Source organism: Parasteatoda tepidariorum, chromosome 1, assembly GCF_982258835.1.
Source record: "Parasteatoda tepidariorum strain Cologne lab strain chromosome 1, Ptep-v5.0, whole genome shotgun sequence".
Lineage (NCBI taxonomy): Eukaryota > Metazoa > Arthropoda > Arachnida > Araneae > Theridiidae > Parasteatoda > Parasteatoda tepidariorum.
This window is the reverse complement of record NC_141755.1, coordinates 137,961,666-138,105,844: the sequence shown is the minus strand read 5'-3', so window position 1 is coordinate 138,105,844 and position 144,179 is coordinate 137,961,666. Positions and strand designations below refer to the sequence as shown.

The window sequence follows — 144,179 nt, the reverse complement described above, 5'->3', positions numbered from 1 at the left end:
TCCGTCGTGGAGGCATACTCAGGTCTCACTAAACGTTTGCCACTAACAAATAATCATAGACTATTTTCAACGTCCCGCTACAGCACTTTATTTATACGCTTTCAGCATCAATTCAGAGGGCGCTGCGCGCGCCACGCACGCGCGATGGCTCTGAAACTTTATTAATTTGCATAATATCCTATAATTGACATTTGCTGCGAATTTCATTTGATTCTGATGATTCCTTCATGGTGTTGCATTTTCTACAAACAGCAGTTTAGTATCTTGGATTATCATTCCAATTGTGTCGTTGGGGAGTAGGTCTATTGAAGGCACTCTTTTCATTTTTTTCTAGTTTTGAGCGCAACTTAATAAGTTCTTCAACAGTAGATGGAGATGCTATACTCAGAAAATTACGAAATTTCTCCGGTACGCCAGCTTTTATGGATTCTAGCAACAGCTCTTCATCTATGTTTAGATCTTTCGACGCTTTCCGCTTCTCTGTAGCATATTCTTAAAATGTCTTTTTTGGAGATGGCTTCATAGATAGAAAAAAGTTCATACTTATTTTCTCTAGAGAGTGAAAATTTTTCTTGTAGTTTTTCCTCGAGTTCGGTCCATTTAATATTTAGATTTTTTCTATACAAAGTATCAGAGCCGCGATGACTCAGGGGATAGTGTTCTCCTTCCTATGAGGTGAACCGGGTTCCTATCCCAGCGATGGCAGGTCTGTAAGAATTCCGCATCTGGCTTGCACCGACCGCAGTGCTGACGTGAAATATCCTCAGTGGTAGACTGGTTTGAGTCCCATTGCCGTCTGGCTTACCGTGGGTTAATTCCATCAAAAAGTGCTCCTCGAAGGTAAATTTCTCCCAATAGTTTATCCATGAGTTACCTTGTCTTCTGGATTGGGTACAAAATTACAAGGCTACGTAGTTGAAGATTGGTAGTTGTAAACCCAAACATTGGGTCGGCTGTTCAACGACGGTTATAAAATAAAATATATAAAGTAAAGGGCAAGTTTAGCGGTCGCCATTAGCTACGTGCTGACTAAATAAAATTAAGTGGCCACCAAAAAAATTACAATAATTTGTCATTCATTTGGTACCCTATACTTTCCACTCTTCAGTTTCTTCATAGTCATTCCTAACATAATTTTATCTTTAATAACTTCTGTTTATTTTTTTAATAAAATGTTTGTCATTGAATAATAATGAATTTCTTAAAAGGAGTCTTGAAATAGGAGCACAATAAAATTCTATTTTTTTCCCTATCTTTTTCAAATGGAAGGATTTTATGTCTTCATTATCATTTGATATGACATTTATTGACCCTTTTTTGTCCTTAGTTTCATTAACAATTCATGTCAACATATTTTCAAATTTAGCTAACTTTGTTTTTTTATTATTGAGGCTATAAAGTGAGGTAAAAATCCGTGAGGTCTTTAGCTTACTCGTACCAAATGACAATGAAACGGGAAGGATTCTCGAGATAGAACCTTCAAATGAGGTCAGTGATATGGCAGGTTAATACGAATTCCGCACGGAGCTCGCACCGAACACAGTGCTGACGTAAAATATCCTCAGTGTCAGACGGATCTTGGGTTAAAGTCTCCTTGCCATCTGCTTAACCTATGGAGGTTTTCGTGGTTTTCCTCTCCATGCAACGCAAACGAAAGTTAGTTTCATCAAAAATTCTCCACAAAAGCAAATTTCTCCCTATACTTGATCTAGGAGTTCCCTTGTCCTCCAGATTGAGTTCAAAATTACAAGGCTATGGAGTTGAACATTAGTAGTCGTAAACCCAAAAATTAGGTCGACTGTTCAACCATGGTAATAAAATAAAAAAATGAAACGTTAATCGTGAAAGACAAAAATATTAAATAAACTCCCAAAAGTTAATTTCCCCCAAAAAAAACTTCAGTAAAATTAAAAAAAGAACAGGACACTGATCGAAGATTAACTGAAAAAAAAAGGAAATTGAAAAACGTAAATCAAACGCAAAAGATAAAAAAAAGAAAGAAAAAATGAACAATGATAGAACAGAGAAAAAGCTGAAAGTAGCAGTTGCAGAATTTCTAACCATAATATTTTATGTTTAATTAGGAGGCTCAATTTTCCAGCATAAGTTATTATATTTCATTCTGACAGAGAAGTTTAAAATTGATTATGAGAAAAATCATTCTAACATCAAACCTATTATATATTCTTTTTTCATTTTTTTATAATTATTTTTCCTTAAAGAATGATGTTATAACAGGGTACGTAGTATTTTTAAAAAGTGCTTAAAGGTTATTTTTGATTTACTTTTTTTAAAAGCCCTTAACACGTTGAATGCCACGCTAATTTTACATGGCTTGCTCGTCTGACCAAAAGGATTTTCTCAATATTTATTGCATTAATTTCTTCAAACCATTTTAGTAACGATATAATATAAAAAAATTAAAATCATTAAAAATTTACTCGAATTATATGTCTCTAATAATCTTGGGATCGCCGGGCACCCGTGACCCCCATGGCATTCAACGTGTTAAAGATGCTTTTTTTATTCGTAAAAAGTCCTTCTATCTTTAAGAGAGATTTTTTCCTTGCTGTGTCGATTGTTCTTTTAAATTACAAATAATGCATGATTTTTACTATTTTCTCTGCAGTATTTATCAGAAACTAGTTATTTTATCAGGATTAGGTAAAGTTTTTGAATTTTATTGATTTTATGTTTATAAATTAAGAACTTTATGTGTAGAAAAAATAATTTATTTTACTACACAGATCCTAATTATGATTTAAAATATTTTTTAAGTGCTTAAAAAGTACTTAAAAGGTGCTACGCACCCTGTATAATGACATAGTGTATTTTTTTTTAATCTTATAATTTTAATATTTTATAAACTAAGAAAAATATTTTTTATATTACAATTTATAAACAAAATCATAATTAAGCTACTTTAAACGCAATAAGAATAGTGGAAAGGAAAAATTGGTTACCAATAAATCTACCTCCAGTGGTCAGTGGTCACCTGATAAATTTCCCAGTTATGCCCTTTTGTAGGTTTATCTTTTCTCCTTTTATAATAAATTAATGTTATCCAGGATTGCTTGAACTACATTTACTTTGATTAGACAAAACTATTTAACTTAAATATTGTTACAATATCTTTGTTCGTTAAAGCTTTTAATAAATAGCTGATAAGAATTTCATATTTTCAGCCAGTAAATTAGCCAAATATCAAAAGTATTCGCCAATTTTCGGAAATCTTTGCCTAATGCAAATCTTAAAAAATTTTTATGATTAAATTTCTTGATTTGTTTCGAAAAATTTATTTTGACGTAATTTTGAAGATAATGTATATTTATATATCTTCCAGTTAAACATTTATATTTCTTTCCAGTGGAAAAAATCATTTGCCAATACTTTCACAAAAAACACAATTTTATCCCATTTAGCGAGAATGCTTAGCGGTTGCCCTGATTAATGTCATATGATGTAACTAATTTACATACTTTACACAGAACCAGAAACAAATAATTCCTTATAAATAAGGCATTCATTCAGTTACAAAATTGCAGTTTTTGGGTCGCTTGTAAACATTATTTATGCAAGATCTATTTATGTTTGGTATCTTATTTATTAACTATCTTTTATTTTTATTTACCAATTTTGGAATTTCATATTGCCTAAAAATGATAAATATTAATTTATATTATAAATTTTTCCATGGACATTGTGTCTACGGCATTACTGCAATTGCTAATTCTGAGCTATCTCAAGGAATAGAGCGTTCGCCTTCCAATGCGGCGAACCGGGTCCGAATCCCAGTCGATACGAATTCCGCACCCGGCTTGAGCCTACCACTGTGCTGATGTGAAATATCCTCAGTGGTAGACGGATCATGGGTTAGAGTCCCCTTGCTGTTAGGCTCACCATGGGAGGTTCTCATCGTCTTCCTCTCCATGTAACGCAAATGTGGGTTAGCTCCATCAAAAAATCTTCCACGAAGGCAAATTTCTCCCAATACTCGATCCAGTAGTTCTCTTGTCTTCTGAATTGTGTTCAAAATTAAAGGCTACTGAGTTGAACATTAGTAGTTGTAAACCCATAAAATTGGGTCGGCTGTTCAACGACGGTTATTAAATAAAATCAAATTGTTAATTCTGATCAGCCTTTCTGATGGAATCCCAGACTACAAATTGGTACATAAATAGAACAATATAGTGGCAAAAAATATTTTTGAGGACACATGTTAAGAGATGAAAATTTATGATTAAATCAAATCACCCTTATGGTTGACCTAGCTTTAGAAGGTCGTATTTAGTATCGAATAAAAGGTCACATTTGGTATCGAATGAAACGTCGATTCCTTTGCTTTGCAATGAAGTTTGAATTTTTCTTTTAATATAATTCGAAAGCTATGATGTGCTGGTATCCAGGCAATTGTCTATTACGCGGTCTAATTTTTTATTTCCCGGCTGAAAACAATTTTACTACCAGGTTATTCAGTCCAGATACCCGAAATTAGGCAATATAATGAACATAAATTCGTGAGCTGTGAAGCACTCATTAAAAAGTAACTCAGTAACATTAAAAATGTTCATAAATAAAAGCCGCTGTTTTGGAAATCCATGTTCTCCACCAGTTTTTTTTTAGGATAGCCTGGAAAGTAGGGCATTGGGCCCATGTTCAAGAGTTCGTGGATTCAATCCACGCCGGCTGAAGACTTTCCGCTTAGTATATGGTCACTGATGCACGTTAAATCTGTCGAGTCAGAAAGTCCTCCATGTTCCCATTACGAATTATACCTCTGAGGGTACTGATCCAGGAGTTTCCTTGTCTTCTGGATTGGTTCAAAATTACAAGGCTACTTGGTTGAACATTAGTTAGCAGTCGTGAACCCAAAAGTGGGTCGGCTGCTCAACGATGGTTGTAAAATAAAAGAATAAACTAGAGCCATGAACTAGTCAAACTAGGCTCAGGGGATAGAGCAATCGCTTCCTAATGAAGTGAATCGGGTTCGAATCTCAGCGAAGACTGGTCGATACGAGATCCGCATCCAGTTTACACCAACCGCAGTGCTGATGTTAAATATTCTCAATGGCAGACGGATCATGCGTTAAATTCCCTTTGTCATCAGGGTCATCGTGGGAGGTTTTCGTGGTTTTCCCCTAAATGTAACGCAAATGGGGGGCTAGTTCCATCAAAAAGTCCACCATGAAAGATCTTGTCTTCTAGATTGGGTTCCAAATGACAAGGCTAACACTAGTAGTCATAAACCGAAAAAACTGTGTCGACTGTTCAACGATGGTTATGAAACAAAATAAACATACTAAAATAACTGTTTTAGGCATGACAAATTTATGGAAGGAGATTTTGATAAATAGTTCGCTATAGAGAGGTGCCCGCTATGATACAAACCGTAAAATCTAATGAAGAGAACTATTATAGCTTCAACTAATATGTGTTTTGCAAAATTTTTTTGTGCAGACAATTAAACTAACACTTTCACAATTTTTTGATAATTTTTGCCAACATTTCAAAAGCCTCGCCACCAGAGAGCTTGAAAAAAAAAGTGGCGTTTCGCGTGTACTTATGAATCATTTATGTGCAGTTGTGAAATAACTTTGAATAAAATTAACAAAACACAGAGTAATATATTAAAACACAAGCATAGCTGCCACTAAAAGAAATTTTTCCTAAAACGTAGAAAAGCTTTTTGTCGGGATAACTATGAAAGGCTTTCATACTTTTTTCCTCCGTGTCATCATATGGATCGTGTTTTCTCAATTCTTTAAATTTTATTAATTTGTATGGGATAAAAAATAGTAATTATTTAATAGAAAGTACAATTTTTCTTTGTTGACCCTAAGTACTTAAAAAGGTTTATATAACTTGTTTTACACTAAGAAGTGCTGCAAACTGCCTGTTTTTAGGGTGTTTTAAAGCTCACAAATTGATGATTGTGTTGTGAGACCAGTATTATTTCTCTTGTATTTGTTACCTGATTTATTAATTGCTTTTAAAAGAGGAATCGTTACAAGAAACGTCATTTGAAGAATTGTCATTTGATAAAAGAATTGTTATAAAACACTTGTGAACAATATACCGAACCTTAAACCTAAATCAGTAAATTGAACTTTATCTTGCTGTTCGAACAATATGCTAACACTAACGTAGAATGATGCTCTAAGAACAAACAGTAAGAAAAAAAGCCAAATTAGAACTGCCAAAAAGAGAGTTCTTTCTAAATGTAGCAACCATGTCACCTTTTTTAAACAACTCATCTCTAAATAACTAAAACAAATTTTCACTTTAAACCCACCAGAATTAGTTATCATTAATATCTTATGAAATACTGCTGATTTGAGCTTAGAAATTATATAACTTATTTCTTTTTAGTAAGAACAAAATTATTTGTTCTAAAATATCGCCTCGCAGAATAAACTGTAGTAAGCAGCCTCGTGCTCTTTAACTTGAAGTAGAGCAGATTAAGAGTTCGAGACAGTTTGTTGCATACATTTATATTGAAAACACAATCCATTTACGTTAGTTTCGTCGAAAACGTTTTTAATGAAAACAAACTTGCCTCTTATTAAATAAAATAATCTCAAGAATCTGAAACGGTAAAGCATTGCTTGACTTTAAAACTTCATTTGCTTCAAAAATATAAAAATCGGAAGTAATGTTCGGAGAGCTCAAAAATTGGCACCCATTTTCAAGACTTATCGGACGTGAATGAAAGGAAACAAAAGTGATTGAAAAATTAAAACGGAAAGTTGCCAACAAAAAATGGAAAAATAAATCTGAAAAACGAAACTAAAATAACCACGGTAGCTAAGAGAAAGGAAGATAAAGGGAAAAACAGAACAAAAAAAGCCACAGTGGTCGAGATGGGAAAATCAGGGTAAAATTAATTTTCACACTCTATCACTTCAATCAGTTTTGTTGCTTCTCATTCACGTCTGACACAGGGCTAAAGAGAAAAGAAGGGCTAGTTCACTCCGCTCTTAGAGCTGAAGCTACGATTTCCCTCCTCATGACGTCACTGTGTCTACAGATCTCGGAGATCGCAAGCAAAGATATGATAACTTTGCATCTTTCTCTTGTAAAAATAAGTTAGACTTTTTCTGGTTATTAGCCTTCAAACTTTACGTAATTAACACATTATTTCCGTTCATAAACATAGTTAAAAAAAAACTTTCTTGGTTATTATATTAAAAAAATACCATTTTAAACTTATAAAAATGTTTTGCTAGTTGGTGAAAATGACACGATAAATACTTTATTTTAAAAAGTTCAGTTTTAACTTCAGCTATTAAGAAAAATGAAGGCATATATCGACACTTTTTTTATCTACATATTCTTTTATAAGGATAAGTAAGTTAAATTTAGAATCCCTGATTTTAAAATATGTCGTTAATAGCAATTTGTTCATACTTAATCATTAGGAAACATCAACCTTAAACGCTAATTACTGAAACAAAATAATAATTTAGGTTCATAATGACATCAGAAATTTTACAATTGTTTATAGACATTTAAATTTACGATGATATAATATATAGATATTTAAATTGAAGAGAATATAATTTTTAAAAAAAAGTCATAAATATTTAGAATAACTACATTAAAAAATATGTTATGAAATTAGGAGAATTTCAACTATATACTATATATTTTATTTATACATTTTACTTACATTTTAATTTTCTTTGACTTTATCTATTGTTTAATTCTTTTCACCTGCCTTTCTTTATGAAGTAGCGAGGCGGTTTCTATTTAGATAATGAATTTTTATAAAAGTTCTTTACGACAGAATAAACGTATTGCGGTTTTATATTAACTGTGTCATTTCGGAATCCATTCTTTACATAGTTGTTCATTTACTTTATGGAACACGCGAAAAATTATATTTCTTCCTTTTGTTTTTATATCAGAATTTTTGCAAGTTGCAATCGCGCAAACTGGCATTTCGATAATAGTTTTAAATTCTTGTAAATTCACTGCAAAAACTGAGGAAAGTCATTATAGAAAATAACAAATGTCTTAGAATATCTCGCAAAAAGAAATGATCCAATATTAGTTAGAGCTAGTAAGGCCAAACGCTCCGTTCTTGAAGTAAAAGTGCGAGCTTTGCGCCAAAGTGACGTCACTAGAGTGACGTCGGAGGATCGGCGCGGCAAGAGATACTTCAAAGGAGTGAACCAGCCCTTCTATTCTCTTTAGCCCTGCGTCTGACAAGTCTTGAAAATGGGCGTCAATTTTTGAGCGCTTGAAGCTCGTCGACTATTATTTCCGATTTGTATATTTTTGTTTTTAATCAAGTAAACTTGTCCCTTGTTTGTTGCTTAATCAAGGATTTATGTATTCCGGGTTTGAAATTCAATGGGTTCAAGTTACAGGGTTCAAATTACAGGGCAAAGAATTATGTTACATAATATTAGGAATTACGAAACCGCAAAAGGAATCTTCTGTTCAATATCAGGTTAAATAAAATTTCTCACAGAGTAACGAAAAGTTAGAGATTGTATCATGTTAGACATCATATGGTATTTAAGTCATGTTATATAAGTAGTTATAGTTCGATTTAAAATTAAACGCTGACAAATAAAACGTTTTTCCCTTTATATATCTTCATAATATTAAAACATTTTTAAAAATATCCTACGTTTAACAGAAGCTACTTCAAAAAATGCTATGGAAAAACCAAAGAAATTTAATTAAAAATTAATTATTAAGTCGACTATAAGCAAATGTCTCTATTTCAAAGGAAAGATTTAGATTGATCTTCCAGTCTTCTCAGATTTTTTTAGAAACTTTTTCTTTATATTAATTTTTAAAAAAATTAAGAATTTTTTTTTTCTTTTTAATATGCGTGCATGATAAACTTCCTACTCTATCTTGATAAGAACTCTATATTGTAAAATATTAATTCGACAGAAAACTCTACTACTTTTATATTTTATTTTATAACCCTTCGTTGAAAAATTGACGACTACTAATGTTCAACTCCGTAGCTTTGTACTTTTGAACACAAACAAGGGAGTTCCTGGATCAATATTGGAAGAAAATTGCCTTCACTAATGTCTTTTTTGAAGGAACAACGCATTTGTGTTACATTGAGAGGAAAACCACGAACGGTTAGCTTGACGTGAAGATGACTCAAGCCCCATAATCGTCTACCACTCAGAATATTTTACGTTATCACTATGATCAGTGCGAGCCGGGTGCGGAAATCGTATCGATCATCCATCGCTGGGATTTCTACCCGGTTCACCTCATTGGGAGGCGAGTGCTCTATCCCCTGAGCCACCACGATCCTTTATAGATGTATTGTATGCTTAAATGCTTTAATACGAGCCGGGTACCCTGAACCGATCGAATTATAAATCCAAATTTAACTAGGTTGACGGAATCCCCCGGGTAACAAATAAAATTTTTACAGGGTATCCGGAACCGGTTCGGTAGAAGATTCGATTTTTACCGGCCACCTGGACCCGTTAATATTTTAGTAGTCGGTACATTTCTAGAAAGTTACAATCTTTTTATGAATCATGAAAGTTTGTCATTTTATAACTTGGACACTTTGTACTTGAGACCGTTAATTATATGATTTTCAAGTAAAAAAAATCTAAACATTGATGGAATCATGTGTGCTCACATCAACCAAATTTTATTAATATCGAAGGGGTTGGACTAAAAGTGATCAGATATAATCTCTATTTTGAATATTTACGAATATTACTATATTTAAAAATATTAGTTAGTAATCTTCAAATACTTTCCAACGGTTTAATTATTTAACAGGGTGAGTTGCCTTTTTAAAAAGTGCTTGAAGGTGCTCATTTTTTATTTTAATTTTTCAAAAGCCCTTAAAGGTGCTTTTTTTTTATTCAGGGCTTATAAAAAGTGCTCTATCTTTTAAAAAAAGATTTTTTCCTTGTTTTGTCGATTGTAGTTCTAAATTACAAAAAGGGCATGATTTTCACAATTTTCACTGTTTTTGAATTTTATTGATTTTATGTTCATAAATTAAGAACTTTAAGCGATGGAAGAAAAAAAATTTATAACAGCCCAGATCCTAATTATAATTTTTTTTGGAAAGTGATTAAAATATTTTTGAGTTCCTGAAAAGTACTTAAAGAGCGCTTATTTTTTGTTGAAAAAACTGGCTAAGCACCTTGTTTTAAGTTTGAGATGTAAAATATCATTTGATCCGCAGTTTTTAATAAACCAAACATAAACCCTATTTAAACTGGAAGAAAATAATTTGTCTTTTTAAATTTGTTAATTGATTTTTTTTTTCATTTTGTGTTTTGTGCAGACAGGAATGATCTCATAGAACAAGCCTCCCTGAGGTCAATCTTTGATGCTCAAGTGATGCAATAATGACCATTTGAGTAAAACTCAATGATGCTTGAATAGTGAAACTGTTTATGGCAAAATAACAAAGCGAATATTCTACACAATATATAAAGTTTAAATGACACTGTATTTTATTGACAAACAAATGTCTGAACAAGCGTTGCATTTTATAGAGGACTCAATCCACAATTGAATACGAAATGAAAATAACTACATTCGGACCTCTATTTAACGAATTCGCTAAACCCTGATAAAAAATTCGTTAAAAAGAAAATCACCATTTGAAATACTTAAACGACACAAAACATGTTTTGTATTCTCAAACACTAGACATAATTAAAATATCAATGGAGACATCTTTATCTTGTAAATTATTATCTATTGAATTGTTTCAAATGATTTTAACGTTTCATTTAGTGATTTCTTCATCATCTCCGTCTTCATCTTTGTCTTCCGCACAATTTATTGCAGTATTATTTTTATTTTTCAAACTATCTAAAATGTCCGACTCAACTAATGTTTTTGTGGTTGCAACTTCAGAATCAATAAAAAGAAAATCATTCATCATTACATTATCATTAATTTCGTGGCTCTCTCTTAGCTGTACCCGCATTTTTTTTAAAGTTCTTCTAAAGGAATATCCTCGTCCTCCGCACTTTCCAAATTCTCCACGCTTTAGCAAAACTGTTACGAATAGTACGATCCACAACATTACAGTTCCATGCCTTATAAATTTCTGTTATGCTTTCTCTTAAATTGATTTTTTTTTCATGGATTCCTGTATGAAGTGCAAACAAAAAGGGATTTGACTGCTTTCTCTGAAAGGTAAGAGGTTGCGAAAATCAATTCAAGGGCATTTCCCTCATGAAATGCGTTTATAAGTTTGAAATGTTTTGAAATATTTTGGGAAATAGGGAAAATGGATCTTAAAGAAAAGTTCGCTACATAAAAAATTTACTTCGCTATTCGGAAGTTATTTTACGAAGAAATTTCAAAAATGTTCCTGGTTTCTCGAGAAAAAAAAATCGCTAAATAGAGAAATTTGCAAAATGAAAGTTCGTTAAATAGAAGTTCGACATTATATTATCAATTTATTGGTTGACGTAGCTTTGCGAAGTCGTCAATTTTTATTATTATTTATGTCTGTATTTGTTCCGGAATAAGAGTTTTTTTTCCCCTATACTCTTATTTCAAGTTTTATGCGCAATTTGAACCATGATGTTTATTTGGGTAATGTGCCCACTTATTAATTTTCTACTTTTATTTCTAGGATACGAAAACTACAAGGATCTAGGATACAAAGACCTAGGATACAGGATTCTAGAATACAAAGACCTCAAGTACGTTGAATGGGGGGCCACAATGGCACCCAGGCCACAAACCTTATGACTGACTGGCAAGACTGGCTGCAAGCCGCAGAGGATTGAGTCGATAAGTACATTTTTACATTATTATTTTCGAAAATTATTGATTATTATTGCTTTCGTCAATTATCATCATGATGGCAAAATAACAAAGCGTCAAAATGTTCATAGTAAAAATAAAGTTGAACTGACAAGATATTGATAATAAGTTATAATGATATATAGCTTCAACTTTTGCAAGTGAAGTAATCGTTATCATATCACGTCCGGGTCACCATTGAGGTGAAGGTAAATAAATGTGTGTTCGTTTATACATCGTAACCAATCGATTATAACCTATCTTTGAATAATTAATTTCAAACATAAGAGGTTACAAAAAATGCTGGGAGTTTAGAACGTACGACCGTTCTTGCAAACATCTCGATCAGAACTGTACAGACTGTACAGAACAACAGCTCATGAGAAAGTGAAAGTTATAGTAGTAGTTGCGAGGTAGAAGTCATCACATGCGCTCGTAAAGTTACCTCATAACATGTACTGGAACGATAAATCACTACCACTAGCAATAAAATTTCATTTATGATTTGCTAGTGTTGATTTTTTCGTAAATTTCTCAGTGCGATCAAATAATTCGTAGCACAAATGAAAAATTACCGTACATTGTGGGTAAGTATTCGTGGTTTTATTATTTTGTCTTTTATATTGGCTAAAAAGACGTCACTTTGATTTTTCGGGGGGATAACTTTTCATATCAATCAAATTCAGTCTAAGTAAAAAATTTAAACTAATGGACAAGCATTTAATAATACTCTTAAATTATCTTTGTTCTCATTAAAAAATCTCAAAGTAAAGTGTCAATTGGAGCTCGTGATATATGAAATTTTTGCGTAAGCTTTTAACTTTTTTAAAAAAAAATATGATACGAAAAAAAACGTACGAAACTTAAACAAAAATCGTGTAAGTTGTTGCAGCTAACATTATCAACTGGTTTACCGTGTCCAGGTCAGCCATGTCGGAGTTCTTGGAGCTTTATTTTACAGCAAATGATACAAAAAATGGCACATAAAAAAGAATCCAGATTATTTTATTGCTATTGGCAGTGTTATAACGTTATGGATATAAACTGGTGCTTACTTGTCGCAGAACTCTGCTGCGTCTTTACTCACTCTGCTGTTTGCCAGATGTGTCTCTACTGATCCAAATATCTTCGGATATCATTAGCCACGGAACTTCTAAATTTCATTAATATGAACCATATACGAGATGACAATGGAGTATTTTATGGAAGACCACAAGTGAAAAAATTGTAGATACATCGTCCGAAAATTGGAAAATCGCGTAGAATGAGTTAGAACATATCACTTGGCGGATTCCAAATATTTTCGTGTCTGTACCTTTTCAAGCCAACTACGATTGCTAAGGAGCCAAAGATATTTTAAAGATGAAAAAAAAATTATATGTATATATATATGATATATGATACGTGGTGATTATTTTGGCATACGTACCAGCCATACGAAGATTCCCCCCTCACTTGCTACGAACTCGAGAGCAGCGTGATGAAGCCTCTGGAATAAAGTTCTGAGGAAAACAAAACATTTAGGAGCATTTTGCTAAACATATCTTCCATTCAAAGGGTACAGGTGGTAATGTAATGGAGTAACTCGCCTCGATTAGCCAAGCCAGTCTCTTTCTCTATGACAGACCACAAAATTAATCTTTCGAACGAGATAGCGCTTCCTCAAGAACGTTGCTACTCCTCACACAGTCAAGAAAACTCAAGATGTTTGTGAAATTTCGATGAGAGTTTCTGCAGCCTTCCTTTAGCATCTCTTTCTGTATGACTATTATGTTTCAGGCCTCTTAAAATATTATGATGGTCGCATGTGTGAAGGTCGGACCTCTGAAGGAAATGTCACCGTGGAATCCGACAGAAACTTTGGAGTTCTTATGTTGTGACCATTTTTCACTAAGGTTGATTTGAGTTATTGGAGCAAAAGCTAGTTTTTGGCTATATGACTCTATCCAGGATTATTTCCAATGAGTAAAAATAATGACGGATGGAAGCTACCAAAGTGACGTAGTCTCTGGTTTTTAAATTTACTACACTCGGTTAAAATATGTACAACAGGTTCATTACAATGGGTGCATTCTGGTTCTCGTTTATTTAGAAAAAGGTGTGTGGTCAATACGCAAACGGTTTAAGGAATCAGTATTCTGTCAATGGCGATTCTTTATAGTTGTGCTGCTTACCACATGAACTGTTGTTAGATTATTTTGGTTCAAATTTTGTTTATACTCTAACTGCAGTTCTTTTCCGTTCATTTGGGGACATTCCATTTCAACAGTTTGTCACAGGAATTTGATATGGAAAAGTTATTCCCGAAGTATCAAAAAGTGATTTATTTTTGCCGTTACATTATGTACACTACCTCTCATTTTCAATACATCTCCATTTATTTTTCCAATCGTAACTTATCAATTGGGATTCTTGGTTTAATAAATTCAATTTAGTAGATTTTTATCCACCACTTTTTCTAAATTATTCGTTGGCTTATATAAATTGCCACTTTAAAGTAGTTACGTCATGCTATACCTTTTTAAAAAACAAGCAAAAATAGTCAAATATTTGCAAAATTTAGTTTGTAGTTGTTTATAGTTTTTTTAAATTATTTTGGCGTGCGTCCGGAGCATTTGGCATCTCTGTCAGGCGAGTTGTAGTTTACAGTGCAATCAAAGATCATTTCTATATCAAAAAATTTATGATTCCGCACAGTTTAGAGTTTGTTTAAATATAATAGGCTCCTTTTAAAGTACTATCAAGAATTAGTCTGAACATTTACACCTATCGAAAAACTCAAATTAGGAAAAAGTTTATAAAAGTGATATCCAAGAGAAATAAATCCCAAAATATTCCTTTAAATTCTGCTGAAGTTATGGAAGCGAAATGAAACTATAACTTATCGATATCTACAATCGAACTTTGCAACTATCTCACAGGTGTCAACAAGGAAATCACTTCTAGGGAATCTGTTCAAAGAAGCTACATTGACCAATTGAGAAACTTAATATCATCTGGCTCTGAAAGGTGTTAGCTCGTCGTTCTATAGATCAGCCCATATAATGGGCTTCTACACAACTTACTATAAAACATTGAGAGGGTTCAAATAGAGAAAGATTTTGCATGGTGACTTTCTAGAAATAAATGAGATACCGATCGCCAAATTATTCATCACTATTGGCCTGAAGTTCAATCTACGGCAACTGAAAGACTGCCAACTAAATATACAATGATTGCAAATGTGTGAAGACAGCCAGAAGTGTGTAAAAAAATCATGAATTAATGAACTCAATGAAAAAAAGAACATGCTCGAGTGCCTGAGGTATGGTTTGGCCCATTCCTAAATTGTTTGGAACAAGTTTGGATTTCAGTTATGTTGGACGACTTTAGAAAAATTTGGATAGCTACTCATGAGAAACATCAAATTTTATGCTGGAATTGTGTAGTTGTCGATTCAATGCAATTGGAACAACACTGGATTTTGGAAAAACTAAGGGATTACGATAGTGATCAATGGCAGAAGTGGCTACTTAGACGAAAGGAATATTCAAGAGAAAATTCCATTGTTCATAGGTTTTCGCTACTTCCCACCCGGATATTGACTTTCGTCTTTCGGGTATCAGAGGGGCGGTTCCTTGGGGTATTCATCCACTTTTCCTTCGAGGTTTATATCTTCCTTACTTGTACAATGCATGATTCTTTATCGCCTTACGAGATCATCGCCAACAAAACCTAATATTTTTATTTTTTGAAATGCCGGATGCTATTTAGGCAAAGTATGAAATAATCGTCTTGATGAGGTTATTATGTAAATGATGTGCATGTTACTGTGAATGACCAAAATCGGTGGTTGTTAACTTTCACCGGTGAATGTTGACAATCCCATAGTCACTTTGGTGAATGTCCGAAATATTTATTACATCCGATTTGATATTAATTTATTCGTAGATATAATTACATTTATTGGGTATTTTAATACTTACTGACGATAGATTAGAACAAACATCAGTGTTTGGAATATCGGGCAAATATATACCAGGCAATGGCACTTGACATTAAAAAAGCATCAGTGTAGGGTATACCGGGCAAATGTATACCGGGCAGTGGCATTTGACCTTAAAAAAGCATCAGTGTAGGGTATACCGGGCAGTATCACTTGACCTTAAAAAAGCATCAGTGTAGGGTATACCGGGCAAATGTATACCGGGCAGTGGCACTTGACCTTAAAAAAGCATCAGTGTAGGGTATACCGGACAGTGGCACTTGACCTTAAAAAAGCATCAGTGTAGGGTATACCGAGTAAATGTATACCTGGCAATGGTACTTCACCTTAAAAAACATCACTGTAGGATATACCGGGCAATGGCACTTAACCAGACCTAATATGACTAGACCTTTGGTAAATGTCCGAAATATATACTAGGTCTAGTGCCACTTTTGCTATAGCTTAAATATTAAAAAAAATATAAACAAAGCGTTTGAATCAATTTTAAACTGATAACGAAATTATTGCTTTAAAATTTAAAAAAATAATAATAAAAACTACGCCAGATAAGAGTAATTGAAGTAGTTGCTTTATACAGCGCATGTGCGAAATTTTTTTTTTTTAAATTATCCAGGTGCATCTAAAAGTGAATGAATATCCCAAGACACCCAGAAGGGCAGATTTGTGGGAGTGCCATATTGGGTGGGCTAACATTCCTCTCACAGTACGATGGACAGATAATGCAGAGAAGAGAAAAACTGGGATTCGACCCCGGAAATAGCTCCGAAACCAACACACAACTGGTTGGTAATGAGCTTATTGTATTATGCAATTTAGCATTTTGCTTGAATAAAATATTACATTCATTCAATAGTGTATGTGTGTATTTCTTAGAAAGAAAAATTAGAGATGAATTGAAATAAATGAGAAGGTAGTGAAGCTGTTTGTGTGACAGTTTTTTAAGTAATTAGTAGACACGGTAAATACGTTTTACAATTTTGTCAAAAAGACTGTTGGATTTTTTAATTGAAGGTTACATGACTTTCTAATCGATTATGCATTTTCATTTTACTAGTATTTCATTCTGCTCTTCCATATTATCTCTCACGATCTTTTAATCTTATATATTCTTCTGTTTTATTTACTCTAGCCATGAATTTTAAATATTAAAATTACATTTTGGCCCGCGCTTAGGGCAATTTGCATCGTATTTAATGTCTAAATATTTTTTTTCATTTTAATTGTTTCGACTGAGTAACTCCATCTCATCATTTAAGAGGAAATGAAATTTTTCAGGGTATGAGAAGTATGAATAGTAAAATCGTATTTTCTTCCAGGTTCGCAACCCCTTCAGCTTTGTTAAAAACTTAAATTCAGTCTTGAAATAAAGCGATGCGTATTGCACAAAAAAAAAAAAAAATTATGTTTCGTCTGAGAGTAGAAGATCACTGCCCTCACGAGTATTTCCAAAGTTTGATAACTATGTAGAAAATTCTATTCCTTATTGGTTTAAAGTTTACATGTTTTTGCAAAGTAAAAAAAAAAAAACTGTTTTTGGAGATGTGGATTAGACATTTAACGTCTTATGAAAATCTCATTGGAAACATAAGTAAGACTATTGTGCTTAGATGAAAGTAGTTTATAAACTATATTCTGTGTCAGGAACTCGTGACTCCGAGAAAATAACTTAAAATTATTATTTCCAGTGGTACTTCATTATTATTAATACAATGAAATTTGAAAAAAAAATATTAAACTCTAAGCTCCGAATTTTCTTACTTAAATCAAGTCTTTGATCGAATGTGAAACATAAAATTTAAATCGTAAACGAAAAACGATTAAGTATTAAACAAAATATTGCTAAACACTAAGAAACAAAATAACGTAAATTGGGCGAAAAGAAGTTGAGGAAAAAGTTTGTCACTGACTTATAAACATGCTTTATAAGCATCGATTTTTTGATGTTGTACTATCTTAAATAAAACTGTTTAATGGTTCTAAATATATTCAGTGACAATGAAATTATTTAGCAGTCGAAATTGCATTCTATATTGTATTAGTACCCATAGTTTTTTGTTGACCAATAGCCTTCGTAAAATTTTAAGGAACTAAGTTTTGTAAAAATTATTTTTAATCCATAATTATACGTTCCCTCTCCTCTGTATTTCGTATAACTTTCAACTTAAATACTTTTTGGCAATTATTCTAAGTGTCTTAATGTTACGGAATTTTGACTTTTTTTCAATAAACCTAAGTGTTTAGCTCGATTTAGTAACTTTTCAACCGATTTCACGATGTAAAAAATATTATTGGGAAATTAATATTATAATAAAAAATAATAATATCGTGAATGGATTACGATGAACCTAATTCAATACGCATCGCTTTATGTATACAATTATACTTAATCATTAAAAACCCAAATTTTTATGCCGTTTTGAGAGATGGTTTTCTAATAGTAAAATATTCAAATGAATAAATTGTAAGTAGATAAAGACATGGCGCATTGGTGCTTAAACGTTAGGAATTGGTTCTTATATTTTAAGTTATACATTTAATTTGTAATTTTTGTTGCTTTGATCTTTAACTTTAAAGGGAGAGAGAGAGAGTTAAGAAAAAAGGGGTAACGAATCACGTGTTAGAAACCCTAAGTGCTTATTGTGAAACAAACGCGAAAAGAAGGATTAATTACTTTTTAACCCCTTACGGGCCACCAAGTAAACGGCATATGAGTCCACATACATGATGGATAAAATCATTTTATTATTTTGTCACATTTATGGTAGCCATATTTGCAACTAATTAATTGTCATTAATTATGCATCGATAATTAGTTTTATAATTAATCATTATAAATATTCTTGGTGGGATAGTGGGAATTAAACGTTGTGTACTTCTGAACCGTTAAGGGTTGAACACTGAAAGGAAGAAAAAAACCTCTATAATGTTCGCATTTATCGTAATTTATAAAAGTATTTTGCTGATACTTTTGATTCATTATTGCATTCAACAGAAATATTCAGCAAAGAACTAATCCCGTGGAAATTCTTTTTCCAATAATTGTTTTAAAAATGGACATTGCTACATTAGTGCTACTTACATAAATGCAACGGAATAAAAGTTATTTACTATTGACAAAGTTTCACAATAAGCTCCTAAAATGGCATCGCGCAACACGTGGACCAATTCTGCCGCAGCTCAAAATAGTATTTTTCTTTTAAGTTTTAAATGATCAAATGAAGATATTGATGTTAAAAATTTGTTTAAAGGTTAAGTACACTTTAACCATTTAACAGTCAAAATCTTTATGTGTTGCAAAAGTTGCAAAAGTTGATGAGATTGTGGTGCCACTGGGAGTGCGATGCTTTATTTTTTCTAGTTTTGTCGAAACAAGCTCCGTTCTAATGTTAGTGCCCAAGTTAAAATATTTGATGGTTTTCCATTGATGGAAAAGCAGAATCTTGATGGTAATCCTCAATAAATCCATCATGAACCATTATATTTTTGATGGTAACCAACTTAAGTAACCATCACCTCAATTTAGGAATTCGGATTGATTTATGATGGTCCAACATAAGATTAGCAATTTGTTTTGATGGCTTGTTCATGTTAAACCATCAGAAATTTCCATCATAGTTTCTTATGAAATCAAATGTTAGAACGATCATGAACAACCATCATCCTAATGTCGGAATTCGGACTGATTTGTGATAGGCCAACATGAAATAAAAACAAAATGTTTTGACGGTGTATTTCTAAGAACCAACAAGAATTCCCATTAAAATGTATAGTTTGATCCATCAAGGATCATCATGGATTGTTGGTGGTCCATGAGAATTCTCTTGATGGTTAACCACCATAGCATTAAAGTAGAATTTTCCACCGTGGAATGTCGGAAGTTTGCTGTCATATCAAAAACCATGGATGCATAATGGTAAATATTGGATGATGACCATTAAAAATTTTGACTTTGGTGAAGATGGAGGGAAAAACTTAGTTCTTCGTAGTTTTGTATCGAGAGTCTACTTTTATTAAGCAGAGGTACCAACTATTACAATTTGTTCGTTATTATTACGTTTTTATTGTAATTTAAATTTCGGATTTGGAGAATTTTCGCTTAATATAAATTTATTTAACCCTTAACTAGCAGGAGCTAAGAAATTTTATAGTTTGCAACTAATATAATTATTTTCTACTCCTCAAACAATTTTGAAAGCAATAAATAAAAGAAAGCATTCTGGTAGAAGCAGGAAATTTAAAAAAAGGTAAAGAAATCTCATTTTTTAACTTCCAACAAGCCATTCTGAAAACTTAATCTTCTCTTCTTATAGAAAAGCATAAGAGCATAAACTCAAATCTGAAAGAGAAAAAAATGTTTAGTGGGTGAAATGCAACATGCTAAAAATGCAATAAAGGCCAGTTCTTGTTTACCAAATGTTTGAAAAATGATTTCAATTAATTATTTTAAATTGACCATCTAATAAAAGGGTGCGTGGCGTTTTTAAAAAATGCTTAAAGATGACTATTTTTGATTTACGCTCTCTAAGAGCCCTTAAAGGTGCTTTTTTTCATTGGAGGTTTGTAAAAGTGCTTAATTTTCATTCTTTCAAAAAAAGATTTTTTCTTTGACCTGTCGAGTGTTGTCATAAATTACAAAAAAATGCATGATTTTTACAATTTTCTCTGCTATATTTATCAGAAACTAGCTATTTTATCATGATTATGGGTAGTCTCTGAAAATATTTTTCCTTTTTGTTGATTTTATGAATATGAATGAAGCACTTTAAACTATAGGAAATAATAATTTTTATTACTGCACAGATCCTGGTCATGATTTGTTTTTTGAAAAGTGATTGAAAATATTTTTTGAGTGCTTAAAAAAGTGTTTAAAAGGGGCTTAGTTTTTGTTGAAAAATCTGGCTGCGCACCTAAAAATCTTGTTACTATTTTGTTTAATGGTAAACACATGAATGATTTTATTAACATTACATGCCCACATAAAAACTTGAGTTGTATATACATTTTAAAATTGCGTAAAAAACTAATTTGATTCCGTTAACACCAACTTTATATATTTTTGTGTTCTGATTTCAAAATCTAGTTCGAAAAGTTGGCACCTCTATCAAAAGGAACCACTCTAAAAAATCAAACTTTTGAGTTAAATTTTGATTTAGAGGAATATTGAGGAGGCGGGGAGGATATCTCAGAGATGGGATGAAACCTTTCACTTTTAGTAACCATTTTTAGGTCAAAAATAAACTATCGATGTTTGGCATGAAGACATTTCCCATGAAGAGGTGTGTTATTTTTCATTTACAAATTAATTAAAATGTTTCCCTTTGGGAAGGTGCATTTTTCTCTACGAAAAAGAACTTCAAGATTGAAAGCTATCTTACTAATTCAATAAAATTTTGGTTATAGCCCTATTTGATTTTGTTAGCTCTTGGGTACGTAATGTCATTATGAGTTTGGCTTTTGACTCTTTTTTTTCTTAAAAGGTCTGCATTAAAATTAATACCAAGTAGTATTTTACTACAATTTCATGGAAAATGAAAATGGTGTTTACGAGTGATTAAAAGTCTTCCTGAGGAAGTTTTGCAGATTCAATTTCAACTATCTCATAACTGCTTTGAGACGCTACAACAATAAAAATTACTGTACTGCTAAGCAAGGCCATGAAAAAGATTTTTCTGAAGAGCCCGTGGTTAGATATTTATTTTTTGTCCGTAAAGCAAAATAAATAAATTTGTGCTGCACCAATTTGGCTGCAGATTATGATTCTGTTATTTGTTAATTAAGCTTCAAAAGAGATAGTGTTTTAAAACTCCCAATTAATTTTTCTTTTTTTATTTATTTTTTAAATGTTACATACTTAACTCACATATTAGATGTTTAATATTGAAATAGGATTATTTCACTGGACAATTTTCTAACACTTAAAAAATATTTTAGTTTTTTCTTTTCTTTTTTTTTGGTATCGTTATTTACAACTGAATAAGAAATTCGTAGTAGCATCTGTTATCAAAGTAAAACCTAGTTCTAACGACTTTATATGCTTAAGATACGTATAATAGCTTATGATTTATAGAATATTTTAATAATTTTTTTTAAAACTTAAATTTCTTCATTTAATTTTTCTTCCAAAATACTTTAAAATTGAATTTCATTCGTAAACCTGCACTCATACAGTTTATAAAGAGTGTTTTTGAGTGATTATATTTCAAACGAAAAAAAAACCTTTAAACCTGTTTATGACCTGTTATGATTAGCTATGATGAAATATTTCGTCATACACAAACTACTACTCCGAAATACTTGAGGTAATTACTTGAATGATTATTTAACTATAAAAAAAGTTCCAAAGAGTTGAACAAAAGTTTATTCCCCGTTTAACTAAACTGTCGATTCAGGGTTAGAATACTTGTATTATCCAAGCTAGATAACTTGCATAAATATCAGTTATGCAGGTTTATATACAACTGAGCTTATGTTGTTCATTTCCCAATTATTAGCTACTCTGATGAATTTTATTCCATTTTAAAGATATTGTGTGTTAATTTAAAAGTCATTGTAGCGAATAAATTTTGTCAAAAAATTTATCAACTAAAAGCATTTTATTTCAACCCCCACCCCAGAGCAAGTATTATGGATACGTTTTCTAGGGAAATATTACTAATTTTGAAAAACCTTTTTCCATTATACATTAAAATAAATAAATTAAAATAAAATAAAATAAAGATAATTTTACAATAAAATAAAATACAATTAAAATAAAATGAAACGAAATTTTCCTCACTTTAAAGAAGGGTTTCAAAGAGTAATCAAATATAAGGTGTAAGAAATAGTTGATTTACCGAAATTATCACTAATAGAAAAAGAATAAGTTCCTAGTTAAAAACGATAATGCTTTTCCACTGTGAAGAGCCTTTTCTTTAAACAGAAGTTGCTAATTTTTAGTTAGCTGACAATTTTTTTAGAATAAAATGTTGTCGTTAAATAACTAATACCTAATATTTTTTTTTGCGTTCTATAAAATTAAAATTCAAGGATTGTTTACAATAAACTAGAAATAATTAAAATTCTATTTATCATGAAAATGCTGTATTAATTATTTATGATGAACATTTATGCTTTAAAATCAATTTTGTTTCTATCGTATACTCTACGAGAAAGTCAAATAGGATCAGAAATGGTCAACCATTTCTATACATTTGAATTTTAGTCTTTTTTTTAATTCGAAGTGTTAAATTGTTTTTAACACAAAATATATTTTTTAATATAGGATTTAATTCCTGAATATTTTTGCTGCGCATTATTTTTAGAAAATAATGCTTTCAATTTTAAGCTGCAGAATATTATTGTGAACTCGTAAATTGTTCAAATATTTAATTGCTTGAATTTTGGAAAGCGTTTAACTGAACGTGCAAAACGTTTCTTAAAAAAAAGGAACTTTTTTTCTAAACTTTGTATTTAGCTCTAAGCATGGACATCGGATATTTTTTAAAATTTAATTATGTAATAGGATAAGATTTAAATTAATCTAAGAATTCTAAAATAGCTTTCTTAAGAGCTATCAAGGTGCGTATCGTTTTTAAAGGTGCTTATTTTTGGTTTACGTTTTTTAAGAAACTCTTGAGGAATCTTTTTCAATTTGTCGATTGTAAAAAGGGCTTTTTTTTCAAACTGATAATTTTTCTCTGCCGTGTCGTCAAATGTTACGAAAGCAAAATCATGATTTTCACTATTTTCATTTCTAAACTAGTTTCTGATAAATATAGAAATATTTATCAGAAACTAGTTTTTTTTATCACAATTATTTAAAGTCATTGAAAATATTTTTACATTTGGTTGTTTTTATTTTATAAATGAACTTTAAACAAACTAAAAAAAACTTTTTTTTATTGCTGTGCATATCCTAATAAGGATTTTTTTTCTACGCAAGTGTTTGAAAATATTTTCAGATTGCTTGAAAATTATTTAAAGGGTGCTTATTTTTTGTTGGAAAGTTTGACTACGCACCCTGACCATGATGAAAACCTTACTAATAATATTAACTTTCGGAGCAAAAGACGGTAACCTTCTCTTACAACCCTCCCTTTTGTTGTGCCAGTCTGTTTTCAACAATCACAAGAAAGAATCATATTGAACAAATATCCCTTTTATGCCTTGGAGATATCTAAACGTTAAAATGATATTCTGTTTAAGAACGTTTTTTCCCTTCTTTGAGAATTATTTAGGGAATTTAACCTTATTGTCCCGGGCATATGAAATTCATTCAATAAAAAATTATTTCAAACAAGTAGGGCAATGTACGTTTAATACGTGAATGGTATAAATTTAAGTAAATCGTTTTCTTTTCAAAAATTTTATGATTCTTTTATCATTCATTCATTTCGATTTGCAATCATAAGATCTTAAGAAATATTTCATTATAAAGACGCTATCAGAACTTCATAAATAGCTGAAATCAAATTAGTTATTTTCTGTTGCAAAATTTTATACAATTTAATACGTTATGGACTAGAGACAATAGTAACCTTTCCCTCTTTTATTTTTGTTCAAGACTTAATTTTAAAAACCGTTTGATTTTGTTGCATTGACTACTTAATAAAGTTTATGATTAACTCAGTAACTGTTTCCAGATTTTGAGCTAAAACTATGCATTCAAAATACCAACTTATTCACGTGTCAACACCATATCTTCTGAAATCTTAAACACATTGAATGCCACGCTAATTTCACATGGCTTGCCCGTCTGGCCAAAATGATTTTTGTGTGTTCTATATTGCATTAATTTCTTCGAACCATTTTATCAACGATAATAATATTAAAAAGAAAGAATTTTTAAAAATTTACTCGAATTATATGTTTCTAATAATCTTGGCCCCATGGGGGTCACAGGTGACCCCCGTGGCGCTACGAACAAACTCAGTGCCGGACACCGGTGACCTCATGTCATTCAACGTGTTAACACAGTTCCAGACTCGGGGACAAATATATATCTTTATATACTCCACTTTTTGGGATTATTTTTAATAACTAATCCACACTTGGCTTCATGGAACGGAAAAGTAAAAAACTTTCTATTAGCCCGATGATACTTTATAACTATACTGTAATGAATTTCCCGTCCATCGCTTCTGTTAATTATGTAGATTTTTATTGAAGAAAAAGAGGAAAATAATATCTTCTAGTTTTCTGAAAAGTAAGGATTATTTTTTTTATCTTTATTACAAAAAGAGTCAATTGCTTTATCTAAATATCTTACCCCGTCGTATTATAAGAGTTCTAATTAAAAATACGCCAGTCTTTGGTTTCATTTGAGCCTGAAGGCCTGTTTAAAAAAGATCAATATCAACTTTTATTTATTTCATTAGTATTATGTTTGTATTATATTGATATTACATTTATGTTTCCGTTAATTCACTTAATTCATTATCAATCATTCGGCAAAAAGGAAATTGAAGCACTTTAAAAAAATTATTTAAAAAAAATTCATGATTAAATTTTTTTTATTTACTGCGATTTCAAAACTTAAAGGTGGTTAGATAATCGTAGAAAATTATTATAATTTTTTGTTAAACGAAATTAAATGAATTCAGTTATTTTATATTCATTACGATGTTGAAAATTGACCGATTGAAATTTTTTTCTAATTATTGGCAATTTCTACTGTTGTATCCTTTACTATAATGAAAAGTCCTCCAATAAAATGTAGCAATAACTTTGCAAAATGTTTATTGTTAATTATATTAAATGAAGGTTGAAGTTTTATTAGCCTGAGCGTTTTTAGTTTGGCAAACGCAGTGATTTGAAAACACAAATGCTTTTAATTTTCGTAGAAAAAGTTCCAGATTGCCATAACTATAGTAGTTTATTGTATATTTTCTTTTAAATTTACATGCCATAAATCTGCACTAGTTTCTTGTGATGATTTGAACTTTCGTTAATAATATTGTTGTAACGCTAGAAAGGCAAACACTTTTCATAAAAATTTTAATATTTCAAACGTCTATCAAATTTACACAGTTTCTTCAAGTAAGCATTAGTACCACGTTTGATTTTTTTTTTTATGTATTACCTGCCCTTTTTCGAAAGAATAATCTGTAATATAATATTACATTATATTGCAACATTGTCATTGCGTAAATAATATTTAAAAAAAATTAATCTCTAAAAACTCTTACATATTGTATTTTCAACAATATTCATCTTTAAATAAAAAATCATGTACTTCAAAAAAACATAAATTTCTTATGAGGGTAAAGACGACCCCAAATGGTGGTTTTAGGTAAGTCCAAAATCCAGCTGTTCTAGTGTTAAGCAAATGTTTTTTATTCTTTTGAAAAATCAAGTAGTAGGTAGCGGAAGAAAAAATTAATTTAGTTAAAAAAATTGATCATGTTTTGAATAGTTTTTTTTTCGTTACGGAATATGAAAAATTAAGGCGTTAATGGGCTTCAATAGTTGTTAGACGTACATCGGTATTCCTCTAATACATAATAAAAACTAATTTATTATCAACATATGAGACTTTTCTCCTAAACGGGGCGGAAAAATTAGAATTACCTATAAACAATATATTTACTCAAAAAAATTTAGCTGATCAAGATAGAAATTTAATTTTAAAGTTTCGATTTTTTGTTAACAAGAAGTCTGTAGAAAATTTCATTTCTCATGTTCACTTTTTTGTCGTATTGGTTTCTTTTTGGAATACTAAAAATATTTACTTGATTTCTGATAACTTGCTAAGTCATTATAAGTTACTAATCAAAGTAGAGTTTTGTTCACATTGAAAATCTTAAGATGTAAAAGTATAATTATTAATTTTCTGAGTCTAGTTTTAGAACTTTAATATATATATATATATATATATATATATATATATATATATATATATTAAAAAAACATTTAGAGAAGAAAATTTAAACTTCGTTAAAAAAAAAAAAAAAAAAAAAAAAAAAAAAAAAAAAAAAAAAACGATCTTTCGAAGGTGCATGCTAAACAACAGGGCATGTAGTGTATAATAATTTCTTTCGATGAGATAAAATCTAATGAAAAAAAGAACTTCTTACTAAGCAGAAATTAATGAAATTAAACTTCGTGAATTAATGAAAAAAAATTTAGAGCCAGAAGTGTTTTTATTGCGCGAAACATAAATGTCAGATCTTGTTTATTCCGATAACAAAATATTATTATTTTTATTCTATTTGGAGTAGTAATCGATAATTCAGTCATGCGAACTTTAACATCGCCAATGTCGCAATCATGCAAAGATTTATAAATACGTACTGTTGCTTTTTTTTTTTTTAGTTAATTGCACGACAATTTAAAAGCTGTTTTGAGTTAAAGTTAAAAATATAAACCAGTAATAAAGGTTTTTTTATCTTGTGCATAAATTTGAATTGTCATGTTAATTATTAAAGGAAAAATTAATGTATTTGAATTAATTTTCTAAAGCTATTCCTGTTCATCCTACTCTATTAAAATTTCAATGTTTGCTTAAACTGATTTTAAATATTTGTAAATGCTTAAAATCAATATCAATTGTAAAATTTCGAAATTTTCTTTAATTTTCTTTAGGGATTTTTTATTTCTTGCTATTTTAAAGCGCTGTGAAATTCTAGTAAAATCCATCGCCGAAATGACGCTTTATGCTTGTCGCCAAACTGTTACCAACGCCGAAATGACTTATTTACATTGAAGTCAAAAATCGGCGGCGTAGATAAAAGCATATACAATTGTTACCTGAATACGGAAAATACATAAACTTACAACGAAAAAAAAAGCAGTAACCTATCAAAACTCACCAATCACCATCTAATTAAATTGCAAACTTTAACATCGCCAATGTCGCCAAATCTATCGTGCAAAGTTTACTAGGATTAAGCCTCAAGTGAAATTACTTTACTTAAAATATAGAAAATTCTTTTATTCCCTATTTGTTTTTACTAAGATGTGTTATTAAGTAAAAATGAACTGTAGGGAAATCATTGCATGGTATTAAAATCTAAAATTTTAAATTTAGTTTCATGTTTACATATTTTCCATTTTGAAGATCCGTTAAGTTTTGCATTTTTTTTTTATTGTTGATGATTTAGGGTATAAAGGCATAAAAATGCAGTATAAAAATTTTTCAACTTGTTCAAGAATGCGTGACTAAAACTATTAAAGTGAATGAATAATCTAATAAAACGCTGCAAATAAAACTTTGCTCGAAAAGAATAAATCACATGAAATTTCTAAATTGAAATTAATTTCAAGAAGTCGTGAAAGAATAGAGGGGAAAAAAATGTCTTTCTTTTATTCTATATTTAAAAATTATTGATTTCAAAGCAAAGTTATTACTAAAAAATATTAAACGTTAGAAATGAGTTATAAATGTGCTCATTAGTTTGCGCGGAACTTATTAAACAGAGTAAAACAATATAAATACTAAAATTTGTGAAAAATAATAATGAAGAAAACGTATCCAATTCTCCTTTATAAATGCGCATTAAAAGTTTGAGAGTTAATTTGCTTGAGCCATGTAAAACGTTTGGTTTATTCCATTTAAAAATTATATCCTACTATTATAAAATTATTATTTATTTATAAAAAGTTTCAGAACACATCAATTTGTTTAAAAATTTTTACTCACAACAATTTTTTTTTAAACTTTTGGGTACATAAAATTCAACTGCTCTAAATAAAATTGTATTGAAAATTATGGGAAGAGACTAACAATTTATTTTGGAAACTTATCGACAACAACTATTTTTCTGAAATATTTTTAATAAAGAATTATAAATTTTAATATAAGTTATTATTTCTTGTTTAGTGATATTTTTTTTATCTCCAAAATTTGGTGATATTTTAATTTTATAAACCAAAAAGGTTCAATAAGAAAACTCGCTGTACAACATACATAGTATGTTGAAAATATTTATTTGTTATGAGATAATAATTAATAAGATTAAGTCACTAATAATTAATTAATTATTTTTAAAAAAAAATCTAGTTTTAAAAAGTAAAAAATTCTATCAACAACAAGTCTTTTCAACATAACGTATACATATAGAAAAGGATAACGCCTTGATAATTTCTTTTACTTATGAAGAAAAAAAAATGGAAAGAATGCGCAATTAAATTTGAAAATGTGAAAACGACTTTTCAGTATGAAAGAGAACAAACAATTCAGCTTCTAGCTAAATTTGTTTAAATTCTTGTAAAGAATAAGAGAGAATGCACTATAAAACGCAAAATGTAATTCAAATAGTTTCGAATGCAAAATCACTCTCGTACAATTTTAAAATCACAATATGAACACGAATTACGAGATTTCGGAAATTGGCGTTTTTCTTTGGATTCTCGTCAAGCAAAGTTACATTTGGCGATAAAAATGTCAAATTTTTATATCTTTACTGTTGTAATTTTGCAGCCAATTTTCAGGCTATGGGTTTTTTATCAGAATACCTGTAAAATTCTAAGAATTTTAGCTTGGGAGCTTTTCCTTGTGAGTTGAATTACAAAAAACGCAAATGTTTCTGGAAAACAAATTTTCTATAGTGGTTGAAACAAAGAAAAATTTTTTATATTAGTTCTCAAGAGTGCATGAATATTTTAGTAAGCTTTTCTCAAAAATCATTTTCTGCCACAGTTTTATTTATTCATGGGTGGAGTAAGGTAGCGCTGTTTTTATTGGGGTATATATTTAGTAAGAAAAATACCAAAATTAAACCGTGAAGAAATAACTTTTTTTTGGAGAAAAAATCTCTCAGCTTCAAACTCAGACTCAAAAAATCTAACTCAGAAAATGTACAAAAATTCCTCTTAGAAAATTAAAGCGTAAATGATATGTTCCAGGCTATTAAAAGTTTTTAAACACTAATTTATTTGCTTTTATTTAGATTTAAATTATTGGGTTTGATTACAGGCAAAATGATTAAAAGGACTGATAATTTTACAGAACCTATTGGTGTTTCGAACAATACACTCTTTTATTTTAAATGTAGATGAATGTGATAAAATGTACAAAAGTGTTCATCTTAGAAAATTAAAGCTTAAATGATATGTTCCAGGCTGTAAAAAATTTTTAAATACCAATTTATTTGGTTTTGTTAAGATTGAAATTAAAGGTTTTCATTCCGGGTGGAATGATTGAAAAGAACTGATAATTTATAGAACCCATTGATGTTATAAAATCATGCAGTCTTTTATCTTAAAAATAATGGATAAATGTGATGAATGAACTATTTTCTTTCCATCTCATTGTAAATTATAAGTTAGAAAAATTTTATTAGGCATTAATTTTTTTTCTAGTTGTCAAAAACTTAGTTATCAAATGTTATCATGTAGTTGAACACACAAAAAAGTTTTCTTATGCTATTAATTAGAAAACTTTACATTTTAGAGGTTCTATCTCATTTTATTTTTGAGTTTGTCCTTGGGTTTCCATGCGCAAACACCTAAGGGAAAATGTGTACTTTTATTATTAATTAAGCTTAATTGTTATTAACTTAATTTTACCAATCTTAATACAATAGTTTTTTATTTTGGTTAGTAATTTGTTTTAAATTAAGATATTTATAATCAATGTCTGTATAATATTAAGAAATTTTCAAAATTTTTAATTGATGCAAAATTATTATCTCCTTTTAAATTGCATTTAAACCTTCTTTTGGGGATATAGCATTTTCAAGAAGCATTCAACATAAATTTTAAATTTTTTAGTATGCAAATATTGTTATCGTTCTCTTTTGATATAACAAATAGTTTTGAATAAAAAAAATTCGAACATTTTTTTACAAAAAATACAATAATATAGCAATAATAACATAATAATATAGTAATAATAACATAATAATATAGTAATAATAACATAATAACATTCTTTTATTTATTATTTCAAAAATATCAACGTACAACAAAAAATTTAAACAATTATAATTAAATTAAAATATAGTTCCCCCTCAATTATTCACTCGTGTAGACAAGTGATAAAAAAATTTAACAGTTTTACAAATAAATAAAAACATTTTTTTAGTGTTGGTGACTTGAGTGTGTTCAAATTGTTTCGGCTTAACATGTGACCTTTTGTGTAACAATAATCTAATTGTTAAGAAACACAAGAAAAAAAAATGTTTAACAAATTGAGTTGCACTTGTTTAAAACGGGTTTCAAATGTCGTTAATACACTTTAAATTTATTATATATTTATGTAAACTATTAATGATTGTTTTTAATTAAATATTGTAATAATTTTTTGACTTCCTTGATTAATAGTTTCTATAACGCTCATATGTTTGGAAAGCTTTTGCGTTATTAGTTATTAAAGTAAATATTTACAAACAATTTAAAAAAGATTTAAATCAATTTATTTTTTAATGGATAAGCATGTTTTCATCACTGTTCTTTTCCTAAAATTTTTAAGTGGTTTAGTTGCTTTTGTTAATTGACTTGACAAATTGTTATAATGCAAAACAATCAAAATACAATATTATTTTAAGAAGCTTTTATATTTAATCGATTTTCTTATTCAATATTTTTCAAGACTATAAATAAGCAGCCATGAGTTTAAAACGAGAACATAAAAGAAAAATCGTATACTGTTGAACAGTGTTTGCAAGATTCGTGCGTATTTTTATTCATTAAAAAAGAAGTCATTTCAAGCTTAAAGCAAATGTCTTCCCATATTTAAACTGGTCGTAATGTGTATTTCTGCGATTTGATTTAATAAAACAAAAGCGAATTTACTCTTCATACTCATCAGTTTTACAATATTAAGAATCTCGTCCTTTGCCGCGATGTAGTTAATACCTCAACTGAATTCACATTTTTAAATCAATTATAAAACAACTTCTTTTTTTTAGAGTGAATGAGCTTGGAACTAATAGTTAGTAGGAAGATTACTAATACAATTACCGATAGCACTAGTATCTGTTTCATATATTCTATATTATAAATTTTAAAAACTCGTCAAATTGAATACTTTTGTCAGTAACAATGCATATTGCTTAGTTCATGCAATGCAAGTAACTTCTACTCGTGATCAAAGGTGGCATTCTTACTATCTGGCTTATTTGGGTTGTTGCAATTCAATTATTACTTTTTTTGTAACAATTTCCGTGCACCAGAACATTGTAAAAGTCATGTTTACAATAACATTCGAATATGTTATGTGATATTTTATACATATCCGTGTATACGAATTAGATAGGCACTTAAATTTAAATTATGTAAATTACTGTTATTACTTTCCGTTAAACACTCCAAAATTATGTATGTAAATTACTAGGTGTTGACGTCTAAAAACGTAATTTACTTATTTTGAAACATTTTTGCGAAAAGCAAACGGTAATTATTATTTTTATATTATAAATCTTACGACATCAAACAAACGTTGCAGTCAATATTAAAATCGAAAATTTTGAAAATATATTCTTAAGAATTTGTAAACTTCAGAAAATTTTAGTTAAGTCGTGCCGATTTCAAATTGATTACTAGAATTGCCCCCTTTTCGAATTAAATCATTACATTTTAAATAGTTTTTTAGTAATCCTCTTAATTTCTTTAATTGTATTTTTGACATTTAATGAATTTCCGAGTAATTGAAATTTATATTGCTTGTGAAATCATTAACTTCATTTTGCAAAATTGGTAGTCATTTCTTTTCCTATGCCATTAAAAAACTTCTATCTATAAACAAATGTTTAAGAATTATTATCGAAACTAAAGCAAGAACAAATAAATTTAAATTTAAATATCATTTATAATGCAATATTACACATTCCTGTATTAGGTATGTGTACAAAAATGCTTTACAAAATTCATATTTCAGTACAAATGCTTAAAATTTTTATTTTTTTTTTCACTGAAAGTTAAAAAATTAACGCATTCATCGCGTGTGCTTAAATAGAAGCTTTAAAAAAGATAAAAATTAAAGATATAAGAAAAAGAAAATGCAGGAAAAATGAACAAATGAGTAAATAAAAAAAAAATTTTTTAATATCATGAACTAGTGAAGGACATAAGTTTATATTCCTATACTTAATGTTGATCTTTAAGTGTAGATATTTTTTAATTAGATTATGTTTTCTCATATTTTATTTGAAAAAAAATTTAAGTAAATTAGACAATTTTACCCTCTCATCCCATTAAACGATAAATTATAATTATTATTTGGGCTATTGATATTGGAGTTAGTGCACGCAACACTTCTTCTAAGACTGACTGTGGAAGAAGAATCGCTCTAAATCTGGTGAATTAAAAAAAAAAAAAAACATCACCCAAACTAGATTTTTGAGCTATTGATGTTAATAAGTGCACGCAAAACTTCCTACGAGACTTGGATGAAGCATGCTCCTGAATGTGGTGATTGAAAAAAAAAAGCCTAGACGCCACATTTTGGAACTATTGACACAGGAGTTAATGCACGCAACACTTCTCGTAAGACTGACTGTGGAAAAGGAATAGCTCTAAATCTGGTGAATTAAAAAAAAAAAAAACAGGACTCAAACTAGATTTTTGAGCTATTGATGTTAATAAGTCCACGCAAAACTTCCTACGAGACTTGGATGAAGCATGCTCCTGAATGTGGTGATTGAAAAAAAAAAAGCCTAGACGCCACATTTTGGAACTATTGACACAGGTGTTAATGCACGCAACACTTCTCGTAAGACTGACTGTGGAAAAGGAATAGCTCTAAATCTGGTGAATTAAAAAAAAAAAAAACAGGACTCAAACTAGATTTTTGAGCTATTGATGTTAATAAGTGCACGCAAAACTTCCTACGAGACTTGGATGAAGCATGCTCCTGAATGTGGTGATTGAAATAAAAAAAAGCCTAGTCGCCACATTTTGGAACTATTGACACAGGAGTTAATGCACGCAACACTTCTCCTAAGACTGACTGTGAAAAAGGAATCGCTCTAAATCTGGTGAATTAAAAAAAAAAACAGGACTCAAACTAGATTTTTGAGCTATTGATGTTAATAAGTGCACGCAAAACTTCCTACGAGACTTGGATGAAGCATGCTCCTGAATGTGGTGATTGAAAAAAAAAAAGCCTAGTCGCCACATTTTGGAACTATTGACACAGGAGTTAATGCACGCAACACTTCTCCTAAGACTGACTGTGAAAAAGGAATCGCTCTAAATCTGGTGAATTGAAAAAAAAAAAACAGGACTCAAACTAGATTTTTGAGCTATTGATGTTAATAAGTGCACGCAAAACTTCCTACGAGACTTGGATGAAGCATGCTCCTGAATGTGGTGATTGAAAAAAAAAAGCCTAGTCGCCACATTTTGGAACTATTGACACAGGAGTTAATGCACGCAACACTTCTCCTAAGACTGACTGTGAAAAAGGAATCGCTCTAAATCTGGTGAATTAAAAAAAAAAAAAAACAGGACTCAAACTAGATTTTTGAGCTATTGATGTTAATAAGTGCACGCAAAACTTCCTACGAGACTTGGATGAAGCATGCTCCTGAATGTGGTGATTGAAAAAAAAAAGCCTACACGCCACATTTTGGAACTACTGACACAGGAGTTAATGCACGCAACACTTCTCGTAAGACTGACTGTGGAAAAGGAATAGCTCTAAATCTGGTGAATTAAAAAAAAAAAAACAGGACTCAAACTAGATTTTTGAGCTATTGATGTTAATAAGTGCACGCAAAACTTCCTACGAGACTTGGATGAAGCATGCTCCTGAATGTGGTGATTGAAAAAAAGAAGCCTACACGCCACATTTTGGAACTATTGACACAGGAGCTAATGCACGCAACACTTCTCCTAAGACTGACTGTGGAAAAGGAATCGCTCTAAATCTGGTGAATGAAAAAAAAAACAGGACTCAACCTAGATTTTTGAGCTATTGATGTTAATAAGTGCACGCAAAACTTCCTACGAGACTTGGATGAAGCATGCTCCTGAATGTGGTGATTGAAAAAAAAAAAGCCTAGTCGCCACATTTTGGAACTATTGACACAGGAGTTAATGCACGCAACACTTCTCCTAAGACTGACTGTGGAAAAGGAATCGCTCTAAATCTGGTGAATTAAAAAAAAAAAACAGGACTCAAACTAGATTTTTGAGCTATTGATGTTAATAAGTGCACGCAAAACTTCCTACGAGACTTGGATGAAGCATGCTCCTGAATGTGGTGATTGAAAAAAAAAGCCTAGTCGCCACATTTTGGAACTATTGACACAGGAGTTAATGCATGCAACACTTCTCCTAAGACTGACTGTGAAAAAGGAATCGCTCTAAATCTGGTGAATTAAAAAAAAAAAAAAAAAACAGGACTCAAACTAGATTTTTGAGCTATTGATGTTAATAAGTGCACGCAAAACTTCCTACGAGACTTGGATGAAGCATGCTCCTGAATGTGGTGATTGAAAAAAAAAAGCCTAGTCGCCACATTTTGGAACTATTGACACAGGAGTTAATGCACGCAACACTTCTCCTAAGACTGACAGTGGAAAAGGAATCGCTCTAAATCTGGTGAATGAAAAAAAAAAGCAGGACTCAACCTAGATTTTTGAGCTATTGATGTTAATAAGTGCACGCAAAACTTCCTACGAGACTTGGATGAAGCATGCTCCTGAATGTGGTGATTGAAAAAAAAAGCCTAGTCGCCACATTTTGGAACTATTGACACAGGAGTTAATGCACGCAACACTTCTCCTAAGACTGACTGTGAAAAAGGAATCGCTCTAAATCTGGTGAATTTAACAAAAAAAAAAACAGGACTCAAACTAGATTTTTGAGCTATTGATGTTAATAAGTGCACGCAAAACTTCCTACGAGTCTTGGATGAAGCATGCTCCTGAATGTGGTGATTGAAAAAAAAAAAGCCTAGTCGCCACATTTTGGAACTATTGACACAGGAGTTAATGCACGCAACACTTCTCCTAAGACTGACTGTGGAAAAGGAATCGCTCTAAATCTGGTGAATTAAAAAAAAAAAAAACAGGACTCAAACTAGATTTTTGAGCTATTGATGTTAATAAGTGCACGCAAAACTTCCTACGAGACTTGGATGAAGCATGCTCCTGAATGTGGTGATTGAAAAAAAAAGCCTAGTCGCCACATTTTGGAACTATTGACACAGGAGTTAATGCACGCAACACTTCTCCTAAGACTGACTGTGAAAAAGGAATCGCTCTAAATCTGGTGAATTAAAAAAAAAAAAAAACAGGACTCAAACTAGATTTTTGAGCTATTGATGTTAATAAGTGCACGCAAAACTTCCTACGAGACTTGGATGAAGCATGCTCCTGAATGTGGTGATTGAAAAAAAAAAAGCCTAGTCGCCACATTTTGGAACTATTGACACAGGAGTTAATGCACGCAACACTTCTCCTAAGACTGACAGTGGAAAAGGAATCGCTCTAAATCTGGTGAATGAAAAAAAAAAGCAGGACTCAACCTAGATTTTTGAGCTATTGATGTTAATAAGTGCACGCAAAACTTCCTACGAGACTTGGATGAAGCATGCTCCTGAATGTGGTGATTGAAAAAAAAAGCCTAGTCGCCACATTTTGGAACTATTGACACAGGAGTTAATGCACGCAACACTTCTCCTAAGACTGACTGTGAAAAAGGAATCGCTCTAAATCTGGTGAATTAAAAAAAAAAAAACAGGACTCAAACTAGATTTTTGAGCTATTGATGTTAATAAGTGCACGCAAAACTTCCTACGAGTCTTGGATGAAGCATGCTCCTGAATGTGGTGATTGAAAAAAAAAAGCCTAGTCGCCACATTTTGGAACTATTGACACAGGAGTTAATGCACGCAACACTTCTCCTAAGACTGACTGTGGAAAAGGAATCGCTCTAAATCTGGTGAATGAAAAAAAAAAGCAGGACTCAACCTAGATTTTTGAGCTATTGATGTTAATAAGTGCACGCAAAACTTCCTACGAGACTTGGATGAAGCATGCTCCTGAATGTGGTGATTGAAAAAAAAAAGCCTAGTCGCCACATTTTGGAACTATTGACACAGGAGTTAATGCACGCAACACTTCTCCTAAGACTGACTGTGGAAAAGGAATCGCTCTAAATCTGGTGAACTAAAAAAAAAAAAAAAACAGGACTCAAACTAGATTTTTGAGCTATTGATGTTAATAAGTGCACGCAAAACTTCCTACGAGACTTGGATGAAGCATGCTCCTGAATGTGGTGATTGAAAAAAAAAAGCCTACACGCCACATTTTGGAACTATTGACACAGGAGTTAATGCACGCAACACTTCTCCTAAGACTGACTGTGGAAAAGGAATCGCTCTAAATCTGGTGAATTAAAAAAAAAAGCAGGACTCAACCTAGATTTTTGAGCTATTGATGTTAATAAGTGCACGCAAAACTTCCTACGAGACTTGGATGAAGCATGCTCCTGAATGTGGTGATTGAAAAAAAAAAAGCCTAGTCGCCACATTTTGGAACTATTGACACAGGAGTTAATGCACGCAACACTTCTCCTAAGACTGACTGTGGAAAAGGAATCGCTCTAAATCTGGTGAATTAAAAAAAAAAACAGGACTCAAACTAGATTTTTGAGCTATTGATGTTAATAAGTGCACGCAAAACTTCCTACGAGACTTGGATGAAGCATGCTCCTGAATGTGGTGATTGAAAAAAAAAAGCCTACACGCCACATTTTGGAACTATTGACACAGGAGTTAATGCACGCAACACTTCTCGTAAGACTGACTGTGGAAAAGGAATAGCTCTAAATCTGGTGAATTAAAAAAAAAAAAAACAGGACTCAAACTAGATTTTTGAGCTATTGATGTTAATAAGTGCACGCAAAACTTCCTACGAGACTTGGATGAAGCATGCTCCTGAATGTGGTGATTGAAAAAAAAAAGCCTACACGCCACATTTTGGAACTATTGACACAGGAGCTAATGCACGCAACACTTCTCCTAAGACTGACTGTGGAAAAGGAATCGCTCTAAATCTGGTGAATGAAAAAAAAAAAAAAACAGGACTCAAACTAGATTTTTGAGCTATTGATGTAAATAAGTGCACGCAAAACTTCCTACGAGACTTGGATGAAGCATGCTCCTGAATGTGGTGATTGAAAAAAAGAAGCCTACACGCCACATTTTGGAACTATTGACACAGGAGCTAATGCACGCAACACTTCTCCTAAGACTGACTGTGGAAAAGGAATCGCTCTAAATCTGGTGAATGAAAAAAAAAAAAAAAACAGGACTCAACCTAGATTTTTGAGCTATTGATGTTAATAAGTGCACGCAAAACTTCCTACGAGACTTGGATGAAGCATGCTCCTGAATGTGGTGATTGAAAAAAAAAAGCCTAGTCGCCGCATTTTGGAACTATTGACACAGGAGTTAATGCACGCAACACTTCTCCTAAGACTGACTGTGGAAAAGGAATCGCTCTAAATCTGGTGAATTAAAAAAAAAAAAAACAGGACTCAAACTAGATTTTTGAGCTATTGATGTTAATAAGTGCACGCAAAACTTCCTACGAGACTTGGATGAAGCATGCTCCTGAATGTGGTGATTGAAAAAAAAAAGCCTAGTCGCCACATTTTGGAACTATTGACACAGGAGTTAATGCACGCAACACTTCTCCTAAGACTGACTGTGAAAAAGGAATCGCTCTAAATCTGGTGAATTAAAAAAAAAAAAAAAACAGGACTCAAACTAGATTTTTGAGCTATTGATGTTAATAAGTGCACGCAAAACTTCCTACGAGACTTGGATGAAGCATGCTCCTGAATGTGGTGATTGAAAAAAAAAAAGCCTAGTCACCACATTTTGGAACTATTGACACAGGAGTTAATGCACGCAACACTTCTCCTAAGACTGACTGTGGAAAAGGAATCGCTCTAAATCTGGTGAATTAAAAAAAAAAAAAAAGCAGGACTCAAACTAGATTTTTGAGCTATTGATGTTAATAAGTGCACGCAAAACTTCCTACGAGACTTGGATGAAGCATGCTCCTGAATGTGGTGATTGAAAAAAAAAAGCCTAGTCGCCACATTTTGGAACTATTGACACAGGAGTTAATGCACGCAACACTTCTCCTAAGACTGACTGTGGAAAAGGAATCGCTCTAAATCTGGTGAATTAAAAAAAAAAAAAAACAGGACTCAAACTAGATTTTTGAGCTATTGATGTTAATAAGTGCACGCAAAACTTCCTACGAGACTTGGATGAAGCATGCTCCTGAATGTGGTGATTGAAAAAAAAAAAGCCTACACGCCACATTTTGGAACTATTGACACAGGAGCTAATGCACGCAACACTTCTCCTAAGACTGACTGTGGAAAAGGAATCGCTCTAAATCTGGTGAATGAAAAAAAAAAAAAACAGGACTCAAACTAGATTTTTGAGCTATTGATGTTAATAAGTGCACGCAAAACTTCCTACGAGACTTGGATGAAGCATGCTCCTGAATGTGGTGATTGAAAAACAGAAGCCTACACGCCACATTTTGGAACTATTGACACAGGAGCTAATGCACGCAACACTTCTCCTAAGACTGACTGTGGAAAAGGAATCGCTCTAAATCTGGTGAATGAAAAAAAAAAACAGGACTCAACCTAGATTTTTGAGCTATTGATGTTAATAAGTGCACGCAAAACTTCCTACGAGACTTGGATGAAGCATGCTCCTGAATGTGGTGATTGAAAAAAAAAAGCCTAGACGCCACATTTTGGAACTATTGACACAGGTGTTAATGCACGCAACACTTCTCGTAAGACTGACTGTGGAAAAGGAATAGCTCTAAATCTGGTGAATTAAAAAAAAAAAAAACAGGACTCAAACTAGATTTTTGAGCTATTGATGTTAATAAGTGCACGCAAAACTTCCTACGAGACTTGGATGAAGCATGCTCCTGAATGTGGTGATTGAAAAAAAAAAAGCCTAGTCGCCACATTTTGGAACTATTGACACAGGAGTTAATGCACGCAACACTTCTCCTAAGACTGACTGTGGAAAAGGAATCGCTCTAAATCTGGTGAATTAAAAAAAAAAAAACAGGACTCAAACTAGATTTTTGAGCTATTGATGTTAATAAGTGCACGCAAAACTTCCTACGAGACTTGGATGAAGCATGCTCCTGAATGTGGTGATTGAAAAAAAAAAAGCCTAGTCGCCACATTTTGGAACTATTGACACCGGAGTTAATGCACGCAACACTTCTCCTAAGACTGACTGTGGAAAAGGAATCGCTCTAAATCTGGTGAATTAAAAAAAAAAACAGGACTCAAACTAGATTTTTGAGCTATTGATGTTAATAAGTGCACGCAAAACTTCCTACGAGACTTGGATGAAGCATGCTCCTGAATGTGGTGATTGAAAAAAAAAGCCTACACGCCACATTTTGGAACTATTGACACAGGAGTTAATGCACGCAACACTTCTCGTAAGACTGACTGTGGAAAAGGAATAGCTCTAAATCTGGTGAATTAAAAAAAAAAAAACAGGACTCAAACTAGATTTTTGAGCTATTGATGTTAATAAGTGCACGCAAAACTTCCTACGAGACTTGGATGAAGCATGCTCCTGAATGTGGTGATTGAAAAAAAAAAGCCTACACGCCACATTTTGGAACTATTGACACAGGAGCTAATGCAAGCAACACTTCTCCTAAGACTGACTGTGGAAAAGGAATCGCTCTAAATCTGGTGAATGAAAAAAAAAAAAAAACAGGACTCAAACTAGATTTTTGAGCTATTGATGTAAATAAGTGCACGCAAAACTTCCTACGAGACTTGGATGAAGCATGCTCCTGAATGTGGTGATTGAAAAAAAGAAGCCTACACGCCACATTTTGGAACTATTGACACAGGAGCTAATGCACGCAACACTTCTCCTAAGACTGACTGTGGAAAAGGAATCGCTCTAAATCTGGTGAATGAAAAAAAAAAAAAAACAGGACTCAACCTAGATTTTTGAGCTATTGATGTTAATAAGTGCACGCAAAACTTCCTACGAGACTTGGATGAAGCATGCTCCTGAATGTGGTGATTGAAAAAAAAAGCCTACACGCCACATTTTGGAACTATTGACACAGGAGTTAATGCACGCAACACTTCTCGTAAGACTGACTGTGGAAAAGGAATAGCTCTAAATCTGGTGAATTAAAAAAAAAAAAAACAGGACTCAAACTAGATTTTTGAGCTATTGATGTTAATAAGTGCACGCAAAACTTCCTACGAGACTTGGATGAAGCATGCTCCTGAATGTGGTGATTGAAAAAAAAAAGCCTACACGCCACATTTTGGAACTATTGACACAGGAGCTAATGCACGCAACACTTCTCCTAAGACTGACTGTGGAAAAGGAATCGCTCTAAATCTGGTGAATGAAAAAAAAAAAAAACAGGACTCAAACTAGATTTTTGAGCTATTGATGTAAATAAGTGCACGCAAAACTTCCTACGAGACTTGGATGAAGCATGCTCCTGAATGTGGTGATTGAAAAAAAGAAGCCTACACGCCACATTTTGGAACTATTGACACAGGAGTTAATGCACGCAACACTTCTCCTAAGACTGACTGTGAAAAAGGAATCGCTCTAAATCTGGTGAATTAAAAAAAAAAAAAAAACAGGACTCAAACTAGATTTTTGAACTATTGATGTTAATAAGTGCACGCAAAACTTCCTACGAGACTTGGATGAAGCATGCTCCTGAATGTGGTGATTGAAAAAAAAAAGCCTACACGCCACATTTTGGAACTATTGACACAGGAGCTAATGCACGCAACACTTCTCCTAAGACTGACTGTGGAAAAGGAATCGCTCTAAATCTGGTGAATGAAAAAAAAAAAAACAGGACTCAAACTAGATTTTTGAGCTATTGATGTTAATAAGTGCACGCAAAACTTCCTACGAGACTTGGATGAAGCATGCTCCTGAATGTGGTGATTGAAAAACAGAAGCCTACACGCCACATTTTGGAACTATTGACACAGGAGCTAATGCACGCAACACTTCTCCTAAGACTGACTGTGGAAAAGGAATCGCTCTAAATCTGGTGAATGAAAAAAAAAAACAGGACTCAACCTAGATTTTTGAGCTATTGATGTTAATAAGTGCACGCAAAACTTCCTACGAGACTTGGATGAAGCATGCTCCTGAATGTGGTGATTGAAAAACAGAAGCCTACACGCCACATTTTGGAACTATTGACACAGGAGCTAATGCACGCAACACTTCTCCTAAGACTGACTGTGGAAAAGGAATCGCTCTAAATCTGGTGAATGAAAAAAAAAAACAGGACTCAACCTAGATTTTTGAGCTATTGATGTTAATAAGTGCACGCAAAACTTCCTACGAGACTTGGATGAAGCATGCTCCTGAATGTGGTGATTGAAAAAAAAAAAGCCTAGTCGCCACATTTTGGAACTATTGACACAGGAGTTAATGCACGCAACACTTCTCCTAAGACTGACTGTGGAAAAGGAATCGCTCTAAATCTGGTGAATTAAAAAAAAAAAAAAAACAGGACTCAAACTAGATTTTTGAGCTATTGATGTTAATAAGTGCACGCAAAACGTCCTACGAGACTTGGATGAAGCATGCTCCTGAATGTGGTGATTGAAAAAAAAAAGCCTAGTCGCCACATTTTGGAACTATTGACACAGGAGTTAATGCACGCAACACTTCTCCTAAGACTGACTGTGAAAAAGGAATCGCTCTAAATCTGGTGAATTAAAAAAAAAAAACAGGACTCAAACTAGATTTTTGAGCTATTGATGTTAATAAGTGCACGCAAAACTTCCTACGAGACTTGGATGAAGCATGCTCCTGAATGTGGTGATTGAAAAAAAAAAAGCCTAGTCGCCACATTTTGGAACTATTGACACAGGAGTTAATGCACGCAACACTTCTCCTAAGACTGACTGTGGAAAAGGAATCGCTCTAAATCTGGTGAATGAAAAAAAAAAGCAGGACTCAACCTAGATTTTTGAGCTATTGATGTTAATAAGTGCACGCAAAACTTCCTACGAGACTTGGATGAAGCATGCTCCTGAATGTGGTGATTGAAAAAAAAAAGCCTACACGCCACATTTTGGAACTATTGACACAGGAGTTAATGCACGCAACACTTCTCGTAAGACTGACTGTGGAAAAGGAATAGCTCTAAATCTGGTGAATTAAAAAAAAAAAAAAAACAGGACTCAAACTAGATTTTTGAGCTATTGATGTTAATAAGTGCACGCAAAACTTCCTACGAGACTTGGATGAAGCATGCTCCTGAATGTGGTGATTGAAAAAAAAAAGCCTACACGCCACATTTTGGAACTATTGACACAGGAGCTAATGCACGCAACACTTCTCCTAAGACTGACTGTGGAAAAGGAATCGCTCTAAATCTGGTGAATGAAAAAAAAAAAAAAACAGGACACAACCTAGATTTTTGAGCTATTGATGTTAATAAGTGCACGCAAAACTTCCTACGAGACTTGGATGAAGCATGCTCCTGAATGTGGTGATTGAAAAAAAAAAAGCCTAGTCGCCACATTTTGGAACTATTGACACAGGAGTTAATGCACGCAACACTTCTCCTAAGACTGACTGTGGAAAAGGAATCGCTCTAAATCTGGTGAATTAAAAAAAAAAAAAAGCAGGACTCAAACTAGATTCTTGAGCTATTGATGTTAATAAGTGCACGCAAAACTTCCTACGAGACTTGGATGAAGCATGCTCCTGAATGTGGTGATTGAAAAAAAAAAAGCCTACACGCCACATTTTGGAACTATTGACACAGGAGCTAATGCACGCAACACTTCTCCTAAGACTGACTGTGGAAAAGGAATCGCTCTAAATCTGGTGAATGAAAAAAAAAAAAAACAGGACACAACCTAGATTTTTGAGCTATTGATGTTAATAAGTGCACGCAAAACTTCCTTCGAGACTTGGATGAAGCATGCTCCTGAATGTGGTGATTGAAAAAAAAAAGCCTAGTCGCCACATTTTGGAACTATTGACACAGGAGTTAATGCACGCAACACTTCTCCTAAGACTGACTGTGGAAAAGGAATCGCTCTAAATCTGGTGAATTAAAAAAAAAAAAAGCAGGACTCAAACTAGATTCTTGAGCTATTGATGTTAATAAGTGCACGCAAAACTTCCTACGAGACTTGGATGAAGCATGCTCCTGAATGTGGTGATTGAAAAAAAAAAGCCTAGTCGCCACATTTTGGAACTATTGACACAGGAGTTAATGCACGCAAGACTTCTCCTAAGACTGACTGTGGAAAAGGAATAGCTCTAAATCTGGTGAATTAAAAAAAAAAAAAAAACAGGACTCAAACTAGATTTTTGAGCTATTGATGTTAATAAGTGCACGCAAAACTTCCTACGAGACTTGGATGAAGCATGCTCCTGAATGTGGTGATTGAAAAAAAAAAGCCTACACGCCACATTTTGGAACTATTGACACAGGAGCTAATGCACGCAACACTTCTCCTAAGACTGACTGTGGAAAAGGAATCGTTCTAAATCTGGTGAATGAAAAAAAAAAAAAAACATGACTCAACCTAGATTTTTGAGCTATTGATGTTAATAAGTGCACGCAAAACTTCCTACGAGACTTGGATGAAGCATGCTCCTGAATGTGGTGATTGAAAAAAAAAAGCCTAATCGCCACATTTTGGAACTATTGACACAGGAGCTAATGCACGCAACACTTCTCCTAAGACTGACTGTGGAAAACGAATCGCTCTAAATCTGGTGAATTAAAAAAAAAAAAAAAAACAGGACTCAAACTAGATTTTTGAGCTATTGATGTTAATAAGTGCACGCAAAACTTCCTACGAGACTTGGATGAAGCATGCTCCTGAATGTGGTGATTGAAAAAAAAAGCCTAGACGCCACATTTTGGAACTATTGACACAGGAGTTAATGCACGCAACACTTCTCCTTAGACTGACTGTGGAAAAGGAATCGCTCTAAATCTGGTGAATGAAAAAAAAAACAGGTCTCAAACTAGATTTTTGAGCTATTGGTGTTAATAAGTGCACGCAAAACTTCCTACGAGACTTGGATGAAGCATGCTCCTGAATGTGGTGATTGAAAAAAAAAAAAGCCTAGACGCCACAATTTGGAACTATTGACACAGGAGTTAATGCACGCAACACTTCTCCTAAGACTGACTGTGGAAAAGGAATCGCTCTAAATCTGGTGAATGAAAAAAAAAACAGGACTCAAACTAGATTTTTGAGCTTTTGATGTTAATAAGTGCACGCAAAACTTCCTACGAGACTTGGATGAAGCATGCTCCTGAATGTGGTGATTGAAAAAAAAAAGCCTAGACGCCACATTTTGGAAGTATTGACACAGGAGTTAATGCACGCAACACTTCTCCTAAGACTGACTGTGGAAAAGGAATCGCTCTAAATCTGGTGAATGAAAAAAAAAACAGGACTCAAACTAGATTTTTGAGCTATTGATGTTAATAAGTGCACGCAAAACTTCCTACGAGACTTGGATGAAGCATGCTGCAGAATGTGGTGATTGAAAAAAAAAGCCTCGACGCCACATTTTGGAACTATTGACACAGGAGTTATTGCACGCAACACTTCTCCTAAGACTGACTGTGGAAAAGGAATCGCTCTAAATCTAGTGAATGAAAAAAAATCAGCCGAAACTAGATTTTTGAGCTATTGATATGATTTAGTGCACGCAACACTTCCAATGAGTCTTGGATGAAGCATGCTGCAGAATGTGGTGAATGAAAAAAAAAGCCTTGACACCACATTTTGGAACTATTGACACAGGAGTTAATGCACGCAACACTTCTCCTAAGTCTGACTGTGGAAAAGGAATCGCTCTAAATCTGGTGAATGAAAAAAAAATCAGAACCCAAACTAGATTTTTGAGCTATTGATATGAATTAGTGCTCGCAACACTTCCAATGAGTCTTGGATGAAGCATGCTGCAGAATGTGGTGAATGAAAAAAAAAAGCCTTGACACCACATTTTGGAACTATTGACACAGGAGGTAATGCACGCAACACTTCTCCTAAGACTGACTGTGGAAAAATAATCGCTCTAAATCTGGTGAATGAAAAAAAAAATCAGAACCCAAACTAGATTTTTGAGCTATTGATATGAATTAGTGCACGCAACACTTCCAATGAGTCTTGGATGGAGCATGCTGCAGAATGTGGTGAAAGAAAAAAAAAAGCCTTGACACCACATTTTGGAACTATTGACACAGGAGGTAATGCACGCAACACTTCTCCTAAGACTGACTGTGGAAAAGGAATCGCTCTAAATCTGGTGAATGAAAAAGAAAATCAGAATCCAAACTAGATTTTTGAGCTATTGATATGAATTAGTGCACGCAACACTTCCAATGAGTCTTGGATGAAGCATGCTGCAGAATGTGGTGAATGAAAAAAAAATGCCTTGGCACCACATTTTGGAACTATTGACACAGGAGTTAATGCACGTATCACTTCTCGTAAGACTGACTGTGGAGAAGGAATCGCTGTAAATCTGGTGAATAAAAAAAAATCAGAACCCAAACTAGATTTTTGAGCTATTGATATGAATTAGTGATTGATTAGACATTGATGAAGAAGGTATTACAAGCAACATTTCCTATGGAATTTACTGCGAATGTTACTTAATCTTGAACATGGTGAATGGTTGACTTTTAGGGCATTAAATAAAGGAAGCTGCTCTGCAAGAAAATTATATGGAAACACGTGAATGTTCAACCTTTCTCAATAAATTTGCCGAATAAAGAAAAATGGTCACCACCTGATGTTGTGGAGACATTGATAACAATGTATCTTCAAGAAAATTTTGTTGTGAAACTGACTGGGGACAGACCTAAATAGAAAAGTTGGTTATTAAAATTTAGGATTGTCAAAATCACTATGTAAATTAAATAGCACAAGCCCATGCTATTGCCTGGAAATCATAATAATTTCTGAGTAACATTCTGACTGAGAAATCATAATAACTTCTGATAAACTCAAAAGGAAACAAGTTTTCTCGGGGGCTCTATATTTTCAAAGACATATACTGATGAAAGGAGCTCCTATTGCTTTTATTCTTGCTTTGTTTCACTAATTACGTAAATGTTGAATTTAAAAAAAATAACTCTTTTTCTTCTGAATTTTTTTATTTTTTATAAGTTCTTCTGTTAATTTTTTGGTTACAAATTTTAAATGTTTCTACTGTATGTATGCAACAAAGATTTAATATTACAAAGTTTCAAAAATTTATTTATATTTTTAAAAAAATTACTATGTATTTTAAATTTTTATTGTTTTAAATGATCTGCTCAGAAAATAATAGTTAATTTTAAATACTTATTACATTTTACTTAATCATAAAAATTCTGCTAACTTATGCACTTAATTTCTCGAGTAGCTTTAGTATTACATAATAATAGCTGTATGTTATAAAGAATAACCCTTTCGAAATTGTCACTTTGACGTAAATTTTCTCAGTTAATTTAAATTTGCTGAAAACTAATTATATTTTTTATAACGTTATTTTTGTGCACTTTTCATAACATTTCATTTGAACGCAATGCTTACCACCAAACCGCAATCGGTCACGATGTTGTGGGGCCTTAATCTCAATGATTTTTCTGATTCACAAAGGAGTGTCAAAAGAATATTTTAAGTGCCTTAAATTTTAAGCGCTAAAAAAATTTTTTTTTAGTTATTTATAATTCGTTCTTGTTGTAACTTTGGTATTGTCTTTGATAAGATAATTGATTATGTATTTGTGTAAAATTATCTCATGTTTTAAACCTGACTGCAGTTTGCAAAAAAAACAACAGCAAAAAAAAAAAAAAAAAAAAAAGGAGAGAGAAAAAAGAAAAGAAAAAAAGAAAAAAAATATTGATGAAAAAAAAATATGAGAAATAAAAATAATAAAATTAAAAAATAGAAAAAAAACATGACACAAAATAAAACGAAAAATATTTAAAAAAAGATTGAAGAAAAAAATAGAAAAATATTGCAAACTGTTTGGTCAGTGTTTTTATTGCTACATATCTTTTGCTTGTATTTTATATTTAAAAATGTTGCAAAATAACTTTGCTTAATTTCATTTTGAAGGTACTGTATTAAGTTTAAACGCGAAGAGAATAGAATTTTATTTTCAATCAATTATATATTCATGAAATTAATGTTTGTTAATCTTATTAATTTTCTTTTAATTGAGCTAGCATATTTAATTTTTTTTATTTTTAATAATATTACTTTTTGTACTGAAATATATCTCGTAGAAAAAAAAACATCTTTTTCAAAATATCAAACTATGTAACTAAAAACATAGTTCTGCTCTTGCATTAGGTTTGTGCATAAAATTCTTCAACTTTGATAAATAGATAGATCTCTTAGAGATGAAAATAAAATTCTTAACTTTTAAATAAAAAACAAGTATCTAAACTACTTTTCAAGATATTAGGAGGATACTTTTAAAAAAAGTTAATTTAAAATGTGTCATTTGCACTACCTAATCATTTAAAAAAAATAATAATTAAATTTAACTAAATTTTATAAATATTAGTATTTTAATTATTTATAATTAGTATTTTTTGTACGCATTTGTCGCTTTCAATGTCAGCATCAATTCACAGACTTCTTCTTATTATATATACGCATTAAGATTCATTTGACTATCGTTAATTAAAATTAATAATCTTGTGAGATCTGCTTTTATTGTGAACATTTTTTTTTCCTGAATTTAATTTGAATCTGCTGAAAAGTCAGTTATAGCATCACTAATTCTAATATGTATCTTTAGATTTTTATTCTATTCTAGCCGATTATTCTAATTTGTTTATTCTAGTTAGTTAATTTAATTTCGGGATACGAATCGATTGATTGTATTATAATCTTTTTATCAGTTTTTAGTACTTCATTCAATCCGTAATTCTTAAACTGTTCAGTTTAAAGAGTAGATTCGAATCATTTTATTCAAAAATAATAACCTGATTCAGTTCTTGATTAAAATTCACTTAATAAGCGTATTTAATTTATTTGAAATTTCTTACAAAGGCTCATTTTACCTAATTTTTAACTCAAGACCAAAAAAATTGCGATGAATGGTAAAATTGATCATGAGTAGTGGATATTTTGTTGATAATGCATTTTTGTTCTATTTCAATACGTTAACAAAACGATATTTACTATTTTATTTTAAGTTAAAAGCATTTTCCGTAATCTAACATTAAAAATTTTAATTAGCACCATTATTTAAAACTTTTTATAGTTTGAAATTATTTCGAATTCTTTTTCTAACTCTAAAATATATGTTTCATTTTTGCATGCGTGATAAAAACAGTTGAAATGTTTAGCACCGTTGTTCTAATTGGAAGAAAAATTTTAAAATTTGACAACTAATTGTTTGGTTTCATCGAAAAAATAAATAAATAAGAGAAAGTTAATTAGAATCATATTTTGGTGAAAAAAGTAGTTTGAATGCATGTTTTGTCCACTAAAAATATTATAAAATTACCTTCTAAGAGTAATTTTTTTTGTTTTATATTAAAAATTTGGGTGATTTAATAGAATTCATTGCTTAAGAATCTTGTAAAATGTTTTGACAGAATGTAATGTTAATAACTAACTTAGTGAACAAGGGAGTCAAAAAGCGTACATTCTTTCTCTTTCTCTCAAAAAAATAATTCAATTAAAAAAAAACTGCTAACTGTTAATATGAAGATTTTTGGGTAAATTTTTTAGAATTAGTGCAAAAGTCTAGTTTATAATAAACTATTTTAAACGCACTACAAATAAGTACAATACAATAGATTACATTCTATAACTTAAAGCAACAGTTTCCTAAATTTGCCTAAAGCAACAGATGAAATTAATTGAATAATTCAGTTGAATTTAAATTGCACTACTAAAAGACATATCAAAAGATAAACCATGAAAACTGATGTTCCTCACGCTACTGTAATTTGTGATAGATAAAGGTTCAAAATGAATGAATAATGAATTAAAATTCGAACTATCTAAAATGTATCAATGTCTGCATGGCTAAGATATATTTATCATGTGTGTACAGTCACCAATACTAAAAAATGCCGCAAATTTTTTTAAATTTTTTTTTTCTGCAAATGATGTAAAAATAATAACACGCAAAAAAAACAATAATTAGATGAAATAAATCGATAGATAAGAAAAATGTAGCATTATAGCTTATTCCCTAAGCTAAATGCTGCTAAAAATATCTTTTTTTCACTAATGACTTCATATAAATATAATTGCACACAAGATAAAAAAAAATAAATGAAATAAATAGATAAATAAGAAAAATTTAACATTATGGTTTATTCATTAAACTAATTGCTTATTAAAATTTGTCCCATTGAAGCGCAAAATGAAAGTGGGAAAAAGAAATTTTTATCCAAATGAAAGCGATTTTTAATGGTGAAATAATGACGTCATATGTCCAACATCTTTGCAATCAGATAATTAAACTCTCTAAAAACACGAAACATATTGGAATTATTATTACCTCTTATCTCCTTTGGAATAAGGATATTTCTAACATCACCAACAAAGCTGCTAATACTATAGGTCTTAAACTAAATTTTTCACATGCTGAAGGCATAATACTTGCGCATTCAAATGGATCAGCATTCGCAATTTCTTCACATTGAAAATGTAAACATCTTTATCTACAAACGTTGCGAAAATTTTATGATAAGGCTTAAGACTGTGCAATCAGCAATTTTAACTACTTACTTGACGTGATATAAGTTTTATTCCTAATTTAGTCCTCCTACCGCTCATTTTCTTGCGGTGAGCCTGCCTTAAAACCAATTTTTATTTCATTTATATTATACAATTATAGATTTTACAGTTCAATGATCTTTCGGTATGCGAGAAACCCTTAGGGTAGGTATCGGGGGATCAATTCATTGATAACTTTACAGTTATGAATAACGTAGAAACGAGTGGTATTATCGAAACACCTGGGTTCATTTTACTTAACTTTAATTAAGTTCTATTTCATTTTACATAACTATAAGTGGCTTTTAATTTCTATTTTTAAATTTAACTCAAATTTTAATTTGTTTTGAATTAAAAAATATCTGCATAAATTTTTTTAAAATTTTTATAGCTATATCAGGAAATTAGATTTATAGATTACATTTTGTTAGGTGCATAGAAGTAAAGCAATAAATAAGGAGTTGAACTTAAAAAAATTTCTGAAAATGTTAGAAGTTGATTTTAAAGTGCTAAGTCAGTTTATTTTAATCTCTTTCAAAGATTGCTCTTTTTAAAATATAACTTTCGCTTTTTTAATGTCTATTGCCTATATGTGGAACAAAAGGTTGAAGAAAGTAGCCTAATCAGGAGGTGATCAATAATTATTGATATTTTATTTCATTAAAGGTAATACTAATGTGATTTTTTTTATTTTTGATAATAGATTTTAAAGTTAATATTTCTAAATAATTGTTAGTTTTGAAATAGCTATACTTTTGATATAGTTATAACTCTTTGTTTCGTAGCAGATTGAAATCGTGAGAAAAATATTGTAAAAATTTGTTAATCATTTATAGAAAAGTTAATTGCTAGTATTCGACATTTAACTTTCAAAATGTTTAACCTCGCACTGAATTTACTTCCCGACTTCTGCAATGATCTTTGCGAGAAATTGGGCTTTGTGGCAGAAAATGTTTTTCAGATTTTAAGCATTAAAATGGAGATTTTACATTTTCATATAACATCCCGCACTTTCACACATGTTCTACACAGCGCTGTTAACACCTAACAATGTCGGTTCTCTACAGTACATGCGCAGAACCTACTTATGTGATCGCGCTAAAACATGAAAGTTCAAAATCACTAAAATAAAACTATCCCAGTTTAAAACGCAAAAGAATTTTCATTAATAATAATTATAATTCTACTTATTATGAGGATCACATTCATAATTAAACACTTAAAATTGTAAATAAATTCATTCTTAAAATCCAAAAGCAAAAATATAATTTTCAGTAGTTAGTATACAAAGCTTTAAATTTATTAAATATTTCGTTCTAACATTTTTTTAATGTAAGACTTTTCGCAGTTTCTACGATTCAAATAACTGGCTTTTTCTAATTCTAAATTCTAATTCTAAGTATTTTTTACATGTTCCATATACTCAAGAGGGAATTTGATAACTGCCCTTTATTATGTGTGGGTCAGGATAAGGAATGTAATCAAAATTCTACTATGGAACCAGGTTTTGCATTTAGATTTTATTTACAGATGGAGAATGGTAGAACATTTTTATTCACTACCAAATTATCAATTTGAAAAAAAAGGATATAATATTGATCACCGTATTTCAAGCATACTGAAGTTTATTATTAGTGCTTAAGTGTAAGGATTTTTAATTTCAATTTGTGATGAACAGGAAGCATTAAAAGAGCTATAAATCAATCAAAATATTAATAGCTCTTTTTATGTGCTTTTAAATTATTTCTACGGTAAATGTTCAAAAATTTGAGCTTATATGCTAAAACTAGGCTTTTTATTTCAGCTTTATTTATAAATGTTTTCATTCTTTTTTGATGCACACCTTTTTACAACTTATGTATATATATTTGATGCAAAGGAAAAAAGAGAAAAAAATACTTGCCATGCTTGTGAAAAAAAGGCACTTCAAATATAAAATTTTTAAAATATTGTTAGAACATTTTAAAATTTTAAAGCTCTAGAATCCGTCATGAGTTTTCTGAAACAAAATATTTTTTTTAAAAGAAAACTTAATATTTACCATTTTTACTCTTATTTTTTAAATTTAATTGCTAAATGATTGTTGGTAAATGTATAATTTAACTGCAATAATTATTCATAGTTTGATTTTTTTTAAATTTTTTTTTAAAAAAAACTTTGTTATTTTTCAAAACAAGCTCTTTTTAAAAACTTGTGAATAAGAGTTACTTCAATATAAAAGATAATTTTTTTTTTGTTTTTGTTTTCAGTTCGAACTTTCAAACTGTTCTTTTTTTGTAATTTTTCTGATTTTTAAACGATTTCTGAAATGTTTTTGACCAATTAAATGTGGTTACCTAAAATAATAAGAATAAAGTATTCGTCCCGTACAATATCTGCATAGAAGGTATACGTTTCGTAGGAATGGTTGCGTACATTGTGTGAGAAATCAAACATAAAAAGCAATTTACTTCAGTTGTTGTTGGCAATGTTTATTTCAAAATTAAAAATTAATGGGTTGATTTATACTTTTTTGAAAATCTTTTTAATTGTGTAGCTTTTTAAATTGATGAGTCTCATTTTATAACGAGAACTAGTGTTCCAAGTAAAATTTTATTAGTTTAAATGTGCTTCCTCTCCTTGATCCAATATTTTAAAAATAATTGTTAACTAATTCAAAATTGCCCGATCGTTTCCAATAGTAATTTTTTAGCTATTAGCTAGTTAGCCGACCCCCCCCCCCCAAGAAAAAGCAGTATCCTGAATTTTTTATGTTAATGTGCCCAATACCTGTTTTTAAATATTTAGCCAATTATTATAACAGCAATTGATTGTCTGTGAAAAACACTGACATTAATGATTTGCTTAAAAGATAAAATTACCCCTTGTATAATGATATTTGTTATTGAATATTTATTATCTCGATGGTTTAATATTTGATCAAAACATAAACTACAGCAATGAACAGTAATTTTTTTCTTAAAACTGCTGCAAACTGTAGAATTTCAAGTCGTTGGTTGGATAATCATAATTTCAAAAAGAAACCAATATATCAAAAAAAAAAAGCTTTTATTTTTAAATTCTTTTTTATTCACTTTATATTCAAATCAATATTTTTTTTGCTTAAATGCAATAAAAATTCATTGCATTTAAAAACATTTTAATTGTATATAACAAGAAACTGTTTACTCCCTTTTATATTTAGTCCTAAAGACAGTCATTAAAGTTCACCATGGTTTGTTTATGATCAACAGTTAATATGTAAATTGTTATCATTCAATTTAAGCTTGTAATGAGTTTTAAAACTATCATTTTTATCGTATTTTTTAAGTTGTTAGCAAATTATTCAATGCATATTGCAAAAAAGAAACCGATATCCTGAACATTTTTTGTGATTTACTGTGCTTAAGACCTCATTTCACTGAGTATTAAATATAAAATAAGAGGCATGGAATTTCGCAAATGAAATTCTTTTTTTTATGCAGATATATTAAATACATAAAAGAAGTTATGTATTCAGATATCGACTAGTTATAAAGTATTCACTGTAGTGAATTAAAATCATTGCTGAGTATGACTTCACAGATTTTCCAAAATGGATAAAATCTAAGCACAAAACGATTTCACAGTGATCTATTTTTTTAATATCGGTTTTTCTTTATTTTTAGATAATTTTCATACACTTAATAATGTAACTGTAAAATACACTTATAAAGCAAATTTGTAATTTACCATTTTTGCGAAATATAAAAAGACAAATTATCTATATAAAAATGTTTTAAGAAAGCCTTTTTGCTGTGTTTTAATTTTTTTTTTATGAATTTCGCTATAATAAAGTCTTTTCAAGCTTTTATCCTCCCTCTATAAATCCTTTTTTTTTCCAGTTTGAGGAATCTGAAAATTAAAAAATTTAAATATAATTTCTAAAATGGTTCATTATTCCTTGAATAAATAGTGCTTCTATCTGTATCAAATATCTGTGAAAGGCCAAATCAAGTAAACATATTTCGTTTTTCTGGAGCGATAAATAAAAATGAAATTGCCAGTTTTTTTTTCTGAGTTTGTAACTATTAAACTAAGTGAAACTGCCTTCGGGATATTCATAAAAAAATTCTCAATATTTTAAACAAAATTGAGTAAAGTTCGAGGGCTTTTTTATAGTGTTAAAAATACAGAATCCTAGAAATTGCCAATACGGTTTCAACCATTAGATTTTAATAAAATTGTTATACGTAAAAAAATATACAAGAAATGATATATCTTTTAATTTTTATTTATTCAAAATTTTATAAACTACGAAAGATTTGTATAACAAAATATACTAATCCTCAAATTTAATAATTTATTTGAATACATTTCGAGGATGTAAGTATTCTTTATGCTGTTGGCAGGATCGAATGATGAGTAATTCACTTCTCGTTGTCGCAAATTCGATGATTTGTTTGAGACTTCGAACATTTCAGATTTAATGAAATGATGTTTGAAAATTCAAATTCGTTTTCCAAGTTTTATCCATATTTTAACAATTTAACTCGTATTTACCTTATTGTTATAACCATATTAATTAATAAGTCTCAAATGTTAACTAATACAGGACCGGCAACTTTTTACGCTTTTTGTAAATATTTATTCTAGTGGTAACTATGTTTTAATTTATTATAGTTCATTCATTTAAGCTTATCTTCCACACCACTACGTGTAAATGTTTTAAAAGTTACTAGGTACGTGATGAGAACCGTAAACTTAATACAGCTGTCACGACAGACGTCTCACATGCGCTCAAAATCCTGTAAACTTAACATAACTCTCCCGGTCTTTTGCAACTGATGGTATCCGCACATCGATTTCTATACCTGATAAAATTTCGATGGGGGAGTATTGTGGATTAACTATCACTTCGATTATTAAACATCACTTCACTAGTTTATAACGATTAATTTGAAGAAAAGGATTGTTGTCTTACTTTGTTAACAGTGTACCAGTTTCAAAATTGAAACCTTAATGACAATTTGTAAAATGAACTTAATTTCGCTGCTCGAACAATATGCTAACATTAAAGCATGATGGTACGCGGCTTGCACCAAACAGTAATAAACAAGTTAAAAAAAGAGGCCAAATTGGAACTGCCAAAAAAGCGAGATCTTTCTAAATTTGGCAAACATGTCACCTTTTTTTAACAATACTTTTCTAAAGAACTAAACAAATTTTCACTTAAAACTCACTAACATTAATAATTTCATTAATTTGTTATGAAATACAATAGATTTGAGATTAGAAATTATGTAATTAATTTCTTTTATTAAAAACAAAATTATCTGTTTGAAAATATGGCCTCGCAGAATAAACTGTAGTAAGCAGCTGTATACTTTCTAACAGGAAGTAGAGCAGGTCAAGAGACTGTTGTTGTTAACATTTATATTGAAAGCACTCTCCATTATGATTCATTAAATGATGTTTATCACTATTTTTTTTGTTGAAAGTAGTGTTTAATAGCATAATTGCTGCAGGCGCTTACACTGCTTCAAGCCCAAATCACAGTTACGTGTTCAATGTAATGAAATCATACGGTGATATGAAATAAGTTTGATGCAAAAAATAAGAGGGACAAAATAATTTGTAAGTCTCATGCCCATTTTGTGTGAAAAATATAATTTTGAAGGAATTATTTATTTCAATGCATTTTTTCTTAAATATTACCTTTACATAAAATAAATGCTAATTATTTTAAATAAAATCTCGGTCCAGCATTCATTACTATTTTTAAATTAGTATTTTTTTAATATTTCATACGTACTGTATTGATCAAAGTTATAACGTAATTAAAAGAGCTTTAATAGAGCTTAGTTTGGAGAATGACGTCATTGCCAAGATAATACTCATTTTCAAGTGTTCCATTAAGCAGTAATAAAAACCGTACGTATGAACCTTTTCTTAAACAACCTGAACATTAAAAATATATTTATTGTTATTAAAAAGGAAATGTACGTAAATTTAATATATATTTTCGGAATTAATCTAAAGAAATCCTCATAATTTTGTCTATAAAAAATATTTGTCATTCGAAAAAGTCCTATTGAATACGTTATTGTATTAGTTTGAAAACAGTTATTTAGCTTAAGTATTTATAAACTCTTTTTTTTTTCAAAGCTTTATTGTGAAATGTTTCAAACTCAATAGTAACGAATTTTTTATTTATTCATTTTAGAAAAAAAGAAAAGCGAATGTAACTTTAAAACTAATGAAGATTTTTGTAAACTTTCTGTGAGACATTTTGTCTCTTGGTTCGTTTTTAAAGACCTCCTCAATAAGGATGACCAAGGATTATTTCAGTTATAGCTTATTTATTTCATTATTCTGGATTAATATAATTATTTACAAAATGATACATGAATTGGAGAATATAACATTCCGGAGCGCTGCTGCTCCCTTCTCGCTCATGCTTTCTCTATCATAGCTCAACTCAAAACTTAACTCTTCTGCTTTCAAAACTAATCTCTCTTTTTAAAAATCCTCTTTTCTCATAAGACAGTCCTTTGCTCCACCCCCAAGGTAGGGGACGACACCTCCAATGTCCTTCACCCTCTGACCCTCAGGTCAAGGGGTCAATCCAATGCGTGGGAGAGGAATCAGGATCCTGACACTTTCTTATACATACTTACATTGATGAAGAAATTTTATGGTTAAAATTTAACCAAAAAATTATTATTGACGTGTGATTCCTGCCTGCCGCAATACTTAGGGGCATACAGTGTGAAAGAGACCACATCGCTCATCAGAAAGGAAAACCTTTTAAACACCTTATCATGGAAACCAAAAGCTTAAAATGCTTTTATGTCTTGATTGAAACAATCTGGATCAATTTTGCAATAAAGGGATTCCAGTTCAAATTGCGACAAAAAGTACCGCCACTCACTATGCTGGTACTTTTCACAGTTAAATCCTTTTTTACCGGAACATGTTCATTTTTAAATAAAAAAAATATTAAAAAAAGATTTCGTCTGACACGTTTCATGCTAGTTCATCTAATTAGTAAAAAAAATTTATATTGAGATTCATATTTTTTATTTATAGATCTTAAAACAAATACTGTAGTGTGAATATCACTACAAAAATACAATTCCACTTCGCTAATAATTATATAAGACATATTAACTCGATTCTAGGCTGGGGTTCACAGAATCGAGTATTTCATAGATGAAGGTTAACACCCATATTTATCTTGAGATTCATATATTTTAAAACAAATACATTCCAAATTTCTTGATTAATAAAAAATATTTTTGGATTGGTCACACTTTTCTCTCTTGTCCAAAACATGCTTAAATTGTGTTTTAAAGACTACCGTTTTCTTAATTAAGAAAATTATTATTTCTTCATTCAAATTCTCCTAAGAGTTTTTTTCTTTTTCTTCAACCAATCTGTTTCAGGAAGGTTGCATTATTACGCAGGGTGCGTAGAGTTTTTAGAAAGTGCTTAAAGGTACTTATTTCTGATTTACGTTTTTTAAAAAGCCCTTAAAAGTGCTTTTTGTTTTTCGGGGTTTGTAAAAAGTGCTTTATTTTCTATCTTTTAAAAAGAGAATTTTTTCTTTACCGTGTCGATTGTCGTTTTAAATTACAAAAAATGCATGATTTTTTGCACTTTTCTCTGCAATATTTATCAGAAACTAGTTACTTTATCATAATTATGTTAAAATTTTTGAAAATTCTGTTGCTTGAATTGTTTTGTTTTTTTGTTTATAAATTAAGAATTTTAAACGATCGAAATTTTTTTTATTTCTGCACAGATCCAAATTAAAAAAAAATTTTTTTTTTTGAAAAGTGATTAAAAATATTTTTCGAGTGCGCAAAAGGTGCTTATTTTTTGTTAAAAACCTGACTACATATCCTGTTACATAAGACCGTCAACTGAATAAAACAACTATTGCAAAATGAAAATAGCTGTAATTTTTAATTGTTTGATTCCTTTTCTCCAAAAGAGAGACGTTACTAATAATTAATAAGATAATTTCTATTCTAAGCCTATTTGCCTAAGCGTATTATAGCCTAAGCCTATTTGAATTTGACAATAATTGTTTTTTATATTTATCAAATTGTTACTGTTTCTATGAAAGTGGCCGTAAAAATTATTTCAAAAAATCAAATGGCAACGAGTTAGTCAATAAAATTTTACTGTACATAAGTATGATTCATACTATAAACGTAAATTTATTATTTTGATATTCATTTCTACTTTAAAATCCTGTTGAACAATCATAATGTAAAAGGGTCCAAAAATCTTAATCCCATATCTTAAAATCAAAATTAAAAACAAGTGTTTGATTCAAATTACATCCTGTGAAATAACTGGAATATTTGAAATAGCGTTTAAAATTTAAAAATTAGTTTTCGATATAGATGGATCAATATTTACAAATTTATCCTTTTTCCAATAATTTATCGAAGAGGCTCATCCTCATAATTGATTTCCCTGATTTGTAGGAAAAAAGTGCAGCTAAAAATTCGTAATTGCGTGAATAGAATTTTATATCTAATGTTTGTACACACGCAAGTGTACCTGCGTAGCGTATCTTTCTTTTGAATACGTTTTACTGTTCAGAGTTAAATATTATAAAATATTAATTGCTGTTCTGTTTGGCACCTCATCTTTTAATGACCTTTAATTAAAGTTAACATAAAGTCTTCTAATTTTTTTTTGAAAAAGTTTAAAGAATTTAGTTTTAAAAAACAGTATTGGTTTTGAAGGAAAAAAACTAAATGTTATAAACAGCTCTTTTGAAATATTCTTCTGTTATTGATAATTATTATGATTTTCAAATTCTTTGACAATGCTGAAATCTACTTGCGTTGTTGTTCACAAAATCAGTTACTGCTATCAAAGATTTTTGTAAGGTTAATTACACTAAAATAATCGCAAAGTTTTTTTGTTCGTGACTTCTGTGCAATCGCCCACGTAACTGGCAGAAGAGAATCGTATAACCCCAGAAGAAAGATAAGAATTGGACCTGTGTCCACCAATTCTTTTGTTTTTATTACTTCAGTTGCTTTATTTCCTGGCATACCTTAGTTTGAAATAAAGCACTTATTAATTGATTAACGAGTGATCTAGCTTGGATAAATCATCAATATTTAACAGCAGCCTAAGATACGTTTTAAATTCTTTCCACAGTTCATAATTACATTTTAGATCAGGGGTTTCCAACTTACATGAGGAAATTTCAAATAATTTATGAGCATCCATCAATCACAATAAAATAAATCAATTTTAATATTTCGACTACTGTAAGCATTTAAAAGTTTGTACTGTAATTCTTATTGCAGCTGTTTAATATCACTGAAAGACTGTAATAAAAATATATTTCTTTTGCTGATCAATTGTTTGGTAAATAATTTTACCATTCATGGTTTGCATCCCTTTATATTCTCTAACCTCGCTCTTAATTGTTGAGTGTTTTCATTTTCTTTTTTCTTCAGTTCCAAAATGGTAAAAATCTATATCCAATTTTTTTTTTGACAAGCATTGTTCTCCAGCATGGCATTTTTACCATGATTATCTCATTGGATATTTGTCTTTTCGTACAAGACATATTAAAAATCGCATTAACGTGGCGTTAAGGTTCCAGCATTAAGAGAAAATTTTACATCAATCTTAAATCTTTAAAGATTTTATGTTCGAGATATAATAGATCATTGTTTAAATTTATAATTGTTTATGGTAAAAGTTTGAAAATGTTTTTTTACAATGTTTTAAGATATAATGAAATTCTAGATTGAAAAAAAATGTGGCAAAGGAGCAAGATCTAGCAGAGTTTGACTTTTTAACACCAAATTGTTTTTTAAGACACAAGTAAAATAAAGGGGGGGGAGATGTAGGGAAATTAAATAAATTTGAAGTAAATTATGAAAGTTCAACTGAAAATACCAATAAAATTTTTATTTTCCCCTTTATTCACAATCGCTCGGATGGAATTAAATAATTGTTCATCTCATTTTTCTATTATATAAAAGAATAAGCAGTCTCTGACTATGAATTATTTTGACCTGACTGCTCTCAATTAGTGTACATAAATGATTGATTGAAATATGTTAAATTTAATGCTTTCTCGATGCCATGGTCTGCCTCTGGTAAATAAATTGTGAGAACAGGAGCCCTGATACTGCATCCAATAAATGCTTACAACCAATATCAGCAAAATTTTCGCCAAAGGAAACTTTTTAATAGCTTGAAATTGATAGGTAAGAATAACTAGATTTCTTAAGTTAATATATTCTTAACACTTGCTAAATAGTGGAAAAAATAAATCACATTATTAAATAATTGAGATGTGGGTGTGCCCACAATCCATTTTTACGAGTCTATTTTCTGCCTTTTTTATTAGTTTTTTAGTAGAAAGCTTAAAAATGGCGATGAAGAAAATGGCGAATGTAAAAATAATGGGTCCATGATTATTAAAAACAAAACAAATTTCACTGTCTCCAAAAAAAAAAAAAAAAAAAAAAAAAAAAAAAAAAAAAGAATCTGTGATGCAGAAATAGTGAATAACAGAAACCAATCAGAGGATGTTGGTGTACGCTGATGTGAGGAGGAATCAAAATATGAATGTTCGATGGAGAAACATTGCTTGTTTCGAATGCCTAGAAGAAAAAAAGAAGGGTTTCTAACACGAATTAAGAATATGCCCCTGAAAAATTTCATTTTTCCGACCATGAATGATGTCATGGAGTTCCAAGATCTTCTCAATGAACTAAAAAAAAAAATATTTAGACTTTAAATACAATGTAAATTCCCCTTTTTTGATTTCTTTTCTTAGCAATTGAATTTAAAATTCATGGCCACACTTTCTGAAAAGGAAGTAAACAAAAGTAAATGCAAGTTAAGAAATTTTGTATTTGTAGCCGGGGTGTGGCCTGATGTGACCACATGCATATTCCGAGTAACGTGGAAATGGAAATATCCATCATTGCCTCATTCTATGAAGTGTCGGGGGAAAATATATGGACGCACTACTCTATGAGAGCATCATTAGGGAGTTCTGCAATTTATGGGGTGTAACACTCTGCCACGGTTTCCTCAATGGTGATTTCATAAAGAAGTGCTTTCATATGTATGATCCGTGGCATTCCATTGGTGAGGGGCTGTGATAGATGTTCCAACCATACTCATAGAGGTATATACGTGAGAAAATCAGGTCGCACTTGCGAAATTTAACATACATCTTGAGTTACTTTTAAATTAATGCATAGCATCAAAATTTAAGGGGGGAATAAAATTTTAAATATATATTTTACAATTTTCCTGTATATTTACTTCCTTTTGCATGTTTTCCTCCCGCCGCATGTTTTTTACTTATTTTCCTTAAATCTCTCGAATTATTTTTCCTGCTAATTTTTTTACTTATTTTTTGCTCGCTATTGCGAATTATTTTATTAAATATATTTTATTTTATATTCAATGTTTTTTTAAACTAACCATTTCTTTCCCCGTTTACTTCTAGCCTCTTACCGCTCCCTCCTTTGATTTTGCTTATTTCTAATAGCTAGATTCGTACTTACTTTTTTTATTCTTATTTTATATTTACTATTTGAGAGTTTCTACAGAGATTTCGATGCAGTGCTTGAAATTCTTCTGAAAATGCATAATCAATTTATTGTCAATGTTAAAATTTGATATAAAAAATAAATTTTTTGTACATAAGTTAAAAACTTGTTTGGAAACTGTCTTTTAACTTATTTTAATGTATATTTAATGTTTAAAAGTATTTTCAGGTTTCACAAAATAGTGCCAATGATCAAATTTGAGAGCTATATGTTTAACTGAAAATGTGAAGCTTGTGACTAAGTCCACACGCGCCGGATTGCTTTCACTATGTTTTTACGACATGCAGAATTGACGTGGAATGTCACATAGCGATTTATATAGAATTTAATGCATTATCTATAAATCCTCGTAATTTTGATCTGAACTCAGAAGCTTAGAAATTTATTACCAAAAAAGAAATTTGTAAGAGACAAAAGAAAAAGTTTCCGGTTGGTATAATCCCGATGAGACTATAATGTATGATCTGTTTCTGAAGACTAATCTTTTAAAATATGGGCGAGACAATTAAGCATAACGCAACTCTCAAGGCCGAATTTCGGGTCATAAAACAAGAGATCATATTGACTTGATTTTTTTTTCTCAAACTCAAATTAAAATTTTCCCCCAGGGGATTTGCTTAACCCTACAATGCGTATTTTTTAAAAAATATTTTTTTAAACTTTATTCTAAATTCTTCACTTTTTTTAAAAATTCATCTTGTGAATTGCTTTCGTTCATATGTAATTCTCTTGAAAAAAAATTCTATTTTAAGCGTAAACACAACTTATTTTTAAACTAAAAAATAAAAATATTTTATTTTCATAAAAAAATTAAGTTTTGAAAATTTATAAATTTTATAAAATTTAAACATTTAATTGTAAAAATGTCTTAAAAAAATTTTTAATTTCAAAAGTCAAATAAGAAAAAATCTTATGGGAAAAAAGAAAATTGAAGATCAATGTGGAAGAACGGTTTATGTCCATTTTTTGCAAAAATGACGCTTGATTCGTCATCTTGTGCATTTTGAGGGCATAATTAAGTTTTAACAAATCATTAAACGTGTAAAATCTTCACGAGAGTTATTACACTGTGAAGATGGGCCGTGCATGGAAAAAATGGTTCCTGTATAGACGAAAGCTAGGAAAACTATAGTGAAGACCAATGAGGAAGGGGAATAATTAGTGGGATATTATTCTGAGGAGAAACGATCCTTGTCCAACCCGATTTAAAATTTATTTTTCGGAACATTAAAAGTAGTAAACTTTGAATTTAAATTTTCAGTGGACGTGGATAAATGCTTGCAATATTCGTTCAGATTTTTATTTTTTTCGAGTTTGCTTGCTCTGAAAATGAGCTTGCCTTGAAATTTATTTTTCTCAGAGTCAGCTTTCCTCCACCTTTGATCTATACTTGTAGGTGCATCAGCTAAAATTGTAGTGTTAAGCACATACGGGCTTCACGAACCCGGGTGCCCCAGTGACGTCCATCTTCGTTTGTATGTGTAATTTTTTACTCAAGTCATCTTTGAGGCATTTTTTAATTTTGGCCGTGTTTACGTTCTTCCATTTACTTCTAATTGCCAGAATTTTGACTACTATTCTTTTCTGAAAGAGAAGTTATGTAACCGAGAGCTGTGATGGGGATGGAACTTTCCATTGAGATGAACCGCGTTCGAATCCCACCGATATATTATTTTCGCCCCACAAAAAAGAAGATGGACGGTTCCGTAATAATTTTTTCGGTTTAGGAAATTTTGCAACTTTTTAAGAATTAGTTAAGATATTATCTCAAAAAATAGCTTCCAAAAAATTATATTAGTCCCTTGAATAAAGGATTTTTTGTATATACACAATATATTCGTTTTAGATAGCTGCACTGAAAAATAATCAAAATTAGTAGAATGGTTTCATTATCCAGCTTTACTTATAAAAGATTGTCTAAAATACTTCTTTGATTAAAGAAGGTTTAATATATTTTAAAATAAAAGGAATTCTGCAATAATTTCATTGTTTTGAAGATCTAGAGCTTTCTATTTTTAAAAATGTTTTTGAATTGTGATATTTTTTAATGTATGGAAAAACAAATGCATTCAGAGGAAAATATTTTCTAAAAATCTTAATTATTAACATTTTGAGTGTCTATTTTAATGGGTTTTTTTGGTAATTGATTTAAGTCGAATCAACCACCAATTTCTCTATATGATCATAATCTTCCGATGAAAGAGTGAAAATGTTCACCAAGTTTAAACTCCGATGCATTTGTTTTTCCAAATTGGAAAGTTTCTGTTCTGAATTTAAAGAAGTGTTTTAAATCACAACTGATAAATCTGTTTAGCTCAAAAATTACACTTTGGTTTAAAACTGAGCATAAAAATTGGTTAAAAAACTCTCACATTTATTTTAAAAATTATATGCAAAATATCTTACAGAATAATTAACGTATTTTTTTAAAAATAAATGAAAGAAAGGTATGGCTTTTAGGAAAGTACTGTTTATTTTTGGAAACGGATGCATAAAAAATAGCTTCTTTAAATGCAGAAACTTAATCATTTTTGAGTTAATATGTTTAATATAGTTCTATGTTTTAAAATACTTTTTCTAACATAAATAGTTTACTAAATAGTTTTCGACAAATCTTTTTTCTACTGTTGTAATTTTTTCAGAAAAAAAAATTTAAAAAGTAAGTGAACCAATAAATAGAATAAATTTCATTAAAAAGCTTAAATGCAAATTTCTTTTCATAAATTAAAGAAAAAAAAGCAACAGATTATTCATTTTGAATAATCTTTGTTTTTAAATATTCTTCATTTAAAGCATTAATCGTTTTCCCATTTAAGAAAACGATAATTATTCCTGAAAAAATTCCCTCTTCTGTTTTTTTTTAACACAGGAGTTTCTCTAAAAACAGTATAGAAAGCATTTTGTGAATATTAAGCATAAATCATACTGAAGTATCAAGTACGATAGTTAAATTGGTATTTAATTATCGCACTTGATACTCATTTCGAAATACAATTTAGAAAATATTGATTTGTTCAAGAAATTTTGTTTTACATTACAATAAAAAAATATAAATTATGTTTAAAAAAAGAATGCGTGTGTTGGTATTGTACTCATTGTTATTCTAAATGATTTTTCGTTTATAAAAATAATAGCTTTTCCGTTTATAAAAAAAAAATTTAAAAAGCAGTGTAAATATTAGAAGCTGAAGTTATTTTCATTTTTTATTGTGACATTTTTGTATTTACATTGTTACTATGAATAATTGAGAGAAAAACAACAATTCCATTTTACCTCCTACATTGCACCAATTTAAGACATTTCAATAGGAAAATTTTAGTAATTGATTCAATCCAACGTTTAGTTTTTTTTCCTTCCTGGATTTGAATGAGCCAAACTGTGGTTATTTAAATCTTGAATCCTTTTTGTAAATCTGAAATTCGTGTTTTTACAATATTATATAATGTAAATACATAAATGTTAGCGCATCATGCATTATGTGTTTTTGATTGGGTGACAAGATTTTGTTCAAATTGTTTTCAAATGTTATTTTTAAATAGAAAGTTTCATAATTAATCCCGTATTGCACACACATACTAAAGATTTTGAAAAAGAGGAAAATAAGTGGTAGTTTGGTATTTAGCCGAAGTTTGTTTAATGTTGTTAGTAATTATTTCAATTAAAAAAAATGATGATATTTTTGAGTTCTTAACACAGATTTTTAAAATATCAATGTTTGGTAGATATTTTCAGAACTTAAGGAAATAATACAATGCTCCCACTTTTAACATTTTCCGTTTTTACGAATAACAACTTAAATATAAAGGCACGAAAGTTTAAAAAGACTCACAAGTACCAATTTTCCAACTTTATTTTTATTTTAATTGGACTTAAGCAAAATATTCTTAAAATTTCCTGAGTATTAAAAAATCCACATTTCTATTTTTAGAATGATAAACAATTGTTTGATACATTAACGAAGCGAATTAGCTTTATATTTTGAAACTTTCTATTTATTCTTCGACTTAAGGAGGTGCCAACCATTACGATTTATCCGTCATTATTATGGTTTTGTAATAAGGATTACGGTTTTACGGCTGAAAAATGAGAATTTTTATTATCTGTTAAAAATATTTTTTCCTTTGACTACCAACTGATATGAAATTATATCGTTTGCAGCTTATGTTTGAAGAAAAAGTAACTCTTAAGTATTTTTTCATCTTATTCTAAACTGACATATATAATATTATTATATATATACATATCTAGAATTAAGTAGTTAATTTGATTTCATTTCTTTAGGTTATATATATTATTGCATACGTTATATGTTATATGTATTTAGGTTATCTATATTATTGTATTTGTTACCTGTTTTGTATGTATAAATTTTATATATTATTGCCTATATCATATATATTATTGTATATTAGTGATATCTTGCTCGGAAAGTTGGCACTTCTACATAATTTATTGATATTGAGTTTTCTTTCCTTGATTTTTAAAAACCCCTAATTTTCTGATTTTTTTCCTTCTATTTCTTAGATTTTTGTTCTAATGTAAAAAGGTGTTATGATTTACATTAGTCCTCTTGAATATGTTTTGTGATATTCTCTGTTTTCATAAATAGAAAGCTTCTAGAAAATGAGACTGTTGGCTTAACATTCAAATCAAGAGTTCAAAATTATCCATAGACTAATAAAATCGGATTAGACTGCTACCCGAATTATAAGACCCACCCCTCCTCTTAAAACTAACTTCCCCTGATCAAATTAATTTAATAAATAACTTTTTTAATACTTTCAAAAATTCCTTTTTTTAAAACAACATAGTTTATGTAGGTTAAAGGAATTACAAAAATTTAAAAAAAAAACTGAAGCACAAAAAGAGGGGAATATAGCCAGCCGTTTCTCATAATTAAAAGATTTCATTAAATTTTCTATTTTTTTTTTCTGCACAACTAATAAACTTATAGTTTTAAATTGGGTTGTGGAAGAATTAGGTAAATTTTCTGAGAAACTAGTAAACTTATATAGTTCCAAATTGAGGTATGGAAGATTTAAGTAAAGTTGTTACCCACGATATTAAGTTTAACTGGTAAGTTTCGTATATTTTAAATAGTTAAGCTGTTTTGTTTTTGTAAAAATGATGAGTTGTAATTAAGGACAAGCAAAATTAATTTAAGCAGAGCAAAATATAATATACAATTGAAAAAACAGACAAACTAATTGCAAATTTTAATTTACAATGTAATTGAAACAATTGAAGACAGTTAAAAAACTTCGAACAGTTTGTGCGAAATGTAATATTTTTTTTTCTAAAACTAATTTATAAATTTAATTTTAATCTAATTGTTTTCAATCGAATGTTGAATTTAATAGGAAAATATTTTCTTCATGAAATCTCTGTTTTTTGTTATGGTTCCGTTTTTAAAAAATAAATATGAAACAAAATTCGATGCTGCAGATTATTGAATGTTTGCTCAAATTGAACTTATGTCACCTGTCATTAAAATTTTAAAAACCCTTAACTAAATCGAACAAAGCAAAAATTAATTTTCACGCATTTGCTTATAGGATATGAATTCGGATAGCTTAGGTAATATCTTAAATTTAAATATAAATTAAGGAAAATATTGAATTAAAAATTATAAGTTTACAAGTAAATTTTGTAAAAAAATTTTGTAATTTATTCCATAACGTAATTGTTGAAAATCCAGCATATATTGAACTTTGAAGTCTTTACCTCGTTTTAAAAGAAAGTATGAATTATTTTATATCTAATTGCAATGAAGTAATTATTTAAAATACATTTAAAAATCCTTTAAAGCACCAATATTTTCATTTATAAACGTATTATTAAACACCCGTTGCATTTTTTATAAGTTTGTGAGATATTATAGAATTTCCTTTTGATTTGTCTGGTGATTAAATACGTTGCATAGTAATTTTCAGTAAGAAAATATTGATTTTTTATTTTATTGTCGCTTTGAGTACAATTAACAGTATGCATTATATATAATGACTAATATATATATATATATATATATATATATATATATATATATATATATAATGGCAGTATATAACAATACATAAAATGAATACAAGTATAGAGTATAGCTCGAATTTTATCTCACTAAAGAAAATATTTTATCACATTAAAGGAAATATTAACCACCCATGAATTTTTTTAAAGGATATTAGCTGGATAGAGAACAAGTTAAAAAAGAAAGAAAAGAAAAATCACGTGGAGAAGGGAAAAAACATTTTTTAAATATTTTCAAAGAAATCAAATGTGAATTTTCGGGCTTTTTTATTTGGCACTAATATGGGGTTGACTAGATTCACCAAATGTTATGTCCGGTCTTGCCTAAACACAGCTATTATTGGCCATTTGGTCATAAGAGTTTCTTTTTGGCAATCATAAATGAGCAGTCTACCTATATTATTATTCTATGAAGAAACTCTTCTGAATGTGGAGCTAACTCTATTTATTCTGTTTTGTGCCATGCATAAAACAGAAGGTAATATTTTAAGTGAGTACGGATAATGGAATGTTTTAATGCTTCTGAGTTTAGAGTTCAAAAAAAAATTAGAGCTATGCAGGTAAGAATTATCGTAGGTTATAAGAGATGAAGAATTAATACGCCTAGAAAAAACGAATTAAAAATTTTATCCACAAATTTGAATTTTATTTTACAAATTAATTATATTAACGTGCAGTGTTATCAACTGCTCATTTCTTAATCACCAAATTTAATCTAGAATGATTGTTGTTCATTTTTAAATTTACGACCTCGATAGTCATACGTCTACTTTTTACTCTTTAAAAACTGTTGCACAATGTTTACTTTTTAATTAAGTATTTCATTTTAGATTTTAATACAATTTTTTTTCAGGTGAAACTAATGAATGTCTTAGATTTTTTTTTAGCTTATCGAAGCCGTTATCTTTTGTTCTCTGATATTATTCGTATGGATGAATGGCTTTTTGAATGCATAGGCACAGGTGAAGAGAACAAGAAATAATAAGAAAATTCTCCAGTCTTTTAATATATCAGGTAAGTTTAACAATTATCTATGATAGTGAGTTAATACTAAGAGGAACTGATTTCCGTAAAAGTTGTTGTAAATAAATATAATTTTTTTATACTTACAATCGAGTAAAATTCGCAGTGAATAAAAGAAAACCATAAACGAAATTTCCAGATTATCGTTTGATCTAAGTTTTACGTAGTATGGCTCAATCTTATCGGTTCAAGGGTCAAACCTTAAGTATGCTAATTAATTAGTGCAGACGATTTTTTTGTTATGAAATCAGTTACTAAAACGTACTTTCTCTGAACACAAATACCTTTTCCCCCCTTAGAATTCGGTTTGCCAACCCTCAAAATATGGGTAGGGTTACCCGGAATTTGGAAAAGAGTATAATCTGGAACTAGTCTATCCAGTTTGAACTTTAATTTTACTTTTTCCGTATTTTGCCATATCGTATTCTGCGTATTTTGCCAAAATTTTTCCTCTCAATTATGAAATTTATTTATTTAAAGATAATTCGATGCAGAAAATATTTTTAATAATTATTTATAATTTATTTTCTTTAATTAATAATGGTCGAAAAAACTTGAATAGTAAATTATACATGTTTTTACATCATTTTGACGAAAACATTTTTGAATGATAATAAACAAAATTTCTACAAAATCGGCCGAATAGTTCTTGAGAAATAAAATTTTAAATTCACCGCATTTTTCACGCACTGCGCTCACTAATTCACGTTTTGTAAACTGGTCCATATATTAACTCTTTATTATTCAAATAAAGCACGGGAATCAAACGATGACTAAATTAAACTTCTCTTCATTCCTAGTTTTATTAAATTCTTTTAAACTTAAACTATGATAATATTTGCTTTCACGGTCGTTTGGAAAGATTTTAAAGAGTGGTATTATAATATAACTTAACCTTTCGCTTATGATGTACCAGTTAAGCCATCACTTGTGGCCCACATGTTGCACCAGTCATAAACAAAAAATTAAGGTATTTAGAGTTTAAAAACTACTTCAGCATTCTAAAGTTACGTCTAACTCATGAGTTCTAATTTTTTCAATAATGGAGCCCTAAACTGTCAACCTTTGTTTTTGTTTGTCATGGATTTTAGGATTTTTGTGCTGATATTCATGATTTTTGTTTGTATTCAAAGCATCCAATTTTCAGCGAATACAAAAGCGAATGTTTTGCAATAGATTCAAAAAATCAAAATATTTATATTTTCAATCCAACATCTTTTAATTTTAATACTGCTAGTAAAAATCGCTAGATTCAATTGTTGAAACTTAAAAATCATTCACGAATTGCAGTCATATAATCTCACTTGCAAAATTTAAAGCTTCTAATTTTATGGGACTTAGGTTGGAGTTTTGATGTTTCATAATTATTAATTCTTCGCTTTTATCGAATTAAAAAAATAATGGATTTCTGTCAACAATACAGTAATATCATAGAATTTTTAATAGATTTAGGAATCATGCACAAATTACTGCTATACAAAAATGGGAAGCGGCATATTACCTGTGTTTTTGTTCCGAGATTATTAAAATCCTTTTAAATTATTTGAAGAAAGAATACTTAAACTCAATTAGAACTAATATAAGCGATCACTTATTAATATACACATCTATCACTTACTAATATACAGAGCAATCACTTATTAATATACACAGTGATCACAAATTAATATAAGTGATCACTTATTAATTTACACAGCGATCACAAATTAATATAAGCCATTCTTACGGATATGTTTGAGAATTAAAATTTCAGATAATGGAAGATTACTTAAATGTTTTCTTTTGCACTTAAGTATTAAGGTTACAACTAAAAACTAAAGTGTGAAACAGTTTCCATGTTGAAGAAAATTCGATTGTTGAAGTGTTGAACAAAATTCCACAGCAATACACTGCACATTTCAACGTATTTTTCAAAGCAATCTTTACTGCATAAAAAATAAATTTCTCTTCAATTTTTAAATATATAGGTGATTCTTTGGAAACATGACAATTCGGAAACATGTCAAAATAAAATTTCTTCAAATTTAGTCTTCAAAATAATCTGAATTTTTTTTTTGTATATTTATTTACTTACATTTATTAATATCTTACAGACAGCAGTGTAGCTTATTGACATTTGCTCAAGAAAAAAAATAGGAATTCACCAAATTTTGAATGCCAGGAAAATGACATATTAGCTTCAAAGTTAAGAAAACAGTCATTTTAAGCTAATAGTAAGTAACTCAACTTAAGAAACTCAAAAAGACAAAGTTGAAAAGTTAATTTTAACTTTTTATGTAAATGAATTCCAAAAATAATTATTGTGAACAATTTGAACATACCATTTCTTCTCGGCTTCTCGTTTTTTTTTCTCGGTTTATTTTTCCTTGATTGTTTTTAGGCCCCATGTTTCGAAATAATCTATTAAAATTAATTTTATAGTAATTTACATCAGAAATTTTTTATTATATTATTTAAATTTAAAATATTTCAATTTTATTTTACAACTTTATTACATTTTTTAATTTACACACCCAAGCAAAGTTTAAGGACTCTGGCAGAATTAAATTGTACAGTGATGTTCTTAATTTATCCTTTATATTTTAACTATCTGTGTTTTGAAAAAAAACCCTAAAGCCTTGTGTTAGACGAACCATGAATTACTTAAATTAATTCTTTTATCCACTGTAAAAAGAATCAAAAATGCTTTTGTTGTTGACATGTACAGAAGGAAATTTTGTACAATAAACAATCATTAAATAAATAAATAACTTTGATTACATATACAAGCATATTACAATCTTACATAAACTGAGTTTTAGGTTAATATTTGCTTTCCCACTTTACATTATACTGTTTAAAAAATTTTATGGTAACTGATGGCATTCATAAGATATGAAAATGACAGCCAGAATAATGACAATTTGCCATTTTACAGCATTTAACTTTAATTTAACATTTCAGTCTAAGAAGTTTACTTTCCGCAGAAAACAACAGAATTTCTTGAAATAACTCAGGAAAATCTATGTAGTTCATGTTATTAATGATTTCAAGAAGACAGGAAAATGGCAACATAAAAACCTACTCACCTTGTAAGATTTTTTGAAATGAATTTTGAACCAGAAAGTTGGTTCTTTATTCCTGAAATAAGACATGTTCTGATAGGATGGTATTCTAATCAATCTCTTAACCTAAGGTATTGGTTGCTGGCCCTATCTATTTTGGTTATAAATTACTAAGTGGCCATGAAAATGACTGATTTTCATATGACAAACAAATTATTGACATAAAAAAAAATCTTTTAAACTAAGTTTTTAGAAATAATACCGTCCGCATATATTCTAGAAATGCTTACAACGGTTGAGATAAAAAAAATTAGACATTGAAAAATCTATGGGAAGTTTTGAAGCTAGTTATTATTGGAAATATTGTTTGGGACATGCCAGGAAAATGACATTTTGAAATTCAGTTAATTTTTTTAAATATTCAAAACAGTCAATGGTAATGCAAAGTCATTTTAAAATGCAAACAGCAATACTATATTTTTTTTAAAGTTCTTTTAGTAGTATAGTATTAGATCTTGGAGCAAAAGACTGTCAATTGTCGTATTTCGTGAGAATCACCCATATCTTGTTTAAATAAAGAATGTTACGCTTAAGGAATAAACTATTTTTCTTAGAGATGGACAAATTAATAAGTATTGATACATGACCGCAGTGCACACTTCTTCCATTATGAATGAAGTTTAATTTTCTTAAATTTTCCTCCCTAGAACCTGTGAAGAACTCTAGTAAGTACCCAGTCTCACCTATATGAATGAAATCAGTAGTGTAGAGTAACTGAATATTGTTGGTAAGTTTTAATCCACTTTAAAAGATTTCTTACGTGACGTTCAGAAAATGTAAGTTAAACTTAAAGTAAGTAAACTTAAGTAAGCTCATTATCCACTTATTTATCCTAAGTTCTGCATGGTGCAATAATGGAAGTGAAAGCTCATGCACTATTGCATGATGCAATACTGGATGTGAACGCTATGTATGCAGGTAAAATAGCTTTGATAAATGCATTTCCTATTTTTCTTTTTTTGGATAGAAAACAGAATAAATTTTAATCGGTTATTTTTTCCCCCGGTGGTTAGCTAATTTAATGTGCCGCCTTTAAATGTGCCGCTCGCTAACAAGCTTTCGAGATTTTCCCACTTTTAAATCAGACGCGACGAATTTCAATCGGTTTTCGTTTTTCCTCATTATTTTAATGTTTTTCATCGGGATCACACGCGGTTTTTTTTACATCGGGTTCACACGCGACGAATGTCGATCGTCGAATGTCGTCGATTTTACCATTATTTCATGATCAAGCGTTTTCCGTTTTTTCCCTCATTATTCTATTTTTTTTTTTCATCGGGTTTTCAAGTTTTTTTTTAGTATTTTTTCTCTTAGTTTTTCTTTCCTATTTGTGTTACAAACTTTCTCTTCTAATGTTTGTCTTCTTTTTTTCTCCATCTAGTGTAGGTGTTCCATTTTTTTTTTTTTTTTTTTTTTTTTTTTTTTTTACACTGCGTTAGTGCTCCGGATTTTTTCCCCCAGTGCTTGTGTCCGTATTTTTTCATCCAATGTTTGTTTTTTAAATTTTTTCGTCCAGTGGTTGTGTTCCAAATTTTTCTATTAATGTCTGTGGTTCAAATTTTTCAATTAGTATTTCGGGTCCAAATTTTTTCTTCCAGTGCTTGTATTCCAAATTTTTCTTTTTATCCTGTGTTGATATTCCAATTTTTTTCATCAAGTGTTTATATTCTAAAATTTTTTATCCAGTGTTTGTGTTCCAAATATTTTCGTTCAGTGTTAGTTTTGCTATTAGTTTCTTTCAATGTGTGCTTTAAGTGTGTTTTGCATTTTTTCGATGTTTTTCTGTAGCTTTTCCAATGTGTTTTTCAAAATTTTAGTTCAAATACATTCGATCAAATTCCCCCATTCTTTTATCGCCTTGTTTCTAAACGACTCCTTTTATGCATTTGTTACGTGTTCAGTTTTTCCCCATGTTTTCAATTTTTTGCATTCAATTATTTATCATTTTTCCAATTTCTGTTTTGATCTTTCAAAATGTTTTATTCTTGTTTTCCAATATTTTCTACCATTTACTGTTTTTAATTGTTCCAAATTTTTTCGCCTGATGATATGTTTAATTTTTTTCGTCCTTTGTTTTGTTCTAGTTTCTTTTTTCATTTTTTTGTGTTCTCAATTTTTTCATCTGGTGTTTGTGCTCCAAATATTTTGATCCTGTGCTTGTGTTTTAAATTTTTCCATCCAATGTTTGCGATCCAAATCGTGTCTTCCAGAATTTGTGTTACAAAATTTTTAATCTAATGTTTCTGTGTTCCATATTTTTCCATCCAATATCTGATATCCAATTTTTTTTTCTCCAGTGCTTGTAATTCGAATGTTTTTATCCGGTGTTGGAGTTCCAAATTTTTTTTCCCCAGTCTTTGTGATAAATTTTTTTTGACCAAGTCTTGGTGTTTCATTTAGTTGTTTCCGATGTGTGTGTGTGTTCTTTTTTTTTAATGTGTGCCTTATGTGTGTTTTGAAATTTTCAATATTTTTTGCAGCTTTTTCAGGATGCTTTCTGATTGATAACAGTTTCATTCAAGTGCATTCGATCCAATTCGCAATTTGTTCTATCGCCTTTTTTTTTTTTTTGAACAGTTTTTTATGTATGGTTTTTACGCATTCATTTTTTCAATATTTTTTGCATTCAATTTTTTCACTTTTCTAAATTCACTTTCGAATTTTCCAGTTTTTTTTTCCTATTTTGTCAACGACTTCCTGTTCTTTTATTATTTTTCCTATGTTATCCATTGCGTTCCAGCTTTTCAACGATTTCTTTAATATAGACTCTTGTTTTTTTTTCAATTTAAGTTTTATTTTTATTCCTAGTGGTTTCTTTTCAATTCCCAGTTCATGTTCTGATTTATTCAAATTTCATTTTCCAATACAAAATTCTCAAACTTATTATTTCCAATGCACGTTTCAATTTTTTTCCTTCAATGTGTAATTCATTATATTTTTCTTTCAATGTGCGTTTCAACATTTTTGTTTCAATGCGTGTTAAAATTCTTCTGCTTTCAATGTTTGGTTAAATTTTTTTTTCCAATGAGTGTTACAAACTTTTTTCCAATGTTTTTTGTAATTTTTTTCTTTTTATCCAGTGTTTGTGTTCCAATTTTTTTCACCAAATGTCTGTGTTACAATTTTCTCACCCCCTTGTTTGCATTCCAATTCTTTTCACCCAGGGTTTGTGCTCTCAACTTTTTCGTCTAGTGTTGTTGCTCCAAATATTTTGAACCTGTGCTTGCGTTCCAAAATTTTCCATCCAGTGTTTTTGATCCGAATCTTGTCTTCCAGAATTTGTGTTCCAAATTTCATTTTCCACGTGCATTTCATTTTTTTCCCTTCCAATGCGTGTTTAATTTTTTTTCTTTCTATTAATGTTTCTGATTTCAATGTTTGGTCCAATTTTTATTTTGCATACCATTGTCCAAATTTTCTCACTCAGTATTTGTGGAATTTTTTTTTTATGCAGTGTTTATGTTCGAAGTTTTTTGCCCGGTATTGTTTTTTATTTTTTTGTCCGATGCTTTGTTCTAATTTTTTTCGTCATATGTTTCAACTTTTTCATCTAGTGTTTGGACTCTAAATATTCTGATCCTGTGCTTGCGTTCAAAATTTTTTTTCCATCCAATGTTTGTGATCCAGCTTTGTTATCCCAGTATTCGTGTTCCAACTTTTTCGACCCAGCGTTGGTGTTTAAATTAGTTACTTCCAAAATGTGTGTGCTTTTTTTTCTTCAATGTGTGTCTTATGTGTGTTTTGACTTTTTCAATATTTTTCTGCTACTTTTTCGAAAGGTTTCGGATTGATAACATTTTTTTTTCAAGTGCATTCGATCCAATTCGCAATTTGCTTTATCGCCTTATTTTGTTTTTTGAACAGCTTTTTATGTATGATTTTTACGTATTCATTTTCTTCCATATTTTCAATTTTTTCTCCTTTTTTTTTTTTTTTTTTTTTTTTTTTTTTTTTTAATTTTCCAGCATGGACTCCGTTTTTTCTTCAATATACAATCTGTTTTTATTTCCTTATGCGTCCTACTTTTATTCCCAGTGGGTTCTTTTTTATTCCCAGTTCGTGTTCATTTCCGGTGTCTGTTCCAAATTTTATTTTCCAACTTTTAACTTCCAATGTACATTTAAATTTTTTCCTTTCAATGTGTATTTCATTTTCTTTTTCATTCTATGTGGGTTTCAACGTTTTTGTTACAATGTGTGTTTAAATTTTTCTGCTTTCATTGTTTGGTTCAATTTTATTTTCCAATGTGTGTCTCAAACTTTTTTCCAGCGTATTTGTGTAACAGTTTTTTTTCTATTCTGTGTTTACGTTCCAAAATTTGTTTTCTTTTTTCATATTTTCGATTTTTGATCAGTCCAATATTTTTTTTACTGCTTATTGATTTACTGTTTACTATTACTTAATCAATTCTGATATGCGTGTTCTGTGTTCCTTTCCCATGAATGTTTTTTTTCAATATGTATTTGTTTTTTTTCTCTCGATATTTTTAACTGTTTTTTTCAATGGTTGCTTTTTTTGTTTTTTGAATGAGTGTTTTGTTTTTCCAAATGGTGTATCACATTTTGTACTATATTCCTACGATTTTTTCCATTGTGTTCTCTAGCTTTTTGGATTGGTAAAATTTTTGTATACGTGCATCTGATCAAATCCATTTGTTTTCATCGACCCGACATGGTGTCCTTGTTTACGTTTAGTTTTAATTTTTCATAGGTTTTTTTTTCTGAATTAGTTTTTTAACCTTTTTATTTTTTGTGGTTTTTTTTTATATCTTGTTAATTCTTTGCTTTCTGTTTTGCTCCCATTTTTTTTAAATTTCACTTTTTTGTATGTTTTTAGATTTTAATCTCTATTTTAATGTTTGGTTTTAAACATTTTTTTCCTAATGTGTCTCATAAATTTTTCTAGATTTTTTTTTTTAAAGTTCTGTTTTTTAGATTTTTTCAGGTTTTTATCGGATGTAAATTAGTTTTTCACTCCATGTATTTTTTAGTTTTTATTTCCCTCTCTGTGGAAGTTTAGTAATTAATTTCAGACGTTTTTCTTGTACTGTGTTTGTTTCAATTGCTTTTAATGTCGTAAACTTTTATTTTTTTTCAATTTTAATTTTTCTTTGTTTTTAGAATTTCTTGATATTAATTATGTCTCTTTATTGTAATCCAATGTTATTAAGCTTTGTAGGTCTCAATAGTCTAACAAATCGGGAACAACCTGACAAAGTGAGATCTTTGAGGATTGGAATCTGCCTGACTGAGATGAATCCATTTCCTTTTGAATTAAAAAGATGAAGCTAAAAACAAAAGGATTATTTTTGGTGAATACATCTTCTGATGTAAGTAAAGTTCAATCTATTTTGTCAACTATTTCAAATATTGCTATTACTTTTAAATATGAACACGCATTTCATGCTACAGTTTTTTTATACGTTTATATGTACTTTAAGGGGTCACATTACCCCAAAATATGATCAAAATATCGATTTTTGTTTTATTGCTTATAATAAAACTTCAAACTATTTCAAGAGTGCACTGAAACAAAAATCATCTCTCTATCTACATGTTTAAAAAAGTTATGAATGATTTTAGATTGTCCTAAAACAGAAACTTGCACAGCAGTGCTTTTTCTCATAGGTGATAATTTTGTGTTTTAATCTCAATTAAATCCCTAACAATTTTTTTCTATTTAAGATGAAGCTTTGAAGTGAACTTTTTTTTATCTTAAGTATAAATACACTTATTTGAACTGTGCATGGAATAAGCATTTTATGAGGTTTTACAATTTTTACAGCATGTTATGTATACCAAACAGGAATTTTTAGTCTTTTTTTTTCTGCATTTTTACAAAATAATCTATAAAAAAAATTCTAATTGATATATAAGCAAACGAATGCACAAAAATATTAAGATGAATATCTTAAGGACTAAGAAATTTTTTGTTGATAATGTGTCTAAAAAAAACTTTAAAAATTTTGAATTTTTTCATTTTTTTCAAATTTTAATAAAATTAAACAGTTTAACTATTTATTGAAGATAAATTATTGATTATAAGTTAAATGAGCATGTAAAGCATCCACGAAATGAACCTGTATTTAAAAAAAACTTTTGCAAGGTCACTGTGACCCCTAACCCCAAAAAATGAATATATATCTTTTGCAGCTCACAGAAAAAGAAAAGAGTGACCCCTGTGATCGAATCTTAATGTTCTGAGACTCAATCTTAAAGGTTTGAGGAACTAATTAGTTAGTGCAGATGATATTTTAAGTTACGAAATCTGTCATAAAAACGTACTTTTTCTGAAAAAACATACGGTTTTTTCAACGGATTCAGACACCCAAGACATAGAAGGAAGCCGCAATCCGGGAAATAAGGTCCCCATAGTTTGATCAGGAAAACTGTTCCAAGTTTTGACTCCTTAATTTTATTGCGTATTTCAACATATCGTGAGATTTTTTTAAGCGAAATGAAACATTTTTGCACACAATTATAAATTTCGTTTATTCATAGATAATTCTGTGCACAAATATTTTTAATACATAAAAAAAAATTTTTATTGTTTCATTTAACAGTCTAAAATTTTTGAAATGTAGGATATACAATTTTTTACATCATTTTAAGAAAGTTTTAATTTAACATTGCAAAAAAAAGAAAAAAAATTGTGCGAAATCGGTCAAATAGTTCCTGAGAAATCGTATTTTAGAAAAGTCGTATATAAAAATTAGATTTCTCTGGTACTATTTGACCGATTTCACTCAGAATTTGAATAACATAAATTATACAAATTTTACATGTAATTATACATGTAAAAAATACATGTAAAAATTACATGTAATTATACATGTAAAAATTACATTATTCTGAATGATGTAAAAATTTGTATGCATTATAATTCAAAACTTTTTCAACTATTATTAAATAAAATAATAAATACTTACTAAAAGTTACTTTTTGCATGAAATTATCTTTGGAAAACCGAATTTTATAATTGCGTGAAGAAATTTTCTTTTTTATTTCGCTTAAAAAGTTCTCGAAATATGAAATATGGTAAAATTAACATTTAGGTATCCAAATTTTAGATCGCTGTCCTGACCAAACTATGGGGACTATATTGCGACCTGCATCTTGGGTGTCAAAAAACTCAAATCCGGATTTTATTCAAAAGATCGGCTTTCATTAAAAAAAAAAAAAGTTTTAAAATTATCATTAAGAGTCCTATACCCGCTTTTCTGACTAAACAATTGCGGTCATATTTCCCATAGTACGGTTCCTCTTTTTATTTTGAGGGTAAGGAATCTAAATCCCTCGAAATTTTATCCGCATAAATAAAGTTTCATTCCAGAGTGAAGTCTACTTTCAGATCAGCCCTCTGTATGAATTTGCGAATAATGCAATTTCTATCTAGTATGTTCAAAATATTGTATTTTTAAATCACAACATTTACGAGGTTTTTCTCCAACATATACAGTGTGCAAGAAAAAGAAGAAGAAAAAAGACGGATCACCCTGAATAATATACAAACTTATATACAAAATTTCAAAAAATATTTTAAAATTTGAGAAATTAAAAATATAAATTTCGATTTTTTAATGTTTGTCTTAAATTATTCCTCACGTCTGAAATTTTGTTAAAGTAACAAAATTCTTTTAAAATATTACATATTAGGAAATATAAAAAAAAAATTGTTGGGAGTACTTTTTTCATTTTTTATTATTGAAAAAATAACAGTAAAAAAGCAGCAAAAAACCAATATTTTTATTAAAAAAATGATCATACGGCTATAAAATATCATGTATAAAAATAATACTATTTACTTAATTCAAAAAACTTTTCAAATTCTCAGGTCAATAGAATAAAAATTCATTTCTATGAAACAGTTTGAAATTTGTGAATTTGTCAAAAAAGACATTTTGAGAAAAATGACTTTTGCTACTTTTTCATTGCAGGGCATGGTCAAAACAGAAATGGCCATTTAATATTTTTTTAATGTTCAGTTAAATGTCTAGATTTCTAAAATATAAGAAGTAAAAAATCTATTTTTTGACAAATGTTTGCTTAATTGAAAGTCCCTTGTCACCTTAATGATCCGATCTGGAACTCAATCTTAATGATTCGAGAAGGTGACCTCAAATGTGCTAATTAATCAATGAAGTTGATGTTTTAGGCTGAGCCAACGATATTTAAATATCGTCCAATCTGTTAAATACACAAATTCCTTATCAGTTCTCAGGAACTATTCAACCGATTTCTTTCAAATTTTGTATTTTGCCCCCCATGCAATATTACATACTTTAATGTAACGTGAGAAACTGTAGTTTGTCTCTTATTAAGTAAAAAAGTAATAAATATTTACTAAAATTTATTTTTTGAATGGAATTATCTTTTGATAAACGAATTTTACAGTTGTGTGCCAAAAATTTTCAATTCACTTAAAAATTTCTCGATACATGGAAAATTACGCAAAAAAGTAAAATTAACATAAAGGGGTCCAAACTTTAAATAGCTCTCTGAACCAAACTATCGGGACACTGTTTCCAAGATTGCGGCTATCCTCTATAATGTAGAGGTCCGAAATTTGAATTTTTGTTTCTGATTTCGCAACTTAAAATATTGTCTGCATTAATTAGCATATCTGATATCACTCCATCGAATCATTAGATAGTCCTTGAATGTGAAGAATAATTATTCGGGTGAATAATTTATTTTTTGTGTACTATACATGCACTTCATTTAATGCAATTTTCTTAAATTAAAAAGCACTTTTATAACAGTTTTCTTCAAAATTATGAGGCCCCTTTAATGCTATTGGGAGGTTTCGCACTTTTAAGTTAGCTTCCGTTCGCTCCTGTACATAAAATTGAAGCTACTACGCATGCTCGTGTTTATTTTCTTTGCGTTATGTTGGCGTGACAAAGCTGTAAACATGCTCTTAATAGTTATTAAATGTCGTTTTTTATTTAAGCCTGCCTTGATTATATTAAGCCTGCCTGCTAAAAACTTGAAAATGGAATGCGAATTTGAGGAAATATAGTGATGAAATTTAGAAATGAATCCTGTCATCTTACAACCATTTGTTTATTCTGTAACAGGGGTTTCCAACTGACGACCCGTGAAGCCTTTTTTTGTGGCCCGTGAACTAAAATATATTAGTTGTCATTTTTCTGCGGACAATTTTCGTAAAAATTCTATATGGGTTTTAAATACTTTTCTCGTTAATAAAAACCTAATTTTTTCGTTTCTGTAAAATTTAACATACCAACGGTGCAAAGAAATTTATTTTTTAGGTTTTGCATCCAAGAAAATATTTATTCAAATACAAAAATAATCGTGTATGTTGCTCTTTTTTATTTATTTTTTTTATTTAATTTTTTTTTTGTATTTGTGAATATAATTTAGCGTGTACGCATCAAAAATTTTCTCGAAGAAATTCTCCGACTTAACTTTTTGAAACCACTCATTTTGGGCGAAAATACTTACACACATATTTGTAAATTTAAAATGTAAATATCGATTCTCTGGTGGTTGCAGTAGACAAAGCTCAATTTTCTCATTGAATATTTTGTGTGCTACTATGTAAGTTTTAATACCTTAACAATTAGATATCTGTTGCACATTAATTGTTTAATACATAGGGGCACATTAAAGTTATTGTAGCCCGAATTTTTATTATTTATGTCTTTAAAATTATTATTAATAACAATTAAATATTTTTAAAAATCTACTTCTTATTTTAATTTGTAATTCAATACTTTTGTTTTGTACAATTTGGTAAAACTCTCACAGTAATATTTAATGTTTCTTCAAACATAAAAGAGTCCTACAAAAAATTTTGATGAAGTTGCGGCCCTCCATTTGATTTGTGTTTTTAATTGTGGCCCCCGGCCTCATGCAAGTTGGAAACCCCTGTTCTATAAATAAATAATTTATTGGTTTTTGTTTATGGTAACAAATATGGTTGTCTAACTGCACTAGTTCCATAAGAAACTTAGATATATTTTCGCTATTTCAAAATTATATACATTTAACTATGCAATTTAGTTAAAAGAAGTTCAACAAGCAATGGAATTTTAATAATATTTTTTAAATATTAATAATAGTAAGCTGCATTCTTTATCACTGAATTCATCAAAATCTATAATCTACCAAATTTTTCTGCTCACAGATCCGTAGCTTTACGTCGAGCAAATTTTGAATCGTATGCCTTAAAGAAATAGTCTTTTTTTTTATACATCCATTGTAAATGTTTGTTTTGATTTTGTGGTCTAAGTTAAAAGGATATGCCACTACATCCAGAACTGACGCATGCGTACTAGAAGAGTGCAACGCACAAAAAAGAGGGATATATTTAAAACACGTTTTAGCTCAGGGGTTTCCAACTTACATGAGACCGGGGCCCGCAATTAAAAACACCAGTCAAATGGCGGGCCGCAACTTTATGAAAATTTTAAATTGGGCTCTTTTATGTTTGAAGGAAGGTTAAATATTAGTGTCAGATTTTTATGAAGTTGTACGAAACAAAAGTATTGAATTACAAATTAAAATAAGTTGATTTTTAAAAATATTCAATTGCATATTAAAAAATTCTGGCTACAATAATTTTAATGTGCACCTATGCATCAAACAATTAATGTGAAACAGATATCAAATTGTTAAGATATAAAACTGTTAAGATATAAAACCCATATAGATTTTCTACGAAAATTGTCCCCCAAAAAAGGACAACTAATATATTTTGGTTCGCGGGCCAAAAAAAAAAAAAATACTTCGCGGGCAGGATGAGGCCGGGGTGCCGCCAGTTGGAAACCCCTGTTTTAGCTGAATTGTGACCTACAAAAAACAGGCGAATTGTAGGAAATCCTTAGCTCACGTGACAAAAATTTCTGTCTAAAACAACCTTTAACCGATTTATGATCTAGATGGAAAGAATTCAATTTCCCTATGATTTTTCTCTTTGAAATAAAATTTCTAGCTGCAGCTGTTAACTGATAAAATCTGAAAGTATCAAGTACAGGGCTGCGTGCCGGTGTTATTATTTAACCTACTTATGTTAGAACAACAAAAATTTTGATAATAAATTTTGAAATTTTGACGAAGATATGGTCAAAAAATATTAACTCATTTTTGATTTTCTTCCAAATATTAACGGTTGGTAGGGAATCATTAGTCTGTCAAAATTTCTTATCTTATGCTCAAAAAAGTTACGGCCTAATTATCCTGCATCCTTTCTCTGATAAATTTATTAATTTTGATAAGAATTTTGATTTTTATAAGTAGCTTGAAATTATTCCACTATACGTTAGCTCATCGAAGAAAATCGTGATCCCACTTTTTCTCCGGTAAAGTTTTAGAAGAAATTATACATAGTAAATAAAATATCAAGTTTTACCAAATTTTTGTTCTAAAAAACAAGAGAACATGTGAGCCGCTCAGAAGCCAATGTGGTTAAGTCCATTTTTTGATATTTTCTGATTTTTGTAAATTTTGATGAAATAAATAATAATCTTCTTAGTTATTAAAGGATTTACTCGTTGGTTACTTTTTTCTAGGTTAGACAGCAATTTTTTTAATAGCTTCTGAATATATTATATAATAATTTCAGAAGCCATTGTGAATAAGTCCACCTTTTATCAGTATTTTTTTACATAAACTTTGAAATAAAAATTAAATTCTTCTTTCGATATTTGTTGGTAACACTGAAAAACAAGAAATTCATAATAACAGGGTTGCCAGACGTAGTATTTTTAATACTACGGTAGTATTTTTTCACCAAAAAAAGGGGTTTGGTATTTTTCGTAGTATTTTTTTAAAATGTGGTATTTTTTATTTTTTTTATTTTTTTTTTATTTCCTAAAACAAAGAAAAGTGCCACTTTAGTTTTGAAGTAAAAAACAATTTTTGAAATAATCCAACAGTTCATTTTCTATTAGTCACTGTATCTAGTGATGATTGAGAAAAATCGAAGTTCGTTTATACTAGAAGACATAAATTTCCTATCTTTTTCAACTGCCAAAAGGTATAAGTCCTAAAATTTTTAAGATGCTGCATTATTTCAATAAATACTTACGTTTTTATTTACACATCCTGTACATATCTTGTTTTTTTTTTGCAGAGTTTACACCGCGAAAAAAGAGTTTATACACTTTTCTAATTAAATTAATAAACCAGGAATTTTAAAAACTAATGTATCAAAAAACATTAATTTTCTCAATTGTTGTGTTTTGGACTTAACCGCATTGGCTTCTGAGCGACTCATGTTACACTTATCAACAACTGGAAATGTATATAAAAAAAGGAAAATCTACACAGACCTACCTATATGTAACACTTGCCTTTACAAACCTAACTTCAATAATTAATCGCAAGCATGCATTGTAAGAGAAATAATAACAATACTTATGTTTGATTATTTTTACTTTATTCAATTACTTTCTATCAGTTCAAACTTTCCCTATTATCTTGCTTAAATTTTCAATCGTTAAAAAAAAAACAATTTTCATTCACTCATTCAAGTTCAAATATATTTTGTTGAACTTGTCGCGGATGGCACTTAATGTTAACACAGTTTTTTCAATCGTTAAAAAAAACAATTTTCATTCACTCATTCAAGTTCAAATATATTTTGTTGAACTTGTCGCGGATGGCACTTAATGTTAACACAGTTTTTTCAATCGTTAAAAAAAACAATTTTCATTCACTCATTCAAGTTCAAATATATTTTTTTGAACTTGTCGCGGATGGCACTTAATGTTAACACAGTTTTTTCAATCGTTAAAAAAAACAATTTTCATTCACTCATTCAAGTTCAAATATATTTTGTTGAACTTGTCGCGGATGGCACTTAATGTTAACACAGTTTTTTCAATCGTTAAAAAAAACAATTTTCATTCACTCATTCAAGTTCAAATATATTTTTTTGAACTTGTCGCGGATGGCACTTAATGTTAACACAGTTTTTTCAATCGTTAAAAAAAACAATTTTCATTCACTCATTCAAGTTCAAATATATTTTTTTGAACTTGTCGCGGATGGCACTTAATGTTAACACAGTTTTTTCAATCGTTAAAAAAAACAATTTTCATTCACTCATTCAAGTTCAAATATATTTTCTGAACTTGTCGCGGATGGCACTTAATGTTAACACAGTTTTCTCTAATATTAATTCATTCATTAAATAGGGATGAGCGAAAAAACGAAATGGAATTTTTTGATGGGTTAAGCTGATTGTTTTAAATTTTACTATAAGCGATTCAGTTTTACACATATTTTAAAAATAACAACAGTAATAATTACTAGCTTATAACTCTATTTGAACAGAAAAATAGTTTATTGCTCACATTTAATTTATTTATAATCGCTGTGTCAGATAAGTTCAATAAAGTACAATACGTTTTAGCACGTGTGGTCACCAGATTTATACTTTTTTAGTTATCTGATACCACTCGCTTTTTTTTTCTTCCTATTCTTACTATTAGTAGGGGAGAGTGGGGTCAATTGTAACATTTTATACTTAACTATTTTTAACTAACAGAAAATCCAATATATTATTAGTATTAATGGACAGACGAGTAAAGTAGACTATTCTCAACTAGAAAAAAAAATAAACACCTTATTTTAAATGTTATTATATTAGTTATTAACAATTTTTGACAGTCGTGCACTTGTTACAATTGTCCCCACTTACGGGGTCAATTGTAACAGTTCATAAATTCAACTAAAACATAGTTAATTATACATATTATCATAGTTGCGATATATTTTTTTATTGATGGAAATTGTAGTGATATTTCAGGAGTAAAAATAATAATGAGCAGAGACCTAATGGTTTAAACTTTTAACTTTAAGGGGTTAAAAATTTTAATGTATGCTGTGAAAGGTGACAAACAAAATGATGCACACGCAACATAATATAAATGATATAGGAAACTATTGGTGGTTCTTAAAGAGTTAAGTAATGGTTTGTAAACATAAGATTATTTATTTTCAGCTGTTACAATCGTCCCTTTACTTATTGTTACAATCGTCCCCAAGACGCCATTTCAGCTTCCTTTGTTAGAAACAATGCTAGTTAATTAACAAAACTAATCTTTTTTTTCAAAATGTTAATTAAGGTGTCCACTTACATAGTCGGTTAATAATTTTTATTTGTTTAAACAAGATTACTTTATTACAATATAATATTCTAATACTTAAAAAAGTACTTACGTAGCGTGAAAATATCTTTTGTGATGTAACTCTTTCAAAAGTACATAAAAATGGTTGCCAGCAGGGGTGTACACGTAGATTTATTAATTACACCTTGTGGGCCACCTAGGAACCAAATCTAGAAGCCGACACTCGAAATTTTTGCTCTGTTACAATCGTACCCTGTTACAATTGACCCCACTCTCCCCTACACATTCTCCATACATATTTACATATCTTTAAAAAATATATATATCAAGTTATATTTATATCTCAAATTATATCTTATTATATTTAAATTAAATATTTACAGATCAAATTTTCAATCGTTAATAAAATAATTTTTATTCGATTTTATACGATAAATTTTATGCTGTTTTTATTTTAAAAAAACTTAGATAAAGCTTAAATTATTTTTTTTATTGTTAGGATTCGGTCATTAGTTAAGGAAAAGATGGTTTTAAGTTGTTGTTTTTTTATTATTATATTCATCATTGAATAGGCGACCCAATTTTTTAGGTTTACGACTAATGTTCAACTCCGTAGCCTTGTAATTTTGAACTCAATCCAGAAGACAAGGGAACTCCTAGATCAAATTTTGGGAGAAATTTGATCTAGTCTTGAAATCTGATCTTGATTTTTGGAAAATTTGAGTTACCCTTTACATTTTTTTTTGTTACATGCAGGGGAAAACCTCTCACACTTAGCTTCACGGCAAGGGACTCTAACCCATGATTCGTCTACTTCTGAGGATATTTTACGTCATCACTGTGGTCAGAGTGAGCTGGTTGCAGAATTCGAACCCAGTTAACCTCATTGGAAGGCTCTATCCCCTGAGCAATCACAGCTTGTTGGAAGATATTGAGGAGGATGTTAAAAACTGAATACTGGAAGTTTAAAATCTAAAACTGTTATTAATGGAGGGCCATATTGAGGCAGGTTCGAGTTTTCAAGGGTCTGTTAAAAAACTAATGATTGTAATACTGTGGTAACAAACCACCTTCATTTTGAAGCTCTGATTATAGACACTGTAAAAATAAATATAAAGGTATAATAGTACTCCATGTCATTAATTTTTTAAGCAATTCTCTAGACATGTTTAATCACTGTAGTATACAATATTCCTGCATAATTTGTATAGATTTTATTTCAAATTTTAAAAAAATTTTAAATTTATTTTATTTATTCTTCTTAGATATATATATATATTTTTTATCTTTAGGCAATAAGCTTGGTCTGGAATGGTTTACTCCAACCTGTGAAGTTAATCTTTGTGGTCATGCAACTCTGGCATCTTCAGCAGTTTCATTTTTTGCTTTAAGTATGTTATTTCATTCATTTTTTTTATATAAAATTTAAATAATTGTTTTCAAATTAGCAGTAATTCTATTTTTTTAAAAGAATATTTTTTCATGATTTGTTTAATGATTTCTTTTTTTATAATGTGGTATTTTAACTTTATTATAACTTAATTTAAAACTGATATCAGTTACTAACCATCAGCTGTGGATTGCTGAATGTATTAGCTGAATGTATTGTATTGTGTATTGTATTGTGTATTGGATTGTATGTAATGGTCTCATTTTAAGACAAATTATCCGGGCAAACACCGTCAGGCTTTTTGATGTGTAATTTTGTGTGTGTAAAGATGTGTAATTTTAAAATCTATTTGGCACCTTGGCGATTGTAGCTGGTGCGACAGATCACGATACGGAAATATCCCCTTATATTTTTTTAGAAAATTAAAGAGTTTAGGAATATGTTTTGAGTCTTGAAAAGTACTTAAGAGGTGCTTATTTTTTGTTCAAAAATTTGGATAAGCACCTTGATCTTAGGTGCATCCTTGAGATTCTATTATTTTTAAGCGTTGCTGGAGTGTTGCAATTCTATGTCTGAGTTAAGGAACTTAAAATTTCTATCTTAAAAGTATTTTTTAATCCATTTTTATTTCTCAATTTCAGTTATCCTTGATTTATTGTGACAAATCATTATTTTATAATTTTGGATTATACATTATTATTAGGAACAAAAAGTTTTTTATTGTCTGCCATGCTTATTCTTTTGCTATCTATTAAAGAAATAAAAAAATTTTTGCATGTTTTCTGATTTCTCAGAGTAGGGTTATCATTTGCCTTATGTAAAATTACATTTGCTTTTTTTAAAATTTATCTGCTTTCATAAAAAAATAACGACAGAATATTGTTTATACGTATGCATACTTTATTATTAAGAGGAGAATTAGAGCATTATTTATTGTTAAGATAAGATATCTTTTTTTATGAAGCAGGTTGCAGCTTCCTCCTTTTACAATTGTTGCATTTTTGATTCCCCAATGTTTTGAGATTTTTTTTCCTCTTCACAATCATTTATACTCAATAAATGATTTCCTTTAATTTATGAATTTTAAGATAAAGAATTTTTTTAATTCCTGTTGATCACATCATATCTTGCTTTGTCCCAGGTTTTAATATTTATCTTAGAGCTTCTTTTAAACAAACAATTCTGTTTGGTAATTTATTAGGGTTGTTTTTATTTAATTTGATTAATAAATTGACCTTTCATTCTAATAATTTATTTTCTTTGTTATAATCATTAGTTTTGTTTTATTATTTAATTTAATGATTTTATTAAATCTTTCTTTTATTATAATTTGGTTTTATTTAGCTTATTATAATTTAGGCTTAATTTCTATTAACTTATATATTTTTATTTATTTATTTGTTCTTTAGTTTAATATTTATCATTAAAATAAGATTTTAAATTTTTTTTTTTAATTTCGCAATTTTATCCTCTTAATTAATATTTTGCTATTTATCCATTTTGCTTTATGATTCATCTTCTTCGCATTATTTTATAAATAGGAGATCTTTACTTATTACATTTTTATTGTTTTTTCCTCCTTCTATTTTTAAGAAAGTTTATCTGTTGATTGAATATGTTTTAATTTCAATTAAATGCAGATTATTTCTTCAATACTTTTAGTAATTTAATATTTTTTATAATTTTTTTTGGGTGACTTATTTAAAAAATTGTTCTTTTATTTTATAGATTCGTCCTTTATTATCAGCTTTCTTGCAGCTTTGTTTCTTATTTTAGGATTATATTTATTTTATAGCTAAGGATTAAAAGTATTAAGTTATTATCATTTATTTATCTATTTATTTATTTATAAATCTATTTATCCATTACTAATTATTACTAATTATTATTTTTTTTTCTTTACTTATTTGATTTTATTTAATTTATACATTATACTATTAACTGAGAAAGCTTAATCGGGAACCAAAATATAATTATGATGATACAACATTGAAGTTAATGTTTAAAAGGGAATGACCTCCCATTGACGTAAGCTTACCCTAATTTTTTATCCTCTTCTGAACTATTATAAATGTATATGTCTCCCATTTTTATCAAAGGGGAAAAAATACCTAGGAAAGGAATATTTGCTGAAAAGTCTTCTAAATTGAAAGAGAACTTTTTATATCTGAGAATGAACAACTTGCTAAAAATGTTTTTATGGTCTGAATAAATGTTATCAATGTTTAATATTCGAAATGTGTTTAGAATTTTGTTTTTTAAATAGTTATCTTTTTATTGTATAATTTGTAAAATCTTGCAAATTTTTTAATTTGTGGAAGTTGGCAACTATACCTTACCGCTTAACGTCTTTGTGGATAATTAGGACTCAGACAACCAATATTCTAGTTCATTAATATTTAGAGTTTTAATTTGGTATTTGACTAAATTAATTTGACTGAAATTTAATAAAGTTTTAACCTTCGCCATAGCTTAATGTAGTGTGTCTACCACTACAAAAATACTATTCCAATTCACTTGTGTACAAGACATGTTAACTCGATTCTATACAGGGAAACCTTTTGATGAAGATTGACCAAAACTCTCTCCCCACATTGATGATGTTCGTGATGTGAAAACGCCCACCATGACAGAAACTCCCACTTCGATTTGATCACGTCTACTTTGATGTATTGTCCACATTGAACAATTAACTTGCAATTTGTGACTGCGACATTATCCACCTCCTCCTGCTGTTGCTACTCATACTTGATCACACACAATGTTGGCCTGTTTGCACATCGACTGCTAATATCAACGCAGGAGGGACCGCGATTTTTATACAACTCTCCCGGCTTCTCACAAAATAGCAATGATTCAACTAGTGGCATCCGTTCATCGAATCGTATGACAGATATAATTCTGGTGGAAGAGTACTGTAATGTGTCCACCTCTACAAAAATACAATTCCAATTCACTAGTATACAAGACATGTTAACTCGATTCTATGGTGGGGTACCTTTTCGTAGATGAAGGTTGACATTGTCTATAACTTCTCTCCCCCCATTGGTGACCCGGACGTGATGTGAACATGCCTACCTTGGCAGAAACTCCCACCTCTATATGAACACGCCTATCTTCATGATAACTTCATGATATCTTCGATAACTACTATCCCCAGTTTATTTATTTTGCGATTTTTAGTTTTTTATTTTATTCCTGTAGATAGCAAATCAGAAATTATGGAATTTGGAACTCTTAGTGCCATTTTGAAAGCTAAAAGCCTAAATGATAACAAGGTGCAAATTGATTTGCCTATCAATAATTTTATGCCAGTAAGTTATTTTTTCTAAACTTATAAGTTTACTGACTAGTTTTCATTTATTTTCATCGCATAGGTATCTACTCTTCCTCCATTATTAGATAGTCTTCTTGATTTTAAGTGCCATTTTAGTGTGTGCCATGCGTATCTTTCTGTTTTTATCAAAATTGTGAAAATGTCTATAAAAAATTTAAAAAAATTTGTTTTACAGGAAGAACATGTATAATAAATATTCTGTACATGTTTTATATATAAATATGCATGCTTTAAATGAATGATATTAAAGGTATTTGTTGAATTCCATGCCAACTGAAGCCTGTAGTGAATTTTTAAAGTTTAAGCAATATCCTTGTATTTGGTATCATTTTAATGGAAATTTGTAGTAATTTGTGAATACGGAAATTATTTTTTGAAGGTATGCGTGATTATAGTAAAATTTATCATAAGTAGAGGGCATTCATGATTTTGATTTATTCTACCAAAAGCAAACTCTGTCTGTTTTAAAGAAGAATACATTATTAAAAGTATTACTACTTTGCATATACTTCGATTTATATTGTAAAGAAATTGTTCCTGAGTCTAACTAAGCAGTGATTTCAAAAAAGTTTTCTTTTTTTATAAGTCAAAAATTATCTCAAATATACATTTGTCTCCTTTGTTACAATTATTCTTTAAAGTTTATTTTATTCATTACACAAGAAACCTTTAAACTTAATACTTGGTCTTTAGTATAAAGTCTATTAGTACAATCATGTTTAGGAAGGTCCAAATCACAGAATTTAGCAGAAATAACAGTGCATCTCAAAAATGTGGGGTATTATTTGTTCCCTCTGTTACAAGTACTTTTAATTAACTTGCAATTTAATTATGGGCCTCTTTTATTATTTTATGCCAATTAATTAAACATTGCACCCTAAAGTATCATATTCTAGTAGAATTTTTGTTTCCAAAAATATTTAATGTATTTTTTAGAAAAAAATATTTGTCTGATTTCCCCTCTGCTACGCTTGAAATTCAACATTTTATTAATTTGTAAAAATTTATTAATTTTGTTAAATTTAAAATGACAATATGTTTTGTATTAATTTTCTATTTCTTAAAGTGCTTGATACGGAAATTTTTACGTTTGAAAATAAAACATAAAAAGAGTTTTTTTTAAATTTTATTTTTGAGGTTTAAATAACTAGAAGAATTAAAATTTATTTCTATTATAGTTAATGGGAAAAATATATTTCATATAAGTATAAAAAACTTTGTAGAACTATTTTTTTTAATATCCTTATAAATGTCGTCAATGGTTAATATTAAAAATGAGTTGTGAAAAAATTGCTTCTGTATAATTTTTTTCTTGTAAAGTAATTTTTTATGCAACCAGGACGCTTTGCTATCCTATCCCCATGATTGCCAATTTATTTAAGTTAATCTTCACAATGATCAAAAATAACAAAAAGAAAAATATGTAGTTATTATAATTTTATACAATCGCATTTTATAAAATTTTTAATCCTAACAAAATGAAAGATTGCCTGGATTTGAAAGTAATCAATTAATTATACTTGAAAAAAGGAAACTTTGGAAAAATATGTTACAATAAAAAATAAAATGAAATAATTTTTTGCAATTTGATTGCAATATGTAATGTTTATCTTATATGACAGTTTAAATTTGAATTTTTTTTTGATTAAAGCTTTTATTAAGAATTTAAAGAATAAAGAATTAATTCTTAATATCTTTAACTCTAAATGAAGAATTCATTAATTTAAGAATTAATAATTTAAATATAAATGTTAAGTTATTAAACTTGGCAAATTGTTCTTTTCGCTCCCTCTCTTTTTTTACTTTTAACATCAACTCAAGTGTGAGCATATGAAATGAAGATCTAAACAGAGAGAGAAAATTATCTACAACATGAATAAACAGTTATTATTTAAAGCAAAAAGAATGAAAAAAATTTCTTTCAAAAAGCAGTAATTTTAAGAACAAATTACAATTTTGAAAAAAAGTTCTGAAAATTCAATTCTTTAGTTGCATACCTGAGGATTGCAAGGTGGCTCGCAGCGTATCTTTTACTTCAAGTATAACAGTTACTGATTTTCAAACTAATTATCAAATGTAGCATTCCTTGTTAACTTGTACATTTTTTACATACCTCTGTAAATTCAAGTTTCCAAATCTTATGGATTTTTTGCAGAAAGACGAAATATAAGTTGAACCCCCAAAACAGCTGTGGCCAAGTCTCTAACACATTTTTAACAAAAAAGAATCTTTTTATTTTGTAAAATTAATATCTATAAATTGTTTTGTCTGCAGATTTATTTTACTCAAAAAGGACTAAATTTTTAAATTCAAAACCATGTTTCAGTCACTGAAATAATGTTAATTTAAATGCTAAGTTTTACTTACATTTTCTATGAGACAAATAAAATCAATCAGTCTTAAAATCAATTGATGAAATGCTAAAAATCGGAAACTGTGTTTTTGGCTCTATGTTGATTCATAAGAATCAATCCTTAGAGCCGTGCATGTGATTCTTCTGTTAATTTGCGGAATTTTGGGAATCAATAATTTAAGTTCCGACAAAAAAAATATTGTAGTTTTGCTAATCTTAAATTTACATTTTGTTATTTACACATACCTGCCAAGACTCCTGTTTTTTTACCCTTGTGTTTTACAACTATCTCCTGTTCACCCCTATATTCTCAAATTTCTCCTTATTTGTTGAAGAAATAGAAAAATAAAATTTTGGCGATAAAATATCTTTTAATGGCAAAAATATTTTTCTTATTCCGCAAAAGATGGTGATATTGCTAGTACCGCAGTATGTTGAGTGTTTATAGTTTAAGTAATTATAAATAATGTTTTTAAAAAATCTTCTTTAGATTAAGATTTATATACATATTTTTTTTGCTTATATTACAAACTTCAACAACACAAGACTGGAAAAAAAATTCCATAATAACTTTGTCTAGAATTAATGAATTAGTGAGTCAAGCACTAAAGTATAACACTAATATTCTAAAAAGTAATTCCAAAATAGCAAATTTAAAAGTTTTTTTTTCTCATTGTTTCGAAAACTTATACTTTAACGAGATTTTGTTTCAAATTCCGATTTGCAATTCAAGAATCATTTATTCAATGGCATTTATTTGCCAGCAATTAGAATGAATACATTTTTAATGGGATCACACAACATCTAGGAAATTTCTAATTGCACATTCAATGCTTGCGATCCCATAACGAATCTGTGTTTCGATCTCTTTTTTTCTTCTTTTGCAATTAATGAAATTGATTTTCTCCTAGTTTTTAAAATTTCGATATTATTACAACTTACAAAATTTGAATCATGCCTTTGAGTAATTACTTTTCGATGCGCTTGACTTGTGCGAATAGCATCATAAGTACTGTGATACTATTACATCCTTGCATTACTTCAATAATTTTATTGGCTATTAATACTAAAAATTTTCTCAATGTTTTCTACATTGCTTAAACATTGTTACGATTTGCAAAATTCTATTTGTGCATTGATTAGTCACGTTTTGACCCGACGACACCATTGTTTTTTTAATAACTTTCTTTTAGTTATTGCGACTGATATCCATGCATTTTTTTAAATTCATATTATTAATTTTACATACAATAGCTTATAATTTTACTTACAATATTATTTAGAAACGAGGAATTTGATTCTAAGATTTGAGTAATTATCTTAAACTGCGCTTGATTATCACTAAATCCGAATTTTCTTTTTTTCGCAATTAAAACTGCTGATTTTCAAATTCTTTTTTAAAATCATGACATTATTATGAAATGAGATATTCAAATTGCACATTTAAGTATTTTCTATTGATATTTATGTAATATTTCAACCAATTATTCGGCAGTTATCTCTACTTATTATTGCATATTTTTTTAAAATTTCCATATTTTAATATGTTATTGAAAATATTGAGAAAATGTCTGAATTTTGAAACATAAATTTAATTAACCCCTTTTTTGTCGGTTCTGATTCATAGTAAATACACTTGAGTTAATCGTTATTCTTTTTTCAGTTATTCTTATAAATTTGAATTCTTAAAACTGTTACTTGATCACCTAAGTTTAAAATATAACATAGATTCTAAAAAATAGTAGTGATTAAAATATATTTAAGGATATATTTCATATGTTTTGCTTATTATATTTATTTATTTATTATTTTATTTATTATATTTATTTAAACTTATGTTCCAAATAAACCTGGTAGATTTCATTAATAATTATTTTTAAGTTTAATGACTTTGGTTAAATTTTTAAAAATAATTTTCAAATATTTTGTTAATTTTGATACTTATTTATTTGAATGAGAAAAAAATGCAACATTTTAAAAACTTTACTGTGTAGTAATTTTTGAAAATTTTGTATTACTGTAAATTTTACTTTGATTGGAAAGTGAGACACATCGAACTGTTTCCTCTGGCTGCAAAAAAAAAAACCTACAGTAAATTGTACCTCAAATCTATGTATTCTATCTATTTACTATGATTTCTACTAAAACTGCAGGATATTTGGTTATACATTTAAACTTTTTATATGGATTTTAACATCACTTTTTTTGAGTTTTTATTAAAAAATCTATTAAATTTATTTAAAAAAAAGTTTATTTTAAATTTAAGGAGGAATAGAAAATTACATACCAGTCAAGTCTCCTGTTTTTTAACAGAGACTACATCATTGTTCTCCTTATGTCAATTTTATACAGTATTTTACTTCTATCTCCTGTTTATCTGTACACTCTAAATTTCTCCGTATTTGTTGAATAAATTTTAAAAAAAATTGGCAACAAAACATCCGCTAATGGCAGAAATACCTCTCTTATTCCTCAACAGATGGTACTATTGCCAGTACTACAGTAAGTTGAGTGCTTATAGTTTAAGATATTGTAAATAATAATTTTAAAAAGAAATCGACCTTATGGTTTAGACAGTATAAAGAACAAAAGGATCAAAGCCCTACCAGATAATTATATACAGTATTTAACTAAGATATTTACTGATGTCTGTCGTTGAACTTCTTTCCTGAAATATGGAAAACTGCAAACATAATTCTATGTCCTAAGCTAAACAGAGATTTACTATCTCCTGCCTATTTTTCGACCTATACGCTTGCTTTGCACTCTTGGTAAGTTACTGAAAAGAATAGTATACACTAGGCTCAAACCATTTCTCAGTTGTTTATCAGATGAACAGTATGAATTCAGGGTGAAACTGGATACAACAAAGCAGTTGTTTCATATAGTTGATTATGTTGGCAGAGGATTACACTTAAAGCAGACTTTGGCTTTGTTGATGCTTGATATTAGTAAAGCGTTTGATAGAGTTTGGCACAAAGGAATATTTTATAAATTAATTGAGCTTGAATTCCCAAATAAAATAATAAAATTTGTTTACAGTTATTTTGCACAAAGAAACTTTCAGATTAGAATGAAAAACCTTTGCTCCACGGTGAGGAGAATAACTGCAGGCGTACCACAAGATAGCATACTCGGACCAATTTTATATATCCTTTTTACACACGATTTCCCAATCAAACTTAACTGCGTTTTATGCAGATGACACAGGTGTCATATACTTCATTCCACCTTATGTTGGCACTGGAGAGAAGGGTAGGCAGACCGGATTACAGACGTTGTCATGGAAACTGGGTTACTCTTTAAGTCGGTTGAGGGATTATATTATTAATTTGCATGTCAATTTGGTTATGACAAGTTTTATACATTATTAGTTCAGCTATAGTTTATATTATATCCTTGCTTATTTTATACACTTGCATTTCAATTTAATTATGAGAAGTTATACTCTTCAGGAGTCCAGCTACAGTTTATACAATATACTTTCATATGCTTGATAATATTTTTTACTTCCTTTTCAATTTAATTATGACTAGTTATATTCAACTAGAGTCTAGCTATAGTTCAATTTATGAACTTGCATGTATTGTACACTTGCTTTTAAATTTAATTATGACAAGTTATATTCATCATTAGTCCCGCTATAGTTTATATTATAAACTTTCTTATAATATACATTTGCATTTCAATTTATTATGGCGAGTTATATTCATCGTCAGTCTAGCAATAGTTTATATTATATATTTGATTATATTATACACTTGCATTTCTATTTAATTATGTCAAGTTATATTCATCGTTCAGCTATAGTTTATTATATTCTTGCATTTATTATATACTTGCATTTCCATTTAATTATGACAAATTGTGCAATAAGCTATAGTTCGTTTTATGTACTTGCATATATTATACACTTGCATTTAAATTTAATTATGACAAGTTATATGCATCATTAATTATAGTTTATATTATATACTTGCTTATATTTGCTTATATTATACATTTGCATTTCAATTTGGTTATGGTGAGTTATATTCATCGTCAGTCCAGCTACAGTTTATATTATATACTTGCATTTCAATTTAATTATGACAAGTTATATTCATCATGAGTCCAGTTATTGTTCGTATTATATACTTGCTTATATTATACATTTGCATTTCAATTTGGTTATGACAAGTTATATTCATCGTGTATCCAGCTATAGTTTATATTATATACTTGCTTATATTATACACTTGCGTGTCAATTTTCATGGCGAGTTATATTCACAAGCTGACCATCCCAAGAGCTTCCATTCTTAGAATTGTCTGTCTTATCTCTTAAGAAGTCAGAGATGTAACATTCTTATCTGATTTCATTTCCTACATGCTAAAACCTGAGTCACAAATGACAACAAGCATCACATTAACACCTGAAAAACAATTTTTAGTATAAAGGGTGGGTGGAGCACCATTCACAAACTAAAATCATTCTCGTACTTTGTACTCTGACAATAACCCAGTTTAACTGTGCAGGTTTTACTTATTTTGATAAAACTAGATTCAATTTTTAATAAATGATTATTTATTTGATAAAAAAATATATGTAACTCAAAATAAATTATTATTGTGTCACTTTTTTTGCACCAATATTTTGCCTTATATTCAAAATTTAAGGTATTGAATTTACTATTTCTTTTCAAGTAAAGCATAAGCGCACTTTTTTAAGTGATATAAACACAGAAAATAAAAGTTTATTCTGTTTCAAACTTTGGTGTCGTTTAAAATATAATATGACAAATTAGAAATATTTTTATTTCATAAATTACTAGACAGGGTTCCCACTGTCCTTAAAAACTGCTTAATTTTTATTTTGGAACATAAGGGCCTTTAGAAGCACTTAATTTTGGTACAAGGTTCTTAAAAGTGCTTGATTTTTCAATACCAGTATGGTAAACAGGAACAATTTTTCAGTCTTACAAAAATATTTGAAACAAAAAATTGTTCTTTTATCACCTAGAATGTGACCATGCATCGAGTGTAGAACATTTTAGGCAGACTGGAAGAAATGTGTGTGAAGGGGCTACAGGCAGAAAAACAGGTCCTTTCATTAGTATATTCTTTCTTTTGCTTAGAATTATGAGGAGAGTAAAGCATTCTAAAATAGAAGAATAGGGTGTGGATAAGGGGGATACTGTCCTTTTTATGTGGGGGGGGGGCAGTTAGTTCTAAGTAGAAGACCCACAATTACCTTTGAAATCAATAGGATTAAAAAAAATTCGGTTCTACTGGTAGCACGTTTTTATAGGAACAGAGTAAAGCCTTAAGACAAGAAGTATCAGAAAAAATGTTTGAACTGGAATCCTAAACAAACATTTAGATTGTTACATAAAAATTTAAATCTTCTCAATTAAAAGATCCCAAACTTTTTGTTATTAATGTCTATTAGATTAAAATTTAAAGTTAGATTTTAATGATCATTTTGTTCAATTAACATTGCAACTTAATATCATTTATAAAAAAATTCTATTCAATTTTTTGTTGCTTTAAAATGAGTCCGTGTTTATCTCTAGATTGTTTAGTTATGTTATGTAAAGTTAATTCTTAACAGTTTTGGCTGGAAATAATTTTATGTGTTATGTCATAATAAAAGTAAATGTAAAACATATGCTGCTTAGTAATAATTTTAAAATGGTTAAGTTTCATACTGTTTTCCAAAATGTTTTTCAATATTTTTTTTTAAAAAATGTTAACTGATGAGGTGATATTACCGGATTACTTTATAATAAAAGAATATCATTTTCAGTTTTAAACTGTTCATTTGGGATAAAAAATAAAATATCAAATCATAATAATAGTAGAGAATAATATTAAGAAAGATAGAGGAAGAAATATTACAAATAAATATTTGTAAATGATAAAAAAAAAATAAATAATTTATCAGTATTTGTTAATTAAGAAACCTCACCCATTTTTTGGCCGTAGGAATGTGTTGATAACTTTGAAAAATCAGTTTTAACCGTTTTATTTATATATTCTACTGAGAACCATTATAAATGACTTATTGGTTTAAAAATTATAAATCTTCTTGAGCATAATTGTATTTTTATTCTATAATAATTTTCATAAAAATATTTATTTCAATGAAATTAAAAGCCTTATGAAAAATAGTGGAATGATTGAAGGTTCTTAGATATTATTAGAGCCTGTATTTATTTGAAATAGGACTTCATTTCTACTTTCATGCAGAACTCTTAATTGAATTTTTTAGTATTATATCTTTTATTATATACCCATGTAATATTCTATTAACAGAAGGAATTCTATTGGCATAACTGAATATTTAGCAAAATTGTTCACGACTGAATACGTGATGCAGTGAAATAGAAAAAATTGTTCTAATAATTTTTTTAATGTTTTTATCCAAATTTCTTCATTTCATTTACTGCACAGTCGAAAGTACTTTTAAATGTCCTTTTATTTTAAGTAATAAATTAATTTCTTAGTTATTATTTTAATGACTTTTTTTCCTCCAGATTATGCTGCGCTATAGTTTCTTATTTATTATGTGAGCATTTATTCATTTATGTGAAGATTATGTGCAATGTGGATCAGAATTAGTTTTCTTTTTCATTTATTTTAAAGAATCTTGTTTCTGAGGTCGAGACAATTCAGGTTTGGAGATTCCTCTCCGTTTGTAGCCCATGCCTGATATCTCACTGTTTTTTTCTTTTCTTTTTTTTTTTTAAAATAATTTCTAATCAACTTGTTTGTGTCTTAATGTTTTATTTAAATATGCTAATATTTTTGGCCATGTTTTTAAATTGAAAAAGAAAAAAAAAACGTTGTGGGGAAGAAACATGTTGCACAAAACAAAATTTTCAAAGCAGTGTATTGCACTATTCTTTTAGCTTTTAAATTTCTTCTAAAAATAGTCTTGTATGTATTTCACTACCAATATTCGAATTTCGAACCGATATCATCATTATTTTTAAATAAGATTCGTAACAACCGTATATACTAATAAGTTGATTATATATTCTAATCTATAGGATTGATAGCAGTGAATCCTCCGAGGATATCCATAAAAAATCCTATTGCCAGATAGATTCCAGCCCGGTGCCTGTCAACACTCATCTCACACCTCCCCCCCCTCTCACCTGATGAAACTGCCTTAGAGTCAAAATCCAAGAAGTGAGTGGAAGTCTTCTATAATAGTATAAAAAATTCAATGATCATCTGATTTACTGTCAAACTGTGCATGCTTAAATTTTGCTTCTTGATTCAGTCGATTTTTTTCATTCAAACCTTTTATGTAATTTTGCTCACTATTTCTTCACACAATTTTGATTGTGTGAAGTGTGCAAAATTGTCATAAAACATTATTGAGAAGAAATGGTGAGCATGCTTTGATTTCGCTTTTTGATTACAACTTAATTCAGTTGATGATTATTCTCATTCAAACACTTATTTAATTTTTCTCACTTTTTCTTACCACAATTTCGATAAAACTGTAAAAAAATTGAGATCAATTTAGAAAATCTTAATGCACTTCCTTTAAATTTGTAATTTTATTCAATTATGTGTGCTTTATATTTGAGGCTGCTTCTTTGAACCATAAAGGATACTGTAGCAATTGATCCCATAATCCTAATCCATATTGTTATGGTTGCTACAATATGGATTTGGACTATGTCATCTGTACTTGTTAATTCTTTGCTTTGCCCTGTCTGGTCCATTTATTGTGACAGGCATAAGTTAAAATCTAATCCAGGGTGCGTAGGTTTTTTAAAAAGTGCTTAAAGGTGCTTATTTTTTAGGAGCCCATTATGGTGCTTTTTTTGTTGGATGTTTTTAAAAAGTACAAAACAATCAACGTTTTCATAATTCATTTAATCACAATCGATTTCGGCGTAGCCCGCCGGAAAATGCCAATCGATTTTGATAAAATACTTGAGCATATTCTGAGCTGGATTCAGAGGCCAGAATTCTTGCACTCTCATGTACAACAAATCATTTAATCCTTACATTGAAGAAATACTGAACCAAGTAGAAAATTTTAACTAAAATGTATTGGGGCCATGCACTAATTTACATTTATAATATGATTTTATTAAAGTTTTCTTAATAAATTTTTTACACATCTATATAAATTCAGTATGATCAATAATATTAATCTTGAATATGCTTTAAATAATTTTTATATAAATCTAAAAAAATACAATTGATAACCTTTTTTAATAATAGTTATAATTTTGAATAATTTTTTTTGCATAATTAAGCAAAGTAATTATTAATTTGAAAAATAGAATGTACCACTCAATATTGAATATATTTTAAATTGTGTATTAATTGTTTTTTTATTTGGTGGCTAATATAATCAAGGAAAGTGTTAATTCTCAGAAACTAGCGTTTTTAAAAAGTACTTAAAGGTGCTTTTGGGTGGGATTTCATTTTTAAAAGCCCTTAAAGGTGCAGTTTTCAGCTGGCGTTTTTAAGAAGTGCTTTTTTTCTCGAATTATTATTATTTTTTCATCAGTGATATCTGGTGGACCCCATGCATTTCACAAAAAAAGGGGTGTTTGCTATGGAATCAGTCACGCGGATAGAGAATTCGGATTGAGAATATTAGATCCTTATGAAAAGTTTTTCTTTTTAATTTATTTTAATTTTATTCTTGTTTATTTTATTTTACTTCTACCACTTTTTTGACGTAGGGGATAAGGGTATAGTTCTAGGGGTTTGTTCTGAGTTCAGGGTCAATTTAAATTCATTTGGATTGGACCAGTGATTTGGAAAAGTAATGATTGTTTCGATTTACGTCTGTTTCTTTTTGGGTTTTTTTAATGCTAAAACTCTTTATAAAATTTTTTTGTTTTTCAATAATATCAAAAAAGGGGAAATGTATTTTTACCCCTTATTCATTGATTGAGTGTGAATTTAAAAGGTGCTTATTTTTGATTGAAAGATTTGACTACGCACCCTGCTTGCTTGATCATGTCTTTGAAAATTGTTTTGCACTTTGTTTATGCATATGTGAAGAACTTTTAATAATAGGAAGAAAAAATATTTATTAGTGTCTATATCCTGATTTTTTGAGTAAGTCCAAAAATTTTTTGAGTGCTTAAAAGATGCTTATTTTTTCTTGTAAAATTGAGCAACGCACCCTGTTAATCAGTTTAGTTGAGGTGCAAGATTCTCCCCAGAATTAAAAGTTATATAGGATGTAAGTTTTTCTTTTCTTTTTTTTTATTAATTTTTTTTTAAATTTTGATACTGTACACTACATCCCTGCTCTTGTTACTTCTGTAAATTGCTTCCTGTAAATTAGCAGAGGTCTGTCAAGATATTTTGTGAAAGGTCCATTTTTGTAAAATTGTAAAAAAATGACGTGTAATTTGTGAATATAAAATAAATGTTAAGTCACATTCTTTCAACCAGGGTCCGCTTTTGTGAATTTGTGCAAATAGGGTCCGTTATTGCGAAAAAACTTTTTCAAGGAGTTTTCAAATTGTAAAGACATACAAAATTATGCTCAACACTGTAAAATTATAATTAAAAAAATAAAATTTTAAAAAATAAGCAGCAATTGCAGCTACTAAATTAGCAATGCAACGTACAAATATTTGGTGTTTAGCCTATACTGCTGAAAGCAGAATATTCATTTCGGACGAATAATGGAAGAAGCGTCTGCCGAAGACAAAATTTAGTTTGTTTACATCTGTCTTTCTTCCCCCTTTTCCTGGGAAGGGTTTATTGCTTAACAAAACAATAATGAAGATAAACAAATTTGTGAAGGGACCGATTAAAAGATAAATTATTTTGTGAAGGATCTGTTTTTAAGTTAAAATATTTTGTGAAGGGTTCGTTAACGAACCCAAATTTCTTATAAACAGACTCCTGATTAGATACTTATAATTTGTGTAAAATCCCACATAACTACTTTTCTGTTATTTACAGGATTTTAATGAATGTCATGAAAGAATTGATTCAAGCCGAGAGGGACTATGTAAATTCTTTGGAGTACATTATAGAGGTACTGTTTGTTGTGAATTATGTATTTTATGTTTTTCTGATTACATTATATTTACCGGTTGTATGTACAGAAGGGTTAACTATTTCTGATTACATTATGTATATTTTCTATCGCATTATACCAGGATTGCCACTCCACAGGGAAAACCTGGAAAATACAGGGGGTTTAAAAATCACCTAAAATAAGAGGGAAAATGCAGGAAATTTTGCTTTTTTCTTTACAAACTGGAAAAATACAGGGCACATTGTGTCTTACTTTTGTCTTTAAAAAAAGGTGGCGACTCAAAGCGTAATCTATGGGATATTTAACCATGATTTTTTAGCTATACTAAACTATTTAATTTGCTATAGCATTATTTAAGTATGTTCCGGCAATTAAAACTAATATCTAATATAGTTATCCCACTATAGCTGACCCAAGAGCATAGTAATTGTTGTTTCCTCTTAATATAGTGAGTATAATATGTAAAGGGTAAACACGGTGAATTTTTTTTTAACCAGATCATGTGTGTGGCAACCCTGTATACCCAGTATTCCTGAATAACCCTGTGGCAGAATTGATATTTGAATTATGCAGTTAGATAATCACTTTTTGACTCGCTCAACATACGCCAAAAGTATCGTAAATCGCTGCAATATTTTGATTGTATTTTCGGAACCTTGTGTATTTTGATTGTATATTCGAAGTATTTAATTTTTAAGGCATTAATATTTCGATTGTATAAGGCGATGTATTATTTCGATTGTATTTTCGACAGTTATTGATATTGATTTTTGAATATCCCGATATATTTCACACAATATGGAAAATTCGAATTGTGCATTTGAGTATTTAATTTTTAAGGCAATAATTCTATCAAATTTTTGGCAGTTATATTCTTTATATTTTTTAAATCTGATATTTCTTATACGATATTATTTATAACAACAGCCCAATCTCGAAAGGAAACACATACTCAAGGTCTCCGATGCGTGTGATTTCGCCGTCAATCTTTTTTTACGGCAAGTACCGCTGCGGATTTCCTGATTTTTAGTTATTTTTTTTATTGCGATAATTATTTACAAAATGCCGAGGATATTATCTGTGCATTCCCCCCTTTCGACAAAATGTGAAAATATTATCTATAATATTAGAATAAAAATTACATGTTCAATTAAGAAAAAAATATATATAGTATTTTTTTTTTTTTGTAAAACCAGCGTTTTTGTTATTTTAAATTAGTAGCATATATGTTTGTTATTAAAAATATATTGTAGAAAGATATTAGCACTAGAGGGGTATGTCGCAGATTGCTAAAATAAATTCTGCCCCAGGCCTGAATACATTATGTATATTTACTGATTGCTATGTACAGAGGTGCTTACTGTTATGATCTATCCGCTATAATTACTCTCTGATTAAGATTTGCTGATTAAGTACTGTCTTGTGGTTGAGTAATAAAAATTAAATTTCCTTTTACTATTTTTGTTATAAACTATTTAAAATAAGTTTATTTATTTTGTTTTATTTATTTTATTAATTAATTTATTTTTTTGGAAATCTGCTGTCAGAAAGACAAATGTTATTATTTAAAAGTCCAAAACAAAAACTAATGGAGAGCTGAACTTACTGTGACTTTTCATACATCTGGTCAAATTTCAGTTATTACTAATTGACTGGACTGTATCATTTATTTATGTGGATTATTCTACCAAAATATAAATATTTGTATTAATTGAAATATTTGCTTTGTTTTGAATCAATGAAAAAACCTCTTGTTCACATTTTTACACCCTATATTCAATTATGCTGGAAAAAAATTTTAGGCTTTAAAAAAAATTATTAGTGAAACATCCACTCACATACATTTCTCTTATATTGCAGAGAATAAATATTTAAAACAAAAATTGATTTTCCTTTGAATTCCTCTGACTAAAATGGAAATAACACATTAATAATATAAAATTTCAAATGAAATAATATTTTTAAATGAAATGTTATTATTCTGTCAGCCCCAAGGTTATTGATAAAGATTAGCATGCCGAGAAAATAGTTGTTCATCTAAGACAGACTAAATTTTTTTCAGTTATTTAACCTCTTTGCGACGGGCGAATCATCTATGTGAGAATGGGGCAGTGCATTTTAAGCTGAAAAAATGTTTAATAACCCCTAGATGGCACCCTGTGTAGCATTTAAACTGAACAAAGTTTTGATCAAAAATAAATCAAAAGTCATTATGGAGAAATCTTCAGAGGAAGGCATTGGCCCACATTGGGTTGTCTGGCCAACTATGATGATGATAGTTCATCAACAGAACATCTGCTCCAGAGCCCGAGGTTAAGAAAACTGAGATGGGCATAGTAGGCCCTGGCCCTCCATGGGCTGTCGCGCCGCTGAGTTTAGTTTTAGCTTTCATTGTTATTTGGGATAGCCTTGATGCCAGAGAAGGCATTATTTATCAGAGGATGAATATACTTGTATGATAAATGTACCAATGAGTGAAAGTTATGATTCCTTTGCTAAAGAGTTAAAAAATGATACAGTCTTCATTTTAAATTTTGTTATTTCTTCTTGTAAATTGCTTTTGTTGTATATTTTTTCTTCAAGTAAATTGAGGGAAAAACATTATTAAAGTCTGGTTTTAATGTATATGACAAATTATGTAAGAATCTAAAATGGTATCAAAAATTATGGCAGCAGTACTTTATTATTTGTGATTTTTTTCTAAACTCTGACCTAGTGGTGCAAAACCTCGGTTCTGTAGTATAATTCCTTTCACTTCTGCTTCGTCCTGAGTAAGCATTTGAAACAATGGTTAAATATTAATGATACAAACTTTTTAGTCTATGTGATAAATTCAAAAGTATTTATTGATCACTTTTAATTAAGAATAGAATATAAAGAAGCGTTTTGCTGGGATGAATTCCAAAAATAGGTAACTTGAGAGAGCAAATGGTTGCACATTTTAAATTGTAGCTTCCTTCGAAAATGGTGGAAATAAGAAAAAAGATAAACATCTAAATAATTCATTATCAAGAGGCAGTCATTTTGCTATATTTAGAATATTATGTTACATTATTTAATGATCTAATTAAATATTTTGTTGTATGGGAAATTTGCAGTATTCAAACTGCAAATTTAGCTAATTAATAATTTAAAGAAAAAAAAACTGGTGTATTATTGCAAACATTTTTGTTCAACAATACCACTGAACAAATATTTTAGATATAGTGGACCCGTTGATGGTTCAACTGTTTTATATAGAAGAATGACTAAGTTTAATAGTTTTATTGTTGTTTTTAGAATTATATACCTGAGCTAACAAGAGAAGACATCCCCAGGCACTCAGAGGAAAAAGAAATGTTATTTTTGGAAATATTGAAAAAATCTATGAATTTCACAATCAGTATTTTTTGGCAGAGTTAGAACACTGCGAAAATTCACCTTTCACTGTGGGACAATGCTTTTTAGATTTTGTAAGTCTCTTTTTGTTTATTTTTCATTTTTCTAGATATGAGGTTTTTTTTAAAGATACTTTAAAGAACTAAAGTTTATAATTAACTATACTTTACAATTTTAACTAAAATATTGCAATACATTTCAAACAAATTTAATGCATTAAAAATTGTTTCACTGTATGTGTAAATGAATTGAAAGGTAAATTTATTTCAAGAAAAAATTTATTTTCTTGAAATGATTTATTTCAAGAAAATAAAGGTAACAGAATTTATTTCACATTTGTTTTTTAATATATGTAAATGACAAAAATAGTTTCTTTCATAAGTTACCTTTATTGTAGATTGACAGATATTTCTATGTGAAGTAACCTTCTATTTTAAAAAAAAGTTTTTTTTTCTCAATTTAAAACAATTAAAAAAAAATTCTATTTGTAAGATATAGAAATGCACTTACAATATTAAATTGTAGTTTGAAGGATTGTGTTTATGTAATCATTTAATTACCAAGTACTAATGTAATTTTACTAATTGACACTTATTAACACAGCAATATATTAATAAGAAATTTTAAGACTATGAAAAATTTTAAAATATCTCACATTATAATGATTTGTAAGTTTCTTAATTTAAAATATTCTTGATCTTGATTCGCTAGAGATGCATTTGCTTGTAATTTATAATTTGCACTTAATATTTGTACTTAATATTGTACTCAATATTTGTATAACAGTGGGAAAATAAAAAATTCCTAAAAAATTTTTGTTAAAAAATGTGTTGCTTTGCAAAACTTTTTCTTGTTCAAAACACATAAGTCAATTTGTGTATTTCTTAGTTTGAATTTCTTAAGTTAATAAGTGGGATCTAAATATTATTTAATAAATTATTACTATTTCAATATATTTTTATTATTTTACAACACATGTGCTTGTTTATTCAAGAATTGTGTAAAATCAAATGAATTTTTTTTCTTGTATAAACTTATTATCGAAAAATATGAAAAAGTTATAGTACTGAAATTTTTTTTGAAACTTTTGGGGAAATTTTGATTTTAAAAAAGAAATATTGTTCATAGGGAATTTTACGCTCTTGGAATTTTTTGCACTCTTGCTTATGTGTACATGAATATTTCCAATATTAATAAAGTAATGTTAATTAATGTATAATTAGTTCATTGATTTTGACTAATTTGACTAATTTATGAGAAATATAAATGTTTGTTAAAATGAGTTAAATCAATCAATTCAAGGATTAATATTTAGTAGAGATATTAGAATAAATTTCCTAGTTACATGTTATTTTATTGTGCTATAATAAGGTCTATTTTCTATACTCTGCAGCTTAACATCAATAAAAATAATAGTTTCGGGTTATTCATAGAAATAAAATGAAATTAGGAGTACACAGGGTTTCAAAACTGTTTATTATTATTATTAATAATAACGTGAATCTTCGGCCAATCTTATTCTTTTGGTTTGACGGATTTTTGCCATTTTGAATATTTGGGATTGTGCCGGTATCAACTAATGTTGTGATTCGCATTCACACGATTTTAACATCAAACATCAATTTTCATTCGATTTACTCGTCTGATTCCTATTCACTTGTTTAAAAGTCCAATATTTCCACATTTTAAAAACCCAATATCGCGACTCATTTTCACATGAATCTAAAATCCAATTTCACAATTCCTACTCACTTGTTTTTAAAATCTAATATTGTGATTTGTATTTTTGTATTTGTTATAACAAATATTCATATTTATACGTGATATAAAAAATATGCATTTCAATTTTTATTCACATGATCCGAAAGTTATGCATTGTGATTAATTTTAATGCAATTTAAAAATCAAAATTGTGTTTTTAAAACCCAATATCGCTATTTATATTTACACAATTTGAAAACCCAATGTCTCGATTCATATTCACGCAATTTAATAATAATATATGGAGATTCTTGTTGGAAGTAAGTATTTTAAAGAAGTAAAGTTTGTTTTTTGTAAGTAAGAAGTAAGAGAACATTTAATATTTTTAAAAAGGAACAGAACATTTCAACTTCTTAGTTCGAAGGCGATCATTCAACTTCTGTTTACTTACATAACTGTGGTTGTGTCAGGGTTGCGGTTAAATTTAGAGTCTAATAGTACCTCGGAGTTTCTCGACAGGCTTATCATGCTTTATGTTTCGATTTTTGTTTTTAGCAAGTTGGCAGCTATGGGTATTTATAAATAATTCAAAATTGTATTTATTTTCATTAATATGGATAACTACGTCTGCTATTTATCACTCTAAACTTCTCTGTAATTATTGAAAAAATTTGTCAGATTAACAAAATTGTGTTACAATTTCATGTGCAGTTGCATGAGTTGACAAAAAATAAACAAAACTATCTTTTTGATGTACTGTTAAATGTCGTGTCTTTTTAAAAACTAATTAATTGACAATTTCGAATATGTTGAGGGAATAGTATCTTAAAGAAGGATCCTTAAAATTGTTGAATTCCGAATAAAAGTCACAAAATGTTTTGTGACTTGATTCTTATGAAGATAAGTTTTAATTGTAATTCTTAATATTGTACTGCCATTTAAATCTATTCTTACTGAATAATTTTCTGTTCTAAAAGAATATGCTTCCTTTGTTTTTCAGCAAAATGAATTTTATTTATATGCCTTATACAACAAGAATAAACCTAAGTCAGATGCATTGATGTCAGAGTATGGAAATACATTTTTTAGAGTATGTTATTTTACTTTCTTTTCTTATTTTAGGAAGCTTATTTGCAAATGTCATTTATGCAAACTTATTCAAAAAAGGGAATTTTTGTGAGGTGTCATTAAGTCTGCATCCGTAAATGGTGTTCCTAATTTTTTGTAGACAATTAGTGAAGGAAAATCATATTACTGTTAAAGGAGCTTAGTTATCTGTTTTAAATTGCTCAAAATACAATTCTTATTAGTGAAGGGTGAGCTAAGTTCAAGCATTGAACAATTGCTAAAATAGTGAGAAAAAACTTCTGCACAATCTGCAGTGTTTTTTTTTTGTTCATTATTGAGAATGAATGAATGCATCATAAAACAGGGCTGCCTCTTCACAGGGAGAACAGAGAATTTAAAAATCATCTAAAGTAACAGAGGAAATGCCGTGAATTGGGATATTTTCTTTACAAAATCCTTTTTTTTTTAAATTTTTCTTATTTTTGTTTTTTAAAAAATGGTGACTACTCAACGTGTAACCTACGGGATATTTAACCAGCTATACTAAGCTGGTTAAATATCCCGGCAGCCCTGTTTTATGATGCATTCATTCATTGAGAATGAATGAATGCATCATAAAACAGGGCTGCCTCTTCACAGGGAGAACAGAGAATTTAAAAATCATCTAAACTAACAGAGAAAATGCCGTGAATTGGGATATTTTCTTAACAAAATCCTTTTTTTTTTTTAAATTTTTCTTATTTTTGTTTTTTAAAAAATGGTGACTACTCAACGTGTAACCTACGGGATATTTAACCAGCAATACTAAGCTATTTCTTTTACTAAAGCATTTAAGTATGTTCGGCTGTTTTTCCAGTCATTAAAACTAATATAGTTATCCCAATATAGCTCACACAAGAGCATAGTAATTGTTGGTTTCCTTTTAATATAGTGTGTATAATATGTACAGGCACTGTTTTCATCATAGAAAAAAAATGGGTGAGAATTTCTCACTATTTCTCAAAAACAGGGTGAGATTTCTAAAAACTAAAAAAACACAAAACCTCTTGAAAAAAAATCATTTCTTTAATTATAATACATTTTTAACGTCTTCTATTTTTTAAAGCATTGAATATTTTTGGTGCATCATCATAGAAGATTTTGCCTTTGCAAGGTATTTGTCCATCTTACATTAGCAGATAAAAAATTTTAACGTCTTACATGAAGAAACCTTACCTACGGTAAGCACGTGGTTACAGAGAAATGCGTTCTGAAAGGGGTTCCGTGGTTGTGTTCTGTAGTTCGAAAAGATTCTGAACAATACTGGTAAATAGGGAAGCTAGATAGCAGGGCAGATGTTGAAACTAATGAAAGATCAAGGAAGAAAAGTAAAAAGGATTTTATTCTAAATGGCGTAATTCGAAGCTTTTTCCAAAATGCGAGAAATTCGCGAATTTTGAGATTGATTTATAGAATGCGCGAATTTCTCACAGTAATAATTTTTTAATGCGAGAAAAGAAAAAAATATGCGAGATTCTCGCTCTGTAGTGAAAACACTGGTACAGGGAAAACACAGGGAATTTATTTTTCCACATTTGAGTGGCAACTCTGATGATTTTTTGCTAGTCAGACCAAAAAAATGCTTGTAAATCTTTAGGATAGGAGAAAATTAAGTACCGTGGTACATTTTACCATTCTCCATAACATGACCCAGAAATTAGAGTTAAATATGAGCAGAAGTGGATGCACTTTTTTGTTTATTATTTTGAACAGCTTTCTTTACCTATCAGTTTCTTAATAGACAACTGTTAGGAATGAATACTTGTGTAACATAATTTTAATGGATATATGTTATTAATAGTGTTTTTCATTTGTTGTTTATTAGAAAATGCAATTAAAATTTGAAGACAAAATGGATTTAGCTAGTTACCTGTTGAAACCAGTTCAGAGGATGGGAAAGTATGCATTACTCCTTAAAGAATTGCTAAAAGAAAGGGAGCCCAGCCACCACGCATTAAAGGTTTTTCTCTTTCTTTTTCAACCAAAATCCAAAAAACTTGAAAAATGAAACTATTTTTTAAAACCTGGTTCTTGCATTTTTTTTATGAGAAAACATACAAATGTTTTTTGTTTTTTTCCCCAGAAATATACGTAAACGCTCAAGTGTATATTAAGTTTTAGAGCATGCTACTGTATTATTTGAAACTTATATACATGAACAAAATGATGAGGTGCTAGGAAAGTGGGAAAATTAGTAAAGGCTCAGTGTTTCCTAAAAAATGATTGAAAAATGGTAGTCTGTAAGAAATCTTAGCTAATTTTAATAAATTGTTTTTTAAGAAATATAATTTTTTTGGAAAGTTTCTTTACAAATATAATTCTATTTTTTATTTATATATATTTTGTGTTTATCAGTGAGAAAGAGAATTTCTGAACAAAAAAAAACCTGAGATAATGGGAAAAATTCTGAGTTTTTTTATTTGGGGGGGGGAGAAACTAAATAGTGTTGTTCAGTGATTCCGCCTGACTTTAAGAGCTACTAATCCTTAGGACCCAGGACTTCCAAATTTCTGAGTTCTTTCTATTAAGAGCAGGTTTTTCAAATTTCTCATTTAAAGAAGAAATAGTACCAGGTCTGCCATCCTCTTTGGTAAAATTTCTTCAAGTGGTAGCAAAAAAGATGTTCCTTGTTTAGTAATTTCTGCACACGCAAAAGATTCAAAAGTTTATTTTCAAATACCATTTCGTTCCAGGTCCCTTGTGGTGAGGCAAACTTACAAAGTATTTTGAAAGTTTCGTCTACCACTCTATAAAAGTATTTAGAAAAAGTGTATTAGTCCTTTAGTACAAAAAATGTGAAGAAATTTATTTAGTAAAATTTTTAACAAGAAATTTAAGTTTTACATTAAATGCAGGGTATCTGCGCACCTGGAGAGTCATGAGGTCGCTGGAAAATCTAATTATTAAAATGGAATTCAACCCCCAATTTTATGGTGTTCCAAATATCTGAATTTGTATCAAAATCCCCTCTAACAGTGCTATTTTATTCAAATATGAAATGTTTTTATCATGTTCTTTAAAAATTATGGTGTTTTTTAAAAAAAGGAAAGAAAAAACATCATTTCTAGAGCGAATTATCTTTTAAACTTTAGTGATTTCAGAATTTTTATTATGTATATATTTTATTTTATCAATCTAACTGAAACAAGCCAGTCATTGGCGAATTTTTTAATTCTAAAATGAGAGCAGAAAAATCAGGAGTGTTTCTTTCCTTTCTGATGAACAAGAAAAGTATCATTAATTCAGTATATAATTCTGCAGGAAAAAAAGAAAAAAATTGCTTTTGTATTTTTTTTTAGCTCTTTTATTGTTTAAACTTTACTCTGTTTTTTAAATCTATAAATATGAAGATGCAGAGTATAACAGTTTTGGTAATACCTATCATTTCAATGAACGTTATTATAATAATTTTTTTTAAATTTATTGATGTGTTATTGTTGGAGAAAATAGTAACTTCATTTAGTCAAGAAAAATTCTTGGAATTTGTCATGAAAAGTCGTGAATTTGATAATCTAAAATGTAGCAGATACCTTGGTTTTGGCATGTTGTAGTGCATCATTGCATCAATGATTTATGCATACACTTGCTGATAACTTAAGGAAGCTAACTATAAGGAAAAAAAACTGCAATAAAAGTCTTGATATACATACAATGTGAGGTCAATGAATTCAAAAATCATGTTCATTCACATGATCTTTGAATTTATTTGTAGCTATGAATACAAAGTTATAGTCAATTGTAAACACAGAACTTTCCTACCAACAAAAAGAAAAGAAATCTATTCACTTTTGAATGCAACTGTTTTATGATGTTTAAATATATTTACATTTTATCTGGTTTTACTCACTTTTGAATATGTCTGTTACATTGTATTCAGTTTTATAAATTCCATGTGCTTTTAGGAAGAGAAATTTGTAGTATGCATTTGCCTAAGATTTATTTTAAAACCGTTTGTTTGGCACAGTATGTCCTTTTGTGGACTTTGTGCCATTAAACCCTTCAAATTCAATTCAAAGAAAATAAATCTTATGACTTAAATTAATTTTATCTATAAAGCTAAATCAATTTCCATCCCAAAAATATTTTAACGTAAGAAGAAAAAAAAGGCTCTTTAGAAGATTAATGAATGGTGCATAACATCTCTAAATTGTGCATTTCATTTTTAAATTGTTCTTTAAAGTTGGTTTTATTTGACCTGATTGAATCTTATATTATTTTCCTGTCAATTATAATTTAGACAGTTGTTAAAATTCTCTTTGATGATAAACTCTGTTTATGGTGACTGTCGGGAAACAACTGAAATTTGGACACAAAGATTCAGTTTAAGCACTGCAGTATGTTTTTAATTTTGATTCATAATGAATTTTATTTGACTATAAAATTATAGTGGTCAAGAAATGAAGGCTTTACAAATTTTGCTTTCATCTTGTGAAATTCTGTTTCTTACAAAATGTTATATTTATGGTGAAATATTGTTGCGTACAGTGCAAATTTGCTTTATTATATATATGTGCTACGATTAATCTGGCTATTATTATTTATTATAGACAGATAGGTTAAAGATTATAACATTACCCAGACTTTGTGATGGTACATTAACCGGTAAATAATAGATCATTCATTTTCATTGACTCACATGGTTATTACCATCAGTTACTATTAATCGGTTAATTTATTGATCGTAACATATATTCGTTGAAAAGATTTTATTTTAAAAATTAAGGGAAAACCCTGATTATAGAACTTCCATTAGAAGGAATATAATGTATATATCTAATTAAATATATAATCTTGTTCCTGATTGTTATTTTGATCCTGATTGTTATTACCTCAATATTTAGTTTCGGAAATTTGATTTAAAATATTTTCACTCCTAGGATATATATATCTGCATGTACAGGGCTAAGAATTTAAAATTATTAGCTAAATATCAAAACCTATTCGCCATTTTTTACAATTAATTTTTTTCCCTATAGAAAACTATCTTACGGTAATTTGTTTATATTATTTGGACCCAATTCTAATTGGATATGTCACATCTATCGAAAATTACTTTTTTGGGTTAAAGAAAATTGCAAAAAAAAGTTTGCTTTAATTTACTACTGTTGGTAGGGACATGTAACGTGAAATATATATAAAAGGAATAATCTAAGTTTTATAATATCCATCTATGACAAATTTTGGTAGTTTCTTTCAAATAAATGTTGAAAAATTCTCTTTTTATCTTTTTTTCTACTTAAATATTTTAATGAATATTTAAAAAAAAAAAAGATCTAATTATTGAATTGTGGAAGAGTAATTTGTTTGTCAATTTGTTTACTTTTATTTATTTATTGTTTTGAAGAAAAAAAGGTCTGTAGCTCATATGTTGCGATATCTACAGCAATGTAACTGTTGATCGAAATAATTTTACATGGAATTAATATAATATACTCCTAATGTAGGCTTCTGAGGAAATGGTACGTTTCCAACTGATGCATGGTAATGATTTGCTTGCAATGGATGCATTGAAAGACTGTGATGTAAGTTTGTTTCTCTGGACTCTACCTTTACAATTCTGCCACTTATTTAATGCATTTAAAGGATTTTGTATTTAAAATAGAATTTTTTTTATAAAACACACAATTAAGTTACGTGAAGTTTCGTTTAAAAATTAGTCATGTGGGCTTGAGGAAAAACTATTTCATTTATATCAATGGATTTTTCGAAATGCTTATATTTTATTTGCATAGTCTGTTGATACATTTTTAAGGTTCGGATTTTTATTCTTTCTGAAGGTTTTATCTATAGATGGAAAGAAATGCCCTTAAATTGTTTTTGATTTTAAAGAGTAGTCTGAAAATTAATGAAATACACGTGGATTAAATTATAACTTTCCTTTTGGTGTATGAAAAATAATTTGTTATATTTTATGCATGTTTCAATTCCGTTTTATGTTTAAATACAAGTTCTTTTAAAACATTTGTATGAATAATGTTTTGCTTAGAGTAATTTAGAATTGTTTATTCCTTTTTTATGCTTCCAAATCTAAATTAATTTATTCTGCATTTGATGACTAAATCGGGTATTTGTCTTTACAAATTCATAAAAGTATTAAGCTATAAAAAAAGTATATTTTTTGTTGTAATAGTTGTATAATAACTAAAATCATTTGAATTGGAAATATAGTTTAAAATTAAAAACTAAAGTTTATTTTTCGCGTGAAATTATCTTTGGTTAAAAAAATTGTATAATTGTTTGCAAATTTTTTTTGAATCACTTAAAAAGTTCGCAAGATATGGCGAAATGTGTAAAAAATAAAATTATGATTAAGGGATCCAAACTTTGGGTTGCTCTCATAACCGAACTATGAAGACCCTATTTCCCAAATCATGGTTACCCCCTATACTTTGAGAGTCAGAAATTCAAAGCTGTTGGGAAAAAAAAGCATGTTTATTCAGAGAAGGTATGTTTTTATGTCTGATTTTGTAACTTAAAATATCATCTGCTCTAATTAATTAACATGTTTGAGGTCACTCCCTCAAATCATTATGATGGATTCCTAGAACGTTAAGATCTGATCGTTTGATCAAAATTTAATCAGGGTGGTCTGTTTGTACATATTTTATGAATTCGAAAGATAAGATGTTAAATATCTGATAGAGGTCAGATTTCTCTGAGCAGATTGTGTTTCCAATAACTGAACTGTTGATTCTTTGCAGGAGTCTGTTTAAAAGAAATTTGGGTCTGTTAACGGACCTTTCACAAAATATCTTTTCATAAAAACAGACCTTTCACAACATATCTTTTCATAAAAACAGACCTTTCACAAAATATTTTATTGCTCTTTTAAATTGTTTTTATTTATTTTTAAAGTGTTGAGCATAATCTTGTATCTCTTTACAATTTAAAAACTCCTTGTAAAAGTTTTTGCAATAACAGGACCCTATTTGCACACATTCGCAAACGCAGGACCCTGGTTTATAGAATGTGACTTAACTCTTATTTTATATTCACGAATTACGAGTAATTTTTTTCACAATTTTACAAAAACGGACCTTTCACAAATTGTCTGGACAGACCCCTGCTTTGTGTAAGCAGGGGTCTGTCTAGGTTTTTATGAGAGGTACCTATTTTGTGAAAATTTGGACATAATTTGTGAAAATTAAAAATTATATAAAAAACCAACTCAAAAATATGGTAAAGTAAGAAAATATTTTAAAAAATTGTCTACAAATAAAAATAATTCACGACTATCAAATTTTTATATATTTTTCCCCACATATTCAAAAATAATTTTGCTATTGTAAAATTTTGAGCTTAAAATTGTATCCAAATTTAAAAATCCATAAAAGTTATTGTCCATTGTTAAATTTCAACTTGAATTTAAGAAAAAAAAAACATGCATTTAGCATTTCTTGCTTTAGAAGTTATTTTCATTATGAGAACATTTCCCATACGGTCATACAGAAACAAGTTTCAAGGAGAGAAAATGTTTCAGAAAAAAGTAAATGTCTATTAGAATAAATTTAGAACAATTTCAAATATTTAGAATAGTGTTCGAATTTCAACTTCTTTTAAAGTTCACAAAGGGAGCGCCTCATTCTTTAATTTAAAAAAAAAAAAAAAAAAAAAAAAAAACTTTCGATAATATGGCGTAAGCAACCCTTTAGGCTTACCACTCCGTACTATCTGACGAAGCACGTACTACCTTTTCTTGCGGGAATACAAAAACAAAATTTTAAGAGGCGGGGAGGGGAATCTTAGAACTTGCTTTTTTCAAAAGTATTTTGTGAAACTACCATTTTTCCTAGAGTTGAATTTTAAAGGTACCTCTAAACAGTAGTAAATTTGCCCTGGACAGACCCCTGGTAAGGTATAGAAAAGTTTAATAAAACATTGTGTTTCAGGTAAATGTGAAGGAACAAAGCAGGCTATTGAGACAGGAGGAGTTCATTGTGTGGCACGGGAGGCTGAGGAAGAATATGAATGCGTCACATCTTCCTTTTTGAGATCTCGTTCTCTTCAGTCAAGCACGGAGAGACCCCCAGAGGTCCCATGTCTACCACTACAAACACAGCATCAAAGTATGCATTTTTATGACAATTTAATTTTCTGACATCCTTTATAAGACAAGTGTTGTTCAGATAGCCTTCGCATAAGTAAAAGTATGAATCGTATTTATTAGATTAGAGTTGCACAACTTGCGGTCTGCGGGCCACATGTGGCCCACCAAACCCATGATGTGCAACCTGAACAAAAGCAGTTCAGGTTTCGGCAGCAACCTGAACAGAATTTTTGAAAAAGAATCGTTATTTTTTCTGGAAGAAAAATTCGGAATTTTTAAATTGCGTATTTAAGTTTTTGACTTTTAAGTTGGACTTTTGTAATATGTAACATGATTTAAAAAAAACATGAATTTTCCCATTGTTTTTAATTATTTCAATTTATTTGTAAATTTTTTTTGATAAATTAATTCTGATTCTGTTTATTTTTCTGAGTAATCAGTTTTGCAGTTTCTAATTTGAAACATTTAAAAGTATTTAATTTTATGCAAGCATATTACAAGGTTAACTGATAAAAAGAAATTAGTGCCTAGAGCAATGATGTTTATTGAACAATTACTACCAACAATTGCTGTCAACATGTCTGTCTAAATACTTTAGCATGTGACCCTTGATTGGCTCATCTGCTGCGCATGTGGCCCTTCATTTCAAAAGTTTGCACATCTCTATATTAGATGTAACACTCCTATGTAATTTCACTTGTGTAATTACTATATTATAAATGCATTTTCCAACTGTACGTATATAATATCAAAATTATTGTATTCCCAAAATATGTAAGCCCTTGGGATAGAAATATGTTGTTGCAATTAGATTTTAGATTCTTCCACTAATTTGTGTGCATATATCAAGACCATTGAATTGCAGTCAATAATTTATATTCGGACATCAGAAATTATCACTGAAATTTATTTAAAACATAAACTCTCTTCCTCTTTATCCATCTATTATTTTTATTTGTAGACAAAACAAATGACTTAAATTTGATCAATTGAGTCTTTTAATTAGAACTCGCCTGCATTTATGGTAAGGCAACAATGTAATATGATACTCAAAAGTATTCAGATACTGAAATGAAATCTATTTTTTTTGTGTTGGAGAATTACGTGCCCCTATAAAACAAGGACTGGGGGGTGATAAATTGAGGCTTTGGAAAATATTGATTATGTGCAATCATCGCCGATCCGATGTTTTAATTGGCAATTTTCCGAAGCATCGGAAATTGGAATTTACTGAGACGTGTATGATATTTCCCGGTGTATCATTTACATCGTTGTCAACACGCTCAATATTGAGCATTGTTCCTGATAGCACAGGGATGGCTGCAAGCTTGCTCGAATAGCTTTTTCCTGTGTGCAGTGATAACTGTGGCGATGATCTTTATCTTTCCCTGATTTTTTTACGTAGTGACTCATGGTTTTGCTGACCTGAATCTGAATTGTTGTAGAAATCTTGCGTGTGTGTGTGCAAATCCTGTTGGGTGTTTTTTACAATCAATCCAGCCGTTTAATGTTTTTTAACCGCTATTTTTCTGACATCTTTAAGCATTGAGAAATAATTATTCAAAACAAGGCATCATTTATTTTAAAAAGAAAGCAACTTACTAATTGCGAATTTACACAGTACTAGATATTAAGCACTAATGTACCAAAACATTGTGGTGAATCAAAATATTGCTATGCTAGCGTGACGATGCATCACGATACCAAAATCTTAGTATCGCCCAGTCCTACTAAAAAACACAATAGCTTGTTTTCTTTGTCCTCTCTTCAATTCTTAGTGTATTTTAAATGCTTACAGTACTAAAGCAGTGGTTTAAGGGATGTGCTGATAATGTAAACAGTGGCTTGAACAAGTAAATGCGATAGAGATGTCCAAGTCCTCTTCTGCAGTTGTGAATGCAACATAATAATATTACATACATAGCCAGACTAATTTGCCTGGTTATGTATGTTCTATAATCTTTACTTTTAATTTGAGCGGGCTATAAAAATCATGAAAATCAAGAATAATATTTCTTTCTAATAGTTGCCTTTTAATGTTTCATTGATGAATTTCTTGGTTAATTAAAATGGCTGTAATCTTTAAATATTTTAAAAGGTAACACCATCATCAATGACTCGACAGCCCAGGGTGGGCCGTGGCCTTTTCAAGAAGTTTTTTCCAGGCTAACCTTTTTCTTGCAAGTGTTTTCCAGTTTTTAGTTTTTAAGACCAAAAGGTCTTTTTCTAGGCAATCTCTGGTATACCGGGGTGCATACAGACTCCTTATACTCCCTGGAAATAAAAAAAGTCTCCAAGGAGTACTTGGAACTACTTAGGTTTCCAAATAAGTCCTTAGAAACTCCTTAGATTATTCTGTTGCATAGATGAACTTACTTAGTCTGCTGATGAATTTGCTGTCCAAGCAGGGAAACTAAATGATATGACTTAGCTGTCAAAATCTAATAGTTTAAGAAAAACTTTAAAAGAAGAAAAAAAAATGATTTGCAAGAGTTAGAAGAAAAAAATAACAACAAATAACTTTAATTTTGCATATTATGTACAAGCAAACTTAATTAATATTTTTTTTTAAATGCCTTAGATTTTCTTATGTCTTCAAATTTAAAAATATAAGATTGATAGGTTTTCATGTTAATCTTTAGCATCTGTACTTTAACAAAATTTATTAAATTATTTGAAACTGGAAAATGTATTTATGTGTAAAAGTGATAACTTTATTTATTTTTCTTGATGAAGTTTAACGAAGTCAAAATTTATATCAAAAGAGCTAGAAAAAAATATGCAAAATAGTCATTTTTGCAAGTTCCTTATAATAACTGCTTTTTAATTTAAAAAAAAACTGCTTAGTTATCTTTTACACATTGTTTTTAAATTTTTGATAAGTCCTGAAAACTTTGTATTCCTTGGATTCCTTCTTCTGATCACTGTATGAACAAATTAAATTAAGTTATAAAGAACTGTTAAAACATCATAATCAAATTTTGTAAGATTTCATTCATTCATTTTTTTAAAGTTACTTTTTTGTTAGCGAATCACGTGTATGCATTTCTACGAATCGCATTATGAATACTCAATTACAAATAGCATACTAATTTTTGTAATCAAATACTTTAAAATATGAAGACTCAAATAGACTCTTTAATAATATATATATATTTTAAAAATTTTGTATAAACTAAAATAAATAGGAAATAAGTGTTTTTTTAAGAGTTAATTAGAAAACTTTATGTTATTTTAGAAATTTTAATTTTTTTAAACCTAATCTATCTTTATAATACTTAATGCTAAACAATTGAATAGATAATTTTTAATTTCTTATGTTCCAGAAGAAATAGGTTTCTTACAGACCAACCCTGGTTTCAAATGTATTTATTAGTTTTCTTATATAGTTAATCATAGCCAGTGTTGATAAGTTTTTGACGCATGACCATTTTTACCATGGTTTTTACAGTCATAGCTAAAACCTCTTAGTCAAAAAAATAAAAAACTTTGGTGAATTTGTGTTTTTATTTTATTTCACCATGTTAAATATTAAATTAAAACATACTTTTTTAGGAAAAAAGCTATAAAAGGTAATTGATAAATGACGACTTAAGATAAGTGATAAAATATATAATTAAAAGTATGCACTTGCTAATGCATGCTTCATCACAATTATCCTGATTACTAAAAATGCCATTTTTTATATACAGTAGAGCTCCAATTATCCGAACTCCAACTATCCGAATCGCTGATTATTCGAATCGCTTTCAGAATTCCTATGGAAATATAGTAAAAAGATAAGTTTCTCTTTTTTTTCCTTTTTTATATGAATAAAATAAAATGTTAATAAAGCCAAGGAAAGATTTATACAGAGAAAGTTTACAGGATAGGACAAAGATAAATAAAAGGAGGGGGAATCCAGTGACAAAAGAGCACACGGGAAACCGTATGAATAAGGATGTTAGTTGTGGAATGTTTGTTGACAAGGAAATGTGAACGCTGGACCCCCTTGTCAGCTTGCTTGTGCCAATTGGCGCTTGTCATGCGCTTTACCGAAGACAACTTTTAAGGAAGATTTTAGTAGAGGGAAAGGATGAAGAAGGTGTGTTGGATAACCACAAAAAGATAAATTTGAATGATTGCGTGTACATGGTTGCGGAAGCTTGGAATTTGGTTAAAGATGTCTCATTAAGACGTGCATGGAACAAGTTAAAAGGCATATCAACTAAAGAAGAGAAGGAAAAAGAGAAAAGGGAAAAAGAAGTTAAAGAGAAAAAAAAGGGAAGAGACAGAAGATGAGGATGCCGTATCTCTTGAGGAATTCAGAAACATATTTTTGAAAATTCCTGGATGTTCAGATGTCAGTGCTGAAGATAAAGGAGAGTGGATGACGTGTGATTCAAATTTTAAATGATGATGAACTTATTGAAAGTGTGATGGAGGAAAGTGTCGATGAAGAAGATGACCCTAATGCTGAAATTGAGAAACACAGGGCCGTCAGCTAGTGAAGCATTTGCTGGCCTTGAAACTGCATTGAAGTGGATGGAGCACCAACCAGAGTGTGACCATATGCAACTTCTCACTATCAAACGGAAGTGCAACTTAGCCGGATGAAGACAGTTAAACAGCTTACTTTAACTGAGATGTTTAGCATGTAATAACTTTCATTTACTGCAAGATATGTACACATTATTCATAAAAAGATCTCTTTCCTTAAAAATAGTTCTTTTCCCTCATTTCCGTTATACATACGATAATTATTTAAAATAAGCATTTTTTAAAAAAATCCAATTATCCGAATTTTTGATTATCCGAATGGGGTCCGGTCCCAATTGATTCGGATTATTGGAGTTCTACTGTAGTTCTGATTTACAATAATGTAAATTTTCCAAAATAAGTTAATTGAAAATCAGGTACAACAGCAGTAGGTTTTTAATTAGTATAGCTTTAGTTACAAACTTTAGATAAATATTTCTAGGTGTATTGTAAAAAATGCTGAATGGATCTGAGTACCTAAATACATACAATTTATTAAAACATATTTTGTAATGTATTATCAGTATTTTTAATGTATGTTGCAAATCAACTACAACTTTTTCTGCAATTTCTTATAATTCATATTCGATACTATGCTAAAATAATTATATAATAAATATATATGTGCATAATGGCAAAATTAGTCGTTAAATGCAAAAATAATACAGTAGGAAACCGATTATCCGGAATGATCGGGACCATCGATATTCCGGATAACTGATTTTTCCGGTTTTCTGAATCGCTACAAAAAGCCGTTTTTTTATTGTTAAACCCAACTAAAAAAAAAAAAAATTTGGAAATAATCTTAAAAAGAAGAAAACACGATGAAGTAATACACTAATGATTATTTCTAAAATGATGGTAAGGTAAACATCGTTCAAGAAAGAAAGAAAAATCCTAAAATCTTATGAGAAAAAAAAACATTTTTTGAAAAAAATTACGGGAAAATGTATTGAATTTCGTTCCGGTTTTTTGGTTTTCCGGTTTTCTGATTTCCGGATAACGGGTTCTGTACTGTACTAAATTAATGTCTGCTTAACCACATTAAAACTAAATGTACCATAACCGGTCAAATGACCATTTAAGAACTATTGCATCGAAAATGCTCATCTTATCGTTTTTGTGCATTTGACTGCGCGACTTTTTCTAACAATTATAAACAGTAAATATTCTATTATTATTATTTTTTTTGTATTTTGTTCGTTTCGAACAATGCTTGTCCTGTACCTATTTCTTCCACAACCGGTCATTTGACCGTTAGAACAATATATTGCTTTATAAGGTTATTGGATCAGAAATGCCGATGTATTGCTCGTTTAACGTATTGCATTCTATGAGTTGCACATTTCTGCAAAGACTGTTGCGTAGTTATTTCAATCAGAATAACTGTGAATGCTAATTTCTATTAAGTATCTAAAATTTTCGATTGGCATTTTTGTGTCAGAAAAAGAGACAAAAACTAAATATTTTGGTAAATAACTTATATTTTATTTAGATCAGCTTTATAACTAACTGTTAATTTTTACCCACAAAAATGTCGAAACAATCTAGACTGCACAAGTTCTTAGAAGATATTATATTAATCATAATAATAATAGGAATTATAGAAATAATAATAATTAGAAGAATTATGTTTGCGGAAAATGTACGAATGTATGAATGGAAACACCCTTTATAATGTAAAAAATTGCGTTGAGTAATGAATTAAAAATTCTTATTCTTTGTGTTTATAATATATAAAAATTGGCAATACCCAATTTTTTAAAATTATAGTAAAGTTATTTTTAAGTTTATTTCCTTCTTAACAGCCATATTTCATACATTTCAGTCAAGAAATTTTTCATTTGACCGGCTATGGTAGAAATAGATATTTATTATGTGGCGTTATGTTTAGTGTTAAACAAAAGGGGGAATGTTTTTGATGTTATGTTTTTGACGTGTCAAAAATGCCACTAATTTGTTATTTCTTTTTAGACGACAGATTTGGGACTGACTGAGCAGTTGGGAGACAGCCCAACAAAATTTGAAATCTGGTTCCGAAAGAGAAAAGAGAGTGTGACGTTAAAGCTTCAAGCACTCACCCCTGAAATCAAAGCTGCCTGGGTGACTGATATTAGAAAAATACTTCTCAGGCAGGCCTGCATGAATAAAGGTTATTTATTGATTGGTGTTTCATTCTTATATTTAAGGTTTATACAGAGATGGTTGTGCTCAGGAAAAAATCCAGATTTCCGGATTTTTCGCTAACTGTGATCTGGAAATCCAAGATCCAGATGTTCCAAGAAATCATTGATCACATTTATAAATAATTTTTGTATATTTTGTATAAAAATGCTAGAACTAGAACTTAAACTTGCATTGCATCTCTTTCATTTGTAAATATTTTTTCTGGTAGAATAATGAAAGTTATTAGAGATAAAAGTAAACTTATACATAATTATTCATTTAAAATATGCTGTATGTAATTTCATGTTTTGAAAATATCAATGATTTTAATTTATCAAGACATTAATTTTTTGAAATGCTTCATTAATGATTTTACTCAAGAAATTTTAAGCATATTTGAGTTGGGCTCGCAATCACCCCTGTTTAAATGATAAGAGAGTGTATTATTTAATATTCAAAGTAGAAAAAATAATAATAAAGACCAAATGTGGAGTAAAGAATGTGAAACTTATAACTTTTCATTAGCTGTATTTAAAATAATTTTCTATTTAATAAACATAATTCAATTATATCCATTTAGTTTTATGTCTGTAAAATTAGAAATACCTTATTAAATATGTAGTGTGTTTGTTCTGCCAAGAGTAAATATAGAATCTTTTTATTTTTATAGTGGCAAGTTTAGTAATTAGATAATAATTTTAACTGTTTGAGTTTGAAATGTTAATATATTTTATTTACTTTATTGTACAGTGTTATTTTTAAATAATATTAAGCATTATTAATATATTTTATCACAGCTTTGAGTGGTATATGTTAAAATAAATAAAATTAAATGTAAATTAAAAAAGGATATTTTTTTGCCAATTCCGTAAAGTAATCAAACACAACACAAAATACAAAACTCAGGTAGATTCTAATCAAGATTTCACAATGAAAAAGGTTCAGGTTATTAATGTTTTCAATTTGCAAAATTAAAGTTTTAACTCGTGTAACTGTCTGATATTTGAAAAGGAGATATATTCATGTTTGTTGCGAAAAAGATAAATAATTAATTTTTAAAAAAAATGCTACAGGAATCAATATGAAGTGTGACATTTATTTTTACCAACATTCATGCAGGTGTTTGTTGGAGGGGAACTATATTTTTAGTGGTTGCAGCACTACAGCCACCTGGATTTTATTTCTGGTACCGTCAGCATTTTCTGCAGGTCATTTCTGACAAAGCGCATTTTTCATTCGGTGGTCTTTGAAATGTCGCCTTTATAGCAGCAGGCGAACATTAAATTGTTCGTTATTCTAGGTGAATCTTCTGATATGCTTGAAATTCTGAAGAAAGCATATTAAGGGTATCTGCGTACCTGGAAAGTCATGGAATTCGGTATTGAACAAAATTTGTCATGATTTTAAAGTAAAACAGTTATCAAACAGTTTTGATATGATTTTTCAGCTTAAATATTAAAAGGTGTATCTTAATAGTTTTATGAATCTAGTCATTGCTTTGATAATGAAAATTCAATAATTTACATTTAAACATAAGTTTATTTTATAAATTATAATTTACTTATTTTATGATTAGGCTTGTAAAAATACAATTTGCTTTAAAAGTGGAAAATCACAAATACCTATAGCCTATTTAGTAAGAATTATATTCGTATTTTCAGTATTTGTACTTAAAAGCATTTTTTTTTATTAATGTTTGTTCTTAAAAGCACTGTGTGATTTGTAACATAATACAATAACATATGATTTGATTACGATATTTTAAGTTTTTTTTAAATTTAGCCATTAAAGGCATTTCTTTAAAAAAGAATTCTCCATTTTTTTTTTATTTTAATGTATATAAAATTGACTTATTAAATGACTTTAAAATATTACTACTATTTAAAATAGATCGCAGTTAAAAACTGATTTAAATTTTAGTACTTGATATAATTGATATTTAATATAATATTTGTCTGTATTAAAAAAGTACATACTTGTACCTTTTTAATGTATTTACAAGTACTATGCCAAAGGTATAATACTTGTCTGTATTAAAACTTAAATTGGAAAAAACTGATTTATTCTGCGGTGCCTTTTTCCACTGTGGAAAAAAAGACATGCCACCTGGTATAATTGCACTAACATGAAGATTGCCTTTTACAGCGAATCGCCAGGCAGAGAATCAGTCTGTGGGAATAGGGAACAAGCCATGCCTTGATATAAGACCTAGTGAAGATCAAATAAGCGATCGTTCTATTAGTATACAACAACTCACAAGAGGTAATATATTTCTAGAGGCCTTTCTAATGTTTTGTTACACTCTTAACTTGGCAAACAACTGATCAACTCCTTTGTATATTTGACATTTTGTTAATAAGGTTTGGCCATGCTATGAAAATATGGCCAGTAGGGAACTTGAGATAAACACTGCTGAAGGAAAAAGGTGCGACTCAAATGTTCACATTATTTTTGGTTGGCTAATCTGATATAAATCTCATAAATATTGAGTAAAAATGTGAGAAATTTTTTAATGTACAATTTTATTTCAGTTGTTAAGAAGACTATTATAACATTTATTATAGGTGACACATATATGTGTATGTGCGTGATAAAGATAAAGAAAGGAAAAAATATGTTTTTTAAAAGAGTAGTATAAATATACATAAATAGAAAACTACATGTAATAAAAATAATTATAAGAAATTTTTTAAAAATTTTAAAGGCCAGAAAACAAAATTATGAAAAGATGATTCGCTTGCACACAGGATACTAATTAGAGTGCTTTCAAATGTAATAATATGCAGATATCGGATTTTTCGCTATCTTCGATCTGGAAATTTTCAGAAATCCAAGGTCCGGAAGTGACGAGAAATCATTGATCACATTTGTGCATAAAAATTCCTGTTTATTTTATTTAAAAATATTAGAACTAGAATTTATACTTCGTATCTCTTTCATTTGTAAATATTTTTTCTGGTAACAATGTAAATAGAGTAACTATGGTAAACAATGTGATTAGACATAATAGTAAACTTATACATAATTATTCATTTAAATTATGCTGCATATAATTTGTTAAGAATTTCATATTGTGAAATTATTAATGATTTAAATTTATAAAGACATTAATTTTTTGAAATGCTTCATTAATGACTTTATTCAAGAAATTTTCAGGAATTTTTGAGTTGAGCTCACAATTACCCCTGAATGTAACTAAAGCAAAAGACATCAGTGTGATGAGCATGAAAAAAATAAAACGTATCAAGTAATATACAAAAATTTCTGAAATAAAAAATTTAAGAAAAGTAACATAAAGCAAGTAATACATTCGTAATACAAGATCATACATCTGTTAACTTATCGACATCTATATACAGCAAGATTATATCTTTTTGTTATTTCGCTTTCTAGCCTTTAAATTTTTTTTTCTTATTTTAAAAAAAATTTCTTTTAATACTTTTTCTTATTTTCCTTGTCTTTTTTTTTGTATTTTTATCTTATTTGGATTCTATGTACTGTATAGTTTATGCACAGTTAATAAAACTTATTGCAGGTATGCGATTCTTCTGCTTTCAAAACTGGATTTGCTGACTGCTGCAAATCAATCATTTATGTTCCAACAAAATTTTCTTCGCAATATCTTTTCAAAATTTCTGCATTAATCTTAAGTTGATATTTCGTTACCTACAGAAAATCTCGTAAATAAGACATTAATTTCCCCCTGTCAACATTCTCTTTTTTTTACCTCATTCACGCACGATAATTTTTAAAAAAAATTTTTACCTGGATTTGTTAGCGAAAAACACAACAAGCATTTAATCATTCACTGAAAAAAAAATTTTTTTTCTCATTCATAATTATATTTTAATGAATAGCAATTTATTACAAAATCTAATTTATAACAAAAGAATTATTTAATCAATGTGATATATTCAGCCTGTTTATTACTTGTTTTAAATTATATTGAATTAATTTTTAATATGAAATTACGTAACGGAAATTTCGAATCACTCATTTCATTAATCATTTTTCCCATGCTCAATGCCATCCAAAATCCGTGTTTGACCCTTTCTTTTTTTTTTCCTTTTGCATTTAATGCAATTGTTTTTCTCATGATTTTAAAATTCCCATATTGTTACGCCACGGTTCTTTAAAGAAATCACTTTTTGATACACTCGATTTGTGTCAGTACCATTGTAAATCTATGCAGTGATTATTGCTACAAATTTTTGCAATGTTTTTTTTTTTAAAATCCTTATATTTTTTTATACAATATTATTACGACATGCAAAATTGAATCCATGCATTTATTAGTTACTTTTTGATGCAACAATAGCATTTTTTCACAGTTATTGCTACTGTTATCTGCTTTGTTTTCTTTTTTTTTTAATCAAGATATTTTCATGCGATAGTCGAATCCCAAATTTCAGAAATTAAATTTTGACACACTCGATCGTGCTTAATATATGCAGTGTGTAAAATTTTTTTTTGTTCCATTTATTGGTGTATGATTTATGTTACGGGAAGTTCAGATCGCTTGCATCCTGAGTATTCTCAATCATTTTTCGGCATTTATCACTGCTGATTTTTGCATTTTTTAAAAATCTTGATATTTTTAATGTGATGTAAAAAATAATTAGTGCATTTATCCCCTACAAAGAATATCACCTACAGTATTAGAATAAAAAAAAATTGCATTTTCTGTTAAAGAAAATTGTATACAATATATTTTATCCAAATAGGTTTTTTGTTTATAAGCACAACACTTTTGTTACTTTCAATTAGTAGCATTGTTATTGTTAGAAGTATTTTGCAGAAAGATATTAGTGCTAGAGAGACTTGTCGCAGAGAGCCGGAAAAAATTCTGTCACTTTGCCAATCGCCACCGATAGTTACTTTATTGTTATAATTATGTTTAAAAATTTTATTCTTTAAAGAAATAAACTTTCTGAGCCATATTTTGAGAAATGCTTCCAAAAAGTACTGGATTAGGCCAGATTTTCCTGGTCTACAGGTTTAATTAAAATTCTCCTGGTTTTTGTACATTTTAGAAAATTCCCTAAAATTGAGTAAATTTCCTAAAAACATCCTCATTGAAATAGAATTTTTGCACAGATTACTCCTCACTTGAATATTTAAATAAGTATTGATAATACATAATGATGTGAACCTCATTTATAAAAAATAGTTCAAAACTTTTTTTTTCTGTTCAGGTTATTTTTATTCAGAACTCTCTTTTTAAGTTAATTAAAAGGAAATCTTTTAACTATCTTTGATGAATTTAACGCCTATTAATGTTCGAAATTATGAGTTAAGCATAATATACAACGTTTAGAGTATGTGTAATGTCAAACAGGACTGGAAAATAATGCAGTTTTTCTTTTTTGATAACTATAAAAATCCCCTATGTGTAAAATATTTAGTACATACAATTATTTAGTACAACAATTAGCGTGAAATTTATATTGCTTAAAATCTACTGGGTTTTTTTCCTATCCATGTTGGCAGTTATGTATGTTCAATTTTTAAAAAGTGGTCACTATATAAAATGCCCTATAGTTGATGTCTAGTGTGCATGTTTGTAATTTCAATAAACCTCTGAATGTTATGTACAACTAGTTCCTTCTTTTGACAGCCCCTCGATATCGGGGTTCAGGCACTTTTGAGTCTAGGAAAGACAGGAATTCGATGATCTCAATCTGCTCTTCCTCCTCGTCCAGCAGCAGCAGCCAGTCGTCTCCCTTCCCTTTCTTTGGAACACTCAACCTCGGATTCGAACCCGGTGACAGCCCTCGACCCCTGCAAAGATCTCTCACCCAACAGTCTCAATGTTCAACAGGTGATTTCTCTTCCGTACTTTACACATTCATAATTTAATACACTCCTAATCTGGATTTTAATGAACTCTTTTAGTGGTTCCGTCCAAACTCATGATATAATTAGAATATACCAGAGATGCTAACTATTACAGATTGACCCTAATTATTACAGTTTTTAGTACGATTACGGATCGAGAGTATACTGTATTCGATACAAAGCGTTCCTTTTATATGTTATTAATGATAGTATTGTGTATAAAAATTTTGTTTAATATTTTTTCATTTAATTTAAAAGAAATGTGTCTGAAAAACTTATAGTTTAAAATAATTGCTCATAGAAGAAGAAAAAAATTTCTTCTGAAAGTAAAACTATCTAGCCAATAAATTTGTTAAAATATTCATATAATTTTGAAATCCAGAAATTATATGTCTGCCAATGTTCCCACGGGTCAGGGAGAACAGGGAAAACCTGGAATTGTCAAGGAATTTGATTTTAATTCCAAAAATCAGGGAAAGTTACAATTATTTTACAAAAACCTGGAATATTCTCCTATATCATACCTGGAAAATAATCAGTAACAGTATTTAGTTATTTATTCTTAAAATAGTCAGTAACAGTATTCAGTTATTGAGATTCAAGTTAGATATTTCTAACATCTATTACAATTATTTGTTGCGAAAATTTCGCATTTTAATCAAACCATCCATTCTCATGTTATAATATTTTCTTGCACAGAAAATCTAACATTTCACATTCAGGGATGAGATTTTTCCGCTTTTTACCGGATTTCCGCTTTTTTTTTCACTTTTGTCTCTCAAATTTCAGCCTTTTTATCAAAAACTCCGATTCTCTTAAAATTTCACTTTTTTTAAAATAAATATTCCGCTTTTTCAGAAAATTCAGCCACTGAAATATAATAATTATTTTTATTTCCGATTTTCAAAGGTAAACAGGAAATTCAAACTACAAAGCTACCAACCCTTTCCGCATTTTTACTTATTTTAGCTATTTTCTCCGCTTTTACGCACAGAAGATAAGATTTTCCGCATTTTTACCCGCCAGCCAGATATCTTGTATTTTCGTAATTCAAACGACGCTGCTTCAGACAAGTCTTTTAGAAGTCGCAAGCCTGGAATCTGCTAATATCTCGATTCTTATTCACGCAATTTTAATATCAAGCATAGCTTTTCGTATTTACGTGATTTAAAAGTTGCGTGTTCCAATTCTTATTTACGAGATTTAAAATCCGATATCGTGATTTGTATTTACGCCTTTTTAAAAACCTATGTAGCGATTTGTATGCACAAGAGTTTAAAATCCAATGCCGTGATTCGCTCATGCGGTTATAATATCAAACATCGATTTTCGTCTTATACGTGCTTTAAAAATAAGGCATTGGGATTTGCATTCAAAATTATGTCTCATAATTCTTATTTATGCAATTTAAAATTTACGCATAATGATTCGTATTTAAAAATTATGAATCGTGATTTGTATTTATGCGATTTAAAAATTTTATATCGCAGTTTGTATTTTGCCATTTTCAAAATTGTATATCTAGTTTCATACTCACGTGATTTCAAAATCCATAATCATGATTCATATTCACGCTTTTTTTAAAATCCAGGATTGCCATTTGCATTCGCGCAATTTTAAGATCAACTATTGCGATTCTTGTAAGAAGTAAATGTTTTCTTGATTTAGTTACTCTAAAGGTAACTGTTTTTCTATCGACGATTATTAGTATATGTAGGTGTTACAACATCAGCGAAACTGGAATAGAATATATTCAAAACTTTTACTCTGGGCTTGCAAGGAAGAAAAAGTAGGATTTGTCACAAGATGTTTGAAGATGGACTAACGACTAAATATAGCACTTAAAAAGTGATTCAATTTTTTTTTTTAACTCAGCATCAAAATGCAAAATTTAAAAAATAATAAATTTAAAAAATAATGCTGCTGTTATTTATGCTATGAAATGCAAAGTTCTTATTAAATGAAAAATAATTATCTAAACAGTTGCTGATTGCCATGTAATTTTTCGAACTAAAATAGCAATTTTTGTATGTTAAGGAGTTACTATATATTTTTACTTCACAGTTATTATTTTTACTTCACAGTTATATTTTTACTTCACAGCTATCCATGTTTCACAGGATCAGATTATAATATAAACCTATTGATTCTCTAATTGTAAAAGTTCTGTAAATTTTCTTTTCAAAATAATTTAAAAAGTCATGTTACTGATATATTTGCCTTAAATCATGTAACAGTATTTATTAACAGAAATGGAATGTTAATGTATGTTCTCAGTAGTTTTAATTTGCTAAACCAGGCAGTTTCTCAAGTAGTAATTGTCTCTTATGTGAACTGAAGAAAAATATAATTTCTAGCTTTATTTTTTCAATTGGTAATTTTTCTTTTTACTAAATGTTAAGTATCGATGTAATCATTTATATAATAATAAATTAATACACAATTTTATGTCAACACATTGTTATTTATTATCTTAAACTGTCTGGAATTTATTGTTAACCAATTGCATGTACATAACAATTTACTTTCTTGAAAATTCAGCTTTTTTGCCTTTTGGCCAATCTCATCCCTGCACATTACAAATAAAAGAATCAAAATTTTCTGGTGAAAATAGGGTCTTAATTATCATTACAATTTAACTGGTATACCTGGAAAAGTTAATTTTTTTTTCTGAAATTGAGTGGGAACCCTGTTTTATTTATCATTAAATCATTAGTTCTCAAATATTAGTATTTAGTTATATATTCTTAAAATAGTCAGTAACAGTATTCAGTTATTGAGATTCAAGTTAAATATTGCTAACATCTATTACAATTATTTGTTGCGAAAATTTCGCATTTTAATCAAACCATCCATTCTCATGTTATAATATTTTCTTGCACAGAAAATCTAACATTTCACATTACAAATAAAAGAATCAAAATTTTCTGGTGAAAATAGGGTCTCAATTATCATTACAATTTAACTGGTATACCTGGAAAAGTAAAAAATTTTTTTTTTCTGAAATTGAGTGGGAACCCTGTTTTATTTATCATTAAATCATTAGTTCTGAAATATTATTTTATGTGAACGCATGTATGCAGCCAATTTAGTCTTTTTTAGTCCATTCTATTTTCAATGATACTTTCTTAATTGCTAAAATATATTACTTCAAATGCTCTCTTTACAGTTTGTCTTCATTTAATTGCAAACAAATTAGTGTTATTCTTATAAAGTATATTTATAATGTTGTAGCATTAAATAACATTAAAGTATGATATGATTTACTCTTTTGCATGCATTACTAATACAATAATTAGATGTTGAATTTTTATTTGCATGTTTCGTAGTGTTGCAAGTAATACGAATAAAATTAAAATCAGTTTTTTCAGAATATATCCAATCGTGTGAACAAAGTTTTAGGAGTATCCAGACACTCCTGGGGGAATTTTTGGTCTAATTTAGAGAATTTAAAAAAATAATGATAACAATGTAAAAAAATTTATTGTAAAAAAAAGTTCCTTTGCAAAATTTTTCCCACAAAAAACATGACTGAACTACAGTATTTCTAATGCACAGTGTGCAAAATTTATAACTTCTTACCAATTTGAGTAACTTCTTGGTGCACTCAATTTGTGCCAATTTCATTACAAGCCTACACAGATATTAGATAATTTTTTTGGCAGATATTTCTACAAAATTTCTCATGTTTTTTTTTTGTTGAATTAATTAATAAATTTTTTTTTACAATCTATTTTTCAAACAATATAATTACAGCACTTGAAATTTGAGTTGCACATTTGAATAATTACATCTAGAGATTTCCATAAATCTGGCCTTGCCATTGACCTCTTTCTTGGCAATTGGTTATTCTTGTGTTTGTCACAGATTTCAGCCTTTATTACAATCCTGCTAATTTGTTTTTCAAACAGCAAAAATATCACCCATAATATTGATACATACATATATGTGCAGTAGTAAGTCATACATCAGGAATTGCTGTGATTTCGGCAAATCCTGAAAACAAACTTTTCTGCATAATAGGTTTTTTTAGGTAAAAAAAAACCATCCTTCTTCAATTAAAGTTTGACAATAATTAAGGTGAATTTCGATCAACAACGTATAAAATCCACGTGGAGTCTTGCTTTTCTCGGTTAGCCATAAATTCCCCACTGAATCCATGTGGTTTTGTCAATACTTTTATCCATGGTTATTAAAACAGATGGTTTTTAAAACAATGTTATTTTATTGGGCAAACTTCATTTCACACTCAATTATTAACTGAAAGCCAAAATAGTCGCAGAATTATTAACTTTTATTAAAAACAGAAACAAAGTTTCCATGGTAAACTATTTAAGAAATATGTCTGAAAAAAATTTAGTTTTGAAAGAACTACATCATCATCATAGTTGGCCAGACAGCCCAATGTGGGCCAATGCCTTCTTCTGAAAGTTTTTTCCATAACGACTTCCGATTTATCCTTGATCTCCAATTCTTTTCATTTATTGCAAGAAAATCAGACTCCAAAAAAGTAACTGTGCATAGAAGAAGAAAAAATTTCATTTGAAAGTAAAACTATCTAGCCAGTAAATTTCTTTAAATTTTCTTATAATTTTGAAATCCAGAAATTAAATGTCTGCGGAATGATAACAGATTGTTTTATGAAATGCCAATTTATAAAACCCTTTTAAGAGAGTTCTGAGACATGGTCAAAAATATCATTTTCATCAGATCATTAATAGCATGCATAAGGAGAAATAGCTTTTGGGTGTTTTTATCTTATAGAAATTAGACTACTTCATTTCCTGACTATTGATAAATCTTAAATTAAATATTCAGTATTAAGTCAAATAAACCATTGGAAAGGTGACATCATTTAAATATTAAAGTATACATTTTCATTGTTTAACTTAACATAATTTTTTTAGTAACTTTTATGCCATATTATGAAAGAAAGAATTTTTTTTTTCTTTCATATTAAACAGAATACAAATAACTTTTAATGTCAATTTGCTCATTTATGGTTTGTACTCATTAAGCCAATATTTTGATTGATATTATTTTTAGCACACATGCCAATTTATTCAAGAATTGTGTAAAATCATGTAAAAAATTTTTCATTGTATTATTTAATTTTTTTTTAACAAAACTTTAATTTCTGAACTTTATAAAAAAATGCACAATAATTTCAAGGGAAATTATGGAACTGCATTCTAAGTAATTATTTCTTTAAAACTTTAATTTATAAAGTTTAGAAAATAAGGCAGGATAATTTTAAGGGAAATTTCAAAAATGAATATCTATGTTCTGAGGAATTATTAGGCTCTGAGAATTTTCTCCTCTCCTGAGTTATTCTTTTTCAATTGTTGTTGAATAATATTTATTAGTAGTTAGAAAGTCTTTATGAAATACTCCTAATGTTTTAATTAATTTGTTTTATAAAATAATATTTTGTTTTAAATATACCTTTTTTTTATTTTTAAACTTAATTTTAATCCTGATATGTTTTTCATAAAATATTGTGTGCATAATGTAATATTACAGAATTACGTTAAAATAATTACACTTTTAGTTTTAAGTTAGAATAATAATAATCATATAATAGCAGTAGAGAATAATGTTGAGAAGGGATGATAAATATTACCTTTAAATAATGAATAAATAAATAATTCTAGTTAATAAATACCTATACATATTTATTTTTTAATTTTATGCTCATGACAATTCACGAAATCTAGATGTTTTTAATTAGAAAAACATTCCATGTAATTTTCTGGCTAATAAGAATATGCTAACAATATTGAAAATTTGTTTTAGACCATTTTATTTATATTACATTATGAAACAAAAAAATTTTTGATAGCACCTATAAGTTGCCTATATATGAAAACTATATATTCTTTTTAATTTCTTAAAATTTTATGAAACATTTATGTGTTTTTTTTCCTTTTAAAATTTTAATTGAAAATGATTGACTGTCGATGCTTTCTTTTGTCGTGTGATTATTTAATCAGAATTGGTTAAAGACAAACTCTTTATTGAAGAAGAAAAAATATGGTGTATAAATATTTAATTCTCTGCATTGTTCAACATGAATACATTTTTGTAATTATAAAACAAGCTCCAACTTTATTGTGATAACTTATGAAATTATAATAATTAAATGATATGTTTACCATATCATATAATTATTATATCACATAGCATCATGATATTAATTATAATTATATTAAAAAAGGCAAAATATTTGAAAGAGCAATAGTATGATGTATGATTATTATTAGTATGATTCTTAATAGCATCATGAAATCGGTTGGTTACATTATCATGCTACATACTGATTGTATGAAGAAAATATATTCTAAATTGTAAAAAATAATTAAGCTTTTGTGATTTTCCAATTATTTTTAGATACAGATGTTTCTGCTTTGTGTAAAGAATACTTACAGAATTGCCTAATTACTTGCATCTTATATTTGAAACACGACCTACTCCAAAAGTAAAGGATTTATCCGCAGCTACGTTGGAACCTTCATTGAAAGAAACATTTACCATAACACCGATTCAAATTCAGACAAGTGAAAAAAGGAACAGATTCAACTACTGAGTTGGTGAGAAAAAATAATTTTAATGTCTGTGAATCAATTTTTTTTTTTAGTTATTAAAATAATTATTAGTTCATATGATATGAAAATCTCAAGTCTTGTGTTTAAAAGCCTTTTTAATTGCATGTAGATTAGATTATTGTATTTTTTCTCTTTCATTTCCTGAGTAAGCAATAAAAATAGTTATTTGGCTAAACCATTATAAAATTTAAACTATTTGACGTAGCTTTGGTAACATTTAAAAATTAGCTTATTCACAAGTATAAAAGGGTTTCCATTCCTAAAAAAGCCTTAAATTTAAATATGGTTTTAGGAGCCCATTAAAAGGACTTTTTTTTCTTTCTAAACCTCGTAAAGCTCATTCATATTTTAATTTTGAGGACTTCAATTGCAATTTAAAATTGTTTTCATTATTATTCTTAGTGCTATTAAATTTCAAAAATTATATTCAAGTAAAATAAAAAAGGTTATGAAGTAACTTCATTTAAAAATTTAATGTGAGGAGCATTTTTTTCGTAATTTAATTCTAAAACTTGCTTGGAATCTTTTTTCTTGCTTAACTAATTCGAACTTCAGGTAAATTTTTAGTGGCATTTACTTTAACGTCGCTTAAAAAAATCATATATGCATGCTTTCAATCTGTATAAGCCTTCAAAGTTAAGGAAAAATTTTACTATTATTATAATAGGTGCACTACCTTTTGACCTGAAGGGCCACATGCACAGCAGATTGACCTATGAAGGGTTGCATGCCCAAGAATTTAGACAGGCATGTTAACAGCAATTATAGATAGTAATTGTTTTATAAACATCATTGTTCTAGGCACTAAATTCTTTTTATCAGTTAACCTTGTAATATATTTGCATTAAATTAAATACTTTTAAATGTTTAAAATTAAAAACTGATTACCCAGGGGGAAAAAATCACAATCAGAAAATCAGAATTAATTTATGAGAAAACAACAGATAAATAGAAATAAATATAAAAACAAAGGAAAAATTCATGTTTTTTTTATCACATTACATAATGCAAAAGTCCATTTAAACACACATTTTAACATTAAAAAATTTTAACTTTCATAGAATTAAATTTTTAAAAAAACAAATATTCTAGTTAATAAAATAAATGCAAGTTAAATTCTTTTTTTATGGAAAGTTTGTAGGGATAAAAATGATTAAAATTAAAGCTAAACCCTTTCAGTGCAAAATAAGATTCAACATTTAGTAGGGAATATACTCCAAATTTAAAACATTAATTTTAAATAAATTATAAGAGCAGGTACTGGAAGAGAGAAACAAAAGAAAACATTAATTTTGATCTTCAGAATCTGTTTTTCAATTATTATTAAATAGTATCAATTTAATCTACTGATTTATCAACTTAATTACAATAACCAGGGCTGATTGTGCTCCGGAAAAAATCCAGATTTCCGGATTTTTCGCTAACAGTGATCCGGAATTTTCCAGAGATCGAAGGTCGAGACTTCTAAAAAATCATTGATCACAGAATCTTCCGGAAATCAAATTTTCAAAGGTGGAACTTAAAAACACAGTTTATTTTGTTTGTAAGGGAGAGCCAGATACATTTTTTATTAGTAAATAGTTATAATCATAAACTCAAGAAAAAAAGACATATTTGTAAATTTTAATTACTTCTGCAGGTCATCATAGGTATGTGTAAATGGTATAGTATGTGTAAAATTTTAAATATATTTTAAGTAAACTCAGAAATATTGAGAAAAAGGAAACAAACTTAGTTTAAATTTTTTTCTAGTTTTTCAATGTAAACATTTTTCTTTTTTTAAAAAAAAACTCAGGAAATTTTCTGCAATTTTGACTTGGGCTCACAATCACCCCTGAATAACTTACGGAGCTACCTATGATTTTAACTTGTAATTATACTATTTTAGAATAATTAGATACAGTACAAACCTTAAAAAATTAAACTTTTTAAAATTTTTATTTAAGAGTTTTTATCCTTTGTTCGATGTCTTATCCCACAGTTATCACACAATTACCTCTACTTGTTTAGTTTTTTTGTTGCATTTTTGATACAAAGTTTTTAAGAGTAAACTTTTTTTAAATTAAGCTGAAGATATTTTAATTTTAATGATAACAATATTATAATAATATTTTATTTTTTTGAAAATTAAAATATTTTTTACACTGTCAGGCATTGTTAATCTTTCACAATATAAATATTAAATTAAATAAATATGAAAGATTTACATACAATTTCTTTTGACTACAAATTGCATCAAAATTGTTTGTTTTTTTACATTTATAATATTTTATAATTTTTTTTTAAAACATGCAGCTGACTTAACTATCTTTAATTACATATTCTAGCTAAAAAAAATTTAAGTTAAATTTAGAATTTGGAAATTTATTCTTCAAAATAAGTTTTTATTATGTTTCAATTTGAATGACTTACAAAAATTGAGAAATAATCTTGTTAAGTCATTGAAGAGACACTGTATTAGTGTAATATTTATTTAACTTACAACATTACCTGTGTCCTTTTACATTGGGTTAGTTCTCTGCTTTGGAGGTTTTGGAACTTGCTCTTAGGTATTCTAGCAATACAATTCAAAAACAGAATGTTTTTTATTGTTTTAATCTTGAGCTAACGATTAGAGTTATTAAATTTTTTTTATTAACAAACAGTTTTGTATTGAATTAAACTATTTTGAAAATAAACTTTAATTTTTTATGCAAGTATTTTCAACAAAACACTGACAGTTTTTTATTTTTATTTTATCCTTTTCAAAAAAATAAAAATTCATATGAAACTAAGAAATTGAAAATATGATTGATGCATTTTAAACAGAAGGATCAAGCCAGAATTAGTAAGAATGCTCCTTAGGTTTCCAAAAATTGTGAATTGTATCTTTTTATTTTTTACAATTCTGACTTTTTTTTCTTGTAGTTTGTTTTTCTTGATAGAATTATTTAAAATATTGTTAAAAGAATTATTAAATGAGGAATAATGATGTCACATGAAAAATATGAACTGGATCATTCAAAAAGTCAACTGTCAAATGATTGTTTACTTTTCAGAAACCGGAGGGACTTGGAGCAAGCTCCAAAAGCTCCCTGTCCCTGAACTCGGCCATCCTTTTATAAATGTCATACTTTGTTGCTTATAATACATAATGAAGGCATAACAATTTATTGTATCTATAAAGTTTAACTGGTAGTTGTCTTGACCAAATTAAATAACATGGCTCTCGAGTTTTATGTGTGTTTAAGGAAAAATGTTAAACTAAAAATTGCAAAATTACTTTCTTCTATACTTTCAAGCATTAAGAAGTGTTACTTTGTGATTTATCTTTTTTTTTTTATATTGTTCATATATTTGATTTCTTTTACAGGTCAATTTAATCCTAAAAGCTATTTCTTTAAAGGCACTGGCAGAGCTACCTATAATTGTTGTCTTGATGTACCAGCTATATAAAATGAGTGTTCATAAAGATGTCGAAGACTTTTATATCTTTGATAATGACAACTATTACTTTACAACCCACAGCTCAACAGAGGTAACTTAATTTTAATATTACTCACATATTTTTTGACAATAGAAAGTTTAATATTAGAGACTATGCTTCAATGCTGAAATAGTCTATGAAATGATAAAGTTTTAATAACTGTCTCTTTGTTTGCCAAATTACTCTTAGATGATAATTTATCTATATAAGATAACTAAGAAATCTCTGGAAGTATTAAAAATGTTGCACATGCTTTAAATTCCAGAAATTAGAATCAGTTTTCAGTTGATAATGATCATTGTTAATATTTACATAACTTTTGATTTATCTGGCATTTATTCTCATATTTGCAATAAAGTATTTGTTTTATTAAAATTTTCTTGTATCTAAATAAAAACTAATTTAAATTTAGCTATGTGAAATATCACTAAAATATATAATTTTGATTAATTTCAGTACAGTCATGAAACAACAATTTTCTAATTTTATAGAAAAACTCATACATCCAATAAAATTTCAATTAATTTGCAACATGTCCTATATAAGATAACAATAAAGTATTCTCTTTGATAAAATTCATCTCAATGTGGATTTATAATTTTCTAATTCTTATTCTGTTTGGATCAAATCATCTAAACTTAGAATATAATTTTTTTTAAATATCTTACAACCAGCTCATAATTTAATTAAGAAATAGTTAGCCTTAGAAATATTTGTCAATATCACAGAAAATTTGATATTTTTTAATCTTTCTTAAAAATAAAAGCTTATTAATCCTTTTTTAATTAAAACAACTGTTGTATCCAAATGAAATCAGATTTATTTTATGGGTCTCAGTTTTTATTCTTGTCCTTGATTGAATGTCTTTTCATTTTTCTTTGAAAAGACTTGCAGCAAAAATATTGCAAAGTGTAAGTTTTTTCAAAATATCTTAAAACAATGTTATATATTCAACTCAAAAAATTGTCTAAGGAATATTGACGATATCTTGTATAATGTATTTTATTACTTTGTTACACTTATTAAAAATAAAACTTTCTTAATTGAAACGAATATTTTACTTTGGAGTACAATGTAACCTATTAAGTTGATCAGCCCATTAGGTATACCAAGACTATAATTACCACCACTCTTGCATCACTTCTTAAAATACTGACCACTTCTCAAACTAGGCCATCAAATTGGTACATTACAAATTGTCAACTTGCATGATTTTTGCTGCAAAATCTATTTTATTGATTTTTATTGTTGTTTTATCCTTGACTGACTTGTCACTTTAATTTCATTTTAATAATGTTTACAGTGAAAATATTTACAGTGAAATCAAGTCAGAGTGGTTTTATACAGTAAAACTCTTCAGTATTGTTTTTTACTTTATACATTTAATTTGTTCTTTGGGAAGAAAGCAGACAAAATGCAGAATGTATACAGAAATTTTATTTTTTGTTTTGTTTTATTTTAGGAGCAATCCATCTTTCAACAAAGAAGTTTATGTTGACTTTATGCATGCACAGATAAAAACATTATCTTTTCTGGCTTACCTAGTTAGAATATATCAAGTGAGTAGGTCAATGACTAATATATTAAGAATCATTCTCTACTTTTTTTTAATAAATATTTTTTATAAAGTCAAGCTAATGAAAATAAAAATGGAGTATATTCATATATGAAGCAAGGTAAAAGAAAGGCTTGATATGATGATATATTTGGTTAATCCCTCCACTCGTATTTCCTTGCTTACTTGTTTATTAGTTCACAATGAAGGAGGAAATTAATTTTGTTAGAACTATTTTGACTACCGGAATTTTTTCTGCTTATTGAATTCATTTTATTATGTTGTGAATAGAAAATAATTTCTGAGCATTTTATTTTATTTTTTACTACTGTGATTTAACTGTATCATTAATACAGGAACTTCCAATTATAAACTCACTGAATTGTAAAATTAGCTGCTTTTTACTATTATTTCAGCTAGAACGGAATCATTTTAATGTCAAACTATGTAAAAACCATCTTCTAATAAAATTATTATCGTTATGTAAAGACAAAATTTTGTATGGCTTTTGTTTAAAACAGTGAAAAACTTTGCTTTTTTTGTTTGAATGATTAGAATTTTCTATATTCTCAAGTTTTGAATAAATATAAATAATAAATTGTTGTCTGTTGTCTATGAACAAAGTTACTGGTGTTGATTGTATTTTGTGTTGAAATTGAAGGGCAAAAGTTTAAAAAATTAGGAAAAAGGGAGTCTAAGGGAATCCAAAAGAAAACTGTTTATGGGCTAAGAAAAATTGTAAAATGCCTATCATTCAATGTCATGGATCCTCAATCATTCAATAAAGTGAATCTAACTTCAATGGATTTAAGAAGAACTCTTGATTTCTTAAAATAAACTATACTGAAAAGAAAAGGATATTTAATGTTTTAGAAACTCTGATATGTTTTCAAACTATGGTGAATCTTTAATTTGAAATTTTGCTTATCAAATATAATATTTTAAAATCCTCCTGCAAGTTAAAAAATGTTGCTCATGTTCATGTCAAATGTAGGTTTTGCAAAAATAAAACATAAATGTAGTAATCAATTTAGTTTTTAATCAATTTAATTTAGTTTAAAATTAAACTTTGAAATGACTTTTTCCTACATGTTGGTTTTTAAAATTTGCTGCTTTTTAAAATCAAGTGTTCTAAAAATGGATGTGATATTACTAGGCAGCATGCACTGTATTTATGTTTATCTGAGTAATATTATCCTAAATTAATTTCAAATTTATTTTAATTTAAATTAAGATAATAATTTAACCCAGCTGTGATTTTAATTTGATTTTTTTGTAGAATGTTGTGAATGAATATTCCTCACAGTTTGCTAAAGGAATGATAGGATTGTTGTGTCTATGTCCGCAAGAAGTGGCCCACTTGCACAAAGAATTGCTTGTAGCAGCCCGTCATATTTTAGCCACAGAGCTAAGAGATAGTAAATGCTTTTTTTTATTACTTAAATATGTCTTGTTTTTTTCCTTTATCCTGAAGCATGTTTTTTTTTCTTTATTTTTAAATAAAGGACTCATTTTTGTTAAAAAAAAATTTTAAATTTAGATACCATTTGAAAAATATTGTTTGAAATGTTCTCTGTGTGTACTAGTTCTCCTTATTTTTTGAGAAACTCTTTAATTTTTTTGCCATTTTCAGAATTGTGCATATCTCACTAATTATATCTGAAAATTAATGACTCTAAGAAAAGGAAATTTAATAAAGATATAATAGCAGGATTTTTTTTAAAAAAGAATAGCAAAATTATATTTTAAAACAGTCTTTTTCACTCTTAAATAATTTATAATTTAAATACCATTATTTTAAAAATAAACTGTGTTATTATATATCTATTATTTGATAAGATAGAGTAAAATACTTTTCATAACTATGTACAAACAATTAAAAAAAGGTCAACAAAATTTACATCTTCAATGTCTCTAATAAGTCCAGTGTTACCCAGTCAAATTTTATTTAAGATCATTCAAAGCATTGCTCCTGCCCTGCTTGTGTGATTTTAATATAAATGTGGCATTGTGTTTCTGATAATCAAATGTGGAAATGAAACCTCTAGTTTTTCTCTCTTTTTGTTTCTCTGAACTGATTTTCTTTTCTTTTTTCACTGCCATGTTTAAATGTGTGATTTCTATGGTAGTCATCAGTATCATTATTAGATTGGAAACCTAACTGGAAAATATTAAAAAGAATTTCTATTTTTATTACTATAAAAATCCCTAAAATTCCTAATGTGTAAAATATTTAGTACATTTTGCAAAAATTATCATGAAATTTATAATATTTCATGAAATCTACTGGATTTTTTCCTATGCTGATGGGTAAAAAAACTAATTTTTTGAAAAGTAAGTACTTGAAAAATGAGAACTATACAAATTTCTTGCCATTTTATTTTTTAAAACTTACTGCCATGAAATAATAATAAAAAACAAGTTTGTTAA

The 144,179-nt window shown here is 28.9% G+C and overlaps 1 long non-coding RNA gene and 1 pseudogene across 2 annotated transcripts; both read left to right on the top strand.

Moving 5' to 3' along the window:
• Positions 1-77,260: 77,260 nt before the first annotated feature.
• Positions 77,261-100,522, top strand: LOC147817087 (uncharacterized). Its single transcript, XR_015430234.1, has 4 exons — positions 77,261-77,496; positions 87,561-87,659; positions 90,863-90,972; positions 100,382-100,522. It is a non-coding gene; the product is annotated as an uncharacterized LOC147817087 (long non-coding RNA).
• A 2,740-nt stretch (positions 100,523-103,262) lies between these two features.
• Positions 103,263-143,168, top strand: LOC147817086 (puratrophin-1-like; annotated as a pseudogene). The gene is made up of 12 exons (XR_015430233.1): positions 103,263-103,365; positions 106,648-106,820; positions 109,448-109,537; positions 111,380-111,514; positions 114,999-115,076; positions 117,444-117,620; positions 124,094-124,271; positions 126,431-126,547; positions 129,903-130,106; positions 136,514-136,713; positions 140,081-140,245; positions 143,029-143,168. The product of XR_015430233.1 is annotated as a puratrophin-1-like (transcript).
• Positions 143,169-144,179: the final 1,011 nt, after the last annotated feature.